Below are 144179 nucleotides of genomic sequence, written 5' to 3'. Positions count from 1 at the left end.
GTGGGGTGGTGACTACCAACCAGTATGGGCCTGGTTATGCCCTTACCCGAACTGAAGGGGCTAACAGTCATTCAGCTCTTCCCCGCACACTAAAACATCTTATCCCATGGCAAGCAAGAGGACATTTGTTTTTTTTGTTTTTTGTTTTACAATTGGGCCATGAGAGCTTGGTAACTCTCAAAATCGTCCCACTTGGAATGGTGAGGGCTGGACTTTTTTTTACTTTGGGACGTTGCCATGTAGAAAAATCAACAAGACCTAGATACATCTCAAAAACTAAACATCTAGTTGATTCCAGGGTGGTGTGCTTCACATGCACCCCGCACCATTTCCTTACCCACAATGCCCTGCAAACCTGCAACTTTGCTGGAAAGCACACATTTTTCCCACATTTTTATGATGGAACCTTCCGGAATCTGCAGGAATCCACAAAATTCCTACCACCCAGCATTGTCTCATCTATACCGATACAATTTCTGCTGCACTTGTCAGCCTAAAAATGTTTTGTTTCAAACTGCCCTTTTGGACCCACTTTGGTTCCCCCTCAATTTCGACGTGTTTTTGGCTCTTCCCTGTCACAAACACTTGGCCCACCTACACAAGTGTGGTATCATTTTTACCGGGAGACAAAGGGGAACGTTGGGTGGTAAGAAATTTGTCCTGGTGCAGTGATCCCACACAGAAATGTGGGAAAAATGTGATTTTTTAGCTAAATTTGAGGTTTCCTGAGGATTCTGGGTAAGAAAACATTTGGGGATCCACGCAAGTCACACCTCCCTTGAATCCCTCGGGTGTCTAGTTTTCATAAATGCCTGGGTTTGGTAGGTTTCCCTAGATGGCTGCTGAGCCCAGGACCAAAAACGCAGGTGCCCCCGCAAAAACAGGTAGTTTTCTATTTGATAATTTTGATGTGTCCAGATAGTGTTTTGGGACATTTCCTGTTGCGAGCAGAAGGCCTACCCACACAAGTGAGGTACCATTTTTGTCGGGAGACTTTGGGGAACACACAGTGGAAAGAAATTTGTCGCTCCACTCAGATTCCAGAACTTTCTGTCACCGAAATGTGAGGAAAAAGTGTTTTTTAGCCACATTTTGAGGTTTGCAAAGGATTCTGGGTAACAGAACCTGGTGAGAGCCCCACAAGTCACCCCGTCTTGGATTCCCCTAGGCCTCTAGATTTAATAAATGCACAGGTTTTGTATGTTTCCCTAGGTGCTGGCTGAGCTAGAGGCCAAAATCCACAGGTAGGCACTTTGCAAAAAACACCTCTGTTTTTTTGGGGAAAATTTGATGTGTCCAAGTTGTGTTTTGGGGCACTTCCTGTCACGGGCGTTAGGCCTACCCACACAAGTGAGGTACCATTTGTATTGGGAGACTTGGGGGAACATAGAATAGCAAAACAAGTGTTGCCCCTTGTTTTTCTCTACATTTTTGCCTTCCAAATATAAGACAGTGTGTAAAAAAAGCGTCTATTTGAGAAATGCCCTGTAATTCACATGCTAGTACGGGCACCCCAGAATTCAGAGATGTGCAAATAACCACTGCTGCTCAACACCTTATCTTGTACCCATTTTGGAAATACAAAGGTTTTCTTGATACCTATTTTTCACTCTTTATATTTCAGCAAATGAATTGCTGTATACCCGGTATAGAATGAAAACCCACTGCAAGGTGCAGCTCATTTATTTTCTCTGGGTACCTAGGGTTCTTGATGAACCTACAAACCCTGTATATCCCCGCAACCAGAAGAGTCCAGCAGACGTAACGGTATATTGCTTTTAAAAATTTGACATTGCAGGAAAAAGTTACGGAGTAAAAGGTAGAGAAAAATGGCTGTTTTTTCACCTCAATTTCAATATTATTTTATTTCAGTTGTTATTTTCTGTAGGAAACCCTTGTAGGATCTACACAAATTACCCATTTCTGAATTCAGAATTTTGTCCACTTTCCAGAAATGTTTAGGTTTCTGGGATCCAGCATTGGTTTTACACCGATTTCTGTCACTGACTGGAGGGAGGCTGAAAGCACAAAAAAAATTAAAAATGTGGTATGTCCCAGTAAAATGCCAAAATTATTTTGCAAAATTGAATTTTCTGATTCAAGTCTGCCTGTTCCTGGAAGCTGGGAAGCTGGTGATTTCAGCACTGCATACCCTTTGTTGATGCCAATTTCACGGAAAAAACACAAGCCTTCTTCTGCAGCACTTTTCTCAATTTTTTTTTAAAAAACGAACATTTTACTGTATTTTGGCAAATTTCTTGGTCTCCTTCAGGGGAACCGACAAAGTCTGGGTACCTCTATAACCCTTAGGATATTGTAAAAAGGGACACAAATTTGGCGTGGGTAGCTTATGTGGACAAAACGTTATGAGGGCCTAAGCGCACCCTGCCCCAAATAGCCAAAAAAAGGCCTGGCACCTGAGGGGGAAAAGGCCTGGCAGCGAAGGGGTTAAACAAAATATCTCAGAATGGACAACCAAGTGCATTAACCATCTAGGTGGACTATGATTATAAGAAATAACATAAAGAGACCCACTCAGCTGCTAAATGCTGCCAGCCTACTGAAAACCATCAACTGCATGCTCTGTCTTTCTCGCACACTTCTTCGTTCATCACACTGATAACCACTGCATCACAATAATCTCACCTCAGTGGTCATCACACACAAAATGCAAATACTTCCCACATCAGGTTGATATAAAGACAGCACACTTCCAATTTCACAAACCATCACAGTGTAGTATGCTACGCATATAGACAAGCACTTCCGTTGCCCGCATTGGGCTGGTAAGTCTTATATAAATGTTGCAATACAACACAATACAAACAGCCCAAAAGCTATTCCGAGTAAACCCAACCTGCAGCTGTCAGAAGGAACAAACTGAGAGCAGGACCAGACATGCAGGTGGCAAAGTAAGCTAAAGTAAAAAGAAAAACCTCCAGTTAGTGTGTGTCCCACCTGCCCCTCCCACCTTCATGCCAATATTCAGGCATTTTGCAGCTCAGGCTGGCCGGCCTTGTACTGTTGGCTCTGTGCTATATGGGGATCTTGTATGCAAAACTTGCCAGAGCTGCTCTTAATTCCAAGTCCGGTCCTCATTGCGACACCCAGTACTTCTACATGCCACTGGGTACAAGATAGATCCACAGAGAAATACCAGCGAGGTGGGTGCAGCCCCTTGTGTTGGAGAAGCCCAGTAATTCCATATGTGCTCATGTGATGCTGAACCCCAGGCCCATGTACCCTGACTAGAAGTAATAACAAATGATTTTCAGAGACCTGGCGAGGAGGGACAAGAGTTTAGGGCCCATATTTATACTTTTTTAGCGCCGCATTTGCGCCACTTTTTGACGCAAAAATGGTGCAAACTTCCATAATACAATTGTATTTTGCAAGTTTGCGCCGTTTCTACGTCAAAAAATGACGCAAATGCGCCGCTAAAAAGCATAAATATGGGCCTAGAAGTTTTGAAATCCATTACTACCCCTTTTTCTCTTTCCCTTGCAGTGACTGTCAAAACTTGTGCCCAGTAGGCAGGCTCTTAGTCTACCGGTGGGAATTCTTTCAGTAGATGCTGCTAAAATTCCTATCAAATCTCTCCAAATAAGGCAGGATCTGGGGATCCAAAGCGGTGGGAGGAGTCCAGTGGCCCCTCCTCAAAGCCAGGAGCTTAGTGTACTAACCCTAAGTGCTATGCTGCTGTATCTAACCACTACCACATGTACACGAATACCAGTGAAATTGCTGTACTATGTCACTTTCAGCAAGTTCGCAGTGCAGTAGTATCACAAACCTCCGGAGATTTTCACGATTGACACAAAAAAGAATAATGTAATCTCCAGTTAGCCTCTGCGCATCCCATGATTAAACAAGGGCAAGGCCACCACTCCTCCCACCAGATTCACATAATGTAGACAGCTGAGGGGTAGTTCCCCATTTGAGTCTATCTAAAGGTCCTAGTTTAGACCTATCGAAACCCTAGCACAGATTTTATGGATTCGGAGTGGTGCTCAAATCCAGCTGTATTTGGAGGAGGGCAGCTGGCCCCTCCAGAATGACCGTGGTGTAGGGAACCTCAGTATATCAGAATGTGGCAAAATATACTGCTTCTTCCTGGTGGTATGGTTTATATTCTGGGACACAAGCAACCACGGATGCACTGTGTGTCTGTACCTCATGGTGTGTCTGTGCCCCAGACAGCAATGCTGAGTTTGTGTGTAACAGGAGGTCAGTCCTTTCCCTTTCCCTGTGTCCCCGACACTAATTATAATGCTTGCTTTTTACACAACCAGACCTTCAATGTTAAAGGCTTAGCTTTGTTAAATTCTAATCTAATTGAAACTACAAATGGAACTAAATGGAGCTAGCTTATATTAGAGCCTAAATGCAAGTCATAGCAGGGGCCTTTCAGTAAAGATTGTACACAGTTGGCTTTGAGGCAGCAGAGCCACATTAGGAATTGATACCCTTTTAGAGTGCTTCTAAGAAGCGTGTAATTGACATTTTGCAAATTATGTATTGTTGCCCAAGTCAGTTAGGCATTGTTAATAGAATCCTTTTGTGAACAGGCTTTGGCTCGGCAATGCTGACAGATGTAGTTGTTGTTATATGTATATATTTAGATGGTATTAATATATCTGCATATTTCCACTGTTACAAGGCACACATAATTCAGGTAGTTACAGCCCACATTTTTTATTTGTTTGCATACTTGATAAATATTCAATTACATATTTTACTTAAATCATACAATGTCATATTATTTCAATTTCTTTTTCTCGTTAAATATGGAATTGTATTTCTATACTTGAATCAACATAATCAGAGTAAGCTAGTAAGCATTTACAGCTGAATAGCCACCTCAGTGCTATATAACTATTAAATTATGTAAAGTAACAAATATAGAATTTTTTTGTTTCCTAAATTAACACTCGATGTCTGATAGCAGTGGTTGCCATAGAGCACAATTGATATTAGCAACATTATCCGCGATTTTGTGGCTATTCAGTTTTACAGAAGGTGCCTCAAACATTTGTGCAGGAACTTCTGTAATACCCGAAAAGTTTGTGCCCGCTATGGGGCATCCACTCATTTACATGGACTGTGACCTTGTGCAAATGAAGGAATGTCTTTGCCCATGTGCACACGCTATATTAAGGTTACCGGTGTGTGCTTCAGGTGGGAGAGCTAACTGCGCACCACAAAGAAGGTTGTACATATTGCATTCACGGGGCACTCTTTTTGAGGTCGTCAGACAAGGACTTCAACAATGTTGAAGAGCAGCACAGTCACAGGCATCCTTCTCTCCCCTCCACTCTGCCTTCCTAGATATGCTGGGGTGTCCCCATTTAGAAATTACCAGTACCCCAGTAGCTGGATCAGTGCAGTGGCTCAACAAGGGGGGTTGTAAAGATCCACAGTTAAAATGGTGTGTTGCTGTACAGGAGAGTTCAGCAGCATACAATCACAAAGTTGTGGTGAATCACCACTATTTGTTCCCATAAGGCGAGTGGCTTGGAGCCCATACGCTAACTCACACAGTATATCGACTAAAGTCCATAAAATCAGTAGGATATGGTGCCAAAATATAATTGCCAGAATATCATGTGTTATAAATATGGTGTACTAAGTATCATTTACCAAAATACCACCCCTCTGGAGTTAATATAGAAATCTCCACCCAAAGGGACAATATTTAATATTTAGGGGCCGACGTTTATGTTGAAGGATATTTCTGTAGACGAAATTCTGACAAAGGACTAGGGATTCACATCAATTATTAACACGTCACAACAATAATACTAATTAACTGATTAATAAACTCAAGCCTTAAATATTTGCCCCCATTTGGGGGGCACTTTTCCTGATCTGCACAAGTGCAGCTCATGGAAAGCAAACTTAGTGCAACGTGCAATACAGACATGCGGCTAAGATGCTGTTGGTTGTATTAAAGTCCAGTGTACACAGCACTCCTGTAATGCAGGAGCATTTATGTGTAAGATTTCATTTTTACCCTTCATTCAGGGATATAAATGAAAACATTTAGGTTCCTCACAAGATCCCTTTCAGGCAAATGCATGGAAATGCACTCCCTGATCCACGTAGGTGAAGAGATGCGGCTGCAAGTAGGGTTGCTGATGTGCGCAAGCAACTACCTCTCTGACTAGGTGACCAGTAGGAGCCAATGGGTACGCACACATTGCTGCAGTGTTCATAGATGGCAGACATAAGAAAGACATGCAGCACTTCTTCCAAGCATGCAGGTTGTGTGTGAATTGTTTCCAGGGAGAAACATCCCCTCGCAGATGTGTGATTGTGGGAATCAGACCATGTGATATATCTGTGAGTGCGTCCTGCATGCAACCAGCTTGTTGCTTTAGAGTGAGCTACAGCCAGAGTGGTAGAACAGATAAATATGAGTTGAGTAGAGCTAGGCATTTTAGGCATTGCAGTTGCAAAAGGTTTGTTGGGGCATGACAGTCTAGCTTCTTTCTTAAAGTGGAATGGTCCTTAATGCCTTAAACCATGGTTGACCAGGCATTCCAAATCTTTGGTTGTAGGTCCACCATTTTCTTTCCGCACATTAGGATGTCTTGGAGTTCTGGATGGCAAGGATATTATCTTTACTGGACCTGAATGTTGTTATGTGGTAGAACCTCTGGACGTGTGTGGTGACTGCTTATTGAAAACTGCTTTAGCCGTGGTGTAGATCAAATCGAATTGAATGTATGTCACCTGTGTGAGCCAGTAGCAGTAGATGAAGCCAGTCATGACCGGGTGTGGTCAAGAGGTCTTAAGTTGTGGGAAGGGCAGGGACGGATAAGATGGGTAACAAGTTGCATTTTCATAGACCTGCAGCCCAGCCTCTGCCAATCCAACATAATTCGAAGGCTAAATCGAAGGCATTGACAAATTGAGGTGCTACATAACGTCAGGGGTATATGGCCCTGATTTGGAAGACATTACAGAGCTGTCAGAGGCTGGAGATGCTTGGAGGAGGCTGATCGAGACGTGTGGGCTCATAATCTAAAAATTAGGTGTGCCACCCTCTCTCTCTTTGGGATAGTTTTTCCTTTTTGGGGGGTTGCATTGGATGTGGAGCTTGGGGAGAGCAAAGAGTGCGATATGAAATGTATATGTACAGATTGATTATGATTTAAAGACAAAAATAATATAATGGAGTTGCAAACACAAATTAATACAGTATATGTATTATTGTATATACTCAGTGGGCTATGTAGTATGTACTGTTGTGATTAATTCAATTTATGCTGGGATAGGCGTTTTCCCTTTTGTAGTCTTATTTTCCTGTTCCGCACTCCGAGATCCTATGACAGGGCCCCTTTCTCCTTTCAGACTGGCAAATGACACATGCAGAGCATTTTAGCCGCACTGTATCACCCCAGGGCCCAGGTCTGATACATTATCAATCGGAAAATTCAAGACCCAAGATCCTAGTGCGGCGACTGCAGCCCGAGGAACTAAAAATGCCAGTTTATAAAAGCGAAGTTAGACAACATATAAACCAGTACTTCACTGAAGCTGCTTTGGTAGAATAGGGTGTGCGTCCAAAGTGCGTTTGAGGGAATTGTGCATTAAAGCTGTATTTGAGGTTAGAAAGTAACCAGAATGGAAGCAGATATCAGAAAACTAGCGATTACTGCGACAACAGACCCGGAAGCACCCGCCGACCTAAAAACTAAAAGAACAGACTAAAGTGGGGCAGCAGGAATATTAAGTAGGTCTGAATATAAACAATATGTGACTAGGGGGCATACTTACAACCCCCTTGTGCTGCCATTCCATCACGTTTTGTGACTCAACTGAGCGCAAACCTTTAAATCATATCTATGAGGCCATGCAAAGCCACCTTGCATGTCTTTGAATTGCCTTAGAGGTATGGAGTAAGGCAAGGCAGTGCAAATCTCTGTGTTGCCTTATTTTGCGCAAGGGAGTCATACCATGGGCATTGCAATGGGTGTCCCTACGCAACACTCATGGATTTCAAGATAAGATTTACAAGACCTTGCAAACCTAGGGATGCACCAAAACCTTACCCCTCCCCAGGTGAAGCACAGTGAGGAGAAATATCTTTATTTAGCCTTGTCTTTTTTCCTCTATCTGTGTGTGCAGCCTGCAGGACACATAGAAACAGGAAAAAGCCTCCCAGGATTGTTATTGTGCAGGATGGTATCCCTTCCTGCACAAAACAATCCTGACTACACACAGACACCCTTGTACTATGGTCATAGTTCCCACTGGAGAGATACCACTAATTTTATTGTTTTTTCACTTCCCCGGTGAGGCAGGGTGGTAAGTCCTGTGGGGTTCTCACTTCTGGCCCCAAGTGCCCAGCGTCCGCCAGTCATGGCCCTCTCCCAGGACAGTGACAGGTGGGAACTTTGACTGGGTGGTAAATCTGTCAAAGGATAATGGAGGTATCCTAAAACAAGCTGAGGAAGGACAGAAAACTCCTTTGTAGCAGACGGGCAAGAGCTCGCTTCATATAAATTTTCAGCGTGAATGCAGACCATGAAAGTGGAGCTTCACGATCCTTCTGACTTATTGGAGTCAAGCAGGAGGTGTCAGAAAAGTTACCACATGGATAATTGGCTAGTGGCGGTCAAGTGTTCATAGCAGCGCCACTTTTTGATTCTTCTATGACTGCTCTTCCCATCATTGTGAAGCAGAATTAAAAAAATGTTGGATTGTTCACCCACTATAAGAGAAAATGAGCTGGGTTTAGACCATTGTGAGACAGGTTAATCTTACCCTAATGATGTGTTGTTGTTATAGTAATCCTGCTCAGTACAAGAAGAACCACATGTTCAGACATCTGGTGTATGTGCTTGGCTGAGGAAACAATATTGCGGAGCTATAATCTGTGGGTTTACAACTGAACACCTCTAAGTCAGAATTCCTCCTACACCTTAATGATACCATAATGCTGTTAAGCCTAAATTGGCCTGGAATAGTCAGCCACTGGGTCTGTACATAGGGCTGCTCATTTGAGGACCGGAGCGGGGGCAGAAGGGGGCCACCTCCATCGCCTTAGGGCACCCAGTCCTAAATCATTCGTAGACACCCTAATTCTGGGTCAGGGTTTCGTTAGTAGCAGAGCAGCTACCTTACTATGATCTACTGAAAGTCATCCTCTGAGTCACGCTTTTGTCTCTGCCCGTGGGCGCTTGCACCCCCTACACCCAGGTGCCCTTCTGCCACCAAGGAAGGATAGGGGGAAGCGGGCCCTCAGGAGTCCGCCTCTACAAAGTGCCACCTGGCATGGGGGCCTCCCCCTTCCGCCTTGCACAACTGGGTGCTGGGATGGAATGCATGATCCTTTGCAGGTCAGCAGGGTGACCAGATGGCCAGAGCATAATCCCTCCTCCTCCACAAGAGTCTGCAGGAGGCAAGTACCTCCTGAGTACTTGCCTTGGAAAGAAGAGCCACTCTTGTCATCAAAAAGGTCTCGGGCCCAGGGTCAGAGATCTGTCAGGCCCCCTCGCCTAAGCAGAGGCTCCAAGAACCCAGCCTCTGTCCCCCTCCAAGGGTGAGGGGAAGCCTTTTCATTAAGGGACTGCAGGCCATCTGGTCTGTCTGAGCCTTCGGGCATCTGGTCATGCACTGTGTTCCTTTGGCACTTACAGATGGAAGGACTGCCTTGGAAGTCCATATGAGGACCAATTTGCTATTTCAAGCCCACTCAGCACTCCAGGAGGTTGGGTGCATTTGCGCTGATGATTCCGTCTGTCATTCTTTGTACACGGATTACAAGAAAGGGTAGTCGCCTTCCCCTAGATTATTAGGGACAGGTTCTCCAGACCCCTGGGCCAGGGTCCTTGGCTACCTGTAAACCCAGCTTGAAGGGCCTTTACTTTGAGACTACCCCAACGGAGGGCGACAGGGACATAAAGCCGACATCCCACACAGGACGGCCTGCCTGGAAGAGTTCGGCCAGCACCATACTTCAATCAATTGGGCACGCATAGTCATTTAGGGATATATTGCTTGGCCGGCCTCGGCTGTCGTTTCAAGCAAAGAGCTTCCACCCCACCGTGGACCATCCAGCTCAAAGGCCTTTAGCGGAGGCCTTGCCCTGTAAAGCAAAGGCTGAACTGCCTGGCAGCGTGCACCCCCAGGAGGCCCAACCATAGTGGAAGGGGTCAGGATGCACCAGAACTTAGATGGCGCGCCACACTTTCACCCACCAAGCGCATTTCCACAGCAGCTCAAAACAAATGTTCAGTGGGGTGTCCCAACCCCTGCATCCAGCTCAGGCTGCACCATGGCCTGCCTCTTCCTTCGATTATCGTGGAGCCAGGCCCACTGGAGCCCATGTGACCGGCCTGCCCACCCCCCATACAGCAGGCTTCGGTGGGGTGCGAAGGTCAGTCCGAGACATGTATGCATCTCCCCCTAACCCTATCCAGCAGGTTCAGATACCTGGTTGATCCTACCCGTAGCATATGCTTGTCTCAAATATTAAGCTATGAAGGTGTAAGTACTCAAAGCCTGTATAGTGAAGCTGCGAATGGCTTATTAAATCACTTTTAGACCTATCATCCTTGGGGTGGTATTCCCAACTTTTTGTCTGTTTATCTCCACTTTTTGCTGTATCTTTCTGTTGGCCTTAGGACTCTGAGCACTTTACCAATGCTGATCAGTGCTAGAGTACATGTGCTTCTCCCCTAAACCGTCAACATTGGTGTATATTCAATTAGCATATTTTATCTACTTTTAAGTCCCTTGTAAAGTGGTATACCATATAGCTAGGGCCTGTAAATTAAATGCTACTAGTGGGCCTGCAGCACTGATGTGTCACCCATTTCAGTAGCCCTTAACATGGCTCAGGCCTGCCACTGCAGAACCTGTGTGTAGAGTTCCACTGTCACTTTGACTTGGCATTTAAAATATCTTGCCAAGACATAAACTCAAGTTTTACTACATATAAGTCACCCCTAAGGCAGGCCCTAGGTAACACATATAGCAGGGTGCTAAGTAGGTAAAAGGCAAGACAAAGTAATGTTTCATTACTGGGAGGCCTACTCCTCTCATAGGCCAGCATTAGGAATTCCTTAATATATGTTTAAGCTATAATTCCTTTTCAGAAAGAAGTAGCTACATCATGTTTCATATCAGTGGAATAGTAATAAAAATCTTCTTTACTGGTAAAGTTGGATTTAACATTACTATTTTAGAAATGCCACCTTTAGAAAGTGGGCATTTCTCTGGTCTCGCCTCCAATACACGTCTTGCCTGGGTGGGGTGACAGCTACATTTATGCATTCGCTCTAGACACAACAACACAGGACACTCAACTGCATACTGATGGGTCTTCCTGGGCAAGAAGGATGGGAAGAGCTAACACTTACACTTCAAAGGGTAGTGGCCTGACCCCACACTAAGGACTGATTACCCCCCCCCCCCCACAGATAGCCTGGCAGACAGGATTGGGTTGAAAGGGATACTTGTGCACTTCAGAGAGTTCATTTGAAGGCATCCCCTACATCAAAGGCGTGTATGGGTATAAGTACTGAGGTTCTGACCCCAACAAATAAGTACACTACTGGACCTGAGAAGAACTGGAGTAAATACTGGTGTGCTGTAAGGTTTGCCACTTTGCCTTGATTGACTGTTCCAAGGTACTGCTTCTCTGCTTTGCTGAGCTGTCCTGCTGCCTGCTGATCTCTGCCCTGCTGAGGACAAGGACTGGACCTATCTCATTTGAACCTAGAGGGACTCTAAGGGCTTGCTGGCTTACCATCTGTTTTCTGAAGTCAAGGGCCATCAAATACTTCCCCTTCTTGCAAACTGCCATGGGACTCTGCCACTCTAGAGTCTGGCAGCTGGTTGCTGACAAAGATCAGAATGTGTCTGTTCACCTACTCAGCCAGTGAGCCTCACAGCCCAGTTTCATTTCGGAGAGCATATTGCTCCCCTGACCAGTGAAAGTTGTCTTACAATGGTCTAAGCATTCCGCTTCTGACCTGCAACTATCATCTTTGAAGGCCAGATTCCCCACACTGATTACGATCACCGCCTCAGAACTAACCACAAGCACCGAGGGAAGCCCTTTCAGCACGGACCCCTTGGCATTGTCCTTGTAACTGGGGTCGCTCCAGCGATGGTGCGTCAGCTCAGCCTGCACACCTTGGCCGTACCAACACTAGGCAGTGACCACCTTAAGGCAAAAGGAACTTAATCAATGGGGATTGTCGTCCTGCCTTCCTGGTTGTCCATGGATTGCCAATTCCGGCCAAAGGGTAGCCCAGCATGGGCGGTTGCTGCACCTCCTTCAAACCCACAGACTCAGTGATGGGAGTCATGAGACCACCAATCCTGTAAATTCAGATGAAAGTACCGTGAGCCCGGGGAGATACAGCTGGCCTCTGAAGCTGCCTTGCGGGCTGCTGGTTTTTGACTGAGAACAAATTGGTCTTGAATAACCGGCATCAACTAACTTGGTAAATCCCCTAGTGAGAACTGCTTTCCTGCTCAGGGATCCCCTGGCCCTCGCTCAAAGCACTACCGTATGGATTATAAGTGAGCGCTGTGAGTAGCTAGTGTATTTAAGGAAAAAACTTGAGAAATACATATGTGATTTTTGTCGTCTTGGTCTTATTTTACTCAGATAAATATTCTCTATTTTTCTAAACTGGTGTGGAGTCTTTTTGTGGTGATTGCATTGTGTTACGGTAGTTTAAGTGTTGCACAAATACTTTACACATTGCTTCTTAAGTTAAGCCTGACTGCTCTGTGCCAAGCTACCAGAGGGTGAGCACAGGTTAAATTAGAATGTGTTTCTGACTTACCCTGACTATAGAGGTGGTTCCTACTTAGGCAGGGTGCATACCTCTGCCAACGAGAGACTCCATTTCTAACAATCAGTCATGGCTCCATCTGTTACTTGGATAACTGTGGTAATTCTAGAGCTAATAAATGCCGATAGGCACTGACCTCCCGAGTTTATTGCATTTAACAGACTAGGACCAATCCAGGCTCAACTGGCCTCTTTGGTGACTCTAGATAATCTTCGTCGATCACATGTCCCTGTGATGGCGACAATACATGTGGATGCCTGTCCTATCAACTTTTGATGGTACTTTCTGTGCCTATCATGGTGACCACAAGTAACGTGGAATCCGGGTTCAATTCCTGAGATGAAGCCTGAGAAACGGCTACCACATCCAAGGAAGGCAGCAGGAATGCAAATTACCCACTCCCAACACAGGGAGGTAGTGACAACAAACAACAACATAGAACTCTTTTATGGCCCTGTAAATGGAATAAGTAAACCTTAAGTCCTTAAAAGAGGATCCACTGGAGGGCAAGTCTGGTGTCAGCAGCAGTGGTAACTCCATCTCCAGTCGCGTATGTTAAAGTTGCTGCAGTTAAAAGGCTTGTATTTGGATCTTGGAATTGAAGCACCAATCCACCATGAGATGAGCTACCACCTGTGCTACCCCCTGCCTCTCTGTACCCCCTTGATGCTCTTTGCTGAGTATTCTGGGGGCTGAAGCATTTACTTTGAAAAAATTGGAGCCTTCAAAGCAGGCTGGTCACCTGACTATTTCAGCTAGGAATAATAGAATGATACTCCAGTTCTATTGGTTGGTTTTCAGAGCCGGGTCCCTAATTTAGAGAGACTGTCGAGGGCATTCATACTGTGCCTCTAGAGGTGAAATTCTTGAAGCCACGCAAAATGAACCAAAATGAAAGTATTTGCCAACAATGTTTTCATTAATCAAGAATGAAAGTCAGAAGTTCGAAGATGATCAGATACCATCGTAGTTCCACCCATAAATTATGTCAACTGGCAATCCAGCAGTGTTATTCCAATGATCCACAAAGGAGCTTCCGGGAAAAAAGTCTTTGGGTTTCAGAGGGAGTATGGGTGCAAACCTGAAATTTGCAGGAATTGACAGAAGAGTGCCACCAGGCATGGAGCCTGTGGCTTAATTGACTAAATACGAGAAAGAAATTGATAGCTCTTTTTTGATTCGGTGGGTGGTGTCACATGGCCGTTCTCAGTCGGTAGAGCGATTTCTCTGGTTGATCCCAACACCTCCATGCTAAATGTTAAATTAGGTGGGTGGAATGAAAGGTCTGCCTCCAAAAGCCCTTACTTCACAGGGCCTTTGGAGGGGTTTAATCATGGCAGGCGCATAGTAGTCCCAACTGTGACTAAACTTATGGTACGGCTGCTTATAAATTTGATGGAGAAACAAAAATCATGACTGTATGTTTACTCCATTGCAGCAGTAGATACATTTCATCAAGATATAAATTTCCCATGTAAACATTTTCTATTCTCATTTTTCTAGCAGGATCATTATAATATAGGGAAAACTGTGTCCAAGAGCTGTTTAAAGCCAATAATCCCCTCTGAGTAAAAGAGCTATTACCATTTCTTCACAGTATTCATGAAAATACTGTGGCAAGTATATGTAAATGTGTTGCTTGTCAGTTTACAAGACCTACAAAGAAAGTAAACAGGAAGACCAGGGGCCTTGAAAGCCTTAATAAACTGCAAATAGTGAAGGTGGTGTATCTGATCATTTGACCATGTGACTTACTTGTCGGTATGATGACTTACAAAATAAAAATACACATAAATAAACATCGGAGCACTATACATTACAAGAAAAATGACACTTAGTTGACACACCACTATGTGGAAGCAAATCACAATGATGGAGACATTGCTTGTGTGGTTCTGGACAAAGTGTCTGTGATATCTCCAAGAAATTTCTCATACGTGAACAGAGATGTGTGCACCATCTGAAAACATGGGAACATGGAAAGAAGACTTTAATGATGATATACCAGAGCCCATTTTCTTAATGTGTATTTATTTCTCAGTAGCATTCCTAGCAGAATGAGGGCTGCCAATAGAGTTTTGATCTATTCTATAGACACACTAGTCCAGGGAAACTTCATTTCCCAAGAGCCTTCTTGGGCATTATCGCTTTAATGGACTCATTGGACCAGAGGTCTGCATTGGTAACAACCCCTGATGGCTACCATCAGGTTAGCACACAGTTTACAGATACATCATATCCAGTAACAGTATTTCCCATTAGCTCCCACGGTCTTTGGCCTTTGCAATGGACATGGGTATGGGGAACTTGGTGACCCATGATTCCAGTGTGGGTGGCTCAGCCTTTTCGCAGTTGCACTCTACCAGGACTGCACTCTAGGGTGTGGAGACGTGCTTTTGGAGCAGCATACACTTAACAGATGGAACAACATTACAGGAGGACAGTGATTGGTTGGAATACTAACTTCAACTCCCATGTCTCCTGGTGTGGGCGGTTCAGTTTGGACACTGACGTGCCCTTCCAGGAAGCCTTGCTCTGCTGAACATGGTGACGGTGTTATGCAGTTACTGCCTGGCACAGGGACACACAGCTGTGTGGAGTGAAAATTAAATTGAAGGGAGAGCAGTCTGCCAATAGGAGGTGGGTGGTCAGATAGATAAAAAACAACAATACCAATACCTTCTTGATCTTTGGAAGGAAGGAGCCAATGTGACCAGGTTTGCAGAGAGGAATGCACCTTGACGAAGTAAGATAGAAGCGGTGGACGGCAGAGTCCTCATTTTACACTACCCTGTTGGTAAAAATATCTCAGCATGGGGGGTCCTATATATTTGTATTGATTCTTCTGTTGTGTACAGTGTGTGGCTACAGGAGTTCCTGAACCCTTCCTCCATGGGGCACAGATGACCTGAAGTTAGGATTAGATGGTGAGAGCTGGTCTCACAGCTCATCTAGTTTTATTATACAAATCACGCGTGCAGTGGCAGGGTCGCATTGCCTGAGAATGCTGCATGCTATGGTTCACCTACCTTTTTGATCAGCCTATGTTCAAACCTTATCACACAATTGTTTTACTATTGATTCTACAGGTACCTAGGGACCTTAGGACTGAGAGGGTCGACAGAGATCAACTTTTTATTGATAGCGGCATGCACTTGTGTGGGTGCCATGCAGAGATCCTGTGTTCCCATCCTGAAGAATGTCACAGACTCGTATGAGCCAACAGGCAGAAGCATGTTATTGGTTTGAGTGGTGATGGGGTAGTAGTTCCCCTTATCTCCATGCTGGATTTTAATACTGATTGGTATCCCATTACATATATATAGGTCAGTTTGGCATATCACATTGGTTTTTAACTATATTTTGTCATGGGTTTACTCTTATCTAGAAATGCCTCCCTGATCTTCAGGTGTAGGTCCGCTCTTCATCAAACCATGTTTTTGAAGAGCGCGGGAGTCCTATGATGAAGCGTGATACCTGGTGGTGTGTGAGGCCAACCCATCACATTTTGGTGCATGCCCAGAGATAGGCTAATGTAAGGATAGCTTTGTTTTATATACTGGTGATTGGGGGCCAGCTCACCCTTGAGGCCCCAAAGCCTCTAGTTCCCTGCCACAGATAGTGTCCATGGTATTATGGGGGTCATTCTGAGGTCACCGACCACGGGAGCACCGCCAACAGGCTGGCGGTGCTCCGTCGAGCATTCTGACCGCGGCGGTTCAGCCGCGGTCAGAAACGGAAAGTCAGCGGTCTCCCGCCGACTTTCCGCTGCTCGGGAGAATCCTCCATGGCGGCGGAGCGGATTCTGACACCCCCTACCGCCATCCTGTTCCTGGCGGGTCTCCCGCCAGGAACAGGATGGCGGTAGGGGGTGCAGCGGGGCCCCTGGGGGCCCCACTGTGTATTTCAGTGTCTGCAATGCAGACACTGAAATACGCGATGGGTGCAAACTGCACCCGTCGCACATACCCACTCCGCCGGCTCCATTCGAAGCTGGCTTCCTCGTGGGGAGGGGTTTCCCGCTGGGTTGGCGGGCGGCCTCCTGGCGGTCGCCCGCCAGCCCAGCGGGAAAGCCTGAATGGCCTCTGCGGTCTTTTGACCGCGGAGCGGCCATATGGCGGTTCCCGCCGGCCTCGGAATCAGGCCCTATGTGTATTGGTAAGTATATGTAAAAGCCGCTTAAGGGGGGCGGAGCTAGCCTGCCAGCAAGATGCCCGGCACCTCGTGAGGCTCTGCTGGACCTAGGGCCTTTCTTCTACATTTATCCTGTCAGGACGGGCTTTTTTGTGGTTCTCTGGCTGGGCGGCACCTTGGAAACGGGGGCGCTTTGGCTGCTGTAGTGAAGACCCGGCTGCCGCTGTGGACAGGAGGACACAGGCGGCGACAGAGGGCCTGGGCTGCATCGGATTGAGCAGCCGCTGGCATGGCGGCGGGGGCCTCGGCCCGTGTTGGATTGCTGAGGGCGGAGAGCGTCGTCGCCGCTGCGGTACCGCCACTTGCTGGGTGAGGGGAGTTCTGCGGGGGTGCCGATCGGCGGTCGGGTCAGACCGCAGCCCCCCACGGCTCCCGTGGACTGCTGCCCCGGGCTCCTGAGGCAGGGCTGGGCGCTGCACGAATCAGCGGGCGGTGCGGCCCTGCGGGGCTGGGCCCTTTGAGGATCGTTGGACCCACGTGCCTTGTGGTGGTGCCGACTGGTTGGGGGCTGCGAGGGGTGCAGCTACCCTCTTGGAGCCGCTTGCTGGAGGAGGGGGTCCTGCGGGGGGGGGGGCGATCGGCGGTTGGGCCGGACCGCGGCTCCCCTGCGATTCTCGCGCCCTCTGCCCTGGGCTCCTGGGGTGGGACGGTCGCGCTGTGTGGATTGGTGGGCTGTGTGGCCCCGTGGGGCCAGGCCTTTTGGAAACTGTTGGGCCCGGGGGCCTAGTGGCGGTGCCAGCTGACTGGGGGCCGCGAGGATCGCAGCGGCTTCCTGCTGAGGTTGTGGTCCTGGGGCCTGTGGGTCTGGGTGGCCTACGTTGCGGGCTGCTGGCCGCATTGGTGACCGCGGTTGGAGCCCCTGGTGAGGAGGGGAGGTGGCGGACCTGTTGAAGGTGACTGCGCCGGCTAGAGCGGGCTGGGGCCGGTTGGACAGCTGGCAAGAAGTGGTCTGCCCGCACTGAGCGTGGAGATGCGGACGATGTGTGCCTTCGCCGGGCCCGGTTTCCCTGCAGTTGGAGTGGGGACCCGGCCTGGTGCTGGGCCGAGCTTGGTGGTTGGAGAGGTGAGGAACGGGTGCTGTGAAGGCCTGGCAGGTGAGGAGTGACCTGTGGTGCTTGTGGGGCACGGACTGAGGGACCAGTCTACGTTGGCTGTTTTATAACTGTACTGGAGGCGGGCATTCTGGCCGAGGGGTTGACAGCTGCACGATGGGGAAAGCGGTACAACAATAAGCGAAGATCTCCTTTGATGGAGGTCAGGAGAAAGGGGGAGCACTTACTTCTCGGCCTGAGGAAAAGGCAGTGGAGGAGGGGTCACCGGACGTGTCGGTCAAAGCTATGTTTCTAGATCTGAAGAACAGCCTGGCAGGAATTGATGGGAAACTTGACCATTTAGCTGAGCAGTTGGACCGTATCAAAGCCCGGGTGGATGATCATGACTCCCGTATTGATCAACTGGAGGCGCGTACTTCCGGACTAGAGGATCTGCGGCATGGTGAGCAAGAACAATTGCTACGTATGGAGAGAGTGTTGGAAGTAATACTCGCTAAAAACGAAGATTTAGAGGCTCGCTCGCGCCGCAATAATATTAGACTGATTGGCCTCCCGGAGTCTACGGATATGGGTAGATTGGAGGATTTTGTGGAAGGTATGCTTTCCAAACTTTTTCCTGGTCAGCTGTCTCGCTTGTTAGTGGTGGCGAGGGCGCATAGGTCGCTGGGGCCCCGGTCTCCTCCTGGGACCCCTCCATGCCCCATTATTATTCGGCTACTGAATTATCGTGATAGGGGTGCGGTTCTTCGACTGGCTAGAGAGCGCTGCCCGGTGATATATAAGAACACTGAACTGAGCTTTTTCTGGGACTACACCCCTAGTGTGCAGGCTGCGCGCAGGGCCTTCTTACCGATTAAACGCTCTCTTAGTCAAACAGATGCCAGGTTTTCCCTTATCTATCCTGCACAACTGAAAGTGCAGTATGGAGGAAAATTCTATTTCTTCACGGATCCGAAGCTGGCGGCTAAATTTGACAAGACTCTTCCTCAGACGTCTGCAGCAGTGACATTAAGTGAACATGATGCGGAGCACAGGTCCCTTAGCGATAACGACTGAATAGCCCTGACTGTTGATCGATTACCTGGCCATCTGGATATGCTGTCCGCTGCCTTGTTTGCTGCCTTCTTTGCTGTCCTGACGCTGTTCCTTTATTTGGGCCCTATGCTTGCCCATCCCAGCCCTGGTCGGGATGTTGGGTTGGGTGGCTAGCTGCATGCCCTTTGGATGAGTCTTGCTATCATGATCGGCTGGGTGCATGTGGTTATTAGGGGGTGGGTACTTGCTTTGACCCGGTTGGGGGGTCTGCGTGGGTGGAGGGTGGGATTTTATATGTGTTTGTTGTTATCTGTTCTTCTGATTCTTCTTTACTGCTGTCTTTGTCTGAGCGAGGCTGGTCGGTTTGGGAGCGTGGCAGTGCTGAACTATGTTTTGGAAGAAATGTGGCGATGGCACTGGAGAGGGTGACATTGATCCGCTGTCTTACTTGGAATGTGCGAGGTTTGAATGACGGATGCAAAGTGCGGCTTATGTCTGCATATGTTAAGCGCCAGAATATAGACATATGCATGCTGCAGGAGACGCACCTGGTGGCGGCTACGGTGCATCGTTTGAAATCTGGGTGGATTGGGGAATGCCATGGCTCTGTCTATTCACGCTATGTCAGTGGGGTGGCGATTCTGCTACGGAAGGGGCTGCAGTGGCGCACTCAGAGGACAATTGTTGACCCTCATGGTCGATATGTATTATTAAGCAGCACGCTGTTGGACAGGCCTTGCAGACTCGTGTCGGTGTACGGTCCTAATACGGATGACCCGGAGTTCTTCAGCGAGGTCTGGCAGTTGGTTGAGTCGATGGGGGGAGGAGCTGTGATCTGGGGAGGGGATTTCAATGTGATTCTTGACCCGGAGCGTGACCGGGAGAGCCTGGCACGGGTGCAGCATGTGGCAGCTGCCCGACCTCTATCTGCAATTATGGCGGATGTGGCTTTGGCAGACTTGTGGTGGATGAAGCACGGCAAGGCGAGAGAGGGTACATGTGTCAATTATGTACACAATAGCTGGTCGAGTATTGACCGCTGGCTGGGCTCGCTTGATGTGGCGCTATGGACTCGGTCGGTGGATCATCTGGCTCATACGCTGTCGGACCACTCCCCGGTCAGATTGGAGCTTGTGGTGCCTGGTGACCCCACGCGTGCCTTTACGTGGCATTGGTCCCAGGGGACACTTCGGGATGAGACATTTCGCGAAGAGATACGTCAGGATATTGTCCTTTATTTTGAGGAGAATGGTGGTTCTGTGAAGTCGGCGGGCATGTTGTGGGAGGCCTTTAAAGTGGTCATTCGTGGGATTTGGATTTTGAAACAGCACGACAGGAGTTGGCTGATCTAGAGGCTCAGATAGCGGAGTTGGAGACTCGTCTGGTGGAGGATTGGTCTGGCGACACACTGGCAGCTCTTAGAGACGCAGTATCTTCGTATGAAGAGGCATCCATGAGGGAGACATGTTTCTTGGGGAGATTTGCGAGGGTGAGGCATTCTGGTGAGGGAGAGAGAGCCGGACGTACGCTGGCGAATATGCTCCGTAGGCCATGGGCCAGCAGCTATATCACTGAGATAGATGACTTGGGGGGAGAGCGCGTAGTGGGCACGGATGGCTTTATGAAGGTATTCACCCAATTTTTCATGGATCTGTACTCCGCCCCTGACGAATTGCCTGCTGAGGTGGTCCAGGACTACTTCTCTGAGATTAGCTTGCTCTGGTTTGACGATGTGCATAGGGAGTATTTTGACGTTCCTTTCTCTGAGGAAGAGGTAAAGGCTGCGATTTGCGATCTGCCTGGGGATAAGGCCCCTGGCCTGGATGGTTTTACCCCTGCATTTTATAAAGAATATTCTGATATCTTTGTGCCTCATTTGCTGGAGGTCTATGCCGAGTTAATGCGGACTGGAATTCTTCCGACTTCATAGTTACGATTCTCAAGCCTGGTAAGGATCCACATAGCTGTGATTCATATCGCCCACTCTCTATGATTAACATAGATAATAAGATCTTGGCCAAGATGATAGCGGCACGGCTGCAGCCACTGATGACGAAACTGGTGTTGCCCGATCAGTCAGGGTTTGCTCCGGGACGGTCTACGGTGCACAACTTGCGGACGTTTTTTGCGTCTGGTTGCTCAATTGCCGCCGCCGACGAGGCTGTGGCGGTGTTTTTGGACACCACTAAGGCGTTTGACTCGTTGGTGTGGCAATATCTGTTTGCGCTTCTTGGCAGAGTGGGGATGAGTGCGCGCTTTGTGAGTTGGATTCGTCTGCTATACATGCAGCCTGTCGCCCGACTGCGGCTGAATGGCAGCATGTCAGCCCCCTTCCCGGTGGCTCGCGGGACCAGACAGGGGTGCCCTTTGTCTCCGTTGCTTTTCGCGATAGTGATGGAGCCCCTAGCGGCCTTTTTGCGACAGCACCATAATGATAGAGGGCTGCCGTTCCGTCAGCAGTCTATTTTGATCTCTATGTATGCGGATGACATTGCACTGTATGTGCGTGAGCCTGGTAAAAATTTAGATGTTCTGTTGGATGAGATCGTTCGGTTTGGTGGACTTTCCGGAATAGTGATAAACTGGTCTAAGTCCGTTGTGCTGCCTCTTTCGCCGGGAACGACGGCTTGCATGTCCTGATACCCTATTGAGTGGGCGTGCGGCCTGGTTCGGTATTTGGGAGTATGGCTGAGTTGTGATGTTGAGACGATCTGTCTGGCCAATTATGGTAAAGCTATGTCTTGGCTGGAAGATAGAATTGAAATGTGGCGCTCCCTGCCATTGTCCTTGACAGGGCAGATTGCTATAGCTAAAATGGAAGTGCGGCCTAAATTCCTATACTTGTTCGTTAATCTTCCTCTTGTCCTCACAGCCTGCTTTTTACAACACTCGAATTGCATGGGAGAAACTGACATTACCGTTTGAATTGGGTGGACTTGCGGCGCCTGACCTGGAGCTTTATTACTATTGTGCGCAGGCCCATTTTGCATATTACTGGATCCGCCCGGTTCGCTACATGCCGCATCTCGCCCCAGAGAGCGATGCGGTATGGCCGGATGGCCTGGAGCGCGTACTGGGGGGCTTGTCTCGGCACCGCCCCCGGGGTGTGGACACAGTGGCGTGTACTGTCAGGGCTTGGACGGCCATATTGAAGCGTTCCGGGGTACTCAAGCCCTTTGAGCCGTCGATGTCGGTGGCTGCTGTGGCCGATGAGGTGATGTTTTGCGACTCGCAGCTGCGAAAATATCTCTGTGATTCGAACCTGTCGCTCCTGGGGGACTGGTTTGTGGACGGGAGGTTGATCTCCCTGGAGTCGGCGCTTGGCGATGAGCCTGATTGTGCGCTACATCAGTTGTATGTGTTGCAGGTGTGTGCAATGCTTTGTGCGTGCTATCCTGGTCTTCCTGAGATTCCGCTGACATGCCGTGTGCTGGAGGTTCTGTGGAGCGCAAAGCCACCAAAGAAGCTTATTACTAAATTGTATGGCTCCATGCAGGAACAAGGGGGGGATTGGCGATGGCTGCTAAAGCGAAGTGGACGGCTGATGTAGGAGAGGATATTTCGGATGCAGTCTAGAGGACGTGCTGTGCGCATATGAGAGCGTTATTACCAAACTATAGGCTGCGCCTCATTCACTTCAAGTTCCAACATCGTCTATATCACACTCCTCGAGGCTTGTGTGCTATGGGGCTGCGCGCGGATGCTAACTGTGAAAGATGTCACGCTCCGGATGCCGACTTTCTTCATCTGGCGTGGCACTCTAAGGAAGTACAAAACTTCTGGCGGGAAGTTTTGCATGCGATTGAGGAGATGATTGGACTAGAATTGGCTCCCTCTCCTGTGCTGGCTCTGCTGTATAAGGTGGATGCGGTGCCGCTGGCTGTGCGGAGATTAGTGGGCATGTTGTTGCTTTTAGCTAAACACAGGGTTGCGATTTGCTGGGGCCGTGGCCGGCCCCCTCGGGTCTTTGACTGGCTGCGTGATGCTGCGTTCTGTCAGGAACAACTGACAATTTATTGGGAGCTGGCTCCAGAGAGTTCTAGGCCACAAGATATTTGGGCGCCCCTGCGCTCTTATCTGGAGTCTGTTCATAACTAAGGGGTGCTCTTGCTGATTGGGTACGCTTGTGGGAATTACTTGAGTTACCGCTCTTGTGTGCTGTTGCTGGCTGTGAAGTTTGATGATGGTGCTGTCTGCTCCCTTTCACGGCTTCCTTGCTCTATTTTTGTTGATTGTTATTCTGTTCGTCGCCCTTTGAGACAAGGCGTTTATTGTGGCTAGTTTGGCTGTACGCTATTTGAGGACAGACATTTAATATTACATTTGGACTCTGTTTGTCGGAATTGAGTAGCACCTTCCCGAGATCCTCCTTATTGTGAGCTGACGGAGATGCCTTATAGCTGTACCAGGCTGTGGCTATGTCTGCCTTAATGTTGTAAGGGCTGAAGGGTGTCTTTTTGTCTGTTTACTAAAAGCATAAATAAATAAAAAAAAGAAAAAAAAAAGCCGCTTAGCGCCCATCATCCCCAATGCAAAAAATACCTATCCCTATTTCCTACCTGAATCAATCCTAATACAGGATTCAATGGCCATGTAAGTCCCATAATCCCCCATGCAGAACACAACAATGTCCCTTGACCGTCAATATTTCCTAAATAACAGTACCGGGTATATGTACCAGCCAATTAAACCCTCATTATCACCATGTAAAAAAAAATGTATGCCCATTTCCCAAAAATACATCACTGTACTACAGAGACAGATACATGTTATAGCCAGTTTAACACCCATCATCCCCCATTTAGAACTCATTATGGCCACTATCCAAACAGAGCTACGTAAAATATTGTGCCCAAGATGTGTAATAGCCTTTTATCACCCATAACCCCCCATGTAAACATTATCTATTCCCATTCTCCTAACATGACCAATATAACGTAGGGGAGATTGTATTCAACAGCTGTGTAAAGGTCACAATCCCCTGTCAGTAAAAAAGCTACTACCATTTCCTTACAGTATTCATGAAAATACAGTGACAGGTATAAGTAAAAGCCATTTAATGTCCATCATCCCCGATAAAAAGAAAATCCCTATGCCTATTTCCTATGAGGAACAATCCTAATACAGTCACAAATATATTCAGTGGAAATGTAACACCCATAATCCTCCATGCAGAACACAGCTGTGCCCTCTTACCTTCAACACTTACTAAATAACAGTACCGGGTATATGTACCAGCCATTTAACCTGTATCATCCCCATTTAAAAAATATTTATATCTATTTCTTCAACACATGTCACTACACTACAGTGATAGGTGCATGCAACAGCCATTTAACACCCATCATCCCCCATGCAGAATTAATTATGCCCATTATCCCATGAGGACTATGTAAAATACCATGCCAAGGGTATGTAGCAGCTATTTACCCTCCATAATCCCTCATTCAAACAGTACCTTTTTCCATTTTCCTACCAGGAGCATTATAATATAGTGGAAAATGTGTTCCACAGTGGTTTAGAGCCTATAACCCCTTGCGAGTAAAGTAACTATTACCATTTCCTTACAGTGTTAATGAAAATACAGTGGTATGTATATGTCAAAGTGATTTAACATCCATTATCCCCAATGTAGAAAATCACTATCCTTTTTTCCTACCTTGAATAATCCTAATACATTTCCAAACATATTCAATGGTCATGTTACACCCATATTACCCCATTCAGAACACAGCCATGCCCATTTACCTTCAACATTTATTAAATAACAGTACCGGGTGTATGTAACAACCATTTAACTGCCATCCTCTCCTTTAAAAAAAATATTTATGCCCATTTATTTAACACATGTCACTTCACTACAGTGGCAGGTGTATGCAACAGCCATTCAACAACCATCATCCCCCATGTAGAATCCATTATGGCCATTATCCCAAGAGGGCTACGTAAAATACTATGCACAGGGCATGTAGCAGCCATTTACCCTCAAAATTCCTCCTCTGTTGAACTTTATGTAGTTCTATTTTTCTAAAAGGACTAGTATAATAAAGGGGAAAATGTGTTCAACGGCTGTTTAAAACCCATTGTTAGTAAAGTAGCTATTACCATTTTCTTACCGTAATCATAACAATACAGTGGTAGATATATGTCAAAGCCATTCAACGTCCATTATCCCCTATGTAGAAAATCCCTATCCCTATTTCCTAACTTGAACAATCCGAATACATTTACAAATATATTCAGTGGCCATGTAACACTCATAGTCCCTATCCAGAACACAGTTATACCCCCGATCCCGGCCTAAACCTATCTCCGTAAGTGATTTTGTTCAAGCTACGGCCAGCGACAAGTGTCTCCAAAAGGTATTCAGAGCCATCCGTGATAATCAGTGGTTTGTGGTGAAAAAACAGATTCCCACATTGGTTTCCTCGTCACAAAGGATTCTAGGGAACTTATACCAGGTGAGAGATGAATTAACCGTGGATGCTGAGGGGTGCCTTCTCCGAGGATGCCGATTGGTAATCCCATCATCGCTCACGTCCCGAGTGGTACAACTGGCTCACAATAAACACCAGGGCATGGTGAAAACGAAGGGCCGGTTAAGGTCCGAAGTGTGGTTTCCACTCATGGATGAGCAGGTGGAAGAGGTGGTAAAGACCTGTGACTGGTGTCAAGTGTCGGGAGAGCCAAATCGCCCCACTCCGGTGGAATCTGAACCTGGGCCAACCTCTCCGTGGATATCTGCCAGTTTGAAGTTTCGGAGCCTTCCTGATGGGCGACACACGTTGGTTCTTGTTGATGACTTTTCCAAATATCCAGAGGTGGAAGTAATCTCCTCTCTTGCTGGGGAAGTGGTGATTCCGCGTCTGGAAAAGATAATGGCTACTCATGGTCTCATATCTGAGATCAAGACTGACAATGGGCCTCCGTTTCAAAGCAAGTAACTGTCTGAGTACTTTGAGAAGACTGGTGTTCGCCACCGACGAATCACCCCAAGGTGGCCACAGGCGAATGGTGAGGTTGAATGCTTTATGCGCACGTTGAACAAGGTGTTACGCATTGCTAATGCAAGTGGCCAGCAAAGTGAATACACAATATATTCCTTCTTCAGAAATTACCGTCAGACTCCACATTCCACAACTGGCAAAGCTCGGGGGCACATCGTGTTTGGACGACCAGTGATGGACACCATTCCACATCACAGGACATGGGTTCCCAGTCCCATTGATCCCGTTCAGGTGCAGAACTGCCGGTCCGCCACCAACGCACTTGCATGCCGTCGCCGGAGAGCAAGGCTGTCTGATCTGAAAGTGGGAGATCGGGTGCTACTCAAGGTCACCACTCCCGGCAGCAAGTTCCGCATGCCATTTGATCCTTCCCCCTGGATGATTGTGAAGCACCATGGCTCGTTGGTAGTGGCTCGAAGAGGGAAGGATGTGGTGACCCGAAATGTGTCTTTGTTCAAAAGGTTTAACTGTCCCGAAGGATCTCAGGTGGATGCTGAAGTCCATGCATCTAATGATGATCTATCTTCGGTTGATAATGGCGAGCACTGTGATGGAGACAATACTGAGGGTCGATTTGGTGTCCCGCCAGTTCTTGTGGCAGATGATGTCTGACTCAATTCCATCTGTGAGCTCAGGGCGATCGATAAATACTCAATACCATCTGCGCCATAATCCTGCCCCCTCCATACGACTTCGTGACCATTTGGTGGATGTTTAATGTGTGTTAATCTGCATTGTGTGTAGCTATTGTTTTTCAGTTTTAGGAGGTATGTAGTGTCGCGCGAGTGACGGAACTGTGCGCCGGACACTACCTTGTGGTATGGTGCTGGAGGGATGTACCCACTCCTCAGCACCTCGTGGTGTTTCCCTCTGTTAAGGGGCTGGTGTTCGGTGAACCCGTGGTCATGTGACCCGGGTAATAAAATAGCAGACGGCCGGGGGTGTGAACAGAGTACGCCACTGCAGACACGAGAGAACACAGTGTCTGCGAGCGGAGTCTGTGGACACGTGTCGGGCCGAGCCCATTGTTAAAACTCACACTCTGTGTCTGCAGTATTTATTTAACCAGGTAGTGCCGGCCGTCGCCGACACTACAGGGTCTTGCTGCCACACTAAGGAGTGCAAAAATGGAAAGGGGAGTGCGGACATGAAATTAAGTGCATATAGTATTTTATATGTGGACAATGTTTTCCTCTCTTTGAAGGATGTGGGAATGGGCCTCAACCCAAAACAAATTATTTGAGATTTGTAGACCGTCAGGACTGAAATTCAATAAAAATAAATTGTGTATATTTCCCCTTAGCACACCAGGGAATGGACACAGACAAGACCTATTAAGTTTACACCTAGCGTGGAGTTCAGACATATTTAAATATTTAGGAGTTCAGGTTCACAGGGACGAGGGCAATCTGACTGAAGGGAACGTGACGAACAGTGTGTAAGGTGATACATTCAGCCACCGTTTGAGAAACTTTACTTCTCTCTACTATGGGAAGAACAGGCATAACTAAGATGATGATCCTACCTACATTTCTTTATTTGTTTGGGGCTATCCGCATGTGGTTGAATACAGTTTATTTCATGGAAATAGATGCAATGATAACAGATGAGATGTGGCGAGCAGACCAACTAGACACAGGATTGCAATGAACAAGTCGCATTCCACAACTAACGTTGAAGTTGGAGCTACAAATGTAGACCTGTATTCCCTAGTGGCCTAGGTGCAGTGGGTAAGTGGAAGGTGGATCCTGAGTCAAAATCACACAGTCAAGTACTTATACCATAATAAGGGTGGGGACTGCTCAAGAGTGTTTTTGTTGGAGCAATGGTAGGGGCAGGGAAAGGAATTGAAGTTATTAAGGGTAGCAAGATGTTGTTGGAACAGAATGTTGCAAAAATCTCATGCAAAAGTGGCTTATGCCCCACGACTACCAGTCTGGAGTCTGCCTGAATTTAAAAATGTCACACCAGCTGCTGATAGAGTAGTATACAAAGAGACAGCAATAGGTACATTAGGAGGTGTTTATGATGGGGGAACACTAAAAGACACACATATCTAGCGGAGCAGGAGTAGGGCTTTACATTGAATACAATACTGCCTCTAGCAACGATATTGTGGCCTGAGAGCACTGGGGTCCCAAGGTACATGAGGGGCTAGAAACGATGATTAGTATAGGATAAAGTGGGATAAAGGCAGTAACAAGTTTGTATTCAGCAATGCTGAATATAAAAGGCCATCACTGCAGAAGCGTGAAAAGAAATGGGAGGAGGATATAGTTAGACACATTATAGTGCATTGGAAAAAAGTAATGCAATACCTGAAAGTAGTGTCTGTAATGCTAGGTTCAATCTTCTACCCCTCAGTCTTTTGCACTGCACGTACAAACTATAAAGGATACTATATGCTGATGAAGTGATACTCTTAAGTCAAATTAAAATTGGCCTCCAACATTTACTAGATTAATTAGAATCAAATTCTGCCACCAATGAGATTTCAATAAACCGTGCTAAATCCAAATGCATGGTCATTTCCAACCAAATCAAAGGTCATCATAGATGGTATCCACAAGGTCGGTCCCTGGATCCTGTGCCTGAACACAAATATTTGGGGGTGTTAATTGATAAGAAAGGCTCCTTCCAACCTCAAAAATTACACATTTAATGGAGAGACAATGCACTGGCACAGGCATTCTGCTCCCTATATAATGTACAGAAGATCCAAACTCTCTGCTCCGTCTTAAAGACAATGTCAGTGAAGCACTGTGGTTGTGATGCCACTCTGCTGGATAACATACTTTCTAAGATATATAGGAGCATCTTTAATCTGCCTAAAAATGCTTCACCAGTGCAAATTAATCTATAATTTCGACAATATTAAACAATCACTAGCTAGACAAGGAGCATACATTAAGACTTGCTGCAGGCTGAAAAGCACAGGCAGTTGTTCAATTAACACAATATAATGTTCCACAGTACCTAACTGCCCTCCAGCGCCTGGCATGTTATATCTGGACTCTCCAATACATACCTTTAGACTTGGCTTCTTTTGGAATTTCAACATATCATACATTGCTTTAAAAGGCTTGATCAATGTTACCGCAAAAAAGCTGTTGCTAGCCACCAACAAGGTAACATTGTCCAATAGGTCTCATACCCGGATGGTGGTTCAGAACTATAAGTTTCTGAAATCATAGCCCTACCTCGATTTTGATTACTCAGTGTTCCTTAAATGGAGGTTCATGGTGTTTCGCTTTGGTTATTTACCATCCCTGCCACATAGACTCCCTTGTTTCAGGACCAGCAAATTAATGAGTTCTCGCTTATGTGGATAGTGTAAAGAGGACATAGTTCATTTGGATTACATATGTAAAGCTTTTCTATAGGACAGGAGGGAACTTTCGAGGGCGGCATGTGTCGTACAGGGAATTCGCTCATGCCATCAAGCAGTCCTTGCATGTTTTAATTGAACTGACCGTATTTTAAATTGTTCTTTAGCCAAATATTTATTATAGATTAGTTGAAAAATAAATGTACCACTTTTAAATTTATTCTACTTTTGAATTGTTTATCACTTAGTATCATGTATAGTAAACTACCACTACTGTATGTAGCATAAGATGTTCCAGATGGTGTCACAAAGATGTATGGCAGAGGAGGCTGAAGTAATGCATATGTATTGGAGCTGCACAAGGATATTTCCAGGAAATGGAGAAGGTGACTGGTCGGACGATACTTAGAAATCTGGTGGTGCTATTGCTAGGATTGAGCCATAGGCATAAGGAATATAAAGTGGAAGCAAGACTTATGGATCTGGCATTAACATTAGTCAAATGTGCAATAGCCATTCAATGGAAAGCAAACTTCTCTCTGAGGCTGGAGGGGTATACACAAAATGATTTAGTGGGGGGAAGCAGAAGGCACAGATGTGGTGTTGGGAACTCAAAATGGAAAAGTGTTAGCCTGGTCAGAAAATTGGGACATTCTGATTCAGATGCTGCAGACCAAGAATAATGAGCACAGGTGCTGTAAATAAAGGTGCTGCAATTCCCCCAAAATAACAATGCTGGAGTTCAGAAGGCGAATGAGCAATAAAGATACCTTTACATTTTGTTTTTATCTTGTCACATTTGCTGTGCTTCAAAGTCAGAGGTGAAATGTTAATTTGAGTCTTGTGACAAAATGCTACTTATGTCTTTAAAGATGAAGACTAGTGCTTATCTTCTCTAACTGCAAAGTCAGATGATTATGTAAAGTGAACTATATGGCACTCTAGCTGGAGTTCAGTGAGTGTGAAAGGAAAGGCTGTAGGATTTTTTTTCTAATACACAACACTATTTAAATACCTGTAAATTGCCTTTAGAAACATTTCAGAATTGATCAGCAGTTAGTAAAGCAACGATAAAGCACATTCTTTTGTGATTCAGAAGTGTGGTTCAAACAAATATTTTAATTGGATCAAAACAAATCAAGACACTTTACTTGGTGACAGGGTAACGATAAATATTCACTGAAACACGATTTTCACACTTTATCATTTGTGACCTATCTCGTTTTATCAGTAAAATGGTATGTGTGTTCAAATGTAGTAGCTATTTCAATGGAAAGTGTGCAGTTGTTAAATGACAGAGCACTGCCACAACACGCTTTAATAATATATTCGTGTCAGGATGCTCCAAAATGCAGCTACATACTACACCCTTATCACTCTCTTGTAGCATATATTTGCTATACTTGTTTTTTGTGTGACACTTTGATTTTTCACAGTCCCTATGATTTCAGTGACGTAACACTGATGACAGCACTCCCATTTTGAAAATTGTTCCAGCACCACCATGAGGTACACTAAACAACAGATATCAGCAGTTGAGCAAGCAAAAAGGGTTATGGATCTGATATATTGCATACAAGGAATTCCATCTCTGCTGTTAATTGGATCCCTTCTTTTTTCCCCCACTCCCCTTTTAATATGAAAACTGTTTTAGAATGAATAGAGTCATTTGACGTACTCTGGTTCCCCAGGCCTTTCAATAAATGTGTACAAATATCCTAACTAAGCGGAAGAAGGTGGTATTATATGGGTTGCTTTTGGATCTGCAGCAGAAAATGTAACCTCAAACTCTACCGAGACACTCTATATTAGCATTTCCATTACCATGTTGTACTGAAACGAGAAGATCATTTGCACTCTGTCTAAGCGAGATTCATACATTGTTAAAGTTAGGAAATACATGCACATTTGGTTAGTTGAAAGTACCTGTAATTATTTGGACAACAATATGGGCATGTTTTCAGCTGTGGGATAGTTTTGGGGCAAACAAATACAAAAAATAAAAACAGTTGTATAATATTCTGCAAGCTCAGATGCAGCGACTCTGAAACTCTTTTATCTGGGACTCCAGACTAGATGGTGTTGTTGATGCTCAGATGACTTCAGATGGTAGCTTGTTTGATGAGTTTATTTTGAGAGTAACAAGTTGAGAACTCTCTTTAGAAAGGTTTGTTAACAATTCTTATCAGGTAAGGATGCATAAGTGTTGTCAAGAGACCTGCTTTCAGCAAGGTATCAGAAATGTGAAAGACCGTGATTGAAACACATTCTGTTAAATATGAGTGGGGGTCATCTTGACATCGGATGTGGAATTAGCAGCCTAAAAGGGCTGACCTCTGAACTGTATGGCCACTTTTTCCTAGCAATGAAATGCTGTGGGTTGTCCACAACCTTTTGCCAAAAAGAGATAGTATGCCTGAGAAAGTGGGGTTGGGTGATCATCCTCAATAATTGTAAGGGCACTAAAGTGTTGTTATAGTGGTTTCCAATTAATTCAGTGGTGTTAGTTTTATTCCGTTGCCATTGTCTGAAACACCTTTTTAGTCTACTGCTGTCTGCTCAGTCCCTGACAGACCCCACTTTTTTCTACCGACTTTACCCCATGATTTACTTAGATCAACAGAATCTCTAGAAAACCATGTAGTGTTTGTGTTCAATGCTGTTTTGTTTCCTTAAACGAAAGGAGAGTCAAGGACTTTCCTTGATTCTCATAAGACTGAGTAAAAGGTGTTGGTTAGGTGAAATGTTGTTTAATGGAGTTTACCAAATTCTTCAACTTTAACCAGATTCCATTGCAAATCATAAAAACTAAATTTATTGGCTTTAGTGATGAGCATTTGAAAGGAGATGATATACTGATCAGACCAAAATCCTCTTTGCGTATACTCAATAAGAGCAGCCAAGGAGAAGAACACAGTCAAGCATGCATCCGAAGTTATGACTTCTTGTGATGCTAAGTAAATCCAAATTCTCTATTGAGGCCTTTGTTACAATTTTTGGCTTCCCATTATTTGTTGAGATCTCTAAAGAGAAGAATGTGTTTGGTTCTTGGGGATGCCTGAGGCTACATTTTCAATAGGAGGTGAGTTTGTGGATGGGAGGCTAGTACTGGGCTGTAGTTACTAATGACAAATGACCTACACCAGTGGTTCCCACACTTTTTCAACCCTCGGCTCCCTTGACCTATTGGCCGTTGGCCACAGCTCCCCATTATGTCCCTTTTTATGACGAGTAGGGAATATAAGCCAGGCCTCAGAAGCACTTCCATTTTTCTCCCTGAAAATAACTGGGAAGAAGCCGATGAAGGTATTATAATCATATTTGTAGCAAAATACAAATATAACAGTTGTTTGATAAAAAAAAAACTTTAATTAGTTCAGTCAGAAAGAATGCAATATTATTTGCCAAAAATGCTTTCATGACTTAACCTTTTTTTAACTTATGTAAGATTAATCACACAACAAAAGTTTTAAAAACTCTCTTTAAAAATATGTGTTTGGATTAAATAGGAAAAACCATGGAGTCCGAAGGTAAAAAAAAGGCCTAAATTTACTAAATTTACTAACAAATACTAGTAAGAATGGATGTTCTTGTTTATCCTTACATAGTTCATCAAATCTTGGCGTTCCTGGGCGCTCCCAGGCAGGCTCTCTCCAGCCCAGCAACTGTGTTGCTAGGCTGAAGAGAGCCCTGTGCGCATGTGTGTTTGGCCGGCCGTCTCGGGCTGGCCAAACACACATGCGCTCTGAGGGGAGTGCACAGAGCTCTCCCCTCTGCTCCTCACAGCCTGTTGCCCGCAAAGGTTGCCCGCGAGATAGGTCATTTGCAGTGGTTGCTGCTGGCGGGGGCAACACTCCTCCACCCTCATGGAGAAGCCACCCCTAGTTATTTTTGAGATCGCAACACACATTTCTTTTTAAGGGTTCATTTTTGGCTCATATTTTGACTTCATCACTGCTGAGAAACCAGCTTCACAAAGGTAGAAAGTAGAAAATGGGATCAAAACAAGCAGGGCTCTTTTACTTTTCACTGGGTATTCATTTTCAGTTGGACACCAAAACTCAAACAGTGACTGAGACTGGAACGTTACTTTCAATGCTGAGTCACTTGAAATGTCAATGAGCTGTTCTGCTTCCTCGTTGTTGAAATGCTGAGGTTATCACACCATTGAAGGGATCTCTCACCCTTTTTACTGGCTCCACTTCATCCTCTGGGAAATGTTTGTAAAGGTAAAGATGTAGCTGTGACAAATACAGAATAAAACAACTGTCCTTAGTTCCTCCTTTAATTCCCTCTCAGGGAAACTGGTCCAATGAAGGAAAACATTTATAGTCTTCTTTGCTTACACTACTTTTCCAAAGGATCACTTACTTCTGAAAGCCTGAAACTTTGTCTGAGAGCTGCAAGGTGTTAGTATTATTGCCTTGCATGGACTTGTTCAGTGCATTCCATTTTTCAAAAAGGTCAGAAAGAAATACCATTTTTATTAGAAAGTCTGTGTCAATAAATTTGTCTGTGAAACAATGTTCATCATTCTCTAGACACAAGTATAATTAATTCTTCAGCTCATACACTCTAAGCAGGGAGTTACTGAGAGACATTCATAGAGAACTGCGGTAGAAGAGACATGAGTGTTCGGCACCCATGACCTCACACAGCTTCACAAATGAATTTAATTCTGAAGTATTCAAAAGTAAGTTGAGCATTCATAGTAATTTTTGCTGTAAAAAAAGTGTTCTTAAAGGGTGAGCACAACTTTACCAGTTTCACACATGCGATTCTTGATGACGGTTATGTGGTTGTTGATTAAGAAGTCATGCAAGATTCCAAGGATTTCCATGGAGTGTTTCTTTGATGTCAATGATGCTGAAAATCTTTATTTTAATTTTATTTTTATTAAGGAAGCATACACGATTTACATATAAAATGAAACATATTTATACGCATTCGAAAATCTTGATAAACTAATAAGCCCACTCTGTACATATTTTAAAGAATTGGAAACAAGAGGAATAGGTCACAGCTGTGCTGGCTAGCCAGGCCTAAAAAGGACATGCACTTAGGAAATGAAGGGTGGACAACAAACAAATTGAAGTTAAGAGATGGGGAGTTATAAATATCAATACGGGCTGATTGAAAATTGCTAGGAAGATGTACTTGTAGATGAAGTAGATATTTTATTGCAAAACAAGACAGGTAACAATATTATAAAGAAACGACTTAGACAAACACTAGAAAATGACAACAGAAACCATGTTAAAGGTTGATAGAGTAAGTTATAAAACACTAGGACACAACAAAAAAGACTCCCTACCAAACACCGGAAAAAGGCATTCACCACATTGACAGTGTGGCCAATGCACTGTAGAAATAGCGAAGGTAACATGTAACTGGGATGACAGATAATGTTTTGGGGCATTGGGTTCTCACTAATTTTAACCCCCTTAGATGTTTTGATTTTGGAAAACCTGTTTTTTCGATTGCTGCAATGAGTCTTAATAGCCTAGCACCACTCAGCTTTGAGAAAAGGAACTTGAGTGCTCAGCATTAGTGCCTCCCTTTTAAAAGAAGGGCCACTTCTGCATGAGTATGGTAAGTGGCTCTGCAATGGTTATATAGTCTTATGTTTACACTTGCATGTGGGTTGAGTGTGTGTGGCAGCCTAGTATCTGTGCACAGGTAGCCTATCACAGATGAGTTTTTTAATAAATTGAGTATGGAGTATGCAGGCCTTATATTTTAAGCCTGGACTGCTTTACCATTTCAATACTGTAGGTGAAAGTTGCACCAAAGTACCAACTTCGCATTGGCTTAACTTGGAGAGTAGATGAACGTTTCTTTCAATAGGTTAACAAAAGGCACAAGAGCAAATATATTAATTTGGTAATGCATTCGTTCATGTAATTTTGTTAACCTCTACTGGCCTGGACCCTGTTTCCAGGACCAGTGTCACTGATCTTCCTATATCCTCTGGGGGACAATAGACAGTAAGCTTGCTAAGGAGGAGAGCTTTCTACTGGAACATCTGTGGACTGATCCTATGATATGCACCCCTGGAGGGAAACCCAGGTGACTCCTGCTGGACAAACTTAAGCAGAGAATGCAACCTACCTTAAGGACCACTGGGTATTACTGAGGAAGAAGACTCAAGGCCAAGGAGCTTCCTAAGGCCCAGAGAGAAAAATGGGTTCTAGCTCTCTGTTGCTGGAAGGAGAGGCTATAAAGAAGAGAGCTAAAAGGGCATGAACCCCAGCCCTGAGCCCTACTTCATTGTGGATAAAGCAGCTGGACACTAGTTCTTTTGAGGGGCCAACAATTTAAAGGACAGGAAGCTTAAAACTAACAGTTCTGGTGACTCGACCAGAGGCGGAAAATGCCATAACCATCACCCCTCTAGACCCAATGGAGTCTGAGAATGCAGTGGTTGGCTCTTCCTCTCATGAGGAAGTTGCCTTTCAGGTCCACAATGCTGCCATGCTGGAGGAAAATCTTCTGAGTTGAGTTGTTTCAATAATGCACCTCCAGAGAGATTATTTTATTGGTGGTGGTACAGATTAAGAGCCCAATTTAGAGTTTGGAGGAGTGGTTATTCCATCACAAACATGACGATTATCCAGTCCGCTGTATTACAAGTTCCATAGGCTATAATAGCATTGTAATATGATGGAAGGGATATCCGTCACATTAGTGATGGAGTAACCCCCTCTGTCAAACTCTAAATCAGGCCCTAAATCATATAAGGGCTTACCTTGCTCAAGATAGTGTTGGAAATAAGCTTGTCCAACATTTGAGAACCCCATAAAGGCTTGTAATTTCTCACAGTATATTTGGAGGCGCATTTGTGTAAGAAATTTGATGCCAATCCTTTGCCTTCACTGTATACTTCATATCCCAAGGAACTCACATTTTTGATTTGCAAAAATGTATTAGATATTTATGTTGAGCTAAAATAGCCACTATTCCCTCCTCCTTATCTATGTGTTCATTCAAGCCATTGTCTTTTATATATATTTCATCAATGTACAACATTTCATGATCGTCGTGAAAATAGGCGCCTATTTCAGTTTGTAGTTACTGTAAAGAATTTAACCTTTCTTTAAGCCTATGTAAACCTGCAGAAGTGGATGTAATATAAAATTAGCTTTATTCATTTATTTTTAATATTTCTTTGTTTACAGAATTGAGGCTTATTTGTGACAGTCATCTCTGGCACAATTTACCTACACTATTAGTAGTTATTGCAATAGGAGAATGAGTAGAATTCTTAGGATATGCCCTGTTTGTTAAAGGACCTGTAGCTTTAAACAAGAACGTATCCATGCTTAGATCGTTATCCATCGGCATAAAGTTAATCCATTTGAATCATACAATATAATATTAAAAGTAGCATTTTGAATCAGGTAATTCATGTAGTTATTATAGATTTTTTTTCAATTTTTAAATCTCCAATTTAATAAATGTAATACATGTGTAGATTTTGCTTTAGCAAGCAGATAGAATCGTTACATCTATTAGAGAAGGAAATCCCAGACAAGTAGCTTCATTCAGAAAGATAAATACTTTAGGACAAAAACATACATGAAACAATTTAGGAGCTCCTTTCATTTGCCATGGCTTTGTGCTTCAAACACTTTTTTCTTTCATAGTGTATTGCCAATATGAGTATCTCTGTTACTGGAAATACTAAAGTAATTCTATTAAATAAATGGCTTACTACCTGGCAACAAAAACCTTGCTCAGTATTATGCAAAAATAATAAGGTGATGGATCAGATCTGTTATCAATATTGAAATATCTAAAACACTTTTGAAATTTCCTTGGGCTTTCAGCCAAAAGTGTCAGACAGTGCTCTCACTGTATAGGATTATATATTTCACTTTGACCTGTTGATCAATGAACATATTGCTGGTCATAATGATGAAAACAAAAAGGTTCTTGGTAATTATCCAGATCCAGATAAAGAACTTCAATGTCCAATGAAGTATAAGAATTTAGATCACCATATGCAGGCATGTTGACAGCATGATAATCTTTTTAGCTTTAGAGGAAGAGAAATGCTATTTGCTATGTTTGTACTACAGGTGACTGTAAAGAATTTTCAGGAAGACAGTGCTGATGCACCATCTTCACAGCAGTAATTAATATTGGAATGAGGAAGGTGTAGTAAAGGTCCAAAGTTAGGTCCATGCTGGGCGAATATACCTGTCACAGTTTTCACATCAGGTAAGCATCCACTAATAATGACTGGCATTAGAATTCAGCATTTGTGGAAGAAATGGAAGGAATGCCACCCTTGTTTTTTCAGGCTTAGGATCATCTTATGACAAAGCAATTTGTTGAACAAGAACAGCCTCTGTAGTTCATTCAGATTTATTTATTGGTGGTGGTACAGATGTAGTTACAAATGTAGTTGGTGTTGCGGAAAGTCCAGTTTTTTAAGACGTACCACATCAGGATCAGTCCTCAAAGATGACAGTAAAGCTGGAGTCATAGCAGGCCCTTGAATTGGACCAGTGATTTCAATTTAGCTGAACTCTACTATGGTAACTCCAGATTAGGGGTAGGAACTACTAACCTGATGCAGATGAACCTCGGCAATAGGGTGGGGGAGGCAATAATCAGAATCACCAATGTATTCTTCTACATGATCAAGACACAGCTCCCTGTTTTTCATGGCACTAGGCAATTGCATCAGGATTACGGTGCTAGTGCCTTCCCCAAGAATTAGCACCGGTGGTCTGTAGGATGGTCTAATGACACTTTTCATGGATCCATTACTGACTAGTTTTCCCTCTTTCGAGAACCACTTATCAGCAGCAGCTTTATTTTTAGTGACAGAGACAGAAATTATCTTCTTGTTTGTGAGTTTCTCTCTGTCATGTCTTGAACATTATGCAAAGTATGGACATATGAAGGACCATAATTATTCAATAATTGTGTCACCTTTGTGCCACACAATGGGGCACAAGAACGATGCAACTCTTAAGTTAGATTTATCAAGCCATGCAAGGCCACCTTGCATAGCCTTTTTCAGATTGCTAAATCTAAAGTACCGCAACGCAGTGCAAGTCACTGCGTTCCATGGGTGGATTGAGGGTGATCTATGCATCCACCCATGGATTTTGGTGCATTCCCAGACTTACCATCACTGATAGACTTGGGAATGCATCAAAATGCTGTGCCTCCCCAGGTGAGGCATAACAAGGGGAAATATATTTATTTCTTCTTGTTACTTTGTCTTTCAATGTGTACTGTATTCTGCAGCCCATATAGAAAGAGGAAAATGCCTCAGAGGATTGTTTTTGTGCAGGAGGGTGCCCCTTCCTGTGCAAAAACAATCCTGCTCACAGCGCAGACACCCTTGTACCATGGTTCAAGAGTGCCGGTGTTGATGCTGGGAAGCACACTGCACAGGACATGACAACTGAGACAGGATTGCACCGTATTATGTTAATTATGGGTGCTTTCCTGCCCTTTCCCTATCACGGAGCACAGCAAGGTTACTTGCTCTACTGCCTAGGTTTTTCATAAGTACACACCAAAATGTAGTCAAATGTATCAATCTACAAATTTACCCTTCCAGGGAGTTCTATGTGAGGAAAGTAAATGGATGTGCAGAACAGCATTTCCTATGGTGTGCGACTTAACTAGTATTCTCTTAGGCACATTATTGAGTGATTGGTGAGCTTGATACTGGACATGGTATCAGGAAAATCCTGTATCCATTAGTTTATCAGTCAAGGCTTGTTTAAACTTTCCGTTGGCTTGCTCAATAATTTTGGTTGATTTTGGACAGAAGGGATTTGAGTATAGCAGACATACTCCCAGAGCTGATATAATGTCAGCAAACTCAATTGCTGCAAATGCCAGGTAACTGTCTGAATGAAAGGCATAAACTGCTCCCATCTCTGCTAGGCATTGGAAGTATGTTATACCTACTTCAGCAGTGGCAGTCTTTTGTGGCACAACCCACTGAAATCTAGAACTTGAATCAACCACAACCAATATATTAATTGACACTTAGGTATGGGCCAATGTGGTCGAGGAACACAGCACTGAACAGGTTATCAAAAATCCTGAAAGGAGTAAGTGCTGATCCTGTAACAGTGGGTGGTGTCAATTGTTGACAAGTGCTACATTGCACTGTGCACTGATGCCAGAATGAGCATATGGTAACCCTTCATGAGCTGCTTTGATAATATGTAACTATATTGTTAGGGATGTCCTTTCTGTAACTCCTGATAATTGATTTTGGTGAGGCGATTAGAATGTTTGGAAGGGAAACCATCAGTGGGCGTTTTCCTTTTCAAGTTTGCCTGTATGGCCACCATATTATCTGCATCTAACTTTATCTGAGATCAAGTCACAGCCCTAACCTTGCAAATGTGTATCACTGACTGTCCATCCACCTAAGTAACCTTTGGTGTGAATTCCTTCACTTTCATGAGCTATCCTACGTTCTCATGAGCCACGGGAAGACACCTTTCTACAGAACTATTTCGTTTTTATTGACTTACCTTTTGAATCTTTGAGTTTATTGTGTAGATCTACATTATAATCCGGTAAACAGGAAGATGAGCCCAATGCTATGAGTATGAGAATTGATGTATCAGCCTTCTGAAGGGCAAGTAGGAGGGCATGAATCCGACCTATTTGTGCAGTTCAATCATCGAATAGTTTACAGGCATTTTATAGCACCTTGAAGTCACCATCTTTGAAACTTTGCAACACAAGCTGCAGAATACTTTAGCTTAGCGCCAACTGCTGGCTGTTGAAAGCTGTTCCTTTACTCATTTATAGGTAGTGAGTGAGAGGTTTCTGGTGTCCCCTATTGGTATTATAAAGATTCTTGTGTTCTGGGTGTGGGATCATGCTTAATCTTTATATCAGTAGATCTGTGTATCGAGGTCCACTGCACCCAGTGCAAATGTAATACACCTGCATTAGGGACCACTATTCTGTCCCCCATCTAGGTGCTCATTCCAGTCATTGTCAGTTATGTTAACGTCCTTGCTGTGCAACAAAACTTTGGGGATCATAGTGTAAGTAGGCCTGGGCGAAATGTTGATTGTGCCGGAATTTATACATAATTACCAAGATCGAGCCACTTGCGTAATGAAACTCCTGTTAAGAGAGAAATTGTAATGCCAGATGCACAGGAATAATGTGATCAGCACAAGCGACAGCAGCATCTTTTCAACACAAGTGGAAGTTCCTTCAACGGATATTTCAGGTTTCTGTCATACTCAAAAAGGCTGGCTGAGTAAACATAAATACAACACCTACAAATCTGAATGTGAGCAATTGGAATTTTTTGTTCAATGCATTACGTTGCAAAATGTGTGCGGTTTAAAGGAAAGCAAGCACTGCTAATTTTGTTCCTTTTTTTGTTTGTTTTTTGTTTGGTGGTAAATGCCCTGGTGTTAGGGGTGTGGGGCCTAATGGGATTAAGTTGTGTTAAGGGATAATGTTTGCACATTTTTTGGATGGTGGTGGTCTGGTTTTATAAATATATTTTCTAAATTTTCATGTTTTTTGTCAATTTTGTACAAATTTGTAAATCATTTCACTGTTGTTTTACTATTTGTGGCTTACTTCTGCTCTGCAGTAGGCATTGTGTGCAATCCTTAATGTATTTTCCACATTCTCATTGCTGCTCTGGTATTGTTTTTTGATAAGTGCAGGGACTTGCGGGTAGCCTTGTATTAAATGCAAAATGTAGTTTATATTTTTTCTGCACATGTCTGTTGGTGGCTCGGGTGAGGGTGACATTTTGAGTCGAGGCTCATGTAGCCAGACATGTTCCTTTGATCTCAGTTACCTTCTTCCCATGCGCATGCCTGCCATCTTTTTGTGAGTTTTCCCACGTGTGACATGATTAATATAGGGCCAGCTGTATGAAGCCTTTTTGCATTCACAAACGGTGCGAATGCCCGTTTGCGAATGCAAAAAGGCCTTTCAGAATGTATGAAAGGCATTCTGAACGCAATTTAAAGGAATCGCTAAAATAGCGATTCCTTAAAATAGCGACCCCATTTAGAGAATCGCAATTTGCGATTCTCTAAATGCGGCATCGCAAATAAGGAATCCTTATTTGCGATTCCTTAAGCACATGTATGAAGCAATTCCTTAATGCGAATTGGGCTTTAAGGAATCGCTATTACCACCAAGTTGACCTTGGTGGTAACCATGTGCAAATTTTAAAAATGCATTAAAAATGCATTTTTAAAATTGACATGTAACGCACACATGCCTTTTTGGCATGTGTGCACCTTACATGTCTTCCAAAATTGTTTTGGGGTGCAGCAGAGGGGGCCTTAGGCCCCCAGCACCCTGGAGTTTGCATTTCCCAAATTGCAAATTTCAGTTAGGAATTTACAATTTGGGAAATGCAAAAAATTCGCACATGTGGGCCGACAGGCCCATGGGTGTGAATGGGGGCTGTATCGCAATTTGCGAATCGCAAATATGATACATAGCATTTTGCAACTCAGAAATAGCGATTTCTTAAAAATCGCTATTTCCGAATCGCAAAAGGCTTTTTTCATACATCTGGACAGATGTATCAAAGTATTATGATTTCGCAAACAGTGCAAATCACAAAATTCTACCCTCTGCGAATGTAAAATAGCCTTTTCCAATGTATAAAAGGCATTGGCAGTCTCATTTTAGGGAATCACAATTTTTTGCGATTCCCTAAAATTGAGACTCCCAATAGGGAATCAAAACTTGCGATTCCTTAAATATGAAATCGCAAATAGTGATTGCATATGCACATGCACATGTATCAAGCATTTCCTAAATGCGAAATGGGCATTTAGGAAATTATATTACCATCAACTCCAAGTTGATGGTATTTCAATGCATTTTTAAAAGTGCCTTGTAGTGCACACATGTTCTTAGAGCATGTGTGCACTTCACATATGCACAATTCATTTTTGGGGTGCATCAAAGGGGGCCTGAGGCCCTCAGCACCCTCGGTTTTGCACTTCCTTATTTGCAATTCAATGATAAGAAATTGCAAACTAGGGAATGCAAAACCATTCGCACCTATGGGTCTGAAGGCCCATAGGAAAAAATTGAGTTGCATTTCTTAATAGCGATTCCCTATTAGTGATTGAGACTCTGTAGGATTCCATATTAGGGAATCTCTATTTAGTTACATTTCATTCTGCATTTCCTAAAAAGCAATTACCTAAAAGTCGCTATTTAGGAAATGCAAAATAGAACTTTGATACATCTGGCCCCAAGTCTTTTTTTGCATGCCTCCTTCACTTGCCATGTAATGGATGAGCTAGTTACCACCACTTTTTTCAGCCGGTGAGATTTTCTATCCTTTTGCTCCACGTTTAATCCCTTGATTGCTAACCCTTTTCCCCTAGCATGCTAAGCCCTTTTTTGTCTATTTTGAGCAGTTACTGGATAGACATGCCTAAATTTTCTTCTACATAAGGCATCCATGCCAAATTTGCGCCTTTTTTTCCAATAACATGGGGATTCTAAAGGTACCCATCATCTGTGGATCCCCATTGAGGGGACTGAGAAAGTAGCGACAATATAGCTAAATTATAAGGGGATTTTGTGAAAAATAGGAAAACAAAGTGCACTGCAAAAAAGTGTCTGGATTTTCAGAAAAATTACATCAACAAAAGGTTTGCTGTGATAAAGTCACCATCTTCCTAGTTTTCAGGAACATGCACAACTGATTCAAAACCCTCTTTTTACCACAATTTTGTAATTTTTCAAAGAGATAGGCCATTATTTCAAATTTTTGTGCCTTTAACCTACTTCAAGTTTGTCGTAGTTGCCAGTATGAAACTCATGGACGATCATGGGAAGCTAAAGATTTTTAAAATGTAGACACAATTCTGCATTTATCAAGGGGTGATTGCAACGTTTTCCCAAAGAAACTTGCTGTTGAAATAAAAAATATTTCAAATGAGTAGGAAAAAAGGTTATCTGTGACAACATCTTCTTTTGTAACTTCTTGTCCTGATGACCGATTTACAAACACAATATACCATTACACCTGCTAGGCCCTTATAGTTGTGGGGATATATAGAGTTTACAGGTTCTCCAAGATTCCGAGATACCCAGAGACAAAAACTGAACTGCAATTTACAATGGTTTTTCACTGTTTATCGAGTAGGGAGCAATTCATATGGTGAAATATAAAGAATGAAAATGGGGGATACTGAGTTCAAGAGCAGTAGTTAGTTGTACATCTCTTGAGACTCAGAGAGTCTTTTTCAAAATGTCTTCTTTCTTTCATTCTGGGCTTACATCTGGAAGGCACAAATGCAGAGAAATGCAATGGAAAATAACAAATATTTTACTATTCTGCATTTTCACGTTTCCCGGTAAAATGGTACCTCGCATGTGTGGGTAGTGCTAATGCCCGCGACAGGAAAGAGACATAAACACAACATGGATCCATCACATTATTTTCACTGAAAGCTGAACCTTTTTTCCAATGTGAGTAGCTGTGGATATTGGGCCCAGCTCAGCAGGCACCAATGGAAATCTAGAAAACCTGTGCATTTTTTAAAACTAGACACCTGGTGAAATCCAAAGTATGGTGACTTGTGTGGCTCTCACCAGGTTTTCTTACCCGTGAGCCCTTGCAAACCTCAAACTTTGCCTAAACACACAAGTTTTCTTCCCATTTCTGTGAGGAAAACACCTAGATTCTGCAAAGAGCTACACATTTCCTACCACCCAGCATTCCCCTAAGACTCCTGATAAAAACGGTATCTCATGTGTGTGGGTAGGGCTAGTGCCTGTGAAAGAAAAGGGCGCAAAACGCAACATGGACATATCATATTTTTTCTACTGGAAACTTAGGACCAGATTCAGTGACGGATTTCCCATCCACCAAAATATAAATTCCATTATTTCCTATAGGATTTATATTTCAGCAGATAAGGATATCCGCCACTGTTGTGACAGAGTAATCCCTATGCTGAGTTGTAAATCAGGCCCTAAGTGTTCTCAGATAGGTCTTACTGTATAGATCCTTACTCTTTGTTCAATGTGGGCATCTGTGGATTTTGAGCCCTAGCTCAGCAGGCCTGTAGGGAAACCTAGCAAACACATACATTTTTGAAAACTAGATACCTAGCGAAATCTAGGGTGGAGTGACTTGTGTGGCGCTCACCAGGTTTTTTTACTCATAAGCCTTGCAAACCTCAAATTGTGACTAAAAATGCATTTTCCTCACATTTCTGTGATTCAAATCTTCTGGGATCTGTGGAGATCCACACAATTTCCTATCACTCATACTTCCATCAGGCCTCCTGATAAAATGGTACCTTGCTTTTAGGGGAAGGCCTAGTGACCACAACAAGAAAGGGCCCAAAACGCAACATGGACACATCACACATTGTCACCAAAAACGGACCCTTTATTGTAATGTAGGTAGCTGTGGATTTTTAACCCTAGCTCAGCTGTCATCTAGAGAAACTAAACAAACCTATATGTTTTTTAAAACAAGTCATCTTGGAAAATCAAGGGTGGGGTGACTTGCTGTTTTGCACCAGATTTTCTTACCAGAAGCACTTGCAAACCTCAAACTTTGACTAAAGAAAAATGTCTTACATTTCTTCGATAAAAAGGTCTAGGAACTGCAGGAAGCCACAAATGTCCTACCACCCAGTATTCCCCTAAGCCTCCCGATACAAATAGTACCTCACTTGTGTGGGTAGGCTTAGCATCCGCTATAAGAAAGCCCCCAAAACGCAACATGGACACGTAAATTTTTACACTGAAAATGGACACTTTGTTCAATGTAGGTAGCTGTGAATTTTGGGCCCTAACTCAGCCAGCACCTAGTGGAACCTAGCAAACAAGCACATTTTAGAAAAATACACACCCCAGGGAAACCAGGGTTACATGCATGGCTCCAGAAGGTTTTCTTACCCAGGAGCCATTGGAAAATTTGAATTTGACTAAAACACAAACACAAAGTTATAGAATCTGTGAGGAGCCACAATATTCCTACCACCCAGCATTCACCCACGTCTCCCAAATAAAGATGGCACCTCACTTATGTGGGTACGGCTAGTGCCTACAACAGGAAAGGCCCCAAAACGCAACACTGACACATCACATTTGTCCATTGAAGATTGATCCTTTTTTTGCAATGTAAGTAGTGTGAATTTTCAACCCTAGCTTAGCTGTCACCTAGGGAAACCCAGCAAATCTGTACACAAGGGGAAAAACAGTTTGTGGTGACTTGCATGGCTCTCAACAGGTTTTCTTACCCAAAAGCTCTTGCAAACCGCAAACTTTGACCAAAAACATATTTCCTTCACATTTTTGTGATGGAAAGTTCTGGAATCTGCAAAGAGACAAAAAATGTCTTACCACCTAGCATTCCCCCAGTCCCTAGATAAACATGGTACCCCACTTGTGTGGATAGGGCTAGTGACCACAACAGGAAAGGCGCCAAAATGCAACATGGGCACATCAAAATTTTCCACTGAAAACTGACTCTTTTTTGCAATGTGGGTAGCTGTAGATTTTGCCCCTTGTCACAGCAGGCACCTAGTGAAACCTAGGAAACATTCACGTTTATGAAAATTATATACCGAGGGGTATCAAGTATGGGGGTGACTTGCATGGCTGTCATCAGTTCTTCTTATACAGAAGTCCCTGCAAACCTCAAACTTTAACTATAAAACACTTTCTCCTCAAACTGCTGTATTAGAAAGATCTAAAATCTGCAAGGAACATCAAATTTAGGACCACCCAATTCTCCCTCTTCTCCCATTAAAGATGGTACCTAACATATGTGGGTAGGACTAGTGCCCACAACAGGAATTCCCCCAAAATGCAATATGGACACATTATATTTTTCCACTAAAAAATTGGTCCTTTTTTCATTGTTGGTAGCTGTGGATTTTGGATTTTAGCTCAGGTGTCACCTAAGAAAACCAGTAAAAATTTTAAAACTAGATACCCTGGGCAATCCAGGGTTGGCCGACATACAGTGCTCTTATCAAGTTTTCATTGCTTGCAAGTAGGACAGCATTTGTATAGGAACCAGTGAGCAAATATCAATCTCAACTCATGCTTTCTGGAAATATAGCAATTGCCAACAAAGGGCTAGTATACCAATATAAAGTCAGTAATGTTTTCCTTATCAATTGCATCAGCAAAGTGAAGCCACAGAACTGCAAAATCTCATGGAGATTTGTGGGATTCCTCCAGGTAGCGCTTGAGTGGGTCTTACGTGTGGCACTGTTGCCCCTCAATAACTGTTCTGCATATAAATTAGTCTGCTCAACAATATCGTCCAAAAGACATCATCAATGAAGAGGTGGAAGAAATTCATAGGCAAAATGTTTTCTGCATTGACTCAAGAGTCCGCAAAACCACTACAGGTAGGTAAAACAGGCTGCACCATGTTAGGGGCAACCCAGGGCTCAGCACCTTCAATTGGAAGCCTTCCCGCCCCTGCGGCAATCCAGCTTGCGCTTTCCGCATTATCACCATATCAGTGTTCTCCTCTAGTAGAAACACTTTATCGGCACTAATAGGTGAGTCATCTTCAGATGATTCCTCTAAACCAAAAAATCCAATGGCAGAATCTTTAACATGATCCTCTCTTCAGACGCAGAGTCAGTCTCAGAGGCAGATTCAAAAAGCAAACCTTGGTCAGCCTGCGGGCAGTCATAACGTTTACTAATAAAACTAACTCATCAAACAAGAGAAGAATAAACAATAGTGTCACATTAGAACTAAGCTAACTGTGGCAGTATCAAACAGTAAATATAACTATTGGCAAATATTGATCTGGAAAAACTGTCAATACAAATCACACACTGACCTTTATACTTCACTTCTCACTTGCCACAGACAGTTAGACTGAGGATCAACTGCACCTACTCTGCCCAGACACAGCAAACACCAAAGATAACCCACTGGAAGGGAAAAACAAGACAAAAATGCACACAAGACAACGCATTTATTTACAGCTGCTAAAAAAACATTCAAGCAGGGCAATTATACTAATTTGAAGTAAACATCACATAAAAGACAATACAATACACATCTTGCACAAACCCAAGCACAAGTTTGAAGCACAATAAAACATAAGCTAAATATGCTACACTTTTTAGAACTGTTAGAAAAAAAATTTGAGCAGGACAATTATATTCATTTAAAGTAAACATTACATAAATGTATCCTTACCAAACACATGCAACTACATGAACTACAGATCCGTCAATGACAAAACTGTGGGCAGGATGTGTCATCAAAGAAATCAAAAGCTTTGCAGTGCTAAACAATAATAATAATAATATTAAAAAGGAGAAATAAAATATTAAGGTCGGAAATGATGAAAAGAAATAAAACAGTTAACATTATAGAACGCCATGGAGCCTACCCCTGAGGGTAGATCAACATCACAAACGTCCAACCTGCTCCCAACGGGAGCAAAAAGCAAGAGTGAAAATTTGGCACCCCAAAGGGGAGTGACTCTTACCTCTGCCACCAGCTGAACACCAGCCGAACTCCAGCCACACACGCCACCAGCCAAATGCTAGCCACACACAACTCCTACAAGGCACCCGTCCAAACACACCACCAGCCATATACCAGTTCCAACACACTGCCAGCCACATGCCAGTCCACAAACACTACCAGTCAAATGCCAGTGCACACGCTCCACTAGCCAAATGCCAGTTAACATGCACCCCAAGCCAAATGGAAGCCCAGACACCACCAAACACATTCCAGTCCACACATAACGCCAGCTAAATACAAGCCACACACAATGCTAGCCACACGCCAGTCTGCACACACACCCAGCCAGCCAGATGCCAGTTTACACACACGGCCAGACAAAGGGCCCCTGCACGAACATCATTCAATCAAAATATACTGATTTCTGGTGCTTTTCCACCACACCACTGTGGCAGATTGTCCCAAATATCCGATCTCACCCAAGAAAACAAAGGACATGCCATTTTAAAAATGGGGAGTAACCCTTGCCTAAAAGGCTGCTCCCCAACATACAGTAATAATGTTCCTGGTGTCTAGTGTTTTTTCCACTGCCCTTTGGGGCAGATCAGTGGGAATATGGCCCATTTGCCCCAGGGGGGTGGAAACGTCCAAAACATCTTCAGAATATTTGGGGAACAACCCTTGCCCCAGTGACCACTCCCCGACATGCATTAAAATAAATCACTGGTGTCTATCATTTTTTTGCCCCCCCCTTGGTGGCATATGGACCTAACAAATAGCCAATCTTGCCCGGGGTTAGGAAACTGCCAAAATATGTGCTAATATATTTGAGGAGCAACCCTTGCCAAAGAGGCTGCTCCCCGCTATGTATCAAAATAAATCCCTGGTATCTAGTGATTTTCTGCCCTTCTTGGAGGCAGATCGGCCTAAAAAATTGGTGTTCTGCCTCCGGGAGGCCGAAAACAGCCGAAATGTACTAATTTATTTGAGGAGTGACCCTTGCTCAAGGGGCCACTTCCCACCATGTAGTAAAATAAAATCCCTGGTGCATTGTAGTTTTCCACCCAGCCCCCTTTGTACCAGATTAGCCAAAAAAGTGGTTGATCGGCCATCGGGGGATGGGGAAGCTAGAAAACATCCACAAACGAGGACTGGCCCTTGACCAGGGGCCACTGCTCGCACTAAAAAGACATCCCTGGTGTCTAGTAGGTGCATTCCTGGATTGAGTGAGGTGGACAACTATTCCCTTACCCTCGGTGTATCTTTTAGGTCATCCTCTTCCCCAAAATGCAAATGAGTTCCAGTTCCAGTGTGGTCTCAGTATCTCTTGATGACATTTGCAGGCTGTGCGTGCACTGTCCTCATATCGCCAGGAAAGGGGTGGCAGTGCAAGGGCTTCTGTTGGCATCCCCATGAAATCAGTTGTTGGAGGTGGCCTGCAGGGGTGTGACAGAACTTCCCTTCCTTAGCACCTGAGGGCTGAGGATGTGTGCAGCATGTGCTTAGCACCTAAGTGGTTAACACCCATTTTCTAGGAACAGTGATAGAAGAAACCTATGACATATTTGTTAATTTTTGGTTGTTTCTTAATGTATTTATTTTTGCTTGTGCCTGATTGTAGTAAAGTGTTGTTATCTGTGAACCATTTATATGATGTGTGTCTGCCCATCACCTCCCATATGGTCCTCCTGGGCCCTGGAGGGGCACAGCTATAATTTTATTAATTGATTTGATTTTTGCCTGCCCTCTTGCCTACCACTGGCTTGGAAGGAATGTCAGCAATTAGTATATTTATTCAACATTTTGCTTGCCTCCGTACTTTCAATTGCGTCCCCCCCATGGACCCTAGAGGAAGCAGCAACAATTGTTTAATTCATTTATTTATTTTTTCCTTGCCCATAGGGTCTCCGTTAGCCCTGAAGGGATGCCAGAAATTATTTTATTAATTTTTTCACTGTTTGCCTGCTCCCCCTCACATGGGTTCTGGAGTGACATGAGCATTATTCATTTATTCGAATTTTCCTTTGAGGGGCACTATGTTAGCTTTTCCTATGTAATTTCTATCAAAACAGCTTATGCAAGGGTACACTACTATTAAGCATTAATGATGATGATGATGTGTATTACCTTAGCAACGTTGCCAAAGTCTCACTGACTTCCTGCTTACTTATTTTACCTGCAGGAGCATGAGACGTCACTTCATGCACAATAAAGAGATGCAAAGAAATCTGTAAATTACCTGACAGTGACACCAGAGTCCTCTGCTAATTGCTTCTGCTTGTCCTGGATGTTAACCCATGTAATAAGTAAAGAGGATGGTCTCAGAGAAGGAGTTCCTGCCAAGAAAGTGGCCAGTGAGGAGAAGAACAAGTCTGTTGGCAGTGCCACCAAACCCTGCTCACTTTCTAGAAACTCAACATACCTGCTGTGCTCTACACTAGTCAGAAAGAGGCTGGGAGAAAGAAGACCTCTGGATAAAATGTACCACCACCAAAACTAAATAAAGCCCATTTTCTCAGCACAGCAGTGACTAAAGTGATGGAGAGCATTGAGTCTGAAATTCAATTGACTCAGCAACAAACCAAATCTTTACAGGATCCATAGCCAGCAGCACCCGATGTCCTGGAAATAGGAGCACAGCAAGAAGTTGTGCTTTTTGCAGAGGAAGATATTACTGAGACTACGCTTCCACTGGACACATCAGCTTTGTGATCTCTGGAAAGGAAAATAAATAGCACTCCCTCATCCTCTCCAAGCTCCCTCTCCGACGATCTGTAGATAGATTGGAACCCAACCGCCACAAGAGATGAGGGAAAAGGAAGGTTTCCGAAAGCCTTGGAAGTGGGAAAGTTGATGATGAATCATCGACTGCCAGAGTGGAGAGTGACGTATGGGAAGTCCCGTTAACCTCTATTTATCCTGGTCTTAATCATGTAGTTTCACCAACACCACCTGCTTCTATCCTTTAAGACCCCAAAAACCGGCAGCAACAGCCATTCCCACAGCAGTCACAGCCTACCCTCTAGAAAGGCCAACACAATTGCCAGTTTGTGACTTATTTACACTTAGGTCACAGGGGGAACACTTTGCAGATTGCTGAATTTGCAAAAAACAAAAGTTTGTCATGGTATGCCAGATGGGCATTATGGTATTGGGAATAAACTGGCCCATACGAAAACTGAACAAAAATCATGTGCACAGCATCTCAAAAACACAGCTACTGGTGATGAGAGAGAAGAATTACAACTGATATAAGGAAGTAGTGGTGAGGAAGAAGAGAATGTCAGCGTCATGCACAGCAGCCTTGTAACTATGGCTCATTGGGCCAGATTTAAGAGAAAATGATGGTGTGTGGCACTGTGCCAAATTTGGCAGCGTTGTGCATCTCATTTTTAAAACACAGGGACGCGCCGTAATTACTAGAATACAGCGCACCCCTGTGTTTCTGCCTGCATTAGTGCTAAATTTGCTGCCATGCACCAACGCAGCAACCATTGCCCCATAGTGCAAGGATGGCTGTGTTGAGGGGGAGATTGTTCTTGTCTCTTTCATGGAGGGAGAGGATTTTTGAAGACACTATGCCTAATTCCCAATATCCATCCATTCATAAAACCCCTATTTCTCTTTCCCCAGGTTGTGCAATCTTTTGTGTTGTTAATTTCCACGATCAACAGAGCTCACGCTTAAATGGACGGGTGCAGTTAAAGTTGCTTCAGTAGCACAAAGTTACCAAAAATTGCTAATTTGCCCATAGCACCCCTTCTATGACCTGTTCAGGTAAGAAGGGAAATTACAGTGCTGAGAATAAATCACAACAATGGTTGTGCAAGAATAAATAGTGAAGTTGATGATGAATCATCGACTGTCAGAGTGGAGAGTGACGTATGGGAAGTCCCGTTAACCTCTATTTATCCTGGTCTTAATCATGTAGTTTCACCAACACCACCTGCTTCTATCCTTTAAGACCCCTGGTGCATTGTAGTTTTCCACCCATGTACACTATGTTGCTAGTTGTTTTTTTATCATGAAGGTCTCAGTTTGAATTTTCCACTCACTCTGTGTTTCTTTTAGTCTAGTTACCTGTCATGCAGAATGAGAATCCTTTGGCTGGATAACCAATATAATTCTCAATAAGTATTTTTAAAAATATTGTAACAATACATGTTATAATACCATTTGTAACAAAAAATATAACAATAAATGTTAGATTAACATTTTTTACATATTTTAGCAAATTCAAAATAGGTTATTAAATATTTTATAATTGAATAATAAACATACAATTTTTATAATTTTATACTGACTTTATTTTTTTCACTATTTTAAATATTTACATTTAATTTAATATTATTGCCTCTGAGGTTTTATTTTAAGTCCCTATCTCCATTATTGTTTATGTAAGAGTGCTGCTGTACCAGTGGCTGTCAATGCAGTTTAACAAATGTGTAAGTTACTACAAAAGTACATTTTGTGAATACTGAAAAGTAGTATTCTTTGTCAAAAGTGTAAACTTACTCAAAGAAGGGCAGCAGTCCTTCTCAGCAAAGCAGTCCAGATGAGTTCAGCCAGGCAGTCCCTCTGACAGACTCCAGGTGTAAATCCAGAAGAGTCTGATTTGGTGGGGTCAGAGACCCAGTTTATATATCCAAAAATGCCTTTGAAGTGAGGGAAACTTAATAGAGTGGTTTTGAAGTGCACAAGCTCCCCTTTCAGCCCAGTGTTGTCTGCCAGGATCCCTGTGTGGGTTATCAGTCCTTTGTGTGAGGGCAGGCACTGGCCTTTGAAGTGTAAGAAGTAGCCCCTCCACCCGTCCTGCCCAGAGAGAGACCCATTCAGTATGCAGATGAATGCAGATGTGACTGAGTCTCCTGTGTTTATGGCTGTCTGGGTGGAATGCACAAGGAGTGCTGTCAACCAGTACAGAACAGATGTGGAATGGAAACAGGCTGTAAGGCACAGATGGCAGTAAGTGCATAGAAAGGCCCACTTTCTAAAAGTGGCATTTCTAAAACAGTAATATTAAATCCAACTTCACCAGTAAGCAGGATTTTCTATTACCATGCTGTCCATACTAAACATGGCAGGGCTACTCTTTTCAGATCAGAATCTACCACTTAAAAGTATATGAGGGCAGTTCTAATGCCGGCCAAAGAGAGGAGCAGGCCTCAAAGTAGTGGAAAACAAATGTGTGCGTTTTCCTCTACCAGGACAGGTAAAACACAACAGTACATGTCCTGCCTTTTACCTAGGGCTTTCCTTAGGGTTGACTTGTATGCAAAAAAGGTGTATTTAAGGCTTGGCCAGTAGTTTTAAATGCCAAGTCGAAGTGACAGTGAAACTGCACACACAGGTCTTGCAACGTCAGGCCTAGGACATGGTTAAGGGGTTACTTATGTGGGTGGCACAACCAGTGCTGCAGGCCCACTAGTAGCATTTAATTTACAGGCCCATGGGCATCTCTAGTGCACTTTACTAGGGACTTACAAGTAAATGAAATATGCCAGTTGGGCAGGAACCAATGTTGCCATGTTTAGGGGAGAGAACACATGCACTTTAGTACTGGTTAGCAGTGATAAAGTGTCCAGAGTCCTAAAGCAAACAAAAATAAGGTCAGAAAAAGAGGAGGAGGAAGGCAAACATTTGGGGTGACCTTTCAGAGAGGGCCATTTTCAAACAATATGGTTAAGAGGAAGCACAATACGACCACTAAGAGGGGTGCTGGAGCAATGGAAACATTCTTATTAGGAGCTAAATGGGCCCTGAATAAAGAGATCTGTAATGTCGAGGCCAAACTTGAGGCAACCATCATAGCAGTTTCCTCATTGGTTGAACACCAGAATGAGCCCTCCCCATTACCTTCGATTCAGCAGTAAATATTGCAGACTCTCTGAATCTTCCTGGAGGAGATAATGCCATTGGCCGAGCACAGGTTTGTACTGACTCTATTATTCGCGGTTCCCCACCACAGGCCCCTGACCCTCCTCCAAAAAAAAGATTGAAGCCACAGGTGGCACTAGCCCATTCTTTGAAGCAGCCTTTCACAGCTGGCAGCGCTAGCTTGGAGACTTTGTCTAACCATGACCTACAGACCCTCCAAAAAGTGGTGGTTAATCATTGTAAGGCCCTTATTGCAGCAGTGGAGCAGCACATTACATCTCATTTGACCTCCATTTTTGCGAAACTGTTCTCAGTTGAATCTCTGTTGAAGATTAGTGTAGGATCTCTGGGTCTTTCTGATAAGGCACTGGCCTCTAAACGTCCCCAAAGTTTGGTTTCAACCAGTGTCCAAAGCGAAGAATTAGCCCATTGAGGGGTTGCTAATCATGTTCAGGAGAGAAATCAGCATGATTTTTCACAAATTAAAGTGCAGAATGGTCCCTAATGGCCAAAAGACCAGGCAACCTGCAATATAAGGTCAGCACCCCCTCAGAACCTCCCTGATAACCTCACCAAGCCGTCACTGAGTACTTTGGATCTACCTCCTGAGTTAGCTCAGTGTGTACTGGTGTTGATATGAGTTTCTCCACTCCTTGAGGACTTATAAGACTCATAGAGGGAGCTAAAAAACATATGTATACAATGGTTGGGATGCAGGATGGAATTAATGAATGTATTGTTTCTTAATGTGATTATGGTCAGATGGGTCCACTGGGTGGGGAGAGAAGAGAAAACACAAGCAAGGGATTCTATCGTAATTAAATTTCATCAGCCTGCATTGGCCAAGAAGATCCTCGACACCTGCTCTGATACCCACATATTATCTAAGACCATCAAGGTTGCACCTTTAGGTTATTTTTATAGTCCTTGTTCAATGGCCACATCGTCTGAGGACCAACATATCCACATCTAATGATAGATCTTGTTCATGTTATGATAATGACTGGAGGAGGAATAATGGGTTTGGATGTTTGAGTGATCTTAACGGCCAAGATTGACTCTCTCCAGTTAGGCCACAGTGCAAATGTGAATCCCTGGGGTCTGATTTTGTATCGTGTGACCTACCTATTCTGCCCCTATCTCATGCTCCCATCATAACCAATGGGATAATACCTCCTAGAGAATCCTACACAGAGATAAATCATAGAACTGTGAGTGACCCTAAAGTCGTCAGGCTCCTATCACGGAATATATCTAAGTTAAAGAAAAAGCTGAACATGGCTGACTGGACGGAATATATCCACAAGTTTCATATTCTTTGCTTCCAAGAAACATGGGTGACGCAGGGAGGGTTTATTGGTGGGTATGCTGTTTATTCCATATCGGCCCAGCCCTCTCATTCTCTAAGAGCCAATGAAGGTCTCGCAACATACATCACAAACACTTTTCTGGGGCAGACGGTAAAGTTCTGAAATTATTCCACATTTTTAAATTTAATTCTGTTTGAGTTACAGAGGGAGTGAGATATGATTATAGTTAATTTCTATAACAACTTTTTTGATGCCAAACGTAGTCAGGTGGTGGGCAATTTGGGTGAGTCTCTCCAAGGGATTATCAATGAGCATTCTAAGCCTTTGCAAGTAGTCTGCGTAGGCGATTTTAATATCCACCACTGAAAACTTCCAGCGAGTCAGTGTGTGGCATCACAGATTTAAAGGGGGGGGGGGTCCTTGATGCACTTTGTTCATGCCTCTTACGGGAACACACTGAATAACTTGTTAGTTAAGTATAATCCAGTCCTAGCGCATAAAAAAGTGTTTTACCTTAAAATGGGCCAAAGTAGATACTAATAATTTTTTACCTCATTATCAAACCGAACCATGTAGAGGTAGCTGCTTGCCTTGATATAGATGCAGAGGACAAATAGGTTAGATCAGCATTCGTTGACATTTCGGCAAACATAAGGCAGTTCTTAATGAGCTCCAGAAAAACCTTATCTATGTAAGCCTTATCGGTGGTATGACAGTGTCTGCACCAAAGCCAACACCGCTCTTCATACTGCCTTACACATGAGACCTCCAGATGTGCTGACAATTAGGAATGCACATGCACTTTATAAATCAGCTTTGGCAGACAGTAAATAGCAGATAAAGGAGGATGCCTGAAATTCCCCTCATTTAGCTATTTTGCTCAAAGATAGTGCTGCATTTTGACATGTAGGTAATGCCCCCCATTTCACAGACCCTTTTGGCCCCTCCACCAAAGCGCATACTCCACAAAATCAGTGGATAGATTATTTTTCTAAAATCTATACCACCCAAGATTCCCTGGAGGATCAAGTTGAGGATAGGCAACGCGATTCCACAGAACACAATATTCCCCCCTGGCCATTGAGTTTACTGAGGTCTGTATGGCACTGGATGAAAGTAAGAAGGGGAAGGCCCAGATGTGTTCCAACTAGATGTTTTTTTCTAAAAGGCCTGACCTTTGGGCCCCTATACTGACCATCGTGTTTAAAGCAATACCCAAGGTCGGACTTCTTGAGGCATGCAATAGCTCAGTAATTATGCCCATTTATAAAAACGGGGATAAAGCCCAGCCAAAGATTTATAGGCCCATATCTTTATTAGATTCCACTGTAAAAGTGATGGGCCATATTTTACAACATAGGATTGAGGGCTGGGTGGCCAAGAATAACATCTTAACCAGCACCCAATAAAGTTTCAAGAAATGCCTTGGCACTGCAGATCAATGCCTAAACCTCAGCTTAGTCATAGGCAAGTATACAGCAGTTAAAAAGGGTACTATATATTTGTCTTGTATGGATCTTACAGAAGTGTTTGACTGCGTTTCACACTCTAAATTCTGACCATTATGACTGATTTAGGTGTGGAACTAGGTGTAATTACATTTATTAGGCAAATGTGTAAGGATGCCACTGCCTGTGTCTGCTATGGTAAAGATGGTGAACGTACAGACACTTTCGGTATCAGATGGGGGATAAGAAAAGGATGTGTTCTTGCCCTGTTTTTATTTTCCCTGTATATTAAGGGAGTTGAATATTTTTTTTTAAAGTTGAGAACAAAGGACCCCCCCCTACTTTGGGGCTCACTCTCTCCATATTCTTTTACATGATGACTATGCGGTCTTAGTGACCAGAACAGAGAGGGGAATTCACAGTTTCATCAATGGTTTTATTGTTTTCATGAAGGAGCTTGACCTGAAAGTTAAGGAGGGAAAGACGTTTACCATGATCTGTGGGGCAAGACTGGCCAAAAAAGGTGCCCACTTTATTAATAAGTCCTGGGTTTCAGTGGCAGCCACCTTTTCGTCCTTATGTACCCTGCTTGATTGCAAATATACATGGAAACCAATGTTATCAAACAGGAAAACACTCTTTGAAAAATCTATCATGGGCCTGTTCAGTTTTTTAAAAAGTTGGGCTCGAAACCAGTCAAAGATTTTGTAGATCTATGCAAGTAAGTGTGTTGCCATTGCATCTTATGGGGCTGACATCTGCGGCATGATAGATGCGAAATGAATCCTACAAGTAGAAAACTCTTTTTTTAAAAACCTATTGGTGGTCCCTCGCAGTTGTGAAAATGCCATCAAACTTGACAAACTTGTCATGGAGGATTATGTACATCTCCAATCCGCCCTTGATATTCCCTGGCTTGCATATGTCAAGTCGACCTGCAAGTTAATTGGTCAACTGTGCCTTTTTGCTCCCCTGAGTCATGCCATTTACTTGAATAAAGCACTTTAAAGCAAGTGTTTTATGAGGAGGCTGCATTAAAGAGAGATTCTCAGAATAATTTTAAACCCACTGTGCATGGGAACAACATGAAGGTCTCCAACAGTATCTCTCTTTTATTCTTAAAAGACAACAGCACTTTGTCATCAACAGGTTTCGTTTCAAATTATTACCCCTCCTGGTGGGGTTTCCTGCCAATAGTAACACTTTATCGAATTATGTGTATGCCACGTGATGTGGTCTGTTTAGTCCACCCCACATATTCTATTTTTTTTGCTCTTTTTATATATTACATATAAAGAAGCAAGCTTTACCATTTTTTAAAGATAAAATGTCATCAATGTAGACCAGCTTTGTTATTGTTACAGCAGTTACATACCCATTTGATATACTGCTTGGTGGCCTCTTTTATTTGGCATATAATGAAAATTAGGAAATGTGCAATATTGCAATTTCCCGACTCTGTAAGCAACTGTTTTTTTACAATGTGATGGATTGTTATTTATTTTCCTTGATTTTATAATGTTTTATTATTTTATACCACAGAAATATGGTTAATAATGGTTGGAAACATGAAGTACAGCTTGGCTGGAGGGGGCTGGAGTAAAATAAAATGCTACACTGACTGCAGTTCGTGCTATTTGTTGGGCGTGAAATGCGTCACTGATGTAAGTTTTTCGATATGAGGCACTGGAGGTGCATTTCGCATAACTTCGCACTTTCCTGTTTGCTGCAAATAACACCGGACTATTTTCATACTCCTGTGGGACTATTATATACACATATTGAGTGACACTGAATGTAAAGGCAGTTAGATATTGTGATTCAGGTACTATAATTTGACCTAAGACTCTTTTAGAAATGTCCACAGTCATCTTATACTTTTTCCAAACTAACTTAGTCATTAACAAGGCCACTGATCTTTTCTGGGTGGAAGAAAGGATATTTTGCTGGCTCACTGCATTGCAGAAGCAACATGGCTTCATCCCATTCTTGTGCTGTTAGAAACTGCAATCGGTATCTGCAAACATGATTCTAGGCACAGGCACTATAAGAGGAAGGGGAATAGGGACGAGAGAGATTATTCTGGATGTCTTCTCAGCTGAATACAGACCCGAGCTAGAGTTGCTTCACTGGTGGCCTCTGTTAAGTATGTGATCACTATTATACACAAGATTACAATGCATTTTTATCAAGATCATTCCTGGTAATTCAGACATCTGAAGCATACACAAGAACGTTTCCTGGTACTATCACTGTGCCATTACCTTACTCACTTCTTCCTGTCAATATAGTCAATGGTCTGAGGCATTCAGGGCAAGTTTTGCCACTAGAGCCTCATATTGGCCACATGACAGAATCTGCAGGTCTACAGGGAGTGGGCAGAGTGCCACAGTTGCTTAGCCACAGTGACTCTCCCACAGCCGGTAGTGTGTCTCATTCTGGTAGAACAATTTGACAGGCCCTGGTCTATGCAGGCTGAGCATGCAGAACCAACATGACACTCACATCTCCCTCACTTCCATGCCGGACAGTACATCATGTGGCCATCATCAATGTGGCTTGTGGCCTGTGTGGCAACCTGAAGGGCATAGTGAGTCCTGATATGCCTTCCAGACAACAGTTTGGCAAGGCCAGATGTGGAGTAAAAGATCTGTGGCAAAGTACACATTGTTTACAAGATCCTCACATGACTCACACAAGATGCATACACAGCTTGAGTTGTCATACAGAGACATGTTGTCTGACATTTACAACCATAATAATCAAAGAAATGTCATTGTATGGTAGTACAGTCTCCTTGCCTAGTTATATGCATCCAACACAGGGAGGATCTAGGACCTTAAAAACATCACACAACACAATGTGAGTGTCCACAGCATATAGTACTGGTCCCCAAATACCTGACCATGTACATCCCATTGATGGCACAAAAACTGCAACAACTGGCACACAAGAAGTCTAACTGGCACACAGGGGCACATTGTAGCCTGTAGGGAGGGACAGGATGGTGTTGAACAGAGTCAATTGTCCCTATGAGGTACGTACCTGCTCCTTGTCCACAAGCCTCTCCAGCTCCTCTGGAGAGAAGGCAGAGTCCTTTTCACCTGTTGATTGCTCCCAGAGGCGGCACGCAGCAGCTTAGGCAGTGGAGATGTTGCTGGCAGCAGCGTCAGGAGTCAAGTGACTGATTTTGCAAAACATGGCATACGTGGTCATCACTGCTGACGGCCACAGCCATTGGCCCCTGACTGCCACAGGCAACAGCGTTAGCCTATGACTGTGCCCGCTGTGGTTGGTACTGCCCACAGCCTGGATGTCCCTCAACAGCAGCCACAGGTGGTTCCTAATGTCCAGTGGAGTAGGTCAGGGATCCGCCATTTCGGCTGTTGCGAAGACAGTGTATGGCCCTGTTAAGTTCATCACAACAAATACATATGTGTGGGATCCTCACAAACATCTCAAATCAGTCTTGTTGGTAGGTAATACTACACAATCACCAGTCTAGTGTGTTGCAGGGCACAGATGGCATATGAGGGCAATGCAGTTTCCACTACCACTGACGTTTTTTTGGGTGGTTGGAAAATACTGTTAAATTCGGAAGGGCAATTGAGTAGCAGATGGTTGGGTGTTGCACAAATCGATTTTGTGGACACATATTGTGTCAGCCATGGGGGTCACATTTGACCCTTGTGTAGCTGATAGCTGTGATGTATACTGGTTGTAATGTTTTTTAAGTCTGAAATGCTTTGTTGGGATACATTGTGTATGTTGGTATAGAAACAGTGACTAATGCTCCCACTCATGTATTTCCACACATAGGTACCCAGGGAGAGGGAAGATGCGACAAGCTCCAGTATACCGATTATTTGCCAGACCTTCAAACCATGGAAGAATGTCACATAATTCAACTATACCTTCTGAATAGGCAAAAAATAGTGGATTTATGTTGTCAGTTAGAGACAGATCTGATGCCTGAAAACACTAGTCAAACATACATACCACCCACTGTAGACTCATGGCAGTATTGCACTTCCTGGCCACAGGGCCCTTCCAACATACAGTGGCCATATCTGGTGGTATACCCCAACCTATGTTCAGTGCTGTGTTGAGAGATTTCCTGTCAGCAGTGTTGAAACACATTGACAGCTATATCATGTTCCCCCGACTTGAGGATTTGGCCAATGTAAAGGCTGATTTCTATGGTTTGGCCTAACTCCCACATGTGATGGGGGCCATGGATGGCACACATGTTGCCTTGGTGCCACCACAGGCCACTGAACAAGTCTATTGCAACAGGAAAAACTTCCATTCAATCTGCGTGCAAGTTGTCTGTTTATCTGATCTCTACATCTCAAATGTCTGTCCCAATGTCCCTTGATCAGCCTATGATTCCTTCATAAAGCAGAATAGCACCATGCCTCAGCTGATGTCACAACTGCAACCAGATAGGACCTGGCTGGTCGGTAAGGCTCATCTGCCCTGATAGTGTGTGTGCAGAGTCACTTGCTGCAATCGTGAATTGAGTGACTCATTGTTGCACTTATGTCCCAATCCTAGTCAGGAGACTCAGAATATCCAAACCATCCTTGGTTACTGACACTGCTGGGGAATCCAGCTATGCCATGGAAAGTACACTTCAGTGAGGCCAATGGAAGAACACGGCAGACAGTGGAGCGGGCTTTTGGGCTACTAAAGTCCAGATTTTGCTGTCTAGACAGGACTGGTGGAGCCCTCCTCTGCTCACCTGGGAAAGTGTGTCAGATCACTGTGGCGTGCTGCATGCTCCACAACATCGACCCGCAGAGCAATATCCCTTACATCCGAGAGCCTGCAGTGCCACTGGGTGGAAATTTTGCGAAATGCCAAATGTATATGACAGTGGTGAAGAGGAAGGAGCTGACTTGCGACAAGATCTCATCTACAGCTTCTTCTCATGAGTGTAAGTATGTCATGTGATGTTATGAGTTTAACTGTACAATGTACTGTAGTTGTGAGAATGTGTGGAGTTGATTCTTTGAAATAGCTAGGGAGCTGATACTCATCCAAAAATCAGACAAAGGCTGTTTGATGAGATAGCTTTTGACACATCTCCACCTTGATGATGTTGCTTTGTTTGTGTCAGATGTTTTTTTAAAAACATTTTTTCCAGATGCATGCTATGTGACTTATGTCATATATATGGTTTCATATCTACACTCCTTGTTTTGTTCTCTGTTCAGGTACCTTCACCATGACAACTTCACGTGTGCACTTCAGAGTTGTGACATTGGCAGGTGTGTGATGCTATTCTGACATATGAAGTGGACATGGATTGTTCCAGGGCACTGTAGGTCACAAACAATGGTTGTAGAAGACATGTGCTAAGACAGCTTGCACAGTGATAGGGTAGAAATTCATAAGACTCCATTGGACTTGTTTCTTGTCCTATGTTGGCCCTGCCTGATGCATAAAGTGGCATCATGTGGTCATAAAACATGATTGGGTATGTTCACATGCATGTCAGTTACCCCTCACATTGGCAAAACACTATTTTTGAATGACCTGTACATAGCTGTTGATGTGTTTCATCATTATAGGCCAAAGTGCCTGTGCCAAATTACTGACATATGTTTGTGTCATACCACCAGATGCATGAGCACTAGATTGTAATGATCCTGTGATCAGAAACTATTTTACTGCCATCTGTCTGAGTCTTGCATTTTTTGATGTTGGATTACTTTGGTGTGGTAGGTGATATGGCCCCAGCTGATGACATCAACAACTTTAATGTTTGCCTATTCTTGTCAACACCAGAACAGTATGCGCTCTATTGGTGTCAAAAAATGCAAAAAAACATCACTTTCAAAATAACATGATTCATGCATTGTGCTGATATGTTGTATTTTACCCTTTTGCATTGCAGAGTTCAATCCTAAACACTTATTCTTAATATGTTTACAAATACTGTTTCTTTGCAAGGTATTGCTTTAGGTTTTCAGAGTGGGTTAGGGTGTGGCCTCTTTCCAGGGCCTTCCAGAGACTTTCCCTGCAACATGCCTGGGCGTGGTTCTGGGCTGGGCCAAGACTCTATATAAGGAGAGTCAGCCCAACTCCCAGTGCTCACTATTCAGAGGTTCCAGTGCAGAAGAGCAGCTATTTCCAGAACTTCAGTTCCAGTGGCCTTTTTGATCTCCCAGTTCTGCTTTGAAATCTTCATTGGTGCATCTTGTTCCTGGGTGGTTAGACGGTAGTTGGGTTTATTCCCAATACCGTTTATTTTATCTAGAATTATCTCATTCTAAGATCTGATCGTTTATTTGTGTTAACAATTTGTTTTAAGGTCATAGTCATAAAAAGTGCACTCGAGTATTTTTGTTAAAGTGTGTACATGAATGTTTATGAATCGGCAAGATGCGCGATTCATTTATAGTTTTGAAACTCATGTTACATGGCGCGCCAGCGTTTATTGACATACGCGTTGAGGTTTACAAATCAGCAGGAGGTGCGATTCGTTTGAAAAGCTTTGAAATCTTGAGTTGCATTGCGCGCTGGCATTTATTGACACCTACATGATTGATCACGAATCGGCAAGAGGCGCGGTTTGTTTATGAAGCTTTAAAAGCTTGTGGTACATTGTATGTTACTATTTATTGACATTTAAAAGAAGGTTTTGAAGTGGCACGATGTATAATTCAATTTAAAATAATTTCAAAACCTGTCGCTATTTATTGTGCAACCATTTCTTGACTTTGCATGGTGGCATTCGAGTCAGCAGGACATGCAATTTTTTACTAGAGTTTATTTATGTTGTGAACTGCATATTACCATTCCAGGATAATTGCTTGGTACAATTCGAGTTGACGAGTATGGGAAATATTTCTTGAACTATTGAACCCATTGAAAAATATTTCTTCTCTAGTGTTTTAAGAGTGTACCTGTGTTGAAAACATTTCAAGGAAAATATATATAGGATCAGAAGTTCTAGATGCAATATTATATGCTCCTATTATGCATATTCTTGTTATTCTAATTCATGCTTAAATAAGAAAAGTTTTATTTCAAATTAATCTTGATTCCATTACAGGTATCAGATCATCACAAAATCTGTTCATTTTTAAAACTGCAATTAAATTTTCAGAAACACTATGGGGGTTATTCTAACTTTGGAGGAGGTGTTAATCCGTCCCAAAAGTGACGGAAAAGTGACGGATTTACCACCAGCCGTATTACGAGTCCATTATATCCTATGGAACTCGTAATACGGCTGGTGGTATATCCGTCACTTTACCGTCACTTTTGGGACGGATTAACACTCCTCCAAAGTTAGAATAACCCCCTATGTTTATTAATATTTACTTCAGGTTATATTGTGTGTTCTAACCTTTTTTCCCATTAAAGGTCTCCTTCCCAGCAGTACCCTTCCTAATCCCCTCTTCCCCTCTTGAACTCTCACAGTCTCTGTGAATTGTCTATCAGAGTCTTGGAGTTGTTCATTAGAGGACGTGTTGGGAACGTGCACAAACCCAGAGGATCTGGTGACTCTGACAATTCTACAGGACAATGTCTGACAAATCCCTTCCTTCCATGGTCTGGAGGTCTATATCTGTCAATATGTTCATGTACTCAGTATGATTTAATAATATATGATTGCAATGTTTCAGATATCTTGACAGCCTATGTGCTGAACAATGTAATAACATTTCTTCTTTGACCAGACATTTGTATGTATGTGTTTGTGTGGAATGGTTGTAATCCTGAGCTGGACACTGTGTACATGCAACATATCCCACCTTGAACAAGTATCATCGATCATCATGTTATGGTTCACATGGTCTGACATATCTACATAGCTAAATGTGAAATTAAAAATAGCAGACAATGAGTTAGTGACAGGTGATTTTATTGGGAAGCTACAGCCAACAGAGAAATACGTGACATGACAAAAAAATCAAATGTGAAAGGGTCAGTCATGGCAAATGAAATCATTGGAGTAGATGCCACACCATTGGAAGGTCAAAGTCCAGGTTACTCCTCCGATTGGAAATGGAAGGTGGTTCAGGATCAGTCCACAGAGTGAATGTGTGACACACAAAGGAGGACCTTAAGGAAGCGAATTATTGCTGGCAGTGGTGGGTGTCTTGTCATTTGCACCTCCTGGATTCTTTGATGGATGTCCCCGCTTGCGAGGGTGGGATCAGCTGCTACAGAGGCAGGGGTGTCTGTGTCTCTAACTGGGCCTCCCTTCCTATAGCTGGCACCGATGTACATAGGCCCAAGTTGTTGACCCAAAGTAAGGGGAAGATTGGGTTTGAAAAGCCTTGCTCAGGGTTGCATGAATGTCCCGTCAGCACCCCTGTTATGGAGGCCATTTGTTCACGTATGTCCGTCTGTAGCTGCTTCATTTCCCAGAGCTCAGTCAACCCCTGGCACATCACGCCTTGGGACTCCTGATAGACTCCCTAGACGTGGCTGATGGTGTCTTGGCTGACAGCAGCCCCAGTGGCCTCACTCCACTGGTCCACAGAATCCCTCTCACTTACTCTGTCCCGTGAGTCTGTGCCCTTGGCACAGGGTGCCCGCTCCTACTGTGTCCTGGACCCTCAGTGTCTAAAGTGTTGAGTTGCACCTCAGGATTCAGAACTGGGGGGCATAAGATGGTGGAAACTGTGCTAGGTACACAGGTTTAGGGGCTCATCATTGAATGGGATATAGAAGCAACATGGCTGGGAGGTAACATTGTGGCCACAGTGAGACTCACTTTTGCCATCTCACCAGGTTGCCTGGATGGACCACGGCCTTCTTCCATGTCCACAAGTCCAGGAGTGTTGTCGTCAATAAGGGCTTCATTGACGGGGTAGTCATAGTCTGTTCCATGGCCTCCGTGTGCCCAGTGGCAGCTCAACCTGTCGATGAAGAATAGACATTGTTGCTGGTTGAATTATGACATCGACCTCCAAAGGTTTTGTGTTACAGTAAGCAGTAACGAAAGCAGTAACAATGGAAATGTTGTCATGGTTTGATTCTTACTCTAGGCAAGACTGTTGGTTTAAGGATGACAGCACTTTTGTTTGTAGGTGACTAGGCCACTCCTACAACAAGTCGCAACTCTTGTCCCAACCCTCCTGGCTCACAAGCAGTACCTCACCAGAAACCCAAACAGTAAAAGGTGATTTGTGTTAGCCTTTACGCATGGAGTCAAGAGTGCGACAACTTAGGGAGGTTGTGGTTAAACAGAGATTACCCTTTTCTCACATGAACAACATGTCTCAATCAAACACAGGCTATGAAAGAGATGCAGTACAGTTTTCAATAGGTTTTATTAACAAGACTGCAATCTTGCATGGGCTGCAATGATTAGGATAATGAACAATGCAAGAAACAGAATGGTAAAAATGAGAGTCATGAATAAAAAGACCCCCACCATCTTGCAATAACACGATAGGTAAAATATATGTGAAATAGGCCCCAATACCCTAGCATGATGAACCTAATGACAGCTAGGTGTGTTAAACCTAATCTGCCAGTACCATGTACATGAGAAGAGCCCCCCAACCCTTCTTATGTTGGAAAGAGGTCTCTAGATCAGACTCAGTGGTGACACGAAGACTGGGTCAGCATCAAGGCAACATGTAGCATAGATAGCATTGATGGCATCTGGTAGGAATCCCTCTGATTATGTTGTCTGTGTGAGATGTAATTGTACAGATCTGGTAGAACCCCTGATGCAGGTATGTTCCCAAACAATAGATAAGAATGCATGCTTGGGGCACCAATTATATAAACAATTCCCTGAAAAGGTACATTATGTTACTATCACACGAAAGTTGGAAAGTACATAATGTGAATACCTAAGTATCTAATTTATTTTAGATGCTGATAGTGACACTTTTACAGAGTGGTACTGATAGCGTGAAACTAAAACATCTTCCTAACTATAAACATGGCAGACACCTTGGAAGAAATAATGAAATAAATGTGCTAAAACAGAGCAGGCTAAGTAGGTTATAGTCACTATGTGACAGGGGCACAGGCCTGCAAGCCAAAGGCTAAGCTAAAATCCTGATTCCCATTAAAACTAAATAGTATCCACTACACCCTCCCCATTGCCCGGAACAATACGTATACTAATGATGCTAGAGAAAATGAATGAACCCAAGCTAAAATGCTCTGAACTAAAACAAGCTAAAATCATATTAAAATATAACTAAAAGCTATTTTAAAAACTTGTTAAAAATAGCTCAAACATACAAAGAGACATAGGCCCTCATTATGACATTGGCGGTCATCTGACCGCCACGCCGGTGATGGCGGTAGTACCATCGCCAGGCTGGTGGTGAAGACCGGCAAATTATGATCATGGCGGTGATCCCTCCCATGGACAGCCAACGTACTACCCCAACTGGCAGTGCGGTCTGTCCACAGACCACGGCGGTAGCCCCCTTCAGGCAGGCGAAAGACAACGACCTGCCCACCATTTTATGACATAACAGACCACCAGGATTTCCAGTGCGGGACCACCGCCACCAAAAGCCTGGCAGAAACACATTACATAAAAGGAGACATTCACCTCCAGGGACACTGGGGAGTCTGCAGCCACCATGGAACCCAAACTGGAAGTCCTGCCGATGCTGTTCCATGCGATGGCAGTCTAGGAGCACCAACGCTGACAAAGACGACGACGGTGAAAACAGCCGCCTAGCACACAAGGGAGGGAGGGGAGAGTGACACATCCACATGCACAACACACACCATACACACACACCACACACCCAGAACAATCTGCAGAGTAAATCAACAGCAAGATAAGCCAGAAGTAAAGAAAGCCAGGACACATACCTTAGGTCCAACCTCTGTATTTTGCTGGATCTGCGCCCACAACAACTGAGGCAACTATATACAAAGGGCCATTGGCCAGTCCAATGTCAGCCATAAGCCACAGGCCAACTTGACTCCTGACAGCCCAGTCACTCTACTGGGCAGGGGCATCATGTTGGAAATAGGTAGGCACCTCAGGGGAGAGGGGTGAGGGGTGGTGGGAGGTTTTCCTTTTGGGGGGGTCCTTGGGCTTGGGATGGGGGCAGGTCTTTACCCTTCTGCTTAGGGGGAGGAGGAGTGGGCTTGGGGTGGGGGGCCAGAGTGCCCCTCTTGTGCTCCTCAGTGGCAGTTGAAATCTTAGGGGGAGGAACAGGAGTCGAACGGGAGGTGGAGGTACTGGGCTGGGGGAGGGATCTTCCTCTTACGGGCAGGATGGGGGAGGGAAGAGATCAAGACAGGAAAGGAAAAGCTTCTTAGGACCAAAGGGTCAGGTTGTGGGAGGAGAATTGGGAGTGGAACTAGAGGGAGTGGTTGTAGGAGGAGTAGATATGCTGGACTTGGGTGCAGTTGCACAGGCAGTGTGCGTGTGTGAGGTGGATGGCTGTTGGGTGTCTGGGTGGGAGCGTTTATGTGTAATTGGAGGGGGGGCAGACAGGGTGGGAGAGGACAAACAGGACATTTGGATGTATGTTGTGGTGTATGCAAGTGAGTTGGGTGTGCTCCATGTGGTTGTGACAGTGGTGGTGGTGACTGCGTATGTGGTGTGTGGGATGCATGTCTGCGTGTCTGCTGTTGTGGTGACTATGGGCAAGGCTGTACAGGTGGCAGGATCTGAGACTGATGATGCAGTGCATGCAGGTGTGGGTGTTGATGTGACTGTGAGGGAGAGGAGGGGGAGACAGCGGAGGCAGTGGCTGTTGAAGTATGTACATGTGTATGTTGGCTGTGTGTGTGCTTGTGGACTGAAGTGTGATGCCTGTGTTTGTCTGTGCGAGTCCTATCTGTTGATTTGGGTGCATGCCTGTCAGATTGTGTGCATGGGATGGGTTGAGGGAGAGGGCTTTGGGACTGGGAACAGATAGTTGGAGGGGGGACTGAAGAACCAGGGACACTGGCTGCCATCAGAGAGGAGGCCAAAGCCTGAAACAATCTCTTTAGGCCAGCCAAGCCACCTAAATGCCCTCCAGGAAGGCATTGCATTGCTGCATCTGGGATGCCAGCCCCTGGATGGCATTCACTATGGTTGACTGCCCTGCAGAGATGGATCTCAGGAGGTCAATAGCCTCCTCACTGAGGGCAGCAGGGCTGACGGAGGCAGGGCCTGAAGTGCCTGGTGCGAAGGAGACACCCAACCTCCTGGGTGAGCGGGCAGGGACAACTAGGTGAGGGGCTACTGGGAGGGGATGTTGTTACAGGGGGTGGTGGATGATGTTGTAGCTGGGGTGGTCGCAGAGGAGTCTACCACCACCAGGGAGCTTCCATCAGAGGAGGAATCTGAGTCTGTATTAGTCACTCCTCTCTTCCCGGTGGTGCTGACCTCGCCCTCCAACCCACTGGTCCCCTTGGTGTCTGTGCTTTCTGTCTCCTGGGTCCCCTGGGCTGCAGCTCCCCACTTGCCAGTGCCCCTGCTCCTTCGCCAGAGGATGCTAATGCACACAAGGACAGGATGAGAAAAGAAGAGAGGGTTGGGGAGAAAGAAAGGGAGCACAGGGTCAATTACAGCAACAACAGCACATATGACATACACATCACAATCACTCACTGGGACTGACAGTGCAGTATGGACCTAAATGACAAACCACTACCTGGGTACAACAGTAGTAAAGGACCCAAACACTACCATCTGCACACCTACTGGGACTCACTAAGCCCTGCCTGCATGGTATGCTAGCTACTTACCAAGACCAAATATACATACCACCCTACATAGCTAAGCAGGACCACACTGGAAAAGCTATAGCGGCTTATTGGGGCACCCACTGACTAAAACCTTGCACCCAAACCCTATGCCAGGCAAACAAAAAATAAATACCACACAGTCTTTACTCACCCCCTTATGGTTGCTGTGCAGCCCTCAAGCGCCCATCCAACTCAGGATTAGCCACCGCCAGTATGCAGGCCATTGGGGGGGTCAGGCTCCGACGGGCACCCCTCCCTCATTGGGAGGACATCCCCAGCTGGGTCTCTGCGGTCTTCAGGGCCCAGCGTCTCAGGTCCTCCCACCATTTCCTGCAGTGGGTGCTTCACCAGCTATCGACCCATAGGACCCCCACGTCCTTGGTGATGGCACACCACAACCCTTTTTTCTGAGGGGCTCTGACTTGCAGAGGAGACACAGACAGATGGACACCATGAACTCAGCACTTTGTTCTGTAACAAAAATGGTTTACATACTGCATAGAACCCACATTAAGCACACACATGACCCCTACATCTGCATACACATTGAATGCTACCAAACACCCCCCAAGGACATACAGCCAGCACCCACATATATCTACATGCAGCCATGACGCAACCAACGTACCCATGATGTACTCATCTGTTGGTCTGGAGGCCCCTACATCTGCCCATACAAGGGTAGGACCCCATCGACAAGCTTCTCCAGCTCCTCCGATGTGAAGGCTGGGGCCCTTTCCTCTGTAGCACCGGCCATCGCAGATTCCAGACACAGGTCACAACAGCACACACAGTTGATCCGGACAGAGTCAGGAATCAAGTGAAGTGGTTCATAGGAAATGGCGGTCACGTCCGTGGCGGTGAACACTGTCACTGCAGGTGTTGGTCATCATTGGTTCCTGTACTCCGTAGAGATCCATATTAGCCAATGAGGAGTTCCACAGCGGTGCAGACCACCTTCCGCCATGATGTCAAGCAGTGGCAGAGTGAGGTCACTTCCACCTGTCCCTGCATACAGGACAGGTGGTTGCCATTTCCTAATACTAGTACTCCTGTGGTACCAATAAATGTGTGTCAATGGTATAGATTGTACACACCAATACAATTCCTGTTTCCTACATACATACATGCACTGTGTACTGTGATGTTGTGTGTCCGTACTTCCTGTAGTCATACTCATTTTAATTTTGGCTCACTTAGATACCAACCACTGCAGAGGATGAGGCTGAGGAGGCAAGCACCCGTGTACAGGCCCCTTGTGGACTACACATCATACTCACCCATCATCTGGGCAGGGCCACAATCACTAAGCTGTGTGCACAATTGGAGCCTGATCTAATTCCTGCTATCCGTAGAACTACAGCAATTCCCCCTGTTATGCAGGTACTCTCAGTGTTCCTTTTCCTGGCAAGTAGTTCTTTCCAGGTTACTCTGGGCTTAGCTGCAGGAATGTCACAGCCAATGTTCTCGATTGTGCTTGGAAGGGTTTTGCCTGCCTTGCTCAGACACATGAGCAGCTACATCTCATTCCCCCAGAGTGAAGATTTGCCCACTATGGAGGCTGGATTCTACGCCATGGGACACATACCACATGTGATTGGGGCCATTGACGAGACCCATATTGCCTTAGTCCCTCCCAGGGCAAATGAGCAGGTCTACAGGAATAGGAAGAGTTACCACTCTCTAAATGTCCAGATGGTGTGCCGTGCTGATCAATACATATCCCACATCAGTGCCAAGTTTCCTGGATCTGTGCATGATGCCTATGCATTGAGGAATAACATCGTCCCACAGGTGATAGCATGACTAGAGAGGCACAGAGTGTGGCTTATTGGTGAGCTTGAGTCTCCACACAATGTATGTCAGTGTATGCCTACTGGAGTTCTACCCCATGTCATTGTACATGGCTAATGTGTGTCCCTCACTTCTTCCAGGTGACTCCATCTACCCAAACCTGTCCTGGCTGTTGACCCCTGTTAGGAATTCGAGAAAATTTCCTGGTGGTGGTCTTGGCAATAGTCTCTGGTGTCTGTCTGGGTCGTAGGGAATGTTTGTGGGGTGGTTCACCTTCTGCAGGGGGAAGGGTGCTGGTGGCCTGTGGATCCTATGGCAGTTCCTCCTGTCCACTAGCTACAGCAGATGTTGATGGCTGTTGAGTGGATTGGCTAGTGGAAGTGGGCATCTGGTGTGCTCTGTTCTCCCACATCGTGTTGGCCATGTCACCCATCACCCCTACAATGGAGGCCATGTTGGCATTTAGGTCCTGCAACTGCTGCATGACCTCCTGGTGGTGTACCGCTGCAGTCGCATACCGCAACAGCTTTGGTCACTCAGCACCACATAACTTCCATTCAAAAGGACATGAAATGCTGTATGAATCAAAGGGACTGGAGTACGCTTCAGAAAACAGGCCAAGTTTGAGAACCCTGCATTGCAAAGGCCACGAAGGGACACCAATTTGCAGATAATTGAAGGATTAACAGTAGTATCACATTCGCTTCCACTAAGAAAGACCTCTGTTTTGCAATTCAGACATTTATAGTCAAAGGGTAACTCTTCTTTAATATAACTATCGCCTAGCCGCTCGTATCTGCCCACTGCAAGATGTTTCAACCATTTAGAAAAATGAGAAGTGGAAATGGGCAGACTTATAATGCCATGTACGAGCCCTACTGTTGACAGACTCTCTGCAATTGTGAAAGACAACTTTTGCAGCTTTTCCATGTGAAGCATGGTGAAACTCACTTCCCTTTTAGCTGTTGTCTGTTGTCCCCTGGATAAATTAAAAGCAGCAAACAAGTCAGTAGTGTTAATATACTTCCATGGAACCTGGCCATTTTTCAGAATCTGTAGTGTCCAACCTAACTGCATGATGGAACGTAGCTGATTTTGTCCATGATGTAAAAGGGACATGCATTCTGAATGATGTATATTGCAGATGACACTAGGTTACTAAGGGAATAAATCCTGTTGGACAGAATGTTCATGCCATTATCGACAACAGCTAAAGCCTTTGTCTATCTGCCTTAAACGCACAGCAGCTTCTATCTGAGAAAGCTTCCAGATCTCATTGTATATGGCATAGATGAATCTTTTAGAGTGTGGCTTTCTTGGACCTAACAAGAAGTCCTCCAAGTCTATATCTTCAGAAAAAGTGTTAAGATGTTCCTTTACTGCTGCTAAGATGTTAGTCTGTGACCACTGCTGGCACAGTTTATCCAAATTGTATGTAGTAAATATACTCGAGTGTTGACCTGAGACAAAGCGAGGGTCCCACAGGCTAATTTTGAAACCCCCAGAGGAATTCACAAAACGCACCTGACTCCCATTTGTGTCCACTGACCACAATAACCACCCACTGGGACTGGAAAGTGAAGAATTATAGGTACCAGCCTTAACCTTTGCATCAAATTCTTCCTCTGTAACGTTCATGAAGGATTGCCAGTTGTTACATTTTGCCAGTGTGGGGATACTGGGCGCATTCATTTCCTTAATTTTTGCTAACCCTAGACAGGATGTCTGTTGAATTGTGTCATTAAAGTAGATCATTTGCACAGGAATAAGGCATGTCCTACATAAAGCTTCCCCACCCTGTATTTGACAATCTTGTGTTCCCCACACACTATTTACATCAGTAGTGTTCCTCCAGTATTCATAACCTTCAACTGCAAGTCAGGGAATCTGAGTAAATTAATTTTGTGTTAGTTAGAAAACGTTTCCTAATTTTGGAAGATGGTAACTTGAAATAGTATGACTCTGCATTTTTAATGTCATGCCAAGAAAAATATGTGAATTGGGATTGTGAAGTTATCTGAATGTTTTGGATTTCCCACAGGTGGAGTTGAACAGTGTTCTAACTGTGTGTAATTGAATACTGATCTGTGTCTAGTTGCACGGTGCAGGTAGTAATATCCCCAGTTGTTATAACAGAACATTTCCCCATAATTCCTTGTGTTGGTGTTCACATCATCTCTTTCAAATACAGTGTAATCCTTCATCTCATCTAACATGGAATCAACTGTTTGTACATCCCAGTCATACGATACAACACCAGATGTAATTACATCAGTCATAGAAATTTAAAAAACATACGAAATTTGAATGACCTTAGTAGGCCTGTACATTTCAAATGGAACTTTAACCCACAAAATCCCATCAGGAATCGGTACTGCTGAAATGTTCACAAGGGACCAGTCTCTTCGGACCTTATGCGAGGAAAGACATGGAGTTAGGACTTCATCCACAGGCTCAACAGAGGATAGTTCAGGAAGGTAATGACCATTTATAGCCAATCCATAGAAAAAATGCAAGCAATGTCAGAAAAACTACAGATAGTTCCATGGATAAATTAAATAGTTATTTTTAAGCCATATGTACAGTTTACGTGTCCTTGAAACAGTTTCAATAGCAGGTGCGGATGAAGTTAAAGAAAAGTCATCAAGGCCAATGAAGTAACCAGAAGCAGTCTCTGCAAACACAGGGGCTGGTGCATTACTAGTGGATGGGTCCACTTCACATTGAGGCTCAAAGTAGATGATGCCGACAGTTTCCATTGTGTTAGAATAGAAGACAGCCACATCTTGGACAGGTGTTGTCGTTGAGGTGGTAACTGGAATCAGAAAGAGCTCATTTTCCGCCCTCCCCATGCTTGAGGAGGCATTTGTAGCATCGTTGGATATGCTTGTGTAGTCAGAGTGTTGTTGTTTCTTCTTTGAAGAGGTATGTCCTGTTGGGTAGTGAGAGGGGACCAAGAACTACCCAAGGGACCTCTGGGTCTACTGTGCAGAATCGGTCACATGATGGAGTTTGACAATGTCAATAGAGATGAATCTGTTTAATTTAGAACCAGGCAGTGGTGGTAAGATGACAGTTATGGTACCTTGTACTCCCATGACTTGGACCGGTGCTCTGTACGACTGACCGAATTCCTAAGGTGGCAGCACTGGCGGCTGATTTATCATCACAAAATTGCTGAAGCTCCTGTAAGACAGTGAGATGCCCTTTTATGTCAAAAGGTGTATCTGCTGCCACCAAACCAGGGCCATCTAGATCTGGGACATACATAGGTATCCCAAAGAGAACCTCATAAGAAGGGTGCCCCCAAGGACCTTCTTGGCAGATTAGTCAGTGCTCTCTGACCCCATATAGGTGATGAAGCCAGCTGCGGCCAGAACCTAATACTCCATCTGTTAAGGACTGCTTTAGATCTCAATTCCTCCTCTCCACAACTGAATTTCCCTTGGGATAGTAGGGTGAGGAGCAATGGAGTTCAACAGCCATTGTCCCCATGGTATCCATGAATGGCTTAGAGGCAAATGCAGGGTCCGGGTCCAAATAGAATGCTACAAACGCATATGTACTAATAAAGATCAGCAAGTCTTTTATAACAGTTCGAGCGTAAGCCTACTGCTGAGGCCATACCTACAGGAATCTAGAAAAAGAACCCAAAGCGACTAAGATGTATTTGTATATCAGGTTGTAAGAGATCACAATTTTCCAGGTACACACATTGTCGTGGCCTGTTGGACACTAAGAGGGATGTCTGCAGAGGGTGTTTGATGTTTGAGCCCTTTATCTGCTGGCAAATGTCACAGCAAAGGACATATTGCTTGGTCTGTTTGTATAGACTAGGCCACCAGAAGCATTTCTGTAAAATGTTTATTGTGGCCACATTACCAGCATGTGCAGAAGCAGCACCCTCATGCGCTGCTTTAATTAGATCTAATCTCTGATCTTGATTGGGGATCACTCGATCTCCAACCCCAGGAAGTGTTGCATAAGCAATATCCTGTGTGCTGATGTGGTAAGAGTATTTTGTAGGGTATGCTTTTGGAAGAAGCTTGCCTTCATCAAAAGCTTTCACAGCAGCCAAAATGTCATTATCCAATCTCATCTGGGATTGAGTCACTGCAGCCCCAGAAGCCGTAGCTACTGCTGACTTGGCTGCTTCATCAGCCAAAATGTTGGCAATAACATGTACTCCTACACGTTGATGGCCCAATGTAAGGACTACATGAGCCCTTGGTAGCTTATCCTTCAGATCAGCCACCCTCGCCCACAGAGTTCAGTGTTTTATGGTGTTCCCTTTGGAGTCTCTGAACCCATCAGTCACCAATGATTAAGGTAATCATTGTAGGACTGGACACAATAGTTTGAATCACAGAAAATCAGAGTAAGTTGTCTTGGAACCGTAAGTTCTAGCGCTAAGATAAGGGCTTAAAGTTCAGCTAGCTGAGCTGTGCAGCCCCCCAGGGTCTGAGTGTAGGCACTGTGAGGGTGGAATACACCATTCGTCATCGCTCCAGTCATGGCTGCGCAAACTGCTGAGTAGTGATGTTTAGTACTGGTTGTGCTGATGTTTAGTGCTGGTTGTGCTGAACCATCAGTGTAAATGACAGCATGGTATCTGTCAAGTGGCAAGATGTCTAGAGGTGCAGGATACTCCTGTTCGCATTGGAGAAATTCTTACATTTGAAGTTTGGGATCAAAGATGTAATCAACATCCGTGGTTGTCAGGGAGGTTGCCCATTGAATCCAACGTGGTTGTAATGCTTTAGCATTAGGAACACTAGCTTTGATGACAGCCTCTAAGGCTGGCACCAGGGTAATGACAATAATGTGTTTCCCTTGGTTAAGTGGCCTCTCCTTGATGACAGCCATCTGTACAACAGTCAGAATTTGTCTGTGGGTACAAAGCGTTGTTCTGCATTGGAGTATAAGTGTGATTTATATGCTATGGCATCGTGCCGCCTTCATTAAAGGTGACATACGTGAACCCAATGGCACCAGCAATTATTCTGATTACCAAATTTATTTGGTTTTCACGGTGTGCAAGTGTTTTGCTTCTAGCATGTTGCGTTGCAGTCCTGTAAGGATGCATGTGTTTTCTATTGTCCAGTGTTTGCTAGAGAAATTAGGGCGTATTAAGTCATAGAGTGGCTTGATACATTGTGCGTAGTCAGGAATGTAAGTTCTGCCAAAGTTAAAGGAACCAAGTAATGACTGCAGTTTCTTGACTGTATTTGGTGGCGGGAGTTGAGCAAATTTTTCTAAAAAGCGCAGGGCCAGGCTCTTTTGGCCTCATTTGATAGCTCCTATCCCAGGAGCAATACGCAGAGAAAGGCTATTTTAGTTTTCCTAAAATTAAATTTGTAACCAAGGACTGTGAATTGTAGAACAATCTGATCGGCCCTGGCAAGATGAATGTTGAGGTCGTTGTCTGTGAAGTGGATATCATCCACATAGGGCAACGCCTCAGGATCAATATCATGCAATATTGATGCTACACTGGCTGAGAACAGCCCTGCGCTGTTTTTATAACCTATGGGCAAATAGAAGAAGATTTTTTGTGAGCCAAATGAGAATGCACTCAGGTCCCGACTTTCATGTGCTGAATTTTGGCAGAAAAAACCATTGGAGATATCCAAGGTTGTTTTGTATTTTTTACGCACTATGTTGTTCATTAGTGCTGTGCTGTGTGAATTTTGCATTGTGTATGTGCGAGTATGACTGTTTAAGTGTCTGTAAACTAAAACTATTGTGCATGAATGGTCTGGTTTTGCAATGGGGAATAACGGGTTATTCATTGCAGAGACACAGGGCTCAATTATTCCCTGGTACTCAAGCTGAGTGAGAATCTTCGTTACTGGAGCTTTGGGTTCATGTTTAACAGGATATTCTGGCTGAGGTTGGGGTGTAGACCCAATAGGTATTACATGGCAAGGTGAATTCTTGTACGAACCCTCAAGATTGCGGTATAGCGCAGGTGCCTGTGCTAACGCCCAGTTGACAGCATAGGCTTGTTTTACCGCTTCTGGAACAAGATCAGAGAAAGAAGGCAAAATGACATCTTCCCCATGTGCAAGCTTACGGACGTGCTCAGGTGGCCAGTCCCTCTCGGCCAGCAGGATATCACAACTAAGTTCATCAAAGAATATCACACGAATGGTGTGCTCTATGTCTTTCTCCATTTTGGATATTTAAGTCATAAACCCTGTCGGGTGGGAGAACGCACCCGTCCGCTGTCTCGACTGCAATAAAGTCGCTAGTTGCTGTCATATTCAGATGATCTTTCAGACTCTGTCTGCATATCGTGACCTCTGCTGCGCTGTCCAGTACTGTCACTGCCCACGTCTTGTTCTTCAGCAATGTTCTCAAGTGTACTGGCATTTTTAATTGACAGAGCTGCCACCTTTTTCTTTTTAAACTGTGGCTTTTGTTGTGGGGATGATAACGCGTCCCTTTATGATAAGTTATTACACATCAGGACTCGTGTTAGGCCAATTAATCTTTTGACCCAGTTGAGAGACACCTTAGGACGAGATAGCTAATCAATACATCAATAATGTAATCAATATTTATCATAACAATACATTTCACTTTAGTCAAAGTCACTAATCAATTCAAGACTCTACCATGACCTTGCAGTCATGAATAACCACACCAGTTTAGTAGAATTTTATGAGTTTTATTCCCTATTAGTTACAATTCTAGAAGCAGATGTGTTAATCTCAAAACCAAGAAACATAATAACATAGTCACGATATGGCAACTTTGATAAGATTTCATTAAGGCGAGAATCACAAACATCAAAACATAACACGGCGTAAACATAGATTAATTTAGCAGAGTGTCAATAACACGTCAGCTCAACAAAGCATAGATTCAGTCGTTTGTCTATTTGCGTCAGTTTAGTGAACACCTGTCCTAACCACTGATTAGCATTGGCATGTTGGGCTTCATGCAAAAACAATTTAGAACACCAATTTGGAAAACATCTATCTATGTCTCTGTCAAAAGGTAAGCAGTTGGTACCTAGAAAGGAAAAGCAAACAGACAAATCACAAACGCATTGTCATAATTACACTCCAAGGTTTAGGTCAGCGCACAGGTTTAGTCTTCGTCTTCAGGACATCAGACAAAATGCCATCTGTCAGAACTCAGCTCTGGGGAAAAGGGGCACTTCCCTCATAAGGAGGTAAAGTGTAATATGGGCAAATCTAAGGACGAGGATGGTTCTAAGCGAACCAATAGTCACCAAACGGAGTGACAAAGTTTCCGGATAAAATCAATAGCATTCCCTACCTAATTCTAAATGGTTCCCCGTGTCATGGGTTTCTATCCCTTTTTCGTTGTACATTCCCCTTAAATTTCATTGGACATTGGTGATACCGCACTATCTTTACCCAATAAAAAGGAAGATTATGTCATTAATCTTTCACCCCATATTATTTTACAAGCTTTTCATTGGTCCACATGATTGCTGTCTTCAGAGGTAGCACGTCCGGTATGATTTCATCTTTCTGTAATTCTATGCACATCTTTGGTCAGTAGTTCCATTGTCTTCACCGGTTTGAACGACCTTGTACATTACATTAATCTACACTGTTGCATTTTGTCTAATAATTTCTACAAGCGATGAGGAATTCATGGGAACGGATCTACTTTGGTTACATTCAGCTTCTAGTTTGAAGAAAAACATGCGGTCATGTCCTTTTGCGAGTCAGCACACTGCAAGATAGGAAAAATACATTTAATCTGAGAGCCAAGCAGCTAAGCCTCGGCTCATGCTAACTTAAGACCTACAAGAATTTCAGCACAAATTCAATAACGCAATCATTAATAATTAGTATAAAACTTATTCAGTATAACAATGTATAGATATTTTAGTTATCATTATTAGTCCACATATACATTGACGGCCACTCCCCGTGGTCACATTTCAAGTGCACGTTTAAGCAAAATTCACTACTTCTGTTTCTATGCTGCATTATCACACATTAATTCATAAACATTTCAATTTAATATAGATTATATAAGCTACGCTCTCTCAGTCCCTCCTCTGATGACGTTCATCATCACACAAACCTTTCCCTTTCGACCTTTCCCTTTAATTTTTCACCTTGCGCATAATGCGCATTTCAACATCTTCTCCCTTGTGTGAACTTTCCCAAATTTAATTAAACATTTTCTCCCTTTCACTTTCCCCATTTTTCTTATTTCTCTTTGTCCATTTTCTTTTAATTTTGTCATTAATTTTGCATGCTCCCCATAAACCTAATAAACAGGCTAGAACAACTAATAGACCCCCTAATATTTTTGCAAGAACCCCATTCCAAATGTTGCTAAACCAGCTCCCTACTCTGGCAATTCCTTTTCCCACTTTCTCCCACACTCCAGGTTCCTTCAAATCCTTCAAATCTGCACTATCTCTAGTTAGGTTAGTAAGCATACCTCTAATCTTTTTACTATTATCCGGTATAAAGGAGCAACAATGACGCTCTTTGAGCATCTTGCAGACTCTGACGCTCTTTGCTAAAAGAATGTCTAAAGCAAGCCGATTTTGAAGAGTCATAGCTCTTTCCGAAGCAAGTTCAGTATCCATCAGGAGTATAGCCCCTGTAAAATTTGTCAGCATGTCATAGTAGACAACTTTTGAATCTTTATGGAGTTTAGAATAACCCCTACTGAAGGAATTATGGCTCCAAATATTTCACCAACGACAGCAGCCGCTGTCTCTCGTTTTTGTCTCCCTTAGGGAGATGGTAATAAGCATTAAGTCCACAGATATAATAGATCCCAGGGATCGCTGGATCCTGTCCATTTAACATGAATGTCCATTTACTCTGAAACAAAAACACATGCCTGCATTCACTCGTTCCCACAAATAAAGTGCCATGTTCAGATTTTGGCTTATATATACAAAGCCTTCCTACATGTAATGCATCTATAGCTAATTTGCCTTGTGTCTTTATTGCAGTGTAAGCATAATCATTTGCATATGTGCGTTTCTCTAGTCCTTTTTCTAGTCGCTCCTTCAAAGCTTTGCGTCTATCATCAGTGTGATCTAAGAAACCTTTCTCTACAGGTTTTAATAAGCAGGTCAGATTGTTGCGGTGTGCATAAGCTGTCCCAAATGTAAGTGTCGGTTCGAAGAAGCCTCTAACTATTTTTATACTATGCTCTTTAGCCAATTTGTTCAGAAACTCAATCACTGGCACGAAAGAAAATACCACATCCAAATTTGAATAAAAGTATTCCACATGCTCTTGATTATAGAATCTTGTTAGTAGCAAACTACAACTTATCCAGTACGTTAGTGGAAGACTATGATAAGTGACCCCTTCTTGTACTGATGAAGGAATCTTTGTTCACACATAACAGTTTTTCACGTCCATGGTTTCAACATACTCATTCAGCAAGTGATAGAAGACATTAGTGGAGAGTTCCCCTTTTGAGTTAGTTCCCTCATGCAAGTGTTTTGTATCTTGCTCAAACTTTTCCCACTGTGTTAGTGTTGTAGACTCAGGTTTTGAAGCATTGTTAGTCGCTTTCTTATCCAACCACGGCATTCCCACAATCACACCTATGATTATTATCGCACATACAGTACCTAATATGACACTTAACCAACCACATACCTTACCCTTCTTGCCACTACCTCTATTATGAGCCATGGTCTGTAAAGAATCAGATAGCAAAGTAACTCAAAGCAAAACAATCAACTTGAGGACAATTTGAAAGCTCTTTTTTTATTATTTTTTATGCAAAGTCTCTCTCTCTGCGTGTATTTACAGCATTTCACTCACTCCAGGAACCTTTTGTCAATCAGGTTAGCAGCTTGTCATAAACAGGTTTCAAAGTCAATTCAGGTTATCAGTGTCACATCCGATAATTTATAAGTCTCTTTCTCAACTTTTCAGCTTTCAATTTTCTTTTTCAATTTCACTTTTAACACAGTCTCTTTCTCTGATTGATTTCAGGTACCGTAGTATTGGCCTGGTACTTCTCGATCAAAACAGAACGCTAGGAATTCTTGTTGCCATTCAGATGTCATTGCATATGCCCATTCAGGACCTACGTACCTTCTACTTGCGGTTCTTTTTCTTTTCAACCTGCGTTCACTTTTCAATTCTCCTTCACTTAGATCCTCTACTCGGGTTGTATCAGTTTCTTCTGTTATTGTTTCACCTGGTACAATCTTTTCTTTCGTAGCCTGCTTCTCTGGCCAGTTATCACCTTTATGCGTCTTCTTCCTGCTTGTCCTTTCAGGACGCTGAACAGCACCCTCCTCTTGTGCTATGGTGTTTTCTCTTGACGGACCTGCAACTGGCTCAGGGGATGCCGGTGTGCTTTGGCCTTTCTCTACTATTTCCCCTTCTTCTTCCTCTGGGTCTGTAACAGGTTCAAGCTCTAACCCGTATCCGTCTACTTCTGGGAGAACCTCTCCTTGATTTAGTTCTCCTACTGCCTCTACTGAGATAGGCTCATTGTCACCTCTCTCAAACTCGTTCACTGTTTGAGGGACTAGGCTGTTATCGGTGGGCTCTCCTGCAGTCTCAGTTTCCCCTTGGCTGTTTTCTGGCCCTGAGACTTCCTTCTCTGGAATTGCGGAGTCAGAAACTTCAAGTTCCTCATCAGTTGGACATGTTACCTTCTTTGTGTGACTGGCATGTATCCAGTTTGGAACGCCTGTACATTTCACAGCAGTGGTTGTTGTCAGTATTACTTGATATGGCCCCTTCCAGCGTGGCTCCAAACACGACTTTCTCAGGTGCTTCTTGACAACCACCCAGTCACCGGTTTGCAGGGTATGACCTGGATCACTGATCGGTGGCAATGTGTTGGCTTCCACCTGGTGGGAAAAAGAGCGAACCACATCAGCCAAACCTTTGCAGTAGTCCAACACCATATCATCCGTGATATTCACAAGAGCATTTGCAGGTACTGCGGGTAGCCTCATATCTCTGCCCATCAATATCTCGTGAGGAGATAATCCTGTCTTCTTATCGGGTGTGTTTCGCATTGGCATTAGCACTAAAGGCAATGCATCTGGCCATTTCATATTGGTAGCTGCGCACATCTTTGCCATTCTCGACTTCAAGGTACCATTCATTTGTTCTACTAGTTCTGAGGCTTCAGGGCAGTAGCTACAATGCAGCTTCTGTTCAATGTCTAATGCAGCACACAAGAGCTTAATCACCTCATTGTCGAAGTGTCTGCCCCTATCTGATTCTAAAGAGACCTGAAAACCAAACCTTGGTATTAATTCTCTAAGCAACAGCTTTGCAACTGTGAGACTGTCATTTCTACGTGTGGGGTAAGCTTCAATCCAATGGCTGAAAACACACACAATCACCAACACGTACCTCAATCCTCCACTAACAGGCATCTCAATAAAATCCATTTGCATCTTGCTAAATGGACCGCCAGCTCTCCCTATGTGGCTCAAAGTTACCACAGTTCCCTTTCCTGCATTCATCTGTTGACAGATGATGCACCTGTGACAAGTAACCTCTGCAGCTTGTCTGAATTTCGGGTTAAACCAGTCAATTTTGAATAACCTGATCATTGCATCTCTCCCAAGATGTGCCTGTCCATGATAAAGCCTTGCAAATTGTGACAGAAGACTGTTTGGCAAAACCAGCTTCCCCTCCTCTGAGACCCACAAGTCGTCATTCCTCTGTACACATTGCATTCTCTGCCAAGAGCGTTTTTCCTTTCTGCTAGCACGACCTTGTAGTGATTTTAACTCATCTAGTGTATCAACCACCCTTAATGCAAAGTTCAAGCATGTTTAATTTTCAGTTTGCTGTAACAATTCCCACTGATCCTTGAACGATATGCAGTTCAATGCGCAAAACCTTGCGACATGATCTGCATAGCCGTTTCCCATTGACACAAAGGTGGTCATTCTGACCTCGGCGGGAAAAGGCGCCTACCGCCGGTCAGAAATCCTCCATAATCCCGCCGCGGTTGCGGAAACCCGCCACGGTCATTCTGACCCGCAGAAGGCAAACCTCCGAAAATCCGACCGCCACAACAGACCGCCAGACCAGCGGTCGGCGGAAAGGTGGAGGTGACAAAACCTCCACCGTCACGCCAACAGAAATACGCCCATGCCATTACGACCCACGAATCCACGCGGCGGTCATTCAAACGCGGTATTCCATTGGCGGGACACACCGCCGCGGTCAGAATACACACAAACGAACAAAACTCAGCCACATTGGACGATTTGAATCCCACACACCTGATACACATACACACACCACTCCCACACACACAATACAATATAAAACACCCACCCACATCACCCACAAACCCCTACGCTAAAAAATTCGTTAAGAAGGCAAGAGCGAGACACCAGCATCCAAAAAATAACAGCCACAGCCACTCAACACCATCACCCACACACTATCCACACACAAAACAACACACACCACCACACTCAACTCACTTAAATACACATACTCCACCCCACACATCATACACACCACCCCATGGCACCCCAAAGACAACCCCGCTTCACAGACGAAGAACTCAGGGTCATGGTGGAGGAAATCGTTTGGGTAGAGCCCCAGCTGTTCGGCACACAGATACAATACACCAGCATTGCCCGGAGGACGGAGCTATGGCAGAGGATTGTCGACAGGGTGAACGCAGTGGGACAGCACCCCAGAAATCGGGAAGACATCAGGAAGCGATGGAACGACCTACGGGGGAAGGTGCGTTCCATGGTATCCAGGCACAACATCGCCGTGCAGAAGACTGGCGGAGGACCCCCACCTCAACCCCCACAATTCACATCATGGGAGGAGGAAGTCTTGAACATCCTGCATCCTGACGGCCTCGCAGGAGTCGGCGGAGGAATGGATACTGGTAAGTTGAAGCTTCAATACTGCTTCCCCCCCACCTGCATGCCAAATCAGACCCCAACCCTCACCCCCATCCTCGAACCCCACCCTCACCCCCACCCCCATCCTCACCCCCACCCTCACCCCCACCACCATCCTCACCCCCACCACCATCCTCACCCCCACCCCCAGCACACCTATTCCCCGCAAATGTCTCACCATCACAACCCACACATCCCAAAACCTAGGCCTGCATGCGTCCACTAAGCATGGACACCCATCACCAAAGCATGCCCAATGCATATACACATCCCCCCCACAAGCCACCCTCACCAAAGCCCCCACACACGAATGCCAGCACTTGGGGACACGAGAACCCACAGATACACCCATATGCCACACATTGAAACTATAACCATACCTCTATACCCCTGCAGGACCCGACCGTCAACACACCGCGGCGGAGGGGCCAGAATTCTCCACACCCCCCACCCAAGAGGCCGTCAGCGATGACAGCAGCTCTGTCGACCTGGACACCGATGACCAGCCCGGACCATCGGGGACCTCTGGACAGTCGGTTCCCCTCACACAGGCCCAGGCCACTACAGACCCAAACCCCTCTGGGAACACCAGCACAGCTCCCACCCAGCGGGCCCATGCCTCTGTCTCCAGGGCGCGTCAATCTGCGGTGTGTCTACCACTACAGGGCACCCAGGATAACCCACCACCCCAACAACAACAGGGACCTGGGGGCAGTGGTAGTGGGCACACCGGCCAGGGGGCAGAGGCCCAGGGAAACAGGGGAACTCGGAGGGCAGCTGTGCGACAGGGGGGGGAGGAGAGGCCCAGGGAACCCACTCTCCACGAGGTCCTCACCACCATCATGGGAGCATACAACCGCTCCCAGGAGACGATGGCGACGGTACTGGCCCGGTTCCAGGAGATCCAGGTACTGCAGGAGGAACACTATCGGGGGTACAGGGAGGACATCAGAGCCATCAACACCAACCTGGTTACCATGGTAGGGCTGCTGCAGGACCTCGTCAACAACAGGGCGGACACTGAACAACACCCAAGGGCCCCTGCCACTAGCCTGGACCAAGAACAGCCAACCACCTCCGCCGGCGCTAGTGGACAGGAGGCCCCCGCACAGCAGCAGCCCACCAGACCCCCACCTCCTGCAGGAGAAGAACCACCCCGCAAGAGGGCCCTGAGATCTCGCAAGAAGACAGAGTAGGATGTCAAGACCCCCGCCAGCAATGGATACCACCTGATGTCATCCCACTGTCCCACATTGTCACCCTGTCCATCCTTGAACTGCCCATGCTCCATCTCTCCACAGGCCTCTGGACAATGCACCTGTGTGACTGTTACTCTGGACTCTGCCATGGACATTCCTTCACCATAGCCCCCACCCACTTGAAACCACCCATCCCATTTTGAGCACTTAAATAAACACCTATTTTGCACCAAAATATCTGGAGTCTGGCTGTGATTTCAATAGATTGTAATTGACATGACAGTGCAAATATGTCCTTGTACATGGTGAAGTCAACAAACAGCTGCCACAAAGCTGTAGTCCATGGGGAAACGAAGCACAGGACTCGTAGTGGGGACCCCAGATCTGAAATAGGGAGGGAAAAGCCAAAACTCAGTCATCATACACTGGGGCAAATAGACAGGCAGCAGAGATGCTGGAGAGTAGTTAACATTTACTAAATTATCTTTGAAATGTTACCTGTGTCCTATTGGAAGTACTGTTCAATGATTCTGTCCCTGTTGTCTGTTTCAGCCCCGTCGTCTTCCTCCTCGTCACTCTCCTCAGGTTCCACCGCTGCCACAACACCACCGTCTCGACCATCCTCCTGCAGGAAAGGCACCTGCCGGCGCAAAGCCAGGTTGTGAAGCATGCAGCAGGCCACGATGATGTGACACACCTTCTTAGGTGAGTACATTAGGGATCCACCTGTCATATGCAGGCACCTAAACCTGGCCTTTAGGAGGCCAAAGGTGCGTTCGATCACCCTCCTAGTACGCCCATGGGCCTCATTGTACCGTTCCTCTGCCCTGGTCCGGGGATTCCTTACTGGGGTCAGTAGCCACGACAGGTTGGGGTACCCAGAGTCCCCCACTAGCCATACACTGTGTCTCTGTAGCTGTTCCATCACGTAAGGGATGCTGCTATTCCTGAGGATGTAGGCGTCATGCACTGACCCTGGGAATTTGGCATTTACATGCGAGATGTACTGGTCAGCCAAACACACCACCTGGATGTTCATTGAATGGTAATTTTTTCTGTTCCTGTACACCTGCTCCCTGTCTCTTGGGGGAACCAAAGCCACATGGGTCCCATCAATGGCACCAATTACGTTGGGAATATGTCCAAGGGCGTAGAAATCACCCTTCACTGTAGCCAATTCGCCCACCTCAGGGAAAATGATGTAGCTCCTCACGGATTTCATCAGGGCAGACAACACTCTGGATAACACCTTCGAAAACATGGGCTGAGACATCCCAGAAGCAATTCCCACGGTTGTCTGAAATGACCCACTTGCCAAGAAATGGAGTACTGACATGACCTGCACCAGAGGGGGAATCCCTGTGGGTTGGCGGATGGGGGACATCAGGTCGGGCTCCAGCTGGGCACACAGTTCATGGATAGTGGCACGGTTAAGACGGTAGGTCAGGATAATGTGGCGTTCTTCCATTGTCGACAGGTCCACCAGCAGTCGGTACACGGGAGGATTCATCCGTCTCCTCGCCCAACCCAGCGGACGGTGCCTAGGAAGGACAACATGGAGCACACAGTCAAGCAACCCACAGGTACGTACTCACAGCTAGCACAGTATACGATTCTCTATGCAGTGAATGGCGTGTCTGAGTGGCTATGCAAGGCCTAGGCCTGTGTGACGCAGTTGAAATTGAGCCATGTGGGCCCTGGAAATGGCGGCTGCCTGACCTGTGAAGTGTGACAATGGGATGTGAGGTCAATGCGCTGGCGTGGCACACCGCGGCGGGCGGCGGGCGAAGACCGCGGCGCAAAGCCGCATTGGTTAACATTGAAGCCTATGGGTTTCAGGAGCCAATGGCGAAGGGCGCCGGCGGTGGCGGGACGCACCGCCGCGGTACGCACCGCCGCGGACGTCACCGCCATTTTCTATCTACTTATCCACTTGCGACTTGAACTTTCACAGGAGAGGACCTATACTGCAAGTGTTGCTGTGACCTCGGTCTGGAAGGGACAATGGCTGCTGCGCCTGGGGAAAGGGCCCCTGCCTTCACTGGAGAGGAGTTGGAGAAACTTGTGGATGGGGTCCTCCCCCAGTATGCGCTACTCTACGGTCCTCCAGACCAACAAGTGAGTTTAATTCAATATGGATTTGGGGCCACTGGCTGGCTTGGGGGCCTGGCGGGGGGCCTGGCGGGGATGGGGGGCATGTTGGGCCTGGCGGGGGGCCTGGCGGGGATGGGGGGCATGTTGGGCCTGGCGGGGGGCATGGCGGGGGGCCTGGCGGGGATGGGGGGCATGTTGGGCCTGGCGGGGGGCCTGGCGGGGATGGGGGGCATGTTGGGCCTGGCGGGGGGCATGGCGGGGGGCCTGGCGGGGATGGGGGGCATGTTGGGCCTGGCGGGGGTCCTGGCGGGGGGCCTGGCGGGGATGGGGGGCATGTTGGGCCTGGCGGGGGTCCTGGTGGGGGGCCTGGCGGGGATGGGGGGCATGTTGGGCCTGGCGGGGATGGGGGGCGTTGGGCCACTGGAAAGGAAAATGCTGACAAACTTGAACGTGGTATTTCTCCCTCCCTGTACGTGTCACATAGGTCCGCGCCCATGAGAAGATCGGGATTTGGCGTGCCATCGCCAAGGAAGTCCGGACCCTGGGGGTCCACCATCGACGGGGCACCCACTGCCGCAAGAGGTGGGAGGACATCCGCCGCGGGACCAAGAAGACCGCCGAGTCTCTGCTGGGGATGGCCTCCCAACGTAGGCGGGGTGCCTGCCGTCAACTGAGCCCCCTGATGTTCCGGATCCTGGCGGTGGCCTACCCTGAATTGGATGGGCGCGTGAGGGCAGCACAGCAGACACAAGGGGGTGAGTACAAGCATTATCTACTCTGTTGTCGCGCAGTGGAGGTGTCTGGTTGGGGGAGGAGGGCTGGGGGTCCCCCTAGGCCAGGGCAATATCTGTAGGCTGGGCACCCCCGTAAGCCCCTGTGTCCCCAGCCACCACCCTCAGTAGTTTGTCAGTACAGCCATCCCTGGGCCGTGTCATCCATGGGTGCAGTTGTCAACTCTAGGCGTGTAGGGCATGTTCCACGGAATGCGTAGCGGACCCCAAGTGCGCAACTTAGTGCAGGGGGCATCTGTGTCTGTCATGTCCGCTAACTGTACCGGAGATCCATGTACTCAATATCCCTTTATTTCTCTCTCCCCCCCCTTTTTGTTTGTCTTTCTGTGCTTGTGTGCATCAGCATCATCAGGCGGAGGAGAAGTGGCATCGGGGCAGGAGGGAGCTGCATCTCACATGGCCCAGGAGGGCCATGCCACAGAGTCAGACTGGACCAGTGAGACGGAGGGCGAGGGGAGCTCCACGACGGGGACGACTGGACCCTGCAGCGACACGGACACGTCCTCGGAAGGGGGCTCCCTTGCGGGGGTGGCACCATCCGTGCCCCCCGCCATTACAGGTACAGCCGCCACCCAGCGCACCATCTCCGCCCTCCCAGCAGCCCCTCAGCGTTCGCCCCGTGCCCGCTCTGCCAGGAAGCCGGGCATCTCCTTCGCCCCAGGCACCTCAGGCCCTGCCCCTGTTACCCCCGCTGCCCTCAGTGAGGAGGTCATTGACCTCCTCCGAACGCTCATTGTTGGGCAGACTACCCTTTTGAATGCCATCCAGGGGGTGGAGAGGGAGGTTCATCGCAGCAATGCATACCTGGAGGGCATTCATTCGGGTCAGGCTGCCCATCAGCGATCGTTCCAGGCTCTGGCCTCAGCACTGACGGCAGCCATTGTCCCTGTCTCCTGCCTGCCTCTACTAACTCCCTCCTCCCAGTCTCCTGTTCCTCTGCCTGTCCCACCCACACCATCAGACCAGCCTGCACACACCTCAACACCCAAGAGAAGCTCATCCAAACATAAGCACCACAGATCACGCAGACATTCACACACGCAACATTCCGATGCAGACATGCCAACAGTCACTACCACCTCTGTGACCCCCACCTCCTCGTCTCCCTCCTCCCTCCCTGTGACGTCTACACTCACACCTCCATTCACCTCACCATCAGCCAGTGTTTCCATCACCAGCACACCCTCCACTCCAGTCCGCACACGTGCAGTCACCACCCCCACTGCCATTTACACGTCCCCTGTGTCCTCTCCCACTGTGTCTGTCACCCCCTCTTCCACACCACACAAACGCAGCCACCCACCCACCCAACAGCCATCCACCTCACGACAGCCTATCCCTCCTGCACCTGCACCCAAAGACAGCAAACGTGACTCACCTACAACCACATCCTCTCCCTCCACTCCCATTCCCACTGTACCTACCACTCTCCATTGTCCCAAGAAGCTCTTTCTCGCCACTACTAACTTCTTTCCTGACCCTGAGCCCCCCCCTCCTTCTCGTCGGGGTAAGAAGAGCACCTCAGCCACCACCAGCCCTGCAGCCCCCTTGACAAGGGTGCAGGGGTATTGGAGCCCGCCAGCCCGCATGTCTGGATCTTCGCCCAGCAGCAAGGGGACAGCCAGCCCACCCCCTGGGAAGAGGAGCAGAAGGCGGAAGGGGCGCCGCAGGAGCCCGCCTTCTACATCCCCCCCGGACACCACCCAGAGACAGTCACCAGCCACAGCTCCAAAGGGAGGAAAGGGCCACAGGCCCACGACTAAGGAGGGCAAGGGCAGCAAGTCGGAGAGGTCAGGCAGCAGGCCTGCTGCCCAGGAGGAGCCCACAACCCCCATAGCCGCTGCCCCGGGAGGAACCGGCACAGCTGCCCCGGGAGAGCCCACCACCCCCATAGCCGCTGCCCAGGGAGGACCCAGCCCAGCTGGCCAGGAGGGCCCCACCACCCACAGCCCAGGTGGGCAGTGAAGGAGCACCATCCCCGCTGCCCAGGAGGGCACCACCAGGCAATTAGCAGTTGGCCATAGACCGTCCGCCGTCTCAAGAACCGCTGAACTGGGCCCTTCAAGGCAAGGACCGCTGAACTGGGCCCCGCCGTCTCAAGAACCGCTGAACTGGGCCCTTCAAGGCAAGGAGCGCTGAACTGGGCCCCGCCGTCTCAAGAACCGCTGAACTGGGCCCTTCAGGGCAAGGACCGCTGAACTGGGCCCCGCCGTCTCAAGAACCGCTGAACTGGGCCCCGCCGTCTCAAGCACCGCTCCGCTGGGCCCCGCCGTCTCACGCACCGCTCCGCTGGGCCCCGCCGTCTCAAGAACCGCTTAACTGGGCCCTTCAGGGCAAGGACCGCTGAACTGGGCCCCGCCGTCTCAAGCACCGCTCCGCTGGGCCCCGCCGTCTCAAGAACCGCTCCGCTGGGCCCTTCAGGGCAAGGACCGCTGAACTGGGCCCCGCCGTCTCAAGAACCGCTGAACTGGGCCCCGCCGTCTCAAGCACCGCTCCGCTGGGCCCCGCCGTCTCACGCACCGCTCCGCTGGGCCCCGCCGTCTCAAAAACTGCTTAACTGGGCCCTTCAGGGCAAGGACCGCTGAACTGGGCCCCGCCGTCTCACGCACCGCTCCGCTGGGCCCCGCCGTCTCAAGAACCGCTGAACTGGGCCCTTCAGGGCAAGGACCGCTGAACTGGGCCCCGCCGTCTCAAGAACCGCTGAACTGGGCCCCGCCGTCTCAAGCACCGCTCCGCTGGGCCCCGCCGTCTCACGCACCGCTCCGCTGGGCCCCGCCATCTCAAGAACCGCTTAACTGGGCCCTTCAGGGCAAGGACCGCTGAACTGGGCCCCGCCGTCTCAAGCACCGCTCCGCTGGGCCCCGCCGTCTCAAGAACCGCTCCGCTGGGCCCCGCCGTCTCACGCACCGCTCCGCCCCGCCGTCTCAAGAACCGCTTAACTGGGCCCTTCAGGGCAAGGACCGCTGAACTGGGCCCCGCCGTCTCAGGAACCGCTGAACTGGGCCCTTCAAGGCAAGAACCGCTGGCCCTTTGGCAGACGTGGCAGGGCAGGATCTATCTCGGGCAGGGCTGCAGGATGTCCTCTGGCCAACTTGCCTCCTCCAGTGGCAGTGGGGTCTGTTATGGACTGTATGGACTGTGGCTTTGCTCTCCCCAGGATGGCCCAGTGGGCAGGCCACCCACTGTATGGACTGTATGGACTGTGGCTTTGCTCTCCCCAGGATGGCCCAGTGGGCAGGCCACCCACTGTATGGACTGTTTGGACTGTGGCTTTGCTCTCCCCAGGATGGCCCAGTGGGCAGGCCACCCACTGTATGGACTGTATGGACTGTGGCTTTGCTCTCCCCAGGATGGCCCAGTGGGCAGGCCACCCACTGTATGGACTGTTTGGACTGTGGCTTTGCTCTCCCCAGGATGGCCCAGTGGGCAGGCCACCCACTGTATGGACTGTTTGGACTGTGGCTTTGCTCTCCCCAGGATGGCCCAGTGGGCAGGCCACCCACTGTATGGACTGTTTGGACTGTGGCTTTGCTCTCCCCAGGATGGCCCAGTGGGCAGGCCACCCACTGTATGGACTGTTTGGACTGTGGCTTTGCTCTCCCCAGGATGGCCCAGTGGGCAGGCCACCCACTGTATGGACTGTATGGACTGTGGCTTTGCTCTCCCCAGGATGGCCCAGTGGGCAGGCCACCCACTGTATGGACTGTTTGGACTGTGGCTTTGCTCTCCCCAGGATGGCCCAGTGGTCATGGAGTCCCCTCGTGGATCTGGCGTCGTGTACTCAAGTGGCTGAGGTGCCCCCCCTTCCCTTCCCCCTGAGGTGCCTGTCCTATTTTCTTTCTGATGCCCCTGCAGTGTTCTCTCCGTGGAGTTCTTGTCGTGGGACTGGGCCTTGCCCCTTTGCACAGGACCCCTGTGATCCAGGGACAGTGGTTGGACTACATTTAGTAGCTGTATATATTTTGTACATAGTTTATTTATTTATTGGGATTACTGGTGTACATATTTCAATATATCTGCCCGTTTATGATCTCTTCTTTTGGTCTTTGCATTATTTCGGAGGGGGGTGGTTTGTGGGTTGTGACAGTGATCTGTGGGAATGCATTGATGTGTGTGTTGTAGTGGGTGTGGGTGGGTGGGTGTGTGCCGGTAATCTTTTCCCTCCCCTGTGTCGTAGGTGCAGTACTCACCGATGTCTTCCGCGCCGCCGGGCGTGCTCCTGGTATATGAGCAGGAATAGGAGTGCGGGGATGACCTGCAACTCTGGTTCCATACTGCCGGAATCTCGCGTGGAGTGCGTAGAGGTGAGCGTTTTCCCGTTCGTAGTCTGTTTCCGCCGTGTTCTTATCGGCGGTGCTCCCGCCCCGGAAAAGGTGGCAGATTGGTGGGTCGTAATAGGGTGGGCGGTACATTGTCTGCCGCCTGGCTGTTGGCGGGAACCGCCGCGCTGTTTGTTTGTACCGCTGTGGCGGGCGGAGTGTTAAGTTGGCGGGCTGTGTTGGCGGTTCCCGCCAGGGTCAGAATTGCATATTTTAGACCGCCGGCCTGTTGGCGGCTTGGCCGCCGCTTTATCACCGACCGCCAGGGTCAGAATGAGGGCCAAAGTCTTGTGATTTAACATGAGCATTGCATTTCACCACGGCAATTTCAAGAGGTAACTGAATCACATGTAACAAATCCTCTTAATCTGTTCGCCATTTTTCACTGGAGAACCAGAAGAGGTCATGAAACCTCTCTGTGACCACAATTGGCCAAAATCAAGTACAATGCCAAATCCGTATCTGCTGTCTGTATAGATAGTGACTTTCAGATTTTCAGCTGCGTGGCATGCCTTAGTAAGGGCAATTAGTTCTGCCACTTGTGCAGAATACACTCTCTCGAGCCAGGAAGCTTCAATAATACCAGATATTGTACATACAGCATAACCGGCTCTCAGTATTCTGACTGAGTCTCTCAAACAGGATCCATCAACAAACATAATGCAGTCATTTTCTTTTAACTGCGTATCTTGAATGTCAGGTCGGGGCTTGGTACATAGTTCTGTTACCTAAAGACAATCATGCTCCACTTCCTCTTCATTATTAATCTCAGTACTTTCAACAGGAAGTAGAATTGCCGGGTTCAATACAGTACTTTGTTTCAAGGAGACATTTTGTGACCCCAAAATATTTGTCTCATATCGGGTAAGTCGGGCATTTGTCATGTGCTGGGTTTTAGTTCGAGTCAACAGGATTTCAACTGAATGCGGAACCATTCGTGTTAAGGGATCACTATGCCTTCACACTACGTGAGGCTCTGACCAACTGCTGCAACAGCGCGCAAACAACCCGGTAAGGCTGCTGGGACTGGGTCCAAGGTAGCTGAAAAATACGCTACAGGACGGTTTGCACCTCCATGGACCTGTGTCAAGACAGACAAAGAACAAGCATCACGTTCATGACTAAACAGTAGAAAAGGCTTCGTGTAATAAGGCATACCTAAAGCTGGTGCCCTGCACATGCACTCCCTCAGTTCCATGAATGACTCAAGCTCTTCTTTGGACAGAGTTATGGTATACAGGTCATCCTTAGTTTCTTTGCCTGTCATCTTTATCAATGGTTTAGAGATAATTGAAAAGTTGGGTATCCACTGGCGACAGTAGCCCACCATTCCCAAAAACATCCTGACATCTCTCTTTGTTGTCGGGGGGGTTCATCTACAAAATAGCTGTCACCCTTTCTTTTGATATTCTTCTGGGCCCTCTCTCTCTCAATCAAGCGTCCTAAGTATTTCACCTCTTTCTGACAGTACTGCAGCTTCTTTGGCGACACTTTATGTCCGTTATTTCCCAAATGGTTTAGTAGAGCAATTGTGTCATACCTGCAGTCATCTTTTGTCCTGGATGCAATCAGTAAGTCATCAATGTATTGCACCAGAGTCGAACTGAAAGGCAGTTCTAATGATTCGAAGTCCTTCTTCAATATCTGATTGAAAATGGACGGTGACTCAGAAAATCCTTGAGGAATTCTGCACCAATTGTACACCTTGTCCAGGAATTTGAAACTAAATAAAAACTGGCTGTCCTCATGAAGAGGCACCGCAAAGAAGGCTTGTGACAAGTCCACAACTGTGAACCATTCTGCATCACACGGAACCTGAAACATGATCACTGCTGGGTACACTTTACCACAATCTTGTTTATTTTCCTTAAGTCCTGCACAATTCGAACCTTCCCACAAGGCTTTTTCAGACCAATTATTGGTGAATTACATGGGCTGCTCAACACTTCTTTCAAAACTCCTTGCTTTACAAAATCCGCAATTATTTGTGACACCTGGATAAGGACATCTTGTGCCATGTGGTACTGTGGCACCTGGGGGAACACTGCATTTGGCTTCACTTGTACTTTAACCGGTTCTACTCCTTTTATCAGTCCCACTTCTTTTCCTGTAAGGTCCCACACTTTCTCTGTCACTGTCCCCTGTAACTCATCTGGTAAGTCAGTCACTGTAAGCATTGGGAATAAGGTTATCAAAGGGTAATCCTCATTTGCGGTTTCTGTTTCTAACTCTGAGAACTAACCATCATTCCCTTCATCATCACTGTTTGTCTGCACCTCAATTCCATCGTTGGAACAGGTAATCGAACATTTCGTTTTGCATAGTAAGTCTCTTCCCAGTAGGGACACGGGACTTGAATCGCAGACTACAAACTTATGCAGTCCCTGGAAGTTGCCAATTTCAACCTGCACCGGATCTGTAATCGGGTTTGTCAAGTACTGGTTTGCTACTCCTACCACTCTTATGGTACGCCCTGAAAGTGGTAATTTCGGAACCTCTGCACTTCTGACTGTAGAGCGTGTAGCTCTGGTGTCAACCAAGAAGGAAACCTTGTGACCCCATTACCTTTCCCTCTACATAGGGTCCCCTCTGATCTACCTCTAGGGACGCTGCAAGCCTGAACTCCTCACTGTCTGAACTATCATCCGACCATTCCTCATTCATTCCGTCGTCACCACGCAATGGGAATTGCTGTACTGTATTATTTTGACTCACTACTTGACCTGTGACCTGCTGAGGAAGCATCACCTGCTGCTGTCCCATTGGAACTAATGGTAATTGCATTTGCTGTCTAGGTACCATGGGAACCTGCTGTTCTACTTGCTGCATTTGTGCTGGTTGAACACGTGGCATTTGCATTTGCTGCATGGGCTGTAGCCCTTGCATCTGAACCATGTTATCTTGGAAGTTCTGATTTTGACTTCTCAATTTTGGACCTCTCGCATTTTGAAATGACATTTGTGCTTTGTTGAACGACACCATCATGCACCGCATTCGGACATTCCCGCTTCCAATGCCCCACGCCCCCGCACGTGTGACATGGTGACATCCTTTTCATCCCTTGTACGTCATTTTGAACTACAACAGTGTTCAAGTCTGGACCGCGATTCACAAAACCTCGACCTCGGCCTCTCGGTTGTGCCTGAAATGCACCATTCCCTTGTGGTTGCTGCTGTATCATCTGCTGGATTCCATTTCCCTGCATACCTGCCTGCGCTGCCCTTATTTACATCACCATCACTTTCTCCTTCAGTTTTCTCTGTTTTAGCTCAATCTCGTCACTACAGTATTTCGCATACTGCAACACCTCATCAATCGGCTTCGCTTGCCAACAAATCAGATGATTCTTAATCATCTGGCCAACCTCTGGTCTCAGTCCTTCAACGAATCTGAACACAAGATGATTCATATCTTTCGGCTCAATAGTCTCAGTGCCACTGTAATGTTTGAACGCTTTCAACAACCACTCATAGTAAGCATGGATGGACTCTTTAACCTCCTGTGAGGTCCGGTCGATTTTCTGCCAATCTGTCACTTTCGGCGACACTTTCTGCTTAAAAAACTCAATCACCTTATGATAGTACTTCATCACCTCCTCAGAGGGTGCTCCAGTCACCTTATCCCTTGCCGGCTCCTGTGTCGGCCAGTCCACACCTCTCTTGCACTCAAGCCATAAGTCGGGCAAAACAATGATCTCAAACAGGGTATTCAAGTCTTCCTAGAGACACTTTGCAAGCTTCACAAACCTATCTGTCTGCTGATACCACTCTGTTGGCTTCTCTCTCAACCTGGGGTAATCATTTGTAAATGACAGAATGTCTCCCCTAGTCCACGGTACATGGATCAGAACCCCACCAGCTGTTTCTCTCATCGGCAACATCTTTACTGATCCCGTATCTGGTGAAGCTTTAGCTTGACTTGATCCCGGACTGTCACTTTTCTCCTTGTCTCTTTTCTTTGCCCATCTGCCTTCCCACTTTTCTAAGGCTCCCCAGATCTGAGCACTTTGCAGTATTTCTTTTAGATGTGCTTTCCTTCCGGCAGACCTCATGTGCTCGAAGTCCTTAGAGTCGAAGTCTAATCTGTAGCTTCTTTTCAAATGTTTAGTATTCTCAATATCGATATTGTATTTGTCTGCCAGGTTCGCCAACCTCTGATCTACCTTACCTACTTCTTTAGTGATTTTAGGGCACAGATACCTTAATTCTGCTTCTGTGTATGACTCTAATCTGTTCACCCCCATTGTTCCCTCCACTAATTCGGCGGCCTCCACTCCCAGTCTCACAAAGTTCAGGTATTCATCCTTCTCAGACCTTTCTAACTTTTCTACAGTTGCTGCGGTCTTTGGAGTGTAAGTTTTTTCTAACCACTCATTCATTTGTTGTACCGTAAAACCTTGCAGTGAAATATTCCCTGCATGCATCATTGGTGACTGTGAAGCATTTGTACTTATTGACTGCGGAGTTAGCACACCTAGCCCTGACTGCCTCATTGCCTCCAACGGTGCTTCAACCGGGTTAAGGTCTAGTAAAGACCTTGGTCTTTCAACTGATTCGGTCTCTGGACTGTTCAGCGGTGCTGTGCCATGGCGGTCTCTGGACTGTTCAGCGGTGCTTTGCCATGGCGGTGTCTGGACTGTTCAGCGGTGCTTGACTTGGCGGTCCTTGCCCTGTTCAGCGGTGCTTGCCCTGTTCAGCGGTGCTTGACTTGGCGGTCCTTGCCCTGTTCAGCGGTGCTTGCCCTGTTCAGCGGTGCTTGACTTGCCGGTCCTTGCCCTGTTCAGCGGTGCTTGCCCTGTTCAGCAGTGCTTGACTTGCCGGTGCTTGCCCTGTTAAGCGGTGCTTGACTTGGCGGTCCTTGCCCTGTTCAGCGGTGCTTGCCCTGTTCAGCGGTGCTTGACTTGGCGGTCCTTGCCCTGTTCAGCGGTGCTTGCCCTGTTCAGTGGTCCTTGACTTGGTGGTCTCTGGACTGTTCAGCGGTGCTTTGCCATGGCGGTCTCTGGACTGGGCATTGGTGTGTGGCATGACGGTCCCTCATTGCCCAGCGGGGCTGTGGCTGGCGGGGCCCTCCTGGGCAATGCCTATGGCGGTGGTCTCTTGACCAGTGACGATACTTGTGCCCTCCTGGGCAATGACTCTGGCGGTGGTCTCCTGACCAGTGATGAAACGTGTGCCCTCGTGGGCAATGACTCTGGCGGTGGTCTCCTGACCAGTGACGATACTTGGGCCCTCCTGGGCAATGACTCTGACGGTGGTCTCCTGACCAGTGACGATACTTGGGCCCTCGTGGGCAATGACTCTGGCGGTGGTCTCCTGACCAGTGACGATACTTGTGCCCTCCTGGGCAATGACTCTGGCGGTGGTCTCCTGACCAGTGACGATACTTGTGCCCTCCTGGGCAATGACTCTGGCGGTGGTCTCCTGACCAGTGACGATACTTGGGCCCTGACCAGTGACGATACTTGGGCCCTCCTGGGCAATGACTCTGGCGGTGGTCTCCTGACCAGTGATGATACTTGGGCCCTCCTGGGCAATGACTCTGGCGGTGGTCTCCTGACCAGTGACGATACTTGGGCCCTCCTGGGCAATGACTCTGGCGGTGGTCTCCTGACCAGTGACGATGGTGCTGGCGGTGGCGTCCCGGCCGGCAGGAAGGATGCCGCCCTTCTCCGCCGTGATGCTCACACCAGGCTGTGCAGACTTCTTCTGGCCCTTCACCACCTTTGGAGGAGTCACAGCTGACTCTGCAATCCACCTGGGACCCCTGTGAGTTGTTTTGCCTCCAGGAGTCTTCAGCCGGTCCCGTCGGCCACTTTCCAACTTCAGAGCCTTTACAGGGGGTGGACTGGCAGTGCCTTAGCTCCGTGTCACACTTCCTGCCCTGGTGGCCGGTGCACTCCACACACCTTGAACACGCACCACTGGTACTGGAGGCTTTTTGGCTGAGGCGCTACGACGGGACTGATGAATTGGAGGGGTGGGGGCAAAAAGGTCAACTTTGCAGAGGGAGAGTTTCTGACGAACACTGGGATGGGTAGCTGGAGGGGGTCTGGGAGTGGAGGAAGAGGAGGTGGTTGTAGGAGGTGTCACTTTAGGTGTTTTGGGTGCAGGTGCTGGAGGCTGTCGTGAGGTGGATGGATGTTGGGTGTGTGGGTGCCCGCATTTGTGTACTTCGGGAGGGGGTGTCACAGACACACTGGGAGAGGACACAGGGGACGTGTAAATGGTAGTGGGGGTGGTGAGTGCAGGTGAGCAGGGTGTGGTGCTCGGTGTTCTGGTGCGAGTCCTAGTGCCTGTAGATGTAGTGCATGCAGGTGAGAGTGTAGACGACACTGGGAGGGAGGAGGGAGACGACGAGGAGGGGGACACAGTGGAGGCAGTGGATGTTGCTGTGTCTGTATGTGTGTGATGCTTGCGTGAGTGCCTGTGGGATGTGTGGTGCCTATGTTTGCCTGAGCTACTTTTGTGTGTTGAGGTGTGTGCATGCTTGTCCTATGGTGTGCTTGGGATGGGCTGGGGTACAGGAGATTGGGTCTGGGTGGAGGAAGTTGGAGGGGGGAGGCTAGACACAGGGACAATGGCTGCCATCAGTGCTGAGGCCAGAGATTGCAGGGTTCGCTGAAGGGCAGCCTGACCAGAATGAATGCCCTCCAGGAATGCATTACCTTGTTGCAACTCCCTTTCTACACTCTGGATGGCATTCACAATGGTAGACTGCCCAAAAGTGAGTGACCTGAGGAGGTCAATGGCCTCCTCACTGAGGGCAGAAGGGGTGACTGGGGCAGGGCCTGAGGTGCCTGGGGCGAAGGTGATGCCCACCCTCCTGGGTGAGCGGGAACAGGGCGAAGGCTGAGGGGCTGCTGGGAGGGCGGTGCTGGTAGGGGAGGTGGCGGCTGTACCTGTAGAAGTGTGGGGCACAGACGGTGCCGCCACCACAAGGGAGCTCCCATCGGCGGACGAGTCCGTGTCGCTGGTTGGTGATCCGGTGGCCGACGTGAAGCTCCCCTCGCCCACTGTCCCTCTGGTGCATTCTGAGTCCGTGGTGTGGCCCTCCATGGCCATGTGGGATGCAGCCCCCTCGTGCTCCGGTGCCACTGTACCTCCGCCTGATGATGCTGATGCACAAAAGAACAGGGAGAGCACAAAAAGGGGTGGGGAAACAGAAGAAAGACAGGTTGAGTGCATGGCTTACCGCTACCGTTGGCGGACAATACAGACACAGCAGCCCCTTGCACTACGCCGTGCTCCTGGCCTCTACAGATGCAATTCCTGGGATCTGGCCTACATGGCTATGGTGGACATCTGCACACATGGATGCCACAGGGGCATGTATACCTGTACTTGGCACTCTACTGCGGTTGGGTGGAGAGCCACATGGCCTGCATTACGGAGGGGCCTAGCCTATGGAACTCGCCCTGGCCTAGGGAAACCCACAGCCCTCCTCCCCCACCCAGACCCCTCAACTGCGTGCAAAGTCCCCAGAATGATAGTGTACTCATCCCCTTGTGTGTGCTGTGATGCCCTCAAGCGCCCATCCAACTCAGGGTAGGCCACCGCCAGGATCCGGAACATCAGGGGGGTCATGGTGCGACGGGCACCCCTCCCACATTGGGAGGCCGTCCCCAGCTGAGCCTCCGCCATCTTCTTGCTGCAGTGGCGAATGTCCTCCCATCTTTTCCGGCAGTGGGTGCCCCGTCTCTGGTGGGCCCCCAGGGTCCGGACTACTTTGGCGATGGCACACCAAATGTCCTGCTTCTGGTGGGCGCTGACCTACATGACATGCACAAGGGAAGAGGACAAGTCATTACCAACTGCATCGTCGATGTAAGTGTCCCCCCTCCCTACCCTTGCCATGTGGCACATGCATTCACAAGCATCCATGTTCCCTGAACTCTGCCCCCTTCCCTCTTACAACCAGCCCTCTCCACCCAGGCATAGCCCATACAACGTGCTCCCAGTGTACTTACCTGTTGGTCTGGAGAACCGTAGAGTAGCGTGTACTGGGGGAAGACCCCGTCTACTAGTTTCTCCAAATCCTCAGCAGTGAAGGCAGGGGCCCTTTCCCCAGACGCAGCAGCCATCGTCGCTTCCAGACCGAGGTCACAGCAGCACTTGCAGTGTAGGTCCTCTCCTGTCGAAGATCAGGTATCGAGTGATTGAAGTGATAGAAAATGTCGGTCACGTCCGCGGCGGTGATCATCACCGCCGGCGCTCTTCGTCATTGGCTCCTGGGACCCATAGGGTCCAATGTCAACCAATGCAGCATTGCGCCGCGGTCTACCACCGCCTACCGCGACGGAGTACAACGCCAGCGTAGTGACCTCACATTCCCATTTGTCCCAGTTTAGAGGTCAGGCAGCCGCCATTTCAGGGGCCCACATGGCTTCATTTACTTCTGCATCACACATAGCTAGGCCTACACTCAACACACATACAGGAATGGTTTTGTGTTTGGTGTAGTGTTCTGTGTATCTGTGGGTACATACCTGGAAATTTGTTGACTCTGTGGTCGCTGTTGTGCTTCCTAGGCACTGTCAGCTGGGACAGTTGAGAAGATGGCGGAATCCTCCGGTGTACCGACCGCTGGTGGACCTGTTGACAATGGAGGAGCGACATTTAATCATCACCTACAGGTTTGACCGTGCCACAATCCAGGAACTATGTACCCAGTTGGAGCCTGACCTGATGTCACCAATCCGCCATCCCACTGGAATCCCCCCTGACGTTCAGGTGCTGTCAGTGCTCCATTTCCTTGCAAGTGGGTCTTTTCAGACAACAGTGGCCATGGCATCAGGGATGTCCCAGCCTATGTTTTCCAACGTGTTGTCCAGAGTGTTGGCTGCCCTGCTGAAACACGTAAGGAGATACATCATTTTCCCTGAGGTGGAGGGTTTGGCTACAGTGAAAGGTGACTTCTATGCCCTTGGACATATCCCCAACATCATAGGTGCTATTGATGGGACCCATGTAGCTCTGGTCCCCCCCCCACAGGAGTGAACAGGTGTACAGGAACCGGAAGAGTTATCATTCGATGAATGTACAGATGGTATGTTTGGCAGACCAGTACATCTCGCAGGTAAATGCTATGTTCCCTGGCTCTGTGCATGACGCCTACATCCTGCGGAATAGCAGCGTCCCTTATATGATGGGTCAACTCCAGAGGCACCGTGTGTGGCTATTAGGGGACTCTGTTTACCCCAACCTGTCCTGGCTATTGACCCCAGTGAGGAATCCCAGGACCAGGGCAGAGGAACGCTACAATGAGGCCCATGGGCGGATAGGAGGGTGATCGAACACACCTTCGGCCTCCTGAAGGCCAGATTCAGGTGCCTCCATATGACAGGTGGTTCCCTATTCTACTCACCAAGCAAGGTGTGCCAGATCATCATCGCCTGCTTGATGCTTCACAATCTAGCTTTGCGACGCCAGGTGCCTTTTCTGCAGGAGGATGGTCCAGATGACGGTGTTGTGCCAGCTGTGGAGCCTGTGGAGCCTGTGGACAGTGATGAGGAGGAAGCTGAGGAAGAAGACAACGACAACAGGGAGTCAGTCATACAGCAATATTTCCAGTGAAAAACAGGTAAGAACATTTTCATTTTTACCATTACATTCACTGTCACACGTCTTCCTCTATCCTGTGTGTAATTTCATAGCATTATTTGGTAACTGAGTTGTACCTTTCCATTACGGTTTCACAGGTGTGGTTACCAACGTGTGTTATCTGCTTGCATCCTTCAAGGACTTGTGATGTGTGACATAGGTATGTTGTCTTTACAACTAGAAACGCTTTTTGACACTGTCATTGATAATACATTTTACCAAATCACAGACTGACTCCAGGTTGCTTTGTGGTTCAAGGGTGTTTATTGAAGTGCTCAAAAATGGAGGGGGGTTGTACTATGGTGATGGGGGACGGTGGAGGAATGTCCAAGGCAGAGTCCAGTCCATTGGTCACACAGGTGCACTGCCCATATGGGCATAGGAAGTGGAGCTGGGACAGTTAAAGTAATGACAGGGTAACAAAGTTGGACAGTGGGAGGACAATCAGGGTGGTCTTATTTCCTGGCGGGGGTCATTCCATCTTGCTCTGTCCTGTTCCTGGATCTCAGGGACCGCTTGCGTGGTGGTTGTCCGTCTGCAGGGGGAGGGGTGCTGGTGTGGTGGTCCTGTGGCGGGGCGTCCTGTCCACTAGCGCCGGCGGAGGTGGTGGGCAGTTCATCGTCCATGCTAGTGTCAGGGGCCCCTTGGAGTTCAACGGTGTCCCTCAAGGTCTGCTGTATGTCCTTCAGCACCCCTACGATGGTGCCCAAGGCGGAGCTGATGGTCCTGAGCTCCTCCCTGAACCCCAAATACTGCTCCTCCTGCATGTACTGGGTCTCCTGAAACTTGGCCAGGACCGTCGCCATCGTCTCCTGGGAGTGGTGGTATGCTCCCATTATGGAGGTTAGGGCCTCGTGGAGAGTCAGTTCCCTTGGCCTGTCCGCCCTCTGTCGCACAGCAGCCCTGCCAGCTCCCCTGTGTTCCTGTGCCTCCGTCCCCTGAACCGTGTGTCCACTACCACTTCCCCCAGGTCCCTGTTGTTGTTGGGGTGGTGGGTTATCCTGGGTTCCCTGTAGTGGTGGACACACCGCTGATTGACGTGTCCTGGGTAGGGAGGTATGGGCCCGCTGGGTGGGTGCTGTGCTGGTGTTACCAGAGGGTGGAAGGTCAATGTTAGGCTGTGCCTGTGCAAGGGGAACCGACTGTCCCGAGGCCCACGATGGTCCGGGCTGGTCATCAGGATCCAGTAGGGCAGAGCCGCTATCGTCACTGTGGGCCTCTTCTGTGGGTGGAGTGGAGTTGTCTGGACCCTCCGGTGTGGTGACGGTCCTTCGTGATCCTGCAGGGGCATAAGTGCATGATTATTGCATGTGTGTGTGTCATGGTGTGCAATGGGTGGGTGAGCGTGTACCCCAGTGCTAGCATTCCAGTGTGGGGGCTTGTGTGATGATGGTTGGGGGGGTGTTATGGGTATGTGCTGTGGTCATGCTTTAGTGAGGGGTGACCATGCTTTGTTGTGTCATGCAGGGCTTGGTGTTGGGATGTGTGGTTTGTGTTATTAGTACATTAGTGAGGAGTTGTAGTGATAGGGGAGGGTGTGAGGGTGGGGGTGTGTGATAGCATGCATGTAGGGTGGGGGATGTAATAGTTAAGATTTGACTTACCAGTGTCCATTCCTCCACCGACTCCTCCGAGGCCCTCTGGATGCATGATGGTCAAGACTTGCTCCTCCCATGTTGTTAGTTGTGGGGGAGGAGGTGGGGGTCTGCCGCCAGTTCGCTGAACCGTGGATGTTGTGCCTGGAGACCGCTGAACGCACCTTCCCCCGTAGGTCGTTCCACCTCTTCCTGATGTCCTCCCGATTTCTTGGATGCTGTCCCACTGCGTTGACCCTGTCGACTATTCTGTGCCATAGCTCCATCTTCCTGGCTATGGATGTGTGCTGCACCTGTGAGCCAAATAGCTGTGGCTCTACCCGTAGGATTTCCTCCACCATGACCCTGAGCTCCTCCTTGGAAAACCGGGGGTGTCTTTGGCGTGACATGGGGTGGTGTAGGTGATGTGTGGAGTGGTGTATGTGTTGATGAGTGTGGTGATGTGTAGTGGTGTGGTGTTTTGTGCGTGGATGTTGTGTGGGTGATGGTGATTGTGCCTCTGTGTGGTGGGGTTGTCTATTCTGTCCTCTCTCTCTGGCCTTCGTCTCTATTTATTGGTCGTAGGGGTTTGTGGGTGATGTGGGTGTGTGTTTTATATTGTGTTGGGTGTGTGGGAGTGGTGTGTGTATGTGTATTTTGAGCGCGGCGGTGTGTACCGGCAATGGAATACCGCGGCTGAAAGACCTCCGCGTGGATTCGTGGGTCGTAATAGCATGGGCGTGTTTCTGTTGGCGTGGAGGTGGAGGTTTTGTTTTCACCAGTTTAACACTGACCTTTGGTGTGGCGGAGTTGTGCGGGTGTCTGAATTTCGGCGGATTCCGAAATGTGGGTCATAATAGCTGTGGTGGGATTCCGCGGTCGCGGCGGCGTATTGGCGGTCTTCTGCACGACGGTAAGCGCCTTTGTAATGACCCCCTTATAGGTCTTGGATGGAGGAAGATGACTCAGATGATGAAGAGTTTCTTAATCAGTTATTGCATGATCGCCCGCCAATTTATGCAGTAGACGACAATGCCCCGAGCACCAGTGCAGGTCCTGGGAACCAGACGCAGGAAAAGGGAGTTACCGATACAGTACAGACTAGTGATACATGTTTGATACAGAATGGTGTCAGTGTACCCACTGCGCCAGACATGCAGATACAGTTGCAACCTCCACCGCAGATACAGAGAATCTATCCAGACGTCCCAGTACTAGAGACTACTACGAATCTGATAGTGCCGCCTGACCCGATATATACAAAATCGAGGTTAGTGCAGATTGAGCCAACGCCACAATTGCTGCCCCAGCCACAGCAACAGCTGATTCCGGGGTATAGTCCAGCAGCAGGACCTCCATTAATACCTGCCCCAGTCTCAGTGAGTCAAGCTCTGGGAGTTACTGCTCCACGGAGTTTGGGACCAGGTCAGACACCAGCTGCCATATTGTTACCAATTACTGTTGGTCCACCGGTGCCATTGTATGCACAAGGTAAGCCTGGAATGTGTGATCAGGGAGTAATGACCCAAGATGCAATAAGAGGAGAGTCCATAGGAACCCCCCAGTTAATGGCCCCGGGAGAGCATGGCAAAGCACCGCTGAACAGGGCATGCACCGCTGACCAGGGCAAGCACCGCTGAACAGGGCATGCACCGCAGAAGAAGGAAAAGACCGCCACATCAAGCATCGTTATCCCATGTGCAGCTGGGACTGTGACGGGACAGGAACTGTCACGGGGAGACTAATCCAGTCTGGGCACCATTCCCCCTCCAGAACCAGTGGAGAGATCCATCCACTACCTCTGTCCTTCACAGGATGAAGCACTCTGGGCACCAAGCCCCCTCCAGAACCAGTGGAGAAAGGCATCCACTACCTCATTCTTTGGCAGGATGAAGCACTCTGGGCACCAAGCCCCCTCCAGAACCAGTGGAGAAAGGCATCCACTACCTCAGTCCTTGGCAGGATAAAGCACTCTGGGCACTAAGCCCCCTCCAGAACCAGTGGAGAAAAGCATCCACTACCTCAGTCCTTGGCAGGATGAAGCACTCTGGGCACCAATCCCCCTCCAGAACCAGTGGAGAGAGGCATCCACTACCTCAGTCCTTGGCAGGATGAAGCACTCTGGGCACCAAGCCCCCTCCAGAACCAGTGGAGAGAGGCATCCACTACCTCATTCCTTGGCAGGATGAAGCACTCTAGGCACCAAGCCCCCTCCAGAACCAGTGGAGAAAGGCATCCACTACCTCAGTCCTTGGCAGGATGAAGCACTCTGGGCACCAAGCCCCCTCCAGAACCAGTGGAGAAAGGCATCCACTACCTCAGTCCTTGGCAGGATGAAGCACTCTGGGCATCAAGCCCCCTCCAGAACCAGTGGAGAAAGGCATCCACTACCTCAGTCCTTGGCAGGATGAAGCACTCTGGGCACCAAGCCCCTCCAGAACCAGTGGAGACTGTTATCCACTTGAGGGACTGTGGCTTTGCACTCCCCAGGATGTAACAGTGGGCAACCCACCCACTGTAGAGACTTGAGAGACTGTGGCTTTGCACTCCCTAGGATGTAAAAGTGGGCAACCCACCCACTGTAGAGACTTGAGAGACTGTGGCTTTGCACTCTCCAGGATGTAACAGTGGGCAACCCACCCACTGTGGAGACTTGAGAGACTGTGGCTTTGCACTCCCCAGTATGTAACAGTGGGCAACCCACCCACTGTGGAGACTTGAGAGACTGTGGCTTTGCACTCCCCAGGATGTAACAGTGGGCAACCCACCCACTGTAGAGACTTGAGAGACTGTGGCTTTGCACTCCCCAGGATACATCAATGGGCATGGAGCCCGTCGTGGATCTGGCGTGGTGCTGTAATCCGGCTTAGGTGCCCCCCCTTCCCTTCCCCCTGAGGTGCCTTTTGTTTTTCTTTCTGATGCCCCAGCAGTGTTCTCTCCATTTGTGGACAGGTATCTTGTGTGGGCCTTGCCCATGCATTTTTTGCCTAGTGGTGCACGGACATTGAGATGTGCATATCTGCACTACTTCTCGTACTGTATATACCTTTGTATGAGTTTATATATATCTGTATATAATTGACACATGTATATTGATACATTACATTGTTTGAACTGATTTCGTTTTGTCTTTGCATTCTTCCGGGGGGTTGGGGATTGTTACTGTGATGTTTGTAAATGCATTGGTGTGTATGTTGTAGTGGGTGAGGGTTGGGGTGGGGGTGTTGCGTGTGTGTCCCCCTGGATTTTGCCTCCCCCTCCCCTATGTCGTAGGTGCAGTACTCACCGTTGTCTTCGCCGCCGCTGGTCTTCGTAGATGAGTAGGAAGAGAAGGGCAGGTAGGATTTGTAAATTCCGGCTCCATGGTGTCCTCCTTCCTCGTGGGATGTGTTCAGGTGAGCGTTTTCCCATTGCAGAAACTGTTTCCGCCGTGTTTTTATCCACGGTGAATCCGTCCCGGAAAAGGTGGCGGATTGGCCTGTTGTAATACTATGGGCGGTACATTGTCTTCCGCCTGTCTGTTGGCGGTGACCGCCGCGCTGCTTGTCTGTACCGCCGTGGCGGGCGGAGTGTTAAAGTGGCTTTCTTTGTTGGCGGTTTCCGCCACGGTCATAATTCCCTTTTTTTGTCCGCCGGCCTGTTTGCGGTATTACCGCACCTTTAACACCGTCCGCCAGGGTTGTAATGACCCCCTTAGTCTCTTTAGACGTATTAGAATCCTTGTCTGTCTTACAGGTGGCTTTCTTTCCCTGCGTCTCGTCTCCCTGTGTTATTGCTGGAAACAATTTTAGTCCGTCAACTATTCCCCATCTCCACATTTTGCTCTCATTGTCCCATCTAGCTTCAGCTAAAGTCTTTTCTGCCCTTCTCATTCTCCTCTCGAATTTCTGCTGTCTCTGCTTAGTGGCCATTAAATCCCAGACTGCTAATGCCTCGTACTGAGCTGGCCTTGGAGGTGGGTTTTGTACACTTAACATCCACCTCAAATTTTCTAAAATTCTCGTATTGAACGTTCCATGCTCCGTAAACGCCAAACATCCCTCTTTTTCAGTCAGTTTGCGCCATTGTTTCATCCGTAAGCAAGGCGCAACACCCTTTTCCCCCATGACTATATAAGCTGGAGTGCCCTCAGGCGGTGTAGGCTCCCCTTCACTTACCATAATGTATGCGTCTCCTTTCAGAGCACTCTTAAAAGCCTTGATAAAGTTCATTTTTGCGTCTTTTCTTTTGTTGTATTTAATCAGAAAGGGACTTTAATTCCCAGGACACTCTTCACCCACCTTTCTCAACCTATTGCCTCTCACGGACGGCAGCCAATCCGTGCGCGTCCCCTCTCAGCAACTGACCTATCTCAGCGTGGCACCACTGACGTCACACTCACACACTGCAGCTGGCAAAGTCCTGCGGCTCGTCCGCTCCTCACTAGATTCACACCAAACTAATGCAAAATTACTGCGAGCTCCTTTAACAACAACAACAACTCAAATTTGCCGGTTTACTACAGGAAGGGTACACATTCGCTTCAGAACTTTACAGAGATTTCACTTGAAGCCTCGGCAGCTACCCTCTCCTTCTCAGTTCCCACACCCGCAAGCAGAATTCGACCCGCAAATCCTACTCTCGACTTGTCAATGGTTCGTTCTAGTGCACTATAGAACTTGCCAAATGTCCATCGAAGGTTTCACACATACGATTTGACTAAAACACGACTTGTCAACCATGCCCGATTGACCTATTAAAACGCACAAATTACAACATAAACCCAAGTGTCTCCTACACTTGTCAATATACTCCGAAGTCTTAGACCGCAACGGTTCCGTACATTAACAATCAACCACATGGATAATTTTGAGCACAAAGAACCACACTCATATGAAGTACGCCGACTTCCCTACTCTCATATCGTGGAGTACACCCACTCCTACTAAAACAACATTTCCTGGCCTAAATACGCACAAACTTCACAAATCACCTGCAAGATGCATAAGCTAAGCAAGCGCAAATCCTTCACCACACATGCTAAAACACAGAGAACATCCCCAACTCACTTAGGCAGGCTCCGAGATCCCGGGAAAGTCATGGTCATACCTCCAATTTGCATTATCTCAGAAAAACAATTTCAACAATAATTCTCCGTCCTAGGGCCCTAAAGGGCCAAACCGTCGCTCTGCTACCAGAACTGATAACGCGTCCCTTTATGATAAGTTATTACACATCAGGACTCGTTTTAGGCCAATGAATCTTTTGACCCAGTTGAGAGACACCTTAGGACGAGGTAGCTAATCAATATGTCAATCAATACGTCAATAATGTCATCAGTATTTATCATAACAATACATTTCACTTTAGTCAAAGTCATTAATCAATTCAAGACTCTACCATGACCTTGCAGTCATGAATAACCACACCAGTTTAGTAGAATTTTATGAGTTTTATTCCCTATTAGTTACAATTCTAGAAGCAGATATGTTAATCTCAAAACCAAGAAACATAATAACATAGTCACGATATGGCAACTTTGATAAGATTTCATTAAGGCGAGAATCACAAACATCAAAACATAACACGGCGTAAACATAGATTAATTTATCAGAGTGTCAATAACACGTCAGCTCAACAAAGCATAGATTCGGTCGTTTGTCTATTTGCGTCAGTTTAGTGAACACCTGTCCTAACCACTGATTAGCATTGGCATGTTGGGCTTCATGCAAAAACAATTTAGAACACCAATTTGGAAAACATCTATCTATGGTCTCTGTCACAAGGTAAGCAGTTGGTACCTAGAAAGGAAAAGCAAACAGACAACTCACAAACGCATTGTCATAATTACCCTCCAAGGTTTAGGTCAGCACACAGTTTCAGTCTTCGTCTTCAGGACATCAGACAAAACGCCATCAGTCAGAACTCAGCTCTGGGGAAAAGGGGCACTTCCCTCATTAGGAGGTAAAGTATAATATGGGCAAATCGAAGGACGAGGATGGTTCTAAGCGCACCAATAGTCACCAAACGGAGTGACAAAGTTTCCAGATAAAATCAATAGCATTCCCTACCTAATTCTAAATGGTTCCCCGTGTCATGGGTTTTTGTCCCTTTTTCGTTGTACATTCCCCTTAAATTTTATTGGACATTGGTGATACCCCACTATCTTTACCCAATAAAAAGGTGGAATATGTCATTAATCTTTCACCCCATATTATTTTACAAGCTTTTCATTGGTCCACATGATTGTCGTCTTCAGAGGTAGCACGTCCGGTATGATTTCATCTTTCTGTAATTCTTTGCACATCTTTGGTCAGTAGTTCCATTGTCTTCACTGGTTTGAACGACCTTGTACATTACATTAATCTACACTGTTGCATTTTGTCTAATAATTTCTACAAGCAATGAGGAATTCATGGGAACGGATCTACTATGGTTACATTCAGCTTCTAGTTTGAAGAAAAACATGGGGTCATGTCATGTGCGAGTCAGCACACTGCAAGATAGGAAAAATACATTTAATATGAGAGCCAAGCAGCTAAGCCTAGGCTTATGTTAACGTAAGGCCTACAAGAAGAATTTCAGCACAAATTCAATAACGCAATCATTAATAATTAGTATAAAACGTATTCAGTATAACAATATATAGACATTTTAGTTATCATTATTAGTCCACATATACATTGGCAGCCACTCCCCGTGGTCACATTTCAAGTGCACATTTAAGCAAAATTCACTACTTCTGTTTCTATGCGGCATTATCACACATTAATTCATAAACATTTCATGTTAATATAGATTATATAAGCTACGCTCTCTCAGGGACTTATCTTCTTTTTTGTCTGAAGTTTGTGGTGAGTGTTTCTTCTGCTTTCACGTAGTCAGGACGTCGCGCTGTCCGGCCCACTCTCTTACTACGTCTATCAGGTGCATCCTTAAAGGAACAAGAGGGATGTGAATCAGTATATCTGTCTGGCGCTTTTATTTTTTCTCTATTTCTGAGATTATGGGGGTGATTCTGACTGCGGCGGACGGCGGTCGCCGGCCGCCAAGCGGTTCCCGCCGAAAGACCGCTCCGCGGTCAAAAGACCGCGGCGGTCATTCTGGGTTTCCCACTGGGCCGGCGTCCGCCCGCCAGCCCAGCGGGAAACACCCTTCCCACGAGGACGCCGGCTCAGAATGGAGCCGGCGGAGTGGGAAGGTGCGACGGGTGCAGTTGCACCCGTTGCGAATTTCAGTGTCTGCAAAGCAGACACTGAAATTCTTTGTGGGGCCCTCTTACAGGGGCCCCACGGCACCCCATACCGCCATACTGTTCCTGGCGGGAGACCCGCCAGGAACAGGATGGCGGTAGGGGGTGTCAGAATCCCCATGGCGGCGGAGCGCGCTCCGCCGCCATGGAGGATTCTCAAGGGCAGCGGGAAGTCGGCGGTACACCGCCGACTTTCCGTTTCTGGCCGCGGCTGAACCGCCGCGGTCAGAATGCCCAGCGGTGCACCGCCAGCCTGTTGGCGGTGCTACCGCCGACCTCCGCCATGGCGGTAATTACCACCAGGGTCAGAATGACCCCCTATATCTCCTGTCGGAGGTCTCTGGGTGTGGAGAATCTGCTCTCTGACTTTGCCTGTCTATTATTTGTTTTGTTTATCCCAGTGCTTTTTAGAACCCTCCAGTGCTTGTTTAGTACCTTCCTTAGGGGTGGTACTCTATATTTCAGGCTTCTTCGGCTGGCTCCCAAACTATCCCGTACTACACTAGTATAGGTAGTAGAAATAATTTTCGGTAGCTGTTTCTCCTGGTCCAAGTGTGGAATCTCTTGGAGCTGCTGGCGTATAGCCAATGCTACCACTTCCCCTTTAATGTTACTGAGTATGATTGATGAGACTGCGTCGAAGTTATGCATTAATTTCATCCCCAGGTCTAGGACTGGTGCAGCCGCATGCTCATTCTGAATTTGTTTTAACACGTCTGGTAAATTGACAAGTGGTAGGGTACCATGTGTGGTAGTATAAATTGCAGCGAAGACTGTATCCTATGTGATGCAGTCATCCACTGAGGGAACCATCCTGAAGGGCAAGCACATTGCAAGAATTAGTTTTTTTTTCCAGTGGTCCCATATGGGGAAACACAGCATCCAGCTGATTAGTTTTTTGGGCTATCCAAAACGGGATTTTCGCTCATTCTGTGGGCACTTTACCCATGATAGAATGAACTATTTGTAGACTAATCCCAGTAGTAGCTAATTGGTATCCAACAGGTGCTAGCAGTGCTGGACTTGCTGGTGTAGTGTTCAGAGTTTGCATTGCGAACTGAACAAGTCGTATATATAGTGTTACTAGCTCAATGTATAAATTGGGCAGATCAGCTGCCATAATGTTTTGTATACCTGGTTGAGGTGTGTTAGTGGAAAACATAGGCCGCGTTGGTCCTTCATTACCTAAGGGACCTAATATCATGGGTTGTATTACGTTTGGTAGGGTGCCATTAAATTAGTTCTGATGTTCTTGATAAGTAATCGGATTTTAAAGATACTGGTATGCTTGCTACCGTTGAGGTACGTTTGCAATTTTGTATGTGTGAAATGTGTATGATCTCTGGTCTTCTTGAGGAAAGGTGACCCAATAGTAGAATGTTTCTGTTTGGTAAGCTTCACTAGCTTCTACAATGAATGTGACATCCCGTCCTCGTCTGTTAAGCCATGCGCCACTAGATAAAGTGTTAATGCCTGTCTGGCATTCTCAGGAATGTCTATGGCGTTAGCCATATCATGAAATGGGCAAAGAGATGAAACACCAAGTGGGGAGTAAGTCCTTTTAATAGTTCAAGCTCAAAATGAACAGTGCAAGAAACAGAATGGTAAAAACGAGAGTCTTGAATACAAAGACCCCCACCATCTTGCAATAACATGAGATGTAAAATATATGTGAAATGGGCCCTAGTGCCCTAGCATGATGAACCCAGTCTCTAACCTAATGAGGGCTAGGTGTGTTAAACCTAATCTGCCAGTACCATGTCCATGAGAAGAGCCCCACAACCCTCGTTAATTTGGAATGAGGTCTCTAGATCAGACTCTGTGGTGACACGAAGACTGGGTCAGCATCAAGGCGACATGTAGCATAGATAGCGTTGATGGCATCTGGTAGGAATCCCTCTGGTTATCTTGTCTGTGTGAGATGTATTTATACAGATCTGGTAGGATCCCTGGCACAGGAATGATCCCAAACAATAGATAAGAAGGCATGCTTGGGGCGGCAATTATATAAACAGTTCCCTGAAAAGGTACATAGTCACACAAAAGTGGGAAAGAACATAATGTGAATACCTACGTATCTCATTTATCTTTGATGCTGATAGTGACGCCTTTACAGAGTGGCACTGATAACGTGAAACTAAAACATCTTCCTAAGTATAAAAACGGCAGCTGTCTTGGAAGAAATAATGAAATAAATGTACTAAATCAGAGCAAATTAAGTAGGTTAAAAGTCACTAAGTGACAGGGGCACAAGCCTGCAAGCTAAAGGCTGAGCTAAAATCATGATTCCCATTAAAACTAAATAGGATCCACTACATGTTTAGGTTGTAGGTAATCCCATTGCACCAAGTTACCATGGTATTGGGGTATTTGAAATGACTTGTGAAGCATGCCTAAACTATTTGACTCAAGCAGCTGATGAGATGTGCAGATCAGTTGCACTTTGGAAGATGGACTGAAAATGACATCTTACCACCAAGGAAGCCAACACAGGGGAGAGGCAACATGTGCCTTTGATTATTTGAAGGCCTAGTTGAATGAGATACAGGCAATCACAGGTCTTTGTTGTATATTTGACTGGAGTCATCATGTGCACAGTGCTGTGTCAACGTGTCTGCTGCCGATGCCAATCTGATGATGCACCTTGAGGACTCAGGAATACTTGCTGTGCACACTGGGTAAGGTGTAACTCCTGTCCTCAATAGTTTCATCTTGGGTTATCAGGTCAAGATGGAGCTAGGTAGACAGACATGGTTCTGTGTTGAGCATGATCTGTATCTTGGTCAATCCCAGGTGAGTAAACTACAATTGTGAGTTACCAAACAGGGGTATTTGGACAAGTGCATACTGGGCTGGTGTTTGGAGTTACAGACAAAAGGCCTCCTTGGAGTTGCAGTCCAGTCACCCTCTCTACTACACACACTATACAAATGTTATCCTCCCAGGCGAGTACACTTCAATTGAGAGTTACCAAATAAAGGTATTTGGACAAGTGCACACTGGGCTGGTGTTTGGAATTACAGACACAAGACCTCCTGTGAGTTGCAGTCAGGTCACTCCCTCTACTTCCCAACACTTGACAAATAGTATTCTCCCAGGTGATGAAACTTCATTTAAGAGTTGACAAACAGGGGTATTTGGGTAAGTGAACACTGGGCTGGTGAATGGAGTTAGAGAAACAGGGCAGATTGGGCTTTGGAATCAGGTCACTCCCTCTACTCCCCAATGATTGACAAATGCTATCCTCCCAGGTGAGTAAACTTAATTTGCGAGTTCAGTAACAGTTGTATTGGGGCAAGTGAAGACTGGGCTGGTGGTTGGAGTTATTAACGCAAAGCCTTCTAGGAGTTGCAGTCAGGTCACACCCTCTACTCTCCAACACTTGACAAATGTTGGGTATTACATATCTGTATGCAGACTGCATTTAGGTTTGCGCATACATTTACATTTTTGGAAATATCATGAATCCTAGAATGTTTTTGATATTGTGAGATTTACAGGCACCATTTGGACATATGGCACTTGATAGTTGTGATGTTGGGTCCAGTGATACACATTGACAGTGTTAAAAATCAAATACTCTGGGTATTGAATATTGGTCAGGTACATAAACAAGACAGTAGCAAAAGCTGAACTGTGAGCATGCATGATATTACAGTTATGTGAAAGTTTTTGTGCTGTAACTTACCAGACTCTACTCCTCCAGGTACTCCTGTCAAGCCTGCAGGATGCAGATTGCCAAGACCTTCTAGAGAAAGAGTCTTAATGGGGTACTAGGAGGGCCAGCACCAGTCTTCTTGGCCTCCAGCTGCTGCCTGGAGACCAGGGAATAGACCTTGCCCCTGAGGTCGTTCCACCTCTTCCTTTGTCCTCCTTTGTGCACAGGGTGGTGCTTACAGCATGCACTCTGTTGACTATCCTTTACCACATTTCCATTTTTCACTGAAAGGAGTGTGCTGGACTTGAGCTCCAAACAATTATGGCTTTACTCCTATGATTTTCCCCACCATGATTCTCAACTCATCTTCAGAAAAAGTGGGATTTTTGGAACGTGACATGGTGGACAACTAAAGTAGGTGACAGGGACTTACTTAACAGGGAAAGTGCAATAGAAGAGGGAATGGACAAAAGTGTGTGCAGGGTGTTATATGGGAGGGTGAAAAAAGGGGTGCCTAATCTAAAAATTATGTTCATGGTTCTTTGGATCCCTGTGGAAATGTAAAGGATTGTGGTTTGTGAAGGGGTGTGTTTTATAGTGTGATTTGCAGGTGTGTCCACTGGAGCAATGTGTGTCAGCTGTGTTGTTTTTTAATTCATCCAATTTGCACTTGTTACTTTGCTCAACACATACCCCGGTGGTCGACCGTCATTGACCAACTGCCACTAGAAGACCACCACAGTGACTGTGTGTTTAGAAAAAACACTTGGTGATTGGCCATGGCGCTGGGGGTCAGCCACCAAAGATATAAGCGGCAGCGCCGCTCTTGGTCTGACTTTTTTGCTTTGCAGGCGGCTGGTGGTCCGACCGTCAAACTCGTAATCAGGCTCAAAGCCTCCCAAGAATTGAGGACCTTGTTCAGACTTTGGCTGATTGGATACCCAGTCAAAACATGATGTATCTGTCTGCCCTATAATAAGTGCCACAAGGACAGGGTATCCCACCCACCAAATTCAAAATAAAGCCAAAAAATATTTCTAGGCTTTTAGAACCAGGAATATTTTCCAGCTTTCAGAGGACCTTCACTCACCTGAATTGTCATATGTTTTCTTAGAATGAGGGTTTATTCAGCCAAGCTTCTCTCTCCTTCATGGTCTGCTGAAGCTGAGCAACAGTCTCAGGCTTGGATGTGTTTTAAATACTACTGTAGCCAAGATGGACAGCAAGTCTTAAAAAAACAGAAAGTCATGTGTACAATCTAACAACACTTCCATTGTTATCAGAAGGATTTTCGAAAGTGCCTTGCTCCTCTAACGACCTTCAGGTGTAAAGATGTGAAAGTTAAGTGAGATCTTCACTACCTTGAGCATAAGATTCCCTGCAGTGCAGTCCCAATAGGTGATTACCACCGAATACTTGCTATGGCTTCCCAATGTGTTCCCAGCAAGATACAACAGTTATCAGTTACAGTACTGAGGCCCATATTTATACTTTTTTAGCGCCGCATTTGCGTCGTTTTTTGATGCAAAATCGGCGCAAACTTACAAAATACAATTGTACTTTGTAAGTTTGCGCCGATTTTGCGTCAAAAAACGACGCAAATGCGGCGCTAAAAAAGTATAAACATGGGCCTGAGCGTTTTGCACCTACATGTGATGATATAGTTAAGTTCAAATTTCTATAGTCCAGCACAATTCTGTACAAGTCGTTTGGTTTTGCCCCCATAAGTGTCTCTCACTCTTTCTCTCTCTGGCTCTCCATCTCCATTTCAACTTACTTCCGGCACCTTAACCTCTGCCTCACCATCTCTTTCTCTCACAACTCTTTACCTATGTATATTCCTTATCTATTTCATGTTTCACTGACAAATCATCGACACCACAAATATAGTGGTATAAAAATATCAAGTCTGAAATATAGAGCCCAAAAACATTGCTATACTATACTTATAATGTTAAATGACAAAAATATAAAAAATAAATATTGTCATACACTAATATCGATAAAAATAGACAAATATATCACCATTCAAAATATATATAGGCAAAAGTAGTAAACAGTAAATATATTAACATCTAACAGTAATTTAATGTAAGTTAAATATATTCAAATAAGAATTTTTTGATATAAATATATATTTATTTAAAAACACGTACATGTATATAGGTATGTTTATACATATATAATTTAAAACTACTATTAAAATAATATTTTTGATTTATTTTATCTTACTTTTTTTATTTAAAAAACATATACATATATACATATATATGCATATATGTGTATATATATAGATGTGTAATATATTACAATTAACAGTATTAATATATTTCTAAGCAATATAAATAAAAATGTAAAATTAAAAAATAATACATATACTATTCCCACTCAAGTCTGTGCAACAGCAGAGAAAGTGTTAGACTCAGAAGGGGTAAAATGTACTATTCCCACTCCAGTCAGTCCAACAGTAAAGAAAGCGTTGGACTCCGAGGGATTTCATATATGCCTCCCAACTTCCATTTTCTCTGTACATTACATTTCTCTTTATACCCTTCTCCTCTTCTCTAGCTTTCTCTCTTCCCCTCCACTCTCTATACCAGACCTGTTTTCCTATATCTCTTCTCATTTTTCTCTTTCTAGATTGCATCTCTTTGTTTTTCCCCAAGTCTCTCTGTCTACGTGTTGCTCTCGCTTCTCTTATCTCTATGTAATTCATCTTTTATTCTTTTGGTTCTACATTCACGCTCTTTCTACTTCACCCCATGTAGTACTATACTCCTCTGCGTTTCTTGACCTATGTTATGTATGTTATGTTATGTAGATGTGTAGAGGCCACTATCTCCCGGAAGGGTATCCTAATACTGAGGAGGTGAGAGTCAATCTAATCTTAGGGCCTAATGGGACTACTTGATAAAAAAAGGGTCTTCAGCGTCTTGCAAAATTAAAGAAGTGAGAAGGAGGCTGTAATATGTGGGGGCATGTAGTTCCATGCTTTAGGAGCGATGAGGCAAAGGCTTGACATCCATATCTGTTTTTCAAATACATGTGAAAGTAGGAGTCCAGAGAAGTAAACGTGTCTGGAAGGTTTTGAAAGCAGATGTGTCTGTTGAGGTATGCTGGGCCAATGTTATGTAGTTGTAGTGCCTTAAAAGTGTGGGCGAGGAGTCTGAACTGTGCTCATTTTTGCATGTGGAGCCTGTTGGGGTCCTTCATGTGTGGTGTGAGGTGAGTGCGGCATGGGAGTTTGAGAGTGACTCTGGCTTATCATTTCTGAATGGGCAGCAGACTTCTGGTGAGTTTTTTTTTCATCTCTGCATCGAGGGTGTTCCCGCAGTCCTGTTTGCTTGTGATGAGGGTGTGCATGGCGGTTTTCCAGGTACTGATTGGGAGCTATTTGAAAATCTTCCTCAGCAACTTGGAAGTATGAAGTGGTAACAGCGTTGACTTGAGTGGTCATGTTGAGTTCGCTGTTTATGATGATCCTGAGGTTCTTGGCGTTGTCAGTCCTAGTTATGTTGGTGACCAGGTGGAGGCCCATGGTAAAGTGCTCATTCTGAAGTTAACGATTTTGGTCTTGTCGGTGTTCCGCTTCAGACAGTTGGGGCCTCATTACGATCCGAGCGGTGCAACCGGCGGACCACTAGTATGGCAGTGGGGGGAAGAGGGGGCTGCCATGCCAGCACCCTTCCCAATGCCATTTTATGACTTCCCTGCCTGGGTGGCCAGAACTGTCGGTGCTGGCAGCACACTCGGAATCCACACTGTCTGCCAGGGCAGACAGTGAGCATTCAGGGTGTACTGACCGCGAGGGGCTGCACTGCCCACAACATGGTCATGGAGAGTGCAGGGCCCCTCCTTTTGCCCCATTCCTGCCTTTTCACCAGCCTTTTCAAGACAGTGACCACGCCATGCAATGGCTGGTGGAAAGGAAAGTAGTGATTAGCACGGAAGTGCCGACATTGGCACCACCATGCTTGACCACGACTTGCACCACTGCCAGTCCCTCGGGATCCATGATCCTGGTGGCGGTCTCCTGGTGGTCCAGCAGCCAGCACCATAATCTGGTGGTCGGAATCCAAGATTGTGGCAGTGATAGGACCACCATACTCATAATTAGGCCCAGTTGGTCTTCATCCAGTGGCCGATTTCAGTCATGCAGACATTGAACTTGATCTTGATCTAGATACTGGCTGTCTTGTCTGTAAGGGAGACATGTTGTCGATGTAGAAAAGGATGTTGATGTCATGTGACCAGATGATGCTAACTAGAGGGATCATGTATGCGTTGAAAGATCATGGAAGATCCTTGTGGAACTCAGCTAATGTGCGCCCGAGGTGTAGGCTCACTGACTGGGTCCTTCCAATCAGAAAGGATCAGCTCCATTGGATTGCAAGCCTTTGGATCATGTAGGTGTTGGATGAGGAAGTGCGGGGAGATCATGTCAAACACTGTGTAGTGGTCTAAAGGATGAGGGCCTCCATCTCTCCTCTATCTAGAGTCATGTGGATGTTGTCTGTGGTGGCAATGCGGGCAGTTTATGTGCTGTGGATGGGTTTGAAACCAGACTCAGTGGTGTTGAGGAGTTGATTGCTGTGAAGGTATTCAGTGAGGCATCTGCTGGTAATTTTCTCTATGACCTTGGGCGGGAATGTTTGAAGGCAGATTAGTCTGTATTTGGCAAGTGTTGAATAGTCCACAGGAGGTTTCTCCGGCAATGGGAGGACTGTTGCATTTGTCCAAGCATCTGGGAACGTGGAGGCATTTAAAATGGGTATGAGCATGGCGCTGATGGGTTGCAATTCTGTGTAGTAGGCATAGTGGGGCCAGGGGTCTGATAGGACCACTGAGTAGATAGACTTCATGGTGGCAGACTTTTCTTCTGTGGTGATGACGGGCCATGTGGCTAGCATTGGTTCTTTGGATACCATCAGGAAGCTTTGGCAAAGTTTCTCTAGTCTGGTGGCAGGTTGAATTTGCTGTAAACTGTAGTGACTTTGGGCCTGATTTACAGTCTGGCGGACGGGTTACTCCGTCACAAGTGTGATGGATATCCCTTCCTCTGTATTATTTCCATAGGCAATAAGGGAATTGTAATACGGCAGACAGGATATCCATCACGTTTGTGACAGAGTAACCCCACCTGCCAAACGCTAAATCAGGCCCTTTGTTGCTGAAGAGTTGAAAAAGATTGCTGCAGAGGCCTTTCGCGAGGGTGATCGATTTGAAGGGGGTGAGGTGAAATCCTTTGCAATGGTGAAGATTTATTTGCTTCTGTTGGTGCTAGGATCGATGCGGTCCACAAGAGAACTGCGTGCAGTGGTCCGGATCATTTGTTGGCAGCATTTCAGGGCAAATTTTATTGTGCTACTGTCTGAATTGTCCTGGCTCATTCTTCATTTGTTCTCCAGTTGTTCGTAGAGGCATTTCATCAGTCTTAGTTCCTCCATGTGCCAACTAGCCTGAGGTCTAGATCTTGTTCTATAGCTGTGATTGACTGAGGCCAGAGAGTGAGCTAAGGTTTCTTCTGTCTGTCTCCATGTCTCACTTCTGCATTCTAAAACCGTACCTATTTCTCTGTCTCTTTTTCTCTACCTACATCTTCCTCCTTCTAACTCACTCTAGCTTTCCTTCTTGCTACCTCACATTTCTCTATTTGCTTTACTTCCTTCTCTAAATGGCATCATGTTTATAGCTACACCGTTCACCCTCTACTTCACTTCAGTCCTTAACCGTTTTCTTTATGTCTCTGTCTATCTCCTGTATCTTGCGCTATACCATTTTTCTTACTTATCACGGTCACAAGTAACTGTTTAGTTAGAGAAGTCCACACATTAAAGAGGAGAATAGTGAGAAAAAAGGGAAGAGAAAGAAATTAAGAGAAAGTTATTAGTTTTTAACCTATAGAATGGTGAAGATCCTCATCCATAAATTTGTGCTTTCAAGAATGCAAATAGTGAATGGTGTTATGTTTGTGTTTCCAATTATTCAGCAACTAAGCTACCATTTCAACTGTATGTGTATTTATATATTTTTTTATATATATATATATATTATTTTTATATTTTGTACTAGTACACTAAACATCTAACAAATCCCCCTTAGCATGTGTGTCCTACAATGGGAGTAACAAGCTAGTTAGACACTGAATTGTTGTTACTGCAAGGAAAAACACCTAATTTTAAACTAAAAAAGAAATTGCTTTATTAATAATTGTTCAAGATTTCATGTGGTACTTTTTTGTCTGGTGGACATAAAGCAGCTTGAGCTTTTGGCTGTTTTCACATTCATGCTCTTCAGAGGGTTTACCATATAATTCAATATTGTTTGGCATTATGACAGCTTGAATGAGCCAAAAATGTAAGTTGCTCCAAACAAGTGGCCCCAAATTATACATTGGCTGAGGCCTAATACATCCTTAAAATGCCACTGCTTGTATATACTTAAATGTAATGTTTTCTGTTTTTCTGTCTGCTATTGGTTATTCAATAAAACAGACCCAACAGATAACACTCCCTCACCTTTTTTTTTTTTTTTTAAACGTAGTTCCAGTTTGCACCCACTCTGTCTTTTGCTTAGAGGAAAGGTGCTGGTTGAACTAGTTGACCAATACAGTACACATGGTTATAAACTTTGTTTTCCTCATTTGGAGGGACAGCACTCCTGGAATCAACAGAACCATAAAGCATATAAAAAATGTTATTGAGTGAATTGCTGCAGGCCCTTCTGCTTTTGAACATAACAGTAGTCATGAACAAGACTCATGGTGAGTTGTGCAACAAATTGCTGTTATATATACATTTATGGGACAATGACCTACTCGGTGCTGCTGCTGCTTGTCATAGAGCATGGATGAGAAAAGGAGGGGTTTGCCTATGTAACACCACATAACCTGGCTTCAACGTACAAAAATGAAAGAGCGGTATATGATAGGGATTAATTGCAAGTAATCTATAATCGTCACAATGAGACACCTGATTTCTATTGGAAACCTGATTTAATCAAGCACAAAGTTCAAATAAATGGGAAATATTAAACATGACAACCAATAATAACATCTAGAGCACCCCGCAGTCCCTAAATTCACATATATGCACAATTTTACACAGCATACACCAGAAACAAATATATACAAGCATTACACAACATTAACGAAATGTCTTTTCTCCCCCTTGAACAGTTTTCATTGAAGGTGCCTTAATGGTAATTCCATTTCAAAGCCCACCTAGACGTACTCAGTCTGACCAGGAAAATACAGGACAAACACTCTTGATTTCTTTCCTTCTCATCATCTCAATATATTGGTACATCTTAACTCATTTTATTTTTGAAGACTCCTCCTCAGAAAAAACTCAACATGTTTTGGCTGCGACAATTTATGGCCTCCTCAGGACAAAAGACAAAGACAAGAAGGTGCTTGCCACCCACACTAGCAGTTGTGAAACAGTCAGGGAGTGAACTACTGTTATTCCTTATTGCACCCCACGCTGCACAAAATGCAGCATGTTGAAATGGATATGCATATCCCACTAGGGTACACTAAGATCCTCAAACAAACGCTCTGATTAGCTGGGACTGTGCTACATAATTTGTCACAGAGCCATCAGAGATATGCTGTTATAAATAACTGCATTGCAAAGGGTCATCAATAGAGTTGATAAATCAACACCATCATGTTCCTTTTTTATGAAATATTTGTTTATTTGAGATCTTGTCTCATAAACAATAAATGGTTAAAATCCATCATATGATCACTGTTAGAAATGGGGTTTTTGGTTGGCAGTCAGGTTACCCTCTGTCCAAGCAAGAACCCTCACTCTAGTCAGGGTAAGTCACACACAATCCAAATTATCCTGTGCCCACCCTCTGGTAGCTTGGCACGAGCAGTCAGGCTTTACTTAGAAGGCAATGTGTAAAGTATTTGTGCAATAAATCATACAATAACACAATATAGCACCACAAAAATACACCACCCAGTGTTTAGAAAAATATATAATATTCATCAGGATAATTGTAGGTCAAAACGAATAAAGATGCAATGTGAAATTGTAGAGATATCACTGAAAAGTGATATAAAGTGTCTTAAGTCTTTAAAAAGCAATCAAAGGGGGTCATTACAACCCAGGCGGACGGTGTGAAAGCGGCAGGAAAGACAGCCAATAGGCCGGCGGTGAAAAAATGGGAATTATGACCGTGGCGGAAACCGCCAACAAAGGCAGCCACTTTAACACTCCGACCGCCACGGCGGTACAGACAAACCGCGCGGCGGTCACCGCCAACAGACAGGCGGGAGACAAAGTACCGCCCACATTATCACAACCTACCAATCCGCCACCTTTTCCGGGGCGGATTCACCGCGGATAAAAACATGGCGGAAACAGCCATTTCAAAGGGAAAACGCTCACCTCTACACACTCCACGAGGAACGACGACACCATGGAGCCGGAACTCCATATTCTTCCTGCACTAGTCTTCCTGCTCTTCTACGACGATCATCAACGCCGGCGGCGACGACAACGGCCTGAACCTGGCCTGAGTACTGCACCTACGACATGGGGGAGGGGGAGGCAAAAGACAGGGACACACACATGCAACACCCCTACCCCCACCCGACCCTCACCCACTACAACACACACACCAATGCATATCCAAACATTACAGTAACAACCCCCAACCCCCCCCAGGAAGAATGCAAAAGACCAAAGGAAATGAGTTGAACCATTGTAATATATCAAAATACAGTAAGCAAATAAATACATATACATATATATATATACACACACATTACACAAAATATACACCACGATTAGTAGTGCAGGTAATGCACCATTCATTGTCCGTGGACCACTGGGCCCAAAATGCATGGGCGAGGCCCACACTAGATACCTGATCAAAACGGAGAGAACACTGTTGGGGCTTCAGATAGAAATACAACAGGCACCTCAGGGGGAAGGGAAGTGGGGGCACCTCAGCCGGATGAGTGCACCACGCCAGATCCACGAGGGGGCTCCATGCCCATTGATGTATCCTGGGAGGTGCAAAGCCACAGTCTCTCAAGTCTCTACAGTGGGTGGGTTGCCCACTGTACCATCCTGGGGAGTGCAAAGCCACAGTCTCTCAAGACTCTACAGTGGGTGGGTTGCCCACTGTACCATCCTGGGGAGTGCAAAGCCACAGTCTCTCAAGTGGATAACAGTCTCCACAGGTTCTGGAGGGGGACTGGTGCCCAGAGTGCTTCATCCTGTGAAGGACAGAGGTAGTGGATGCATGTCTCCACTGGTTCTGGAGGGGGACTGGTGCCCAGAGTGCTTCATCCTGTTTAGGACAGAGGTAGTGGATGCATGTCTCCACTGGTTCTGGAGGGGGACTGGTGCCCAGAGTGCATCACTTACCCCGTGACGGTCCCTGTTGCGTTAGTGCCCCTGCCGCCCATGGGCTAGCGGGGCTTGAGTTGGCGGTCTTTGCCCTGTTCAGAGGAGCTTGCCATGGCGGTCTTTGCCCTGTTCAGTGGTGCTTGAGTTTGCAGTTCCTGACCTGTTCAGCAGTGCTTGCCCTGTTCATCGGAGCTTGTCATGGCGGTCTTTGCCCTGTTCAGCGGTGCTTGAGTTTGCAGTTCCTGACCTGTTCAGCGGTGCTTGCCATGGCAGTCTTTGCCCTGTTCAGAGGTGCTTGAGTTTGCAGTTCCTGACCTGTTCAGCGGTGCTTGCCCTGTTCAGCGGTGCTTGCCATGGCGGTCCTTATTTGCCCAGCTGGGCTGGCGGTCTTTGCCCTGTTCAGCGGTGCTTGCCATGGCGGTCCTTCATTGTCCAGCTGGGCTGGGGCTGGCGGTCCTTCATTGCCCAGCTGGGCTGTGGCTGCCGGGGCCCTCCTGGGCAGCTGGGCTGTGTCTGGCGGTGGCCTCCTGGCCAGTGACGATCAGGCTGCCCTCCTGGGCACTGACTCTGGCGGTGGCCTCCTGGCCAGTGACGATCGGGCTGCCCTTCTGGGCACTGACTCTGGCGGTGGCCTCCTGGCCAGTGACGATCGGGCTGCCCTCCTGGGCACTGACTCTGGCAGTGGCCTCCTGGCCAGTGACGATCGGGCTGCCCTCCTGGGCACTGACTATGGCGGTGGCCTCCTGGCCAATGACGATTGGGCTGGCGGTGGCCTCCTGGGCAGTGGGGATGATGGCGGTCTTCTCCGCCGTGCTGCTCCTCCCAGACTTTGGCAATTTCTACTGCCCCTTCCCCACCTTGGGAGGAGTCACAGCTGAGTCGACACTCCCCCCGGGACCCTTGTGAGCGGCTTTGCTGCCTGGAGTCTTCCCCCTGTCCCGCCGGGCACTGTCCAACTTCTGGTGTTTCACGGGGGGACTGGCTGTGCTGTGGCTCCGTGTCACACTGGCTGCCCTGGTGCCTGGTGCACTCCACATACCTGTCACAACAGGCACACCTGGTCCCGGAGATTTTTTGGCTGAGGTGCTAGTACGGGACCTATGAATTGGAGGGGGGGTGGGAAAGAGGTCAAGCTTGGTCAGGAAAAGCTTCTTAGGAACACTGGGACGGGTAGCTGGAGGGGGTTTGGGAGTGGAGGAAGAGGTAGTGGTTGTAGGAGGTGTACGTTTGGTGACTTTGGGTGAAGGTGCATGCGCTGGAGGCTGTTGTGAGATGGATGGCTTTTGGGTGGGTGTGTGCCTGCGTTTGTGTACTTTGGGAGGGGGCGTCACAGACACACTGGGAGAGGACACAGGGGACGTGTAAATGGTAGTGGGGGTGGAGAGTGCACATGAGCGGGGTGCGGTGGTGGGTGTGCTGGTGCGGGACGTAGTGGCTGTAGTGGTAGTGCATGCAGGTGAGAGTGTAGACGAGACTGGGAGGGAGGAGGGAGACGACGACGAGGGGGACACAGTGGAGGCAGTGGATGTTGGTGTGTCTGTATGTGTGTGATGCTTGCGTGAGTGCCTGTGGGATGTGTGGTGCTTATGTTTGCCTGAGCTTCCCTTGTGTGGTGAGGTGTGTGCATGCTGGTCTGATGGTGTGCTTGGGATAGGCTGGGGTACAGGAGATTGGGTCTGGGTGGAGGAAGTTGGAGGGGGGAGGCTAGACACAGGGACAATGGCTGCCATCAGTGCTGAGGCCAGAGTTTGCAGGGTTCGATGAAGGGCAGCCTGACCAGAATGAATGCCCTCCAGGAATGCATTTGTGTGTTGCAATTCCCTTTCTACACCCTGGATGGCATTCAAAATGGTAGACTGCCCAACAGTGAGGGACCTGAGGAGGTCAATGGCCTCCTCACTGAGGGCAGAAGAGGTGACAGGGGCTGAGGTGCCTGGGGCAAAGGTGATGCCCACCCTCCTGGGTAAGCAGGCACGGGGCGAAGGCTGAGGGGCTGCTGGGAGGGCGGTGCTGGTAGGGGTGTGGCGGCTGTACCTGTAGAAGTGGGGGCACAGATTTTGCCGCCACCACAAGGGAGCTCCCATCGAAGGACCAGTACGTGTCGCTCGTTTCAGATCCTGTGACCGCCGTGAAGCTCCCCTCGCCCTCCGTCCCACTGGTGTATTCCGAGTCCGTGCTGTGGCCCTCCAAGGCCATGTGGGATGCAGCTCCCTCGTGCTCTGGTGCCACTGTACCTCCGCCTGATGATGCTGAGGCACACAAGAACAGGGAGACCACAAAAAGGGGGACGACGACAGAAGAAAGACAGGTTGAGTGCATGGCTTACCGCTACCGTTGGCGGACAATACAGACACAGCAGCCCCCTGCACTATGCCGCGCTGTTGGGCTCTACAGATGCAATTCCTGGGATATGGCCTTCATGGCTATGGACGACATCTGCACACATAGATGACACAGGGGCATGTATACCTGTACTTGGCACTCTACAGAGGTGGGGTGGGGTGCCACATGGCCTGCATTACGGAGGGGCCTAGCCTACGGAACTCGTCCTGGCCTGGGGAAACCCACAGCCCTCCTCCCCCACCCAGACACCTTCACTGCGCGCAAAGTCCGCTGAATGATGTTGTACTCACCCCCTTGTGTCTGCTGTGATGCCCTCAAGCGCCCATCCATCTCAGGGTAGGCCACCGCCAGGATCTGGAACATCAGGGGTTCATGGTTCGACGGGCACCCCTCCCACGTTGGGAGGCCATCCCCAGCTGAGCCTCCGCCGTCTTCTTGCTCCAGCGGTGAATGTCCTCCCATCTTTTACGGCAGTGGGTGCTCCGTCTGTGGTGGACCCCCAGGGTCCGGACGTGCTTGGCGATGGCACGTCAAATATCCTTCTTCTGGTGGGCGCTGACCTACATGACATGTACAGGGGAAGAAGAGAAGTCATTAACAACTGCACCGTCAAAGTGAGTGGCCCCCATCCCTACCCTTGCCATGTGGCACATGCATTCACCACCTTTCATGCACTCAGAACTCTGCCCCCTTCCTTCTTACAACCAGCCCTCTCCACGCAGGCATAGCCCATACAACGTGCTCCCTGTGTACTTACCTGTTGGTCTGGAGGACCGTAGAGTAGCGTGTACTGGGGGAGGACCCTGTCCACGAGCTTCTCCAACTCCTCTGCAGTGAAGGCAGGGGCCCTTTCCCCAGACGCACGAGCCATTGTCTCTTCCAGACCGAGGTCACAGCAGTACTTGCAGTGTAGGTCCTCTCCTGTCGAAGATCAGGTATCGATGATTGGTATCAGGTGATTGAACAGCTAGAAAATAGCGGTCACGTACGTGGCGGTGCGTAGCATAACCGCCAGCGTACATCGTCATTGGCTCCTGGGACCCATAGGGTCCAATGTTAACCAATGCAGCATTGCGCTGCGGTCCTCGACCGCCTACCGCAACGGTGTACAACGCCAGCGCAGTTACCTCACATCCCATTGTCCCACTTTAGAGTTCAGGCAGCCGCCATTTCAGGGGCCCACATGGCCTAATTACCAACTGCGTCACACAGACCTAGGCTTTGTCGCACAACACAAATACAGGCCACCTTTTGTGTATGAATGGTGTACTGTGTAGACTGTGGGTACATACCTCTGAGTTGTTTGACTCTGTGGTCGCTGTTGTCCTTCGTAGGCACCGTCCGCTGGGACATGTGAGGAGATGGTGGAATCCTCGGGTGTACCGACCGCTGGTGGACCTGTTGACAATGGAGGAGCGACATTTGATCATCACCTACAGGTTTGACCGTGCCACAATCCACGAACTGTGTACCCAGTTGGAGCCAGACCTGATGTCAGCAATCCGCCATCCCACAGGGATTTCCCCTCAAGTGCAGGTGCTATCAGTGCTCCATTTCCTTGCAAGTGGGTCATTTCAAACAACAGTGGCCATGGCATCAGGGATGTCCCAGCCTATGTTTTCCAACGTGTTGTCCAGAGTGTTGTCTGCCCTTCTGAAACACATGCGGAGCTACATCATTTTCCATCAGGTGGAGGATTTGCCTACAGTGAAAGGTGACTTCTATGCCCTTGGACATATCCCCAACATCATAGGTGCCATTGATGGGACCCATGTAGCTCTGGTCCCCCACCACAGGAGTGAACAGGTGTACAGGAACCGGAAGAGTTATCATTCTATGAATGTACAGATGCTATGTTCCCTGGCTCTGTGCATGACGCCTACATCCTGCGGAATAGCAGCATCTGATGGGTCAACTCCAGAGGCACCGGGTGTGGCTATTAGGGGACTCTGGTTACCCCAACCTGTCATGGCTACTGACCCCAGTGAGGAATCCCAGGACCAGGGCAGAGGAACGCTACAATGAGGCCCATGGGCGGACTAGGAGGGTGATCAAACTCACCTTCGGCCTCCTGAAGGCCAGGTTCAGGTGCATCCATATGACAGGTGGTTCCCTATTCTACTCACCAAGGAAGGTGTGCCAGATCATCGTGGCCTGCTGTATGCTTCACAATTTGGCTTTGCGACGACAGGTGCCTTTTCTGCAGGAGGATGGTCCAGATGACGGTGTTGTGGCAGCTGTGGAGCCTGTGGACAGTGATGAGGAGGAAGCAGAGGAAGAAGACATTGACAACAGGGATTCAGTTATCCAGCAATATTTCCAGTGACACACAGGTGAGAATACATTCCTGCCTACTACAAGTACTTTCACACTTCTACCTCTATCCTGTCTGTCGATTTCAACCAGTATATGGTAACTGAGTTGTACATTTTCATTACAGTTTCACAGGTGTGGTTTCCAACGTGTGTTATCTGCTTAGATTCCTCATGGACTTGAGATGTGTGACATAGGTATGTTGACATTACATTTGAGAACGCATTTTGTCACTGTCATTGCTAATATACATTTTCAAAATCACAGACCTACTCCAGATTGTTTTGTGCTTCAAGGGTGTTTATTTAAGTGCTCAATATTGGAGGGGGGTTGTAAAATGGTGAGGGGTGATGGTGGAGGAATGTCCATGGCAGAGTCCAGTCTATTAGTCTCACAGGTGCATTGCCCATATGGGCATAGGAAGTGGAGCTGGGGCAGTTCCAATATGGACAGGGTGACAAAGTGGGACAGTAGGATGACAATCAGGGTGGTCTCATTTCTTGGCGGGGTTCTTGGCATCGTGCTCTGTCTTGTTCCTGGATCTCAGGGACCGTTTGCGGGGTGGTTCTCCGTCTGCAGGGTGTGGGGTGCTGGTGTGGTGGTCCTGTGGCGGTGCCTCCTGTCCACTAGCGCCGGCGGAGGTGGTGGGCAGTTCATCGTCCAGGCTAGTGTCAGGGGCCCCTTGTAGTGCCACAGTGTCCCTCCTGGTGTTAAGTATCTCCTTCAGCACCCCTACGATGGTGCCCAGGGCGGTGCTGATGGTTCTGAGTTCCTCCCTGAACCCCAAATACTGTTCTTCCTGCAGCCGCTGGGTCTCCTGAAACTTGGCCAGTACCGTTGCCATCGTCTCCTGGGAGTGGTGGTATGCTCCCATGATGGAGGAGAGGGCCTCGTGGAGAGTGGGTTCCCTAGGCCTGGCCGCCCCCTGTCGCACAGCAGCCCTCCCAGTTCCCCTGTGTTCCTGGGCCTCCGTCCCCTGGACCGTGTGCCCAGTACCACTGCCCCCAGGTCCCTGTTGTTGTTGGGGTGGTGGGTTATCCTGGGTTCCCTGTAGTGGTGGACACACAGCTGATTGACGTGTCCTGGGTACGGAGGTATGGGCCCGCTGGGTGGGTGCTGTGCTGGTGTTACCAGAGGGTGGAAGGTCTGTTGTGGCCTGTGACTGGGTGTGGGGAACCGACTGTCCCGAGGCCCACGATGGTCCGGGCTGGTCATCTGGATCCAGTTGGACAGAGCTGCTGTCATGACTGTGGGCCTCTTCTGTGGGTGGGGTGGAGCTGTCTGGACCCTCCTGTCTGGTGACATTGGGTAGTGGTCCTGCAGGGGTGTAAAGGCATTATTATTGAATCTGTGTGTGTCATGGTGTGCAATGGGTGGGTGACCGTGTACCCCAGTGCCGGCATTCCTGTGTGGGACCTTGTGTGATGATGGTTTAGGGGGTTGTGTGGGTATGTGCAGTGGGCATGCTTTAGTGATGGGTGTCCATGCTTTGTTGCTGCATGGAGGGCTTGGTGTTGGGATGTGTGGTTTGTGATGTTGGGACATTTGTGAGGAGTTGGAGTGATAGGGGAGGGGGCGAGGGTGGGCATCTGTGATAGCATGCAGGTAGGTTGGGGGATATGGTAGTTAAAGGTTTGACTTACCAGAGTCAATTCCTCCACCGACTCCTGCGAGGCCCTCAGGATGCAGAATAGTCAAGACCTGCTCCTCCCATGTTGTTAGTTGTGGGGGAGGAGGTGGGGGTCCGCCGCCAGTCCGATATACCGCGATGTTGTGTCTGGAGACCACGGAACGCACCTTCCCCCATAGGTCGTTCCACCTCTTCCTGATGTCGTCCCTATTTCTTGGGTGCTGTCCCACTGCGTTGACCCTGTCGACTATTCTTCGCCATAGCTCCATCTTCCTAGCTATGGAGGTGTGCTGCACCTGTGATCCAAATAGCTGTGGCTCTACCAGTACGACTTCCTCCACCATGACCCTGAGCTCCTCCTCAGAGAACCTGGGGTGTCTTTGCCGTGCCATGGGGTGGTGTAGGTGATGTGTGGGGTGGTGTATGTGGTGATAAGTGTGGTGATATGTAGTGGTGTGTGGTGTTTTGTGCGTGGAAGTAGTGTGGGTGATGGTGTTGAGTGCCTGTGGCTGCTAGTTTGTGGATGGTGGTGTCTCTCTCTGGCATTCTTTCAGATTTTTTTGTCGTAGGGGTTTGTGGGTGATGTGGGTGTGTGTTTTATATAGTATTGAGTGTGTGAGAGTGCTGTGTGTATGTGTATCAGGTGTGTGTCTTTCGAATTGTCCAATGTGGTGGTGTTTTGGAGATGTGTGTGTATTTTGAGCGCGGCGGTGTGTTCCGCCAATGGAATACCGCGGTTGAAAGACCGCTGCGTGGATTCGTTGGTCGTGATAGCATGGGCGTATTTCTGTTGGCGTGACGGTGGAGGTTTTTTTTCCGCCCGTTTATCACTGACCTTTGGTGTGGCGGACTTGTGTGGGTGTCTGAATTTTGTTGGATTTCGGAATGTGGGTCATAATAGCTGTGGCGGATTTCCGTGTCCATTGCGGTGTTTTGGCGGTCTTCTGCACGGCGGTAAGCGGCTTTTACCGCCAATGTTGTAATGACCCCCAAAGTCTCTTTCAAGCACAAAGTACCTGGTTTAAAGTGGAAAACCTCCGCAAAGGGCCGCAGAAGAAGAGATACGTGGAAAAATGGTGTGTGCGTCGACTTCTCCCCTGCACACACGGACTTGCGTCGTTATTTTTCACGCGGGGAAGTCGTGCGTTGTTTTCCGGCGCGCGGACAGTCTTTTTCTGTGGGTCGCGGGATTACCAGATGTCCTGGGGTCTGTGCGTGGATTCTTTGGCATGTTTTCCGGCTGTGCGTCGTTCCAGAAGGCTGTGCGTGCAATTCTTGTTCTCACGGCAGGCGTCGCGTCGATTTCCCCTCTGGAAGTTGGGCGGCGTTGTCCTTGCGAGGCTGTGCGTCGAAGTTCCGGTCGCCCCGAAGGTGTCGCGTCGATGAGACTTCAGGGAACAGGAGGCAAGCTCTATCCAAGCCCTTGGAGAGCACTTTCACAGCCAGACAAGAGTTCAGCAAGGCAGCAGGGCAACAGCAAGGCAGCAGTCCTTTGTAGAAAGCAGTCATGTGAGTCCTTTAGGCAGCCAGGCAGTTCTTCTTGGCAGGATGCAGGTTCTGGTTCAGGTTTCTTCTCCAGCAAGTGTCTGATGAGGTAGGGCAGAGGCCCTGTTTTATACCCAAATGTGCCTTTGAAGTGGGGGAGACTTCAAAGAGTGGCTAAGAAGTGCACCAGGTCCCCGTTCAGTTCAATCCTGTCTGCCAGGGTCCCAGTAGGCGGTGTGGCAGTCCTTTGTGTGAGAGCAGGCCCTCCACCCTCCCAGCCCAGGAAGACCCATTCAACATGCAGATGTATGCAAGTGAGGCTGAGTACCCTGTGTTTGGGGTGTGTCTGAGCGAATGCACAAGGATCTGTCAACTAAGCCCAGCCAGACATGGATTGTAAGGCACAGAAAGATTTAAGTGCAAAGAAATGCTCACTTTCTAAAAGTGGCATTTCTAGAATAGTAATATTAAATCCAACTTCACCAGTCAGCAGGATTTGGTATTACCATTCTGGCCATACTAAATATGACCTTCCTACTCCTTTCAGATCAGCAGCTACCACTTCAATACTGTATGAGGCCAGCCCCAATGTTAGCCTATGAAGGGAGCAGGCCTCACAGTAGTGCAAAAACGAATTTAGGAGTTTTACCCTATCAGGACATGTAAACTACACAGGTACATGTCCTGCATTTCACCCACACATCACCCTGCTCTAGGGGTTACCTAGGGCACACATTAGAGGTGACTTATGTGTGGAGAAAGGGGAGGTTTAGGCTTGGCAAGTACTTTTAAGTACCAAGTCAAGGTGACAGTGGAACTGCACACACAGGCCTTGCAATGGCAGGCCTGAGACAAGGAAAAGGGGCTACCGAAGTGGGTAGCACAACCAGTGCTGCAGGCCCACTGGTAGCATTTAATCTACAGGCCCTAGGCACATACTGTATAGTGCACATTACTAGGGACTTATAAGTAGATTAAAAAGTCCAATCAGGTATGATCCAAGGTTAGCATGTTTAAAGGGAGAGAGCATATGCACTTTAGCACTGGTTAGCAGTGATAAAGTGTGCAGAGTCTAAAAGCCAGCAAAAACAGTGTCCAAAAATTGGATGGAGGCAGGCAAAAAGTTAGGGGTGACCACCCTAAGGCTGTCAGGTCTAACAATCACATACGATGTATAATAACATACAACATAATGTACAACATAATAACATATATCAGCCCGAGCATACATAGATTGAACAAATAATTTGATGACGAGTGATATGGTACACTGCTGTTAATAGACAATAAAAATCTGTCTGAGACACAAGTTACATCTAAATGAATAATGAAGTGCCACCAACCTTTACCTTATATTATATTTACAAAAACTGCCTTTAAAATTTTCCACTGCAAGGTTAAAAAATATCACAGACCTAGAGTACATGAACCTTTGTACAGTGCCACTGAAAACACATTTGCACAAACCCTCTTTATTCCAGGACCCAGGGGGGTGCATGTGGAGTGAGTGCAATCCCACTCTATGGGCCTCTTTATGACTTTGGCGATCGGAATCAGCCAACTGCCAAAGCCGCGGGAGGAGGCTGCCACTATACCGGCACCCTCCCCCCCAGTCATATATCGATGTTTCCACCTGGCTGACTGACGGAAGCATCATATTACGACGTTTCTGCCGGTCAGACCGGCGGAAACAATGCCACTGCTTTGGCTTTAGCTCCCTTAAGGGAGCCAAGGCCAATGCCGTGGCTCAATAGCTCCCTCGGAATGCACACTGGATGCAGTGAAGACAGTACGCATTCTGAGGGTGCTGGCAAGGGGCCTCCAGCACTGCCTTTCTGACAGCCTTTTTATGGTGGGGACCTCGCCATGAAAAGGCTGGTGGAAAGAGGACTCGTGATCAGCACGGTGGCGCTGAACTCAATAAAGCTGTGTCTGACCACAACTCCGACCGCTGCCCCCCTGTTGAGATCCATTATCCTGGCGGTGGTCCCCTGGTGGTCTGACCACCAGGATCGTAATCTGGCAGTCAGACCACCAGGAGTGCAGTTGTCATACCGCCACCGTGGGTTTGGCAGTCCTCGGACCCCCAAATTGGTAACAGGGCCCATATCTGAAGATGTGACACATTTTGGGGTTCAGAAGATATTAAGATAGGAAAATGTTTCATTAGTTACCCAAGTCTCACAGAGTTCTTCTACTGAGGGCTTAGCTCTCATATATCAAATATTCCTTTCCCTCGATTATAACTTTCCCATTATTGATAATTATTACTTAGAGTGGGTCAGTGGAAATTATACATTATAGTTCTGGATGTTCAGTGCTTCTGTCAATGCCTACAGCTGTTTCCTTGTCTACTCAGCCCACTTAAGATGACTGGAAATGATCTCTTCTTGGCATATGGTGGCTATCTTAGGTTCCTCAGATATTTGTAATTTGCTCCAAAACCTTAGTGTACGTAAAGCTGGGGTTAATGACCAGTCTCCACCCTAATGGTCGATACCATTGTAGATTTTGGAAGGGATTATAGTTTTTTTAAACATCACACAACCTTTTCACAGTCTCACCTCTTATCTAAGCCCAGTACTTTTATTCTAAATAAATTATTAAGGGGAATTAGTGCTTCATAGGCTATTGAAACCAGTTGAATAGAAGACCCATGAAAATCCTGCTTAACTTCCCATAGATCTCCAATAGTTGATGCTGCTTTTGCCTTTAAGGAACCTGTATGGAGGTCATCTCAGTAATTTAGTAAAAAGTAACCCTAAATATAGATATACAGAGGTTTCGTCAATTTTAGGTTGCCCAAAATACCATTTGAAGCTATGCTTCTTCTCAACAAAGGTCATAGTTTTGGTTTTATCTAAATTAATTATTAACTTAACTTAAAATGAAGTATTATTATTTGATACCCCAGAGCCAGGTTTTCTGAAAACATATCATTGTCCTCCAGCAATGTTTCAAGCTATTCCATGTCTAATAAGTATTTAAACCATAAACATTCCAAACAACTATGGAAGGTATTCTGTTGATCAACTAGTAAGGCGTTGTTCAGAGTCACTTGCTCCTCGATGACTGCCTGACCAACTAATTCCAGAGTACTACATTTCTACTCCATGTGACATTTTATTTTTGTTGCTGTTAATGGTGCTATTTGTGGTTGTTTTCTCCTTGGTCCAGCCATCTTCTGCCCTCACAACTGTCACTTGATTGTTACTTGATTGTAAGCCTTAAACTGCGGTTTTCTCAGAACTCTACTCCCATACTCCTAACTTTTCTCACAGACTTTAATGCATGGCAATGAAGGAAGAAGAAGAGCCCCTCAAGAAGCCAACTGTTAGAGAGTTATGAAGAGGTCCCTATTACCTAAAAGATCAACACAATCACGGGGTCCCATGAAGCTTGAGGTGCCACACAAACACTCTCGCTGGTGGCCTGTGCCACGATGGGGAACCAGGGATCCAAAGAAGGGCAAATGTTAAATTGCCTTTCCGCTGTACAAAACTTCTGAAATTTGGCAAGTTATATAGACAATATCTCTGAGGTAGAGCAAATGCTTAATAATAAACAGCCACGCAAGTACAACTGATAAGATAGAAAGCCCCACTTACGGCACAACACAACACTCACTTGCTGTCTGCAAGCCTTTTTTCTCCAAGTTATAGAAGAGGCCCAAAAGTGTTCTACTGTTTTTCCCCTAGACCGGGGTTGAGTGTAGTTGCTAAAACTGGGGTGCTAATACTAATGTCTCCGCACCCAGGTTGTCTGTCCCTACCCTCCTGCTTACTTATTGTTTATTCTTTTTTTTTAATCAGGCTGGTCTTTTTCAAGCTGTCAGAAACTGCCAGGAATGCCACAAGAAACTCCACCACACTTGCTGCGCCCTTCACACACCACTGACATACCTTGCAAGCCGGAGCACAAGTTCCGAGGTTTGGCCTAAGCCTTCTGGCAGACAAAGGCTCTAGCCACAGAGAGAGCGTCAGCCGCACATGGAGCATCAAAGGTGAACCAGTCAGAAGTGAGAAGGGAGGAGGTGAGGAGGCATATAGGAGGTGTGGAAGCATGCTACAGCGATGAAAGTGACGAAGAGACTGGCACAAGCGCTTCACTTCTCTTCACCATCATCCAACTTGCTCAATGAATAATCATTTTCAGGGTTACCCTCTAGACTGAAGTCCCAAATTCTTTGTTCGCTAGACCAATAGCCTCTGCAAGTGGCACACCAATGGATAAGTCAAAAAATTTCTAGCTCTAAGTAACTTGCTCGGCTCAATAAATAGGTTCACTGCCTGGCTGGCATCTATGTAGGACCTTATGGCCTTTCTTGCCTCTCCTTCACTACCTCCAACCCTTCACACTCCTATCAAAATCTGCACTTCTCTTTAGCTGTTGATGTCTGCTGATGGTTTTCCCTTGATCTTCTCACAGATTAACTGTCTGAGTCTCCTGACTGAACCACCTACGTCACGTTTCCCCCTTTGCCAGTAGATTATTTCTGATCCTATTAATTTCTGGGTGAAAAGAAGAGTAATTCAACTAGCACATCACTCAGATAGCTATACAATGAGCTATGCGTCCAGATGGTGCATTTCAAGATATTAAAGAAGTAAGCCCAGTAAAAACAAAAACAAACCTACCAAATAAATATACAACAAATAAACAATTTTAAATCAAAAGAAGTTTAGTTTAGAAATTAAACATCCATCTACAAAACATCCATACGATCTTTACAAAATATTCCTTGCACAACTTATCACTGAAGAATAGCTCACACAGCCATAATTGTAAGTCTAAGGCACACATTTAAATCAGGTAGTCTGAAGAGTGTCCAGGGAATTCCAAATAATGGCCTAAAAAACGCAACACACTCAACATCGTCTCACTCTGATCTTAAACGTGAGTCACAAGCATTTGTAAACATAATTTATTTCCGCACTGTTAAGCTCATCAACGTTACGCCTGACATACCTAGATAGTAGTGCTACTGAGTGGGTACTAATTATCCCGGTATTTACAGGGGATGTGTGGAAAGTGGTAGGAAAAATAAATATCTAAAGTTAAATTAAATATGCCTCACATTTTCTAATGCTGAATCTGAGATCTCTTCCCAGTATGTGCTCTGCACAGAAGTTGCTTTATGAAAATAGATGATGGTGATATTTTTGGAGAACAAACTTGTTTTTTTCTGAAATGCACACGTTATGAATGTGTAATCAGAAAGCTTCTGGAACCAGCTGTATATTATGACCATAAATAGTCATAAATGCCAAACTGTGAATCACAAGCTCAGGTTTGCCTCAACACCCTCCAGCAAGCAAAGCCACATCCTTTAACCCCAAAAGAAATCATAGCAAGAGTTGAACTTTCTACAGCTCTTGACATTCAGTAGCCTTCTCTTGTTGCTTAAGGGCTATACTCTACAACTTAAGCAAGTCTAGCTTATAAACCTTAAGCGGCAAGAGAAGGCTATTCAGCCTAGTAAGCAGGTCTAGATTTAGAGTAAGGACAAAGATTCAAGAAGGGGAAATAAAGAGAGTATTCACAGAGTTTTTGTTCTTACTGATGTCTTATGGACGGCTGAAACCAGGGATGTCACGGACAGTGCAGAGGATACCAGTGTTAGAAGTATGGGATAATCCCAACTGATTTCAATGCTCTGCAATCTAGCTAGAAGTACAAAGGAAGAAAGAAGTCAGACAGTTCCTCTTAGAAGCCTCCAATTCTCAGTAGCAGATTCAGGGCCTCATTACGAGTTTGACAGACGGAAAGCCTGTCCATCAAACTCCCAACAGTGTGGCCCCCGCCTTAGTGTCAACCACCCCGCCAGACCTACTAGGTGTTTTCCTATAGGCTGATGGGTGGAACCCAAGGTTTCCACCCATCAGCCTACTGGGAAACAGGCAGAAGCATTGTCTCTGGCTCGTAATCGAGCCAGCAGAAATGTTGTCGCCTGCAGGGTGCACCAGCACCCTCGTAATACTCACTGTCTGCACGGCACACAGTGAACATTACGAGGGTGCTGGGCAGAGGGACCCCTGCACTGCCCATGCCGAGTGCATAGGCAGTGCAGGAGCTCCCCTGTGGCCCCCTGCACCTGTTCTCCACCAGCCTTTTCATGGTGGTGAAACCGCCATGAAAAGGCTGGCAGAAAATGAGGTTGTAATCTGCAGGGCAGCACCGCATGCAGTGATGTCCTGGCAGATTATGATCTCCACCTTCTGTCAACCCGTCGGGATCACTGATCCTGGGGGAGACAGCCAAACCCTGGTGGTCTGACTGCCAGGGTCTATATGTGGCAGTTGGGCTGCCAAAGCAGTGGCGGTCCTGGCTTCCACCGTGAGGCTGGCGGTATGAAGACCACCAGCCTCGTAATGAGGTCCTCAGTATTAATTTAGCCTAAGTGCCTCATTATGAGTTTGGCGGCCAGACGAGCTGATTGCCAAACTTGTGGGGAGGATGCCACCGTCATACCGGTGGCATCCCCCACAAGCATATTACAATGTTCCACAGTGCTATGATATGGCCTCGGCTCCTTTGAGGGCGCCAAGGGCAATACCGTAGCACACCAATACCATTGGAATGTGCACAGACTACAGTGCAGACAGTGCACATTCCAATAGTGCTGGGTGGGGGGGGGGGGCTACACTGCCCATGCCATTGTCATGGGCATTGCAGGGGCACACCTGTGGCCTCCAGCACTGGCTTTCCACCCCCACCATGGAAAGGCTGGCAGAAAGCTGAGTTGTAATCAGCCAGGCAGCGCTGAGTTCAGCGCTGCCCTGGCTATGTACAACCCTGACCACCGTCACCATGTCAGGAACCATGTTCCTGGCAGGGACGACGGTCCCCTGGTGGGTCCACCCACCAGGGTTTTAATGTGGCAGTCAGACCGCCACAGTTTTAGCAGTCCGACCATCACAGTGAGGCTAGCAGTCCTTGAACCACCAGTCCGGTAATGAGGCCCTTAATTCCTGTACATAGAGGCACTTGTAAATTTCCACTGTCATTCCAACTGGGCATTGAATTGTGGGTAGTCTGATTGGTGCTGAGGTATTTTGATCCCTGTTAAATGTTTGGCAATGTAGGGGCTCAGGCCAGCCCACTAGGTTCTTGAGTCTCCCTCTCAGATTAATCGATAATTAATAATCACTAATTGAAGGATTTGGCCACCACCATTAGCAGGAGTTGGCTTTTTCACTTTATGATTCACACCCGTTATTTATTTTGTCTTTTCCTGCCATTGTCAGTTAATTAACAACACAATGATAATAACGTCAGTTGCAGTATTCGATTTCCCTTCTTCTGATCGCATGTTTCTTTTCTTTTCAGTTTCGTTATCTCTGCTTTTAAGTTACCTATTTCGAATTTACTGAAATCTAAAAAAGGAGACTTTGCCAGCATATGTTATTTACAATCAGTGGTAGTTTGTCTTGTCAAACTCCTATTGCACGTTCTCATGCACTTGCTGGTTGATTACTGCAATTAATTACTGCTAGGTCTGCCGGTAGATGCAATCATTCCTCTTCAGCAGACTAGTAACACAGCTGTCTACTTTATTTGAAAAACCACTAACCTATCAAGCTGCTAGAGACATGTGTAACTGTTCCTTGTTCCTAGTACACCATAACATTCTGTCAAATATTTTGACTTTGTTTCTTTGCCATTTTTGCCTGGACCTAATTTAGGTCTCAGCCACTATTATTTAGTTTTCATGCTTTTCTCTCCTTTGACAGCCTTGTATTAATGTGCCACTTTTAGTTCCAAGCACCTGCATCATATGTTTAATTTCTTTCGAATGTGAAGCCATATTAAGATGGCCTCACTGCAACGTTTTGAATTAATTGGTGAAAACAGCGAGGAACACGGACAAGATCCTCACTGACAGCCAGACTCTCACATTTTGGGGGTCATTCTGACCCTGGCGGTAATTACCGCCAGGGCGGAGGTTGGCGGTAGCACCGCCAACAGGCTGGTGGTGCTCCGCCGGGCATTCTGACCGCGGCGGTACAGCCACGGGCAGAAGCGGAAAGCCGGCGGTGTACCGCCGACTTTCCGCTGCCCATGGGAATCCGCCATGGCGGCGCAGCTTGCTGCGCCGCCATGGGGATTCTGACACCCCATACCGCCATCCTGTTCCTGGCGGTTCGCCCGCCAGGAACAGGATGGCGGTATGGGGTGTCGAGGGGCCCCTGGGGGCCCCTGCAGTGCCCATGCCAGTGGCATGGGCACTGCAGGGGCCCCCGTAAGAGGGCCCCACAAAGATTTTCACTGTCTGCTTTGCAGACAGTGAAAATCGCGACGGGTGCCACTGCACCCGTCGCACCCCTTCAACTCCGCCGGCTCAATTCTGAGCCGGCTTCCTTGTTGACGGGGCTTTCCCGCTGGGCCGGCCGGCGGTCTTCTGGCGGTCGCCCGCCGGCCCCGCGGGAAAGCCAGAATGACCGCCTCGGTCTTTTGACCGCAGAGCGGTCTTTCGGCAGGAACCGCTTGGCGGGCGGCGACCGCCGACCGCCGCGGTCAGAATCACCCCCTTTGTTCCTTAAACCAAGCTTTTGTCTGAATTGGAGACTAGCGACCCGTGACCTCGAGGTACTTGCATTCCACTCTAGTTCCACTAGAGGTGCCCACTTGTCAGAAATTTGGAGTATGCTATCAGAGCACAGACTCGCCGCCCTCTTTTGCATTCGTATCATGGACTTGAAAGGCTTTTTGGCATGCCCCACGGTATATGTCCTACAGCAGGATTCACTCACACAACCCTTTTTTTCTTCAATTGATGGGCTTCGGAGGCCTAGTGGTGGCTCAGGGAAGATGTTATTTTACGTTGCATGCACATTGACACTAGTAAAAGTTAATATGAAACAGTATCTGAAATAGCACTTAAGCATTCACAACATTAGTCTAGAAATACAAACTTATGCGAAATGTAAATAAGAAATGTGATTGTGGAACAAATAGCATTCTGTCTGCATTCTCTCATTGGGCTTTTCAAGCCTTTAGGCAAGGCACTCTGGGAGATGACCAGTTGCAGAATGAGGTTCGATCATCCTCTTTCAATATGAGAATGGATTTTAGTGTATATATAGCAGTGTGAGTTCAATGGGATTATCCAGGATGGCTCCTGGGAAGAGGTGCATAGTCACAGAGTGGCTGTGGAAGGGTTAGTGTTGGAAGCAAGTGAAAGAAAGGCAAGATTTATTTGCATTATATAACACAGTTATGATTAGTCCATTCATTCGCCATATAATGTAATGTAGTTTGTTTGGATATTTTCTTTAAACATGTAGGAGCCTTTTCACAAACTGCATTTTGTAATGTGTAAAGTAGTAGTCCAGTATTACTACAAAACTCTATTCACAAACTTACAGGCTTAGTTCTCTCATCTTTTCTGGGTAGAGATCTCTGCACATGTAGGTATAGGTTTTTTTGTAGTAAATGTTGAAGGGCCTAGGGGAGTGGCTGGAAAATGGGGAATACTTAGAGCCACATTTAAGGAAAAGTGACGGTGCACTTTGCTGCACCAAATGTGGCAGCGCCAGGCACTGTCACTTTCACAACGCAGTTATGTGCCGTATTTCAGAGAATACGGTGCACCCCTGTGTTTCCCCCTGCACTGAATTTGCTGCTGTGTGCCAATGCAGCAACCCTTTCACCATTGTGCAAAAATGGATGCATTGAGGAGGAGATTGTTTTTGTGCAGGAAGGAACACCTTCCTGTACAAAAACAATCATGGCGATTTGCTTTTTCTATGTGTGCTGTAGAATGCACATAGAAAAAGCTGGAAACGGGGAGAAATGAAAGCATTTCTCCTCGTTGCGCCCTTCTAATGCCACCTCAGCATTAGATTTTGGCACTGCCTCAGGTTTACGAAAATTGGTAAACCAGGGGCTGTATGCAATGGGTGTTGCTCTGGCACGCCCACAACAACACCCATTGCACGCTCCTGCCATACAAAGTATGCCATCATGATGGTTTAAAGTGCAATAATATCATGAAGTTTAAACTTGGTACTAAGACATCTTCTAATAGCTTTTGGCACACAGTAGTACATGCTTTAATTCTACATAGTTAGTACGTTGCATTCTGCCATTGGCACATTTAATGAACCTTCATTTCATAAAATCCCACACAGTGTCATTCTTCATGCATCGCACCTCAGTATGTAAAATGTTTTTGAAAAGGCCAATTGTATAACTATCAACATCACATATATCCTGTTCAGGTCATGTCTGTTTCACGTGTTCCTTTCATTCCAAATCCGTTCCAAGTGGTCTTCGAGTATATCTCAATGCCTCTCACTCTAGTGGACTTTTTCTTCTCAATTGTCCATATTATCTGTATTGGAAGAATTACTGTAATTCTTGTGTAAAATAATGTACGAACATACGCCAAGCAGAAACCCTTATTTCAGAGAGACCATATTTTGGCCTCAATATCATCCAAATCGTACTGAGGGGTGTGCCCCGTCTACAGATGTCATGCAACACACTTTTTTGCACTATGGACCTACGGCACTAAAACAGCATTTTATCATGTAATCCCTGATAACATCTTCCGCTCATAACTCTTAGTAAACACAGCAATACTCATTTTTTTGAATTTGTGAAATTTAGGTCTGAATAATTTCATGCAAAAATACTTTGACACATTTAAGCCTTAAAATCTGACTAAATATATGGAAGACGCTTTTTAACATTGTTCAATCGCCGCATCCGTGTCCTGCAATGTGGCTTGAAACTATTTTTAAGATTTCCGTTTCAAGCACATTATTCCATCAAGATGGAGTTTTGGACATGCCACAGCATTTGATACCCTATTTATTTTACAAAATCCAGGGCAATTTCTCCAAAAGATTCTGATCAAAAGTAACTGAAGTTAAGATCAAGTCTAAGGTCAACAATTTGTTTTCCACATATGACAATATTCTGAGATATAATGGCCCATGTTTATGAAAAAGTGGCGCATCAAAGCTGATGTGCCACTTTTTCTGCGCACCTCCCCTACCAGCACCTAACGACACCATGTGTACGCCATATTTATGATACGGTGCACCATGGCACATATTAGGGACTAGCGTCAGAACTTTTGATGCTAGTTTGGCGCTTTGCAGGATTAGCACCAAACATTTTGATGCTAATCTTGCAAAGTGAAAGAAGGCCACCTTTTAACACCTCCTTAGGCAGGCATTAAAAATGACACTAAAAATGGCGCAGTCAAATCTCATAGAGTCCATTGTGCCATTTTTCTAGGCCTCCTAATGCCAGAAGACTCCCCTTGCCTACATTATGCCTGGTACAGGCATAATGTGACGTAAAGGTTTACAAAGTGGTGCAATGCATGCATTGCGACAATTTGTAAATATGGCATCACTTTTCACCCAACCTAACCTATTAGTGTAAATAAATGTGTTGCAGAAGATGGCGCTAGGGCCTTCATAAATATGGCCCAATATGTACTTACTGCAAAGGCACTGTCATTATTTCTGCTTGGATCCTTAAGTGGGTGATTCTTCTACAAATGGTCCTGTGTCCAACTCACTTCTCTAGATTTGTTCTCCACTGTTTCCTCAGGCTGTTCTGGAGCGTTTGAAAGTATTCTATGATAACTTTGAATCCATACATACATGCCTATAGAGTCGTAATAAGTTAAGAGACAGCAAGAAAAGCAAAAGTCGTACCAAAAATCAGAATGCCTAAAATGATCAACTTGAAAGGAGGCGAAACAATGTATGAAGCACAAGCAGAATAATGTAAATTAGATGTACAGTCTGTAAATACCATTACATCATGGAGACCAAAAAAGGCAGCCATGTAAAAAGTGTCTGGCGGTCAGTATACCTTCATGCATATCATGAAAAGATCTCATGTGTAAGTCATCACCTCATTAGGGTGGGTCAAGGAGCATAGGCAACATGGTTATAACTGATTGGCTCATACAAGCAAGGACAAGTAAACAATGCATTTCAAGTTACTAGCAATTCAGTTATTTTTGCAGTTCTGCTTACTGACCTTTCAATTACTGTAGCAGTCAAATCTTTGCCGTGCCATTACTGTGTATCTCCTGAGGCATGTTTCATAGCTGTTGTCATTCAGCCATTTAGGGGTGCTTTCAGGTTACTTTTATATTACTATGGTGAAGTACCAAAAAAAGCTATCCTAGAAGCTTGTTAACGCGTCCCTCTATGATTAATTTATGCACATTGGGACTCGTTTTAGGCCAATGAATCTTTCGACCCTGATTGAAGACACCTTAGGACGAGATAGATAATCAACATAATAATCAATACGTCAATAATGTCATCAATATTTACTATAACAATGCAATTCACTTTAGTCAATGTAATTTAATAAAACACGGAAACCACCATGACCTTTCAGTCATGAATAACCACACCAGTTTAGTAAGATTTTGTGATTTTATTCCCTATTGATTACAATTCTAATAGCAGGTGTATTGATCTCAATAGCAAAAAGCACATCAACATTGTCATAATTTGGCAACTCGAATAAGACTTCATCAAAGCAAGAATCACAATTATTAGGACATAACACAGCGTCAACATAGATTTTCCCTCAGCAGAGTATCATTAACACGTCAGTTTAACAAAGCATAGATTCAGTCACTTGTCTATTTGCTTCAGTCTAGTGAACCCCTGACC

Source organism: Pleurodeles waltl, chromosome 1_1 (assembly GCF_031143425.1).
Source record: "Pleurodeles waltl isolate 20211129_DDA chromosome 1_1, aPleWal1.hap1.20221129, whole genome shotgun sequence".
NCBI lineage: Eukaryota > Metazoa > Chordata > Amphibia > Caudata > Salamandridae > Pleurodeles > Pleurodeles waltl.
Note: the sequence above shows the minus strand (reverse complement) of the source record.